Source organism: Pomacea canaliculata, linkage group LG14 (genome assembly GCF_003073045.1).
Source record: "Pomacea canaliculata isolate SZHN2017 linkage group LG14, ASM307304v1, whole genome shotgun sequence".
NCBI classification, from domain to species: domain Eukaryota; kingdom Metazoa; phylum Mollusca; class Gastropoda; order Architaenioglossa; family Ampullariidae; genus Pomacea; species Pomacea canaliculata.
In genome coordinates this window covers 15,837,923-15,970,087 of record NC_037603.1, presented here as the reverse complement: position 1 = coordinate 15,970,087, position 132,165 = coordinate 15,837,923, and the positions used below count along the sequence as shown (strand labels likewise).

Genomic DNA, 132,165 nt, shown 5'->3' with positions numbered 1-132,165 from the left:
ATGTACTATATTTCCATATACTTGTGTTATGTTTATACATGTTTATATGCTTGCGTATTATATATATATGCTTGCGTCATGTGTATATATATGCTTGTGTTATCTATGTGCTTGCGTGTGTGGACGCTTGCGTGCTACTATTCCTTTCCACCGTTTATTTGCTCGTCTGCCGCTGTTACAGCTCCTCTCCCAATCTTCATCTTTTGAATTCTGAGCATCTTGTTTGATGTTTCACTCGCTCTGTTCCTTGCTGTGAGTCATCTGTCCTCCCACACCTCTGTCCGCCCACAACACAGTTCCCACTGTGCTCCGCCTTCTCTCTCTCCACTCCCCCTGCTCAATATTTTTTGTTACCTTTTCTCCGCTTACCCACCGCAACTTTCTGTACCTCCCTCCTTCTTCCTATTTGTCTTCTTCCTAACTTTTTTTTTATTCGCCCTAATTCTTCTCATTTTTTCTGTCGGTTCGTATTTACTTGCTTCTTTTTGTTTTGTTTACTTTTACTAACATTCTCTGCAGAGACTCGAGCATGTCTTGTAAATGATTCCTTTTTGATTTTTTTTTCTCCTTTTGATAGTGTTTAGTTTCCTCCTACATATGTCATCATGCGGACATCCTTTATCTGCCGTCTTTCCTCTCCTTGGTCGTCTTCCTCACTCTATCATTAATTCCATTCAAGCCCCCCATCTATGCACGCACACTACACACTGCTTACTCCGGTGTTTCCAGTATCATTCGTTCTTTGACAGATCATTTTTCAGTTTCTGTTAAACTAACAACCGTGAGCGGGTAGATCATGTAGCCACCCCGCCGAGGGCGTGTGTTTGCGTGAAAAGACAGCCATACCTTGGCAAGACAATGGCCGCCAGGGTTGCTCGTTTAACGGTCAGGGCTCGTGATCTCCTCCTCCCTTCATCATCCCCCCACCAAGCTTGCCTTTGTTCTTCTTTTATGCCTGAAAGGCACTGTTCTCGCTAAATTGCCTTTTTCTTTCTTTGTTTCCCTCTTACCTGCAAGGTATCACGGGATCACTTTTTATATTCTAGTGTTGTCTTTATTTGTGTTAATCATGCTTTAAAAAATACGTTTAATACGACTGTAACCTTTGCCCTCACAGTCTTACCTTGGCTGTGATGATTGTCAGAAAGAGTCAGTGTCTTTCTGGATGAAGTCATCTTGGCTCAGTCAAGCGCTCGCTGACAACAAGAAGAGATTTTTCTCTCCCCATTATTCCAGCGGACATATGAAAACAGAAGTAAATGGAACCTGCCAAAAATTAATGCGATGCGAATTTTCTTTTTATCAATCGTTATTTTGTTGACATGATAAGAAAGAGAAAGTTCATCGTTTATTTTTAGCTCACCAAAAGGAAAGACCTGACATCGTCCCCCACCAACCTCATCCCCGTCCTCCATCAAAGAAAATCCTCTGATCGTCGTCCACCGTTGCACACTTGCCGCAAGGGATTCAATAAATAACTTGTTGTCAATGAGATGAGTGATGCAACACCACGTGATATTCCCGTAAAGCTTTCTATACAGATTTTATTTATTTCAACGCACTCTCGGCGAAAAGAGGAAGAGAGAGGTTAGGGTTGAAGTCGTGGAAGGATGACATAATTACTACGGTCCTCACTGTGTTGATGGCAAGGTGCTGCTGACTCGGGATAAAACACAACCTTGGACTCCATTGTTGTTGATCTATCTTACAATTCTATTATTTTTTTCTTTGATTTTCTGTTTCTTTGTCTCGTCCCTCTCTCGCGTACTCCCTTCATCCCTCTGTTCCTCCCGGTATTGCTTTCTTTCTGATTCTTGTGTCTCCTTGTTACAGTCCTTGGTCACACTCTTTACCATAATTATCTCCCCTGCTGCATGTAAATAATGTAAGCCTAGACTCAAAGGGGCACCACTCCAGCAAGACTATGTTGTCCTGTGGTCGGTTCCTCGCGAACATAGTCGTCCTCGTCCTCTGCACGGACCCTGGCCTTTAGCTAATCTGCCAACTGACTTGCTTCCTTCCTCGGTCATCTGCTCGCCTCCTACCCGAGATGCACCGCGATTTTCTTAGTGTGCAATTACACTGCAGCCTCTCATGTCGATCAGCCAAACTATCTTGCGAAATGAGATTAGCTGGGTCTGGCGATGAAATTATGGCGGCCAGACTTTTAGACTAATTTGTTTCTGCTGCCGAGTCCTGATTACACGGACGAGGCTCGGGTTTACTCTTACGGCAAGAAAAAAAAAAAAAAAAAAAGAAAAAAAAAAAGAAAGAAAGAAAAAAATCTCTGGTGGTGTCATGGCCAGCTCTTGTCTACATTTTGTCCTACGTGTTGCAGATGATGATGATCTCTTGTACATAGCTATAAATATAAAAATATAAATAGCTATGTACACCACATAGTCTTATATATGTCAACACACCTTAACACACACACACTGCTGTCAGCAGGACTGAATGTCTGGCACCTTAGACAAAATGGCTGAGAGTATATTCCACTCTGTCCTCGCTGTATAACAGAAACTTCTATGACCCAAACCTCTAGAGACACAGTCCAGGGGTGACGGAGAGCCGCTCACGTGACCAGTGTCGAGTGCTCACCCGCCCAGAAGACCAACAACCAGCTGAATGGTTAGCGCCAACAAGTCTAACCCATCTATTCTTTATTCGTCCTTCCTCTTGTGTTGTCATTGTCGAGCTGAAAGGTCTTGTTGGCTGACTCTCAAATGTCTGGCAATGATTTAGTATTGGTCTCCTAGTCATCGTCTGTGTTTCTGTACCTCCTGGACAGACATTTCTTTTCTGTCTTGTATAGCTATATTTCTCTACTGCTTGCTACACCACTATTTATATACTTATGGTATAGCTATATTTTTCTATTGCCTGCAGATTTTTTGTATCGCTTGGTATAGCTATATTTCTGTGTTACCTGCTGTAGCTTTATTTCTGTACTACCCTGTATAGCTATACCTCTGTACTCCCTGGTATACCTATATCTCTGTACTCCCTGGTGTAGCTATATTTCTGTACTACCTGGTATAGCTATTTTTCTGTGTTATGTAAAACAGCATGACATCAGTTTCGATTTCCTTACATCATACGTTGCAGTGGGAAAATATTTTTCTTCATCTTTGTATTTCCGGTAATGTGTATTGAATGGACGTTGCGGGGAGATTTCTGTTTGTTCTCGATATCAATGTTACAGCTAGACCAGTTGTTGCCTGGTAACGATACGGTTGTGTGTCATATGACACTATAAATCTTTTAACTGGCAATTTTGGAATTCCATATGATACTGTTAATGTTCAATCTGACACGGTTAGCGTTCGTATCCCCGTTTAACTCTTAGTTTTTTTTACAGCTGCTTTATCTGACAAAAGAAATATCACGACCTCTGACCTCTCCTTTTAAAATCTGACCATTTCAATTATTTCCTGTTGAAATGCTTTTATGATCTTCTTGCCCTTTGTTCGTGACACATCATGAAATCATGAAATGCATGTCGTGACAGTTCAGGAACGAGGACATAAAGGATTGCCGACAGTCGTCTGCTTCTTCCATTTACTCAAAGACCTGTTGGTCTGTCTGTCTGACTGCCTCGTCCTGCAGTGTTTCTAGGATCACCGGCACTTTCGAACCAGCCTGTGATTGGATTTTCATGAATCCCAGGCAGAAGTTGATTTTTTACTCCTGCAACTTGACTTTTTATTCTGTGCACGTGGCGTAATGCCGTTAGCTGACTCACTTTGAAGGAAATGCGATTTCTTGACAGTCTTCTAAAGTTTCACGAGCTTGGTTTTGTTTTGGATGGAGAGGGATGTGGAATTAGTGCTAAAAATGCGCATTTAGAAAGTTCAATCAAATTCCAGCTAAAATTCCAGTACAAAGCAAAGTTGGAGTCTGCATGGATTGAAATCGTGGATGAAATCGATGTTATCTTTTCTCCCGAATGTTCCTGACAAAAACGAACTCTCCTGACAGAGAGAGGTGATGTGAGTCTCCAGTCTGCTTCCTGCAGTCCAGGAATTTTATATTTTTGTGTCTCGTAGGCGAGAGAGTGCGAGACTCCATGTCGCCTGACTTCCTGGCGGGTTGGTTGTGTACACAAAGGACGTCACGCGGACCTGTTGTCTGCCAGTCTCGTCGGGTCTCGGCGAGAGTCTCGTTAACAAACACTTCATGAGTTGCCAGACTCATTAGACAGAGGCTCCAGGCACTCTGCTGGCCGTTTTACCAGGTTTTATTTCAGCTTTCAGACAATTTTGAGAATATCCCAGTTTTAGAAATAAAAAGGTTACCTCAACTTTTTTTTTTTTTTTTTTTTTTTTTATTTTTATAAAAAAATCTCTGAAAGCACGCTATACGTATACCGTAGTTGATCAGGTGTTCAAAAAAAGAAAGTCGAAGGACCGAAAGCCTTTATGATTTTATAATTGACAGGTATAAGGAAATATCAAGAGACGAATAATAATAAAAAAAGACGGTTGAAAAAGGCCATATTGTCTGTCACAAGACGGATGTAAGATATTTTTAACGGCTTTCCGTTGCCTATGGTTACCATAGTAGGATGAATGCTGTTCTCTAGTAAAAGTGTCCGTGAAGACAAAATAACTTTGGCTTATCATGGAGAAATGTGCTGTTGACATGGGTTAGGGTTACAGGAGCTGTGAGTTAGGGTTACAGGAGCTGTGGGTAAGGAGGTGAGCCTGGAGTAAGACAAGTAAGATGTAGGGCGAGGACCTTTGCAAGCTGATACATCTCAGATTTCAGAACGAGACCAAGAGAGGTTTATAGAAACTAGAAATGAAGTAAGAAATGGTGTTCATAATGGGATCAGTTAACAGGGAAACAGGTTTCCGAACGACTTAAGTAAAGGCATGATGAGAAAAGTTAATGATGTGGGGCAGGAGGATCTCTCTCTCACACACACACACACTCCAACTTCTTAATTTAAGTGAACGAGATCGACTTAAAGCTCATGTCCTGTCCGTGGCATTGAGTTACAAAATGAAGAATGGACATATATTTCACTTTTCTTATGTTGGACTCCCTTTCTCTCTTTCCTGAGTCCCTCTCTACTGAATAATTCTGTGCAGAAGGAAAAAGAAATAAGTAACAATATTTTCATGATTGCCAAGAATCGCTTTAAATGATAAACAACATATATATATATCCTGCTCTTACATGCTTTGTTGTCTCGCTGCAGCACCTTAGTATCATTTGTATATAAACATATATTTTCTTATTTATTAGTAACATTTGTGATATACATATAATATTATTTTTTTTTGTTATTTATTAGTAACCAGACTGGATGTACTTGTCACTTCAACCCAGCGAGCCAAGTGTGCGCGTGTTGCGAGGCTGGTGCCTGCCAGTGTCCCCTTCCCAACATGCATCAGTGCGTCCAGTGTGGCAAAGAGAGCAGCGACTGCGGCCAGCGTGAGTCTGACGACGACGACGACGACTATCCTCCTCCTCCTCCTCCTCCTCCTCATCATCATCATCATCGCCTGTGAAATCCTCAGCTATTTGAATAGTTTGTCAAGTGTAATTGTACTTAGTAAGACTAAATATCACTAAGCTATCGCCAGACTGTATCTGTGCCGCAGGCTGTGAGTTCTTCTCGAGCGGGCAATGTCTTTAACTCCTCCCCCACCTCCAGGCGGCGCTGTTTATTCGTTCCAACAAAGTTAACGAATCGGCAAATGTGACCCCCTAGCAGCCACAGGCATTTCGATTTTGCCTTCGTTACCTCAGCCCCTGGACAGATAAAAGTGATTTATCCTCCCTTTTGAGCGCATGGCCTGCCGGACAGGGCCGCCTGGCGTTATATGAAATCAAATTTCGCTGTCGCTTTATCAGACACAGAAGAAAGCACGTGAACCAACGAACGCCATGTTTGTTCTGCGTGACGTCACAGAGAGGATGGTGGTTGGGGGCGGGTGGAGATGAGGATGTGGGTCGGGTGAGTGTGTTTGGTACAGAACGTTAAAGTTGTCGTTGCAGGTCATCCAGCTCCAGAGTTCGGCGTGGATGGCTGGACGTTCAGTCTCACGGGCTGCGCATGCGCTTTCGACTGGTCTCGTGACAGCTGCGCGTGCTGCCAAAATGGTGGCTGCCAGTGCTCGACTCGTTTCCGGAACCAGTGCGTACCTTGCGGTCACCCGGAGGTCTGCGGGACCAAGCCGGATGTTTTCGGCCCGCCATTAGACTGACGCAACATCCGTCACTAGACTGACGCTACTTCCGTCAGAGCCGCACTTCATGTTGGGAAGAACTTTTACCTGCTATTCAGGGTTGAACTCTGCACTGAAAGTCTGCAGCTCGCCTGACACGTTCAGATTATTGCAGTCACTGTAATAGGATATGGAAGAAATAATTACAGATTTAAAATAAAGCTCTCTCCATCGCTGACTACTTCGTGACTATTTATCAAAGATTTCTTCCTACCTTCTTTAGTTTTCTGCTACAAACAACTGTCATACATATGATACTTTGCCGCCCCCATCTTCAATTCCTCCTGTATTGTGTATCAACTTTCAGTGTACGGTAACAAAATATTACAATATAATTTGAACCAGGTATCAAAAGAAAGAAATTGTATAAAACTCCATCACATCTTAAAGTTTCGAGTTTCGTGCTGAGACAACTCTTTGTCGTGATCCTGTTGCATAGAAAAGAGTTCTAGGGGAGCTAACTGTCTGTCAATCATTGAGAGCCACCTCTGGTAAATAAACAATAGCAACTCATCCCATGGGTCAATCAGAAGTCGCGACAAAACTTTTCTTCCTGTCCTGGAAGGTCTGGCCAACTGTCTCTGGTCCAACCAGCTGCTGCCAAGATGGCCTTTGTGCTCCACAACATTTCATCCTGAAAAATGTTCAACAAAAACATTCATTTGATGCTTTTATCTTTAACTTAAACGTTTGAGGTTCGTATTTTGCAATTTCTTGGAAGCTGATGTCTGAACTGGAACAGAACATGGACTGTTTGGAGGTAAGGTCGGCTGCTGGAACGGAAAGATTGGTTAAATACTGTTTTTACAAGATCAGTGATTGAGAGGCTGGATGACCCTTCTGGTGAACTCTACAGCTAGAAAACCTGAACTGTATTCGCAGCTACTGATGAGGATGTGATGACGATGACGACAAAAGGTGAAGACGATGAGAATGTCTAACTGCTTGTTTATATAAATTAAAATGTTTAGAGACATTACATTGTTTTTGAGGGTTTTTTTTTCAAATTTTAAGAGAATATTTGTCGCGAGCACACATACATTTTTCTGCAGAGTTCTTTCCCCTGTCAACCTTTTCTACTATTTACCTTCTCTTGCTCTGTATAAACTCTTTGCCGTGGAACTGATTAAAATGATGGAGCCGTGTGTGAGGCACGTGTGTGCTGAAGCCTGTGGAAGGCAGACGAGGCTAGAGATCTGTTTGGAGGTAAGGGTGGCCTCCCCTGCGATATTCTCGTCTCGTGACACTCGTTTAAAAGATAACCATATGCAAATTCTTCTTTCCGTCGACGGGAAATGGAGATTTGCATGCAGTGCAGGCCCCTAGTCGTGCTTCAGTCGCTGTGCGCTGCATGAAGATGTCAGCTTCCACAAGTTGTGCCGCACGACAACTTCCACTTGTCCCTCGATGACGTCACGTCCCCCGGGACAACCCTCTGCGCATGCGCCTGGACCAGCATTATATGTATTTTTTTTTCTCTTTTGAGTTATTCGCTCTTTACTCCTTCCTGTCTTTGCAAACTGTTCTCATTGTCTCTCTGTAAAGCCAATGCATGTGAAGTGTGCGTGGACGCGCGTGTGTGGATGCGTCTGTTTCAGAAAAAAGAAAGAAAAAAAAAAAAAGGGGCAGTAAAAAAATGATGAAGAATGAAAGAATGTATGGTAGAAAGGGATGCTGAGGTGGGTCCCAGCTTGTGTCCACACGATTGCCAGCAATTTCCTCTCAGTGAGTCGAGAGAACGAGGACCGAGCAGGACGCCAGCACCTGGACGACTCACCGCGAGTATGACGCCGGCCTGACGCCGCTGTGAGGTGATGACAGAAGGAGACTAAATAAAATAAAACATGAAATGTATTCATCCTCCAAGTCTGACAGTGTGAATCGCCTTAACATGCATGCACAGAATGTCAGAGCAGACTCTCTCAATCAGAAAATAATATCATTGTATATCAACTATGACGAAAATCTTTGCTAGTCTCTTCCAATGTTTGCTTTTCTTTCTTTTATCCTTTTTCTTTCACTCCTTCAATCAATCAATCAATCAATCAATCAATCAATCAATCAATCAATCAATCAATCATGTCTTCGAAGGGGAGGGATCAGCTTTTTGTAAGAGTGTGCTCATCTTCTCTCCCTCCCTGCTTTGACATTATCATTCCTGGAGTATGGATCACCATCTTTCACACGCCCTAGATACGATGAACCAGTTACATTCACTCACCCGACAACCACTAGTCTTTACTTTTATCTGTGTATTTTTCTGAAACATGCCTGCTGCTCAGAGCTTAGAAAAAGAAAGAATCCAAACGGATAAAAACTATTTCTGTTTTATGTTTCATTCAGTAAAGATCAAAGGTCAGGACTTGGTAGGTGCAAGACTGTGAATTCGTGTGTGTTCAGAAGGTTGCTAGAACTCTTGCACTAGTAGTCTCTCCAATTTTAGGTTCATACATAACAGCAAAAACTAGAACAACTGTGAGTTCATTCGGAAAAAATTGTAGAAATGACCCTAACGAACATAAGAAAACGGAAGCGATTCCATTCATTCATTTTTTCCTTCCACATCAATGTCTAGAAGTGAGGCTGTGAATTTCTCCAGAATATAAAAATGATCTCTTCATTACTGTCCCTCCACACTTCCAAGCAATGCTCCCACCACCCACGTGCCTCAAAAACCAAATAAGTATAACTAGAGATGTGAAGTGTGGATGGCAGCCAGACCAGGGAGTCCTCATTAAGATGGAGCTGCTCTGACATCCCCCCGGCGCTGGCCAGAACAGAAGGTGCACCGGCGATATTTGACCAATTAAGGGCAAGAGGAGGAAAGTAAAACGAGTAAAAACTCGGAACGATCTCTGACGACAGACAAAGGAAGATGAAAGTCTGCAGGCTGAAAGAGTCGGTTATAATCACTCCGCCCTGACAAATAAAAGCCCCGGGGTTGGGAGGAGGACTTGGGGAGGAGGAGGAGGAGGAGGAGGATGTGTGGTCGTCAGGGGTTATTAGTGGGGAAACCACTCGTGGAGGATTATCCCCCTTTGTGTCTTGGTCTCGCGCAATGCACTTCCCAATATTCTCCAAAGAACTGCTCGCAAGAAAGAAATGAAACTGTCTGTTATGACCTACCAGGAGATATTTCACTATTTCAAAGGATCCAGTAAATAAAAGTATACAGAAATGGAGCAATTCATTTGGTTTAGAGAGAAAGGGGAAGGAAAGAAAAATGCTTGGGCTTGTTCCAGAGATCGCAAATATTTTAGTTTCGTAGTGTTTCATCCTGTCCTTTATATAATCTATTAAATTACAGTGATTTATCTGGATGTATGTGAGTGGGTGGGTGTTGTGAAGTCAGTGAGTTGGTGAGCAGGTGAGTAGGTGAGTCAGCACGTGAATGGGTGAGAAATATGAGTTAGTCAGTGTGTTTGTATCATAGCATAAAATACTCGTTTAATGTTCCCTTCGTACAAAAAAAAAAAATAAATAAAAAAACAAAAACATAAATAAATAAATTAATTCAGAAATTCAGGTACTGGCCACTCTTGCCATAAATATCAGGATTCCAGACAAACATCATTCAACGTTCAAGCTTGCAGCAAATTAAAACGACTTACTTCCAATTTGTTAAATGGCTGATTGAATGCCATGGAATAATTCAGTCAGGTCCAGACAATCACCAAGCCACTAAAAGCCATCCTCATGCACCCAGGACACTTCGCGTGTGAAAGTCGCCGACCACTCCATTGATGTCAACGCTGTTGTCGCCGGAGCTGGTGTAATCGGCCAGACAGGCAACAGCAACCTCATTACTACCGCAGTCTCCAGCTTACTCCAGCTTCCAAGATGTAGACAGATGGGAAATATTGACTACACTTCGTCTAAGCGTTTGCATTGGTGGCGGGGTGGGCAGGTCAAAGGTCACGCAAGTGTGTACATTATTGTTTCAGCCAATTATTCTGTCAACTCAACAACTACAAACATTTGTCAGTTTTCTAGTTTTCACAGAGTACTAAAGACATCTAACACAGTCTACTGGCCTTTCCACTTCTGTCTACAGTATTTTCCAGGGTTTCCACAAACTTCCGCTGGCAAGAGAACGGACAACGAAGATTAACGAAAATGTTTCTTCTCGGGGAAAAAAATGTTTAAACGCGAAATTGAAAAAAAATATTTGCAGAATGTTAAAAAGTGGAAAATAGTACAAAGGGAAACAAGACTGACAGGAGGCGACAACAGACAAAACATTTGCGAGGAACAAAGCATCAGTCGGGTAGAGAAAACTCAAGAGCAGCGGGTCCTGCGCAGCAACACTTACAAAGCGTGCCGTGTGCAAAAATAAATAAATAAAAATTGTCTTTGACAACGGAGACTGATGTCAGTTGTTCTGACAATATCCGTACATTGTTTTTGTCCAGTGATAAGCGACCGGCACTTGGGTTTGCTGGGTGTTTGTCGGGGCTGGTGGATGGTTCAGTGGGACGCAGCTAAATGTTGTCCACCTCTTCTCCTTTTTATTCTAGAAACTTCGGTTTTGTTTAAGTGCTCGTCTTGATTGGTTCTGAAAGCCGATCGCCTGGAGCTATGTGTGGAAGACTCTCAGTCGATTTTTCATTTTTGTTTGAAACATTTTGTTTGACAGACGATCTCTTTTCGTTTGGACTGTTATCGTCAATCTCGTTGCCTTGGTCCTCCTTTTTCTTTCCTTTGTATCCTGTCTCTCGCTGTTCACACTTTCTCACTCTCTCTCTCTCACACATCATTGTCGGCTGCTTCATTTTTGGAGAGGATGGAGCTATGTTCGTGAGTTGGAGAAGTGTGCAGCAGCCACAGGCCACCGGAGGCTGCAGTCTGACGATGACACCATCGTCCCCCGGCGACAGTCGTTCACAACGACCGCTTGCCTCATCGTCAGTGTAACAGAATCGTCGCCCTGCTCTCGTGTTTGTTCTTCTCTTAATCATTGTCAGCACACGACCAGCAACTGTATCCTCAGTTGATGGGATCCAGTTGCCCCGCAACAAACAAAGGGTCGCCGAGTCTGAGGAGAGTCCTTCCTGTCTTTCTTTTTCTGTTCTTTCATTTTTGTTTCTTTTTCTATTGTTTCTTTATATTGTATTTTTTTTTTGTTTTTTTTTTTTTCTTTTCTTATTTTCTTTATTCCTCTTTTGTTATTTCTTCCATACTCTTTCTTTAAACTGTTCTTTTTTCTTTCTTTCGTTTTTTTTAAACTCATCCTTCTTTCTTTCTATTTTTGTCTATTTCCTCTTTTCCCCATTTGATTCTTTCCTTTTTTCTTTCGTTCATTGCTTCTTTCTTTTATTATCTCATGCTTACTATAAAAGTAAATAAATAAAATGTCAATGACAGTCACCCTATTCATCGACCTTTTTATGTGTGTGTGTGTGTGTTTTTCTGTCTGCAACAGTTGCTGTCTCAGAACGAGGCCGGAAGATGAGAGTGTTGCTAGTTCGTTCCTCTAGAAGTTTCCTTCCCTCCAATATTGCAATCGATGTGCGCTGTGAGTGTGAATAACAGGTTTTGCCATCTCCAGAGCACCGAGCTTACAGTAATGTTTACCTGTGCTTCTCCCTTTTCCAGAAATAAACTAATAAAAAACATTGCGGTGCCTGGAAAAATCTTGATAAATCTCCCGAAATTTCGCTTCATCTTCGAAATTCCCCCTCTCTCTCTCCTTCCCTCCCTCCTGTCCATTCATTCTCCAACGAAAAAGAAGATTCCTCCTTTGGCTCATGACCATGGTTGGCCAAGTCTGCAACTGTCGCAAGTGCCCGTATGTAGCAACTGTTTTCAAAACAAAGAAGAAATCGTGGTCAATTAATTAATTTTAGGAATTGAGGATGGAATATTTTTTGCAGAAATGTAGAAAATCTGGAAATGTCAACACCAGAGCCTGGTGTTAAAGTTGTCGAGTGACCGTGAGGTTGCCAGGCAACAATGGATGATGGACGACTTCAGACTAATGCCAAACGCCGCTTGGAGACAAAGAAGAGAATGAAGTCCACCACGACTGGAAATACTTCGATTAAAAGAAAATCATGTTTACCACGATCTTGGTGTCAGAATGTAAGAATGGCCGTGTGTGTGGCAAGATCCAAGAAGCCGCCAGTTAGAGGACGACAGTTATTCTCCTCCCCCGAATCTTACAGAGAGTAGTTTGGGTTTTTGTCTCTTAATCGAATTCGTGTTGTTTGTGGAGATAGGAAACTTTGTTTCTGGAAACTGTTTTACGTGGTGTACCTGACAAACACACTTTGCCTCCAATCAGAGCAAAAAGATGGCTGTTCCCTGAGTGTCATCTGAAGAACTTCGGTGTGGAGGCGTTTGAAATGTCTTGGATTGCAAGTTTCTTTACGACAGGAAGAATTACAGACTTCATCTAGCCTTGTTTTGTTTTTATTTATATTTTATTTATATTTTATTTATATTTATAAAAACTGAATTAAAACTCAATTATTTTAGTGTCGGCGACTTTATTAGACCTGATGACCCTTCACCTTACATTTTCAGGAGATGTTTGTGTTTTTCTCAGTTGACCTGTTGTGTTTCGTGATTTTTGTTTGACACAAACTTCTTCGTTATTATGCTGAATTATCTGGTTGTCTGCAGCATTTTGGTTTTCATCTACATCCTTCTATTGTCCCTTGGATGCCAGCCTCGTGTCTGTCGCCATAACAGTTTCTTTGTGCAAGTCGCCGGTGTGAAGTCTGCGAGTTGTAATCATGTTGGTCCTAGCAAGGTACAGATGGTGTGATGGACAGATTGCTTGACATTACTTTGCTTTTATCACAGATGAATAACTGAGAAATAAAAGCTGTAGAAATATAGCTCATAAACATCAGTGAAAAAGGTGTTTTGCGATTTTGGATTATTGTGATCAGTTCAGTTGACATTGTCCTCTCTTCATCGTACGACTTCACTGATTCTATATCTGATCTGTTTCTCTGATGCATCTGGTAATGTTTGTAGAAAGATATTTTGGTCATCGTTGTCGCTTTCCCCTCCACAATGTCCCCCATCTCCGGGATGTTTTCATTTTCTGTCACCACCGTGTGTTTTCCTGACCGCAGACCTCCTTGTCTCTAATGGATTAAACCGAAGGAACACAATGGTCATCGGTGCACACCGCGGAGGCTCTGATGGACCAAGCATTCTCCATCAGACACTCTGTCTCCTTGGAACAGACCCTGTCAGTCTTCATCCTGTTTTATCTTGTCTTCGACAACTGCAGTGCCACGTACAACAGCCGAATGAACACCACCTTCATGAAAGTTTCTCCGGTTCTTTGGAGTGCGTGTGACCCCAGAAGACCTTCTCCTCCCTTCAGAACAACGACTTCTGGACTTTGCTGGTGTGTAGCAGGTATTGCAAGTCCTCTCACAGGTATTGCAAGCCCTGGTCAAGCGCGTGCTGCGCATGCGCTGAGTAACTGATGAAATACCCTCGGAACCTGGAACAAGGGTAAACCGTACTGGAAGAAACGTTGTTGCTGCTGTTGCCGGAATAAAGGTTGCCCCTGTTCCCACCTCCCGAGTGGCAGGTTTGACTCAATACACCAACGCGGAAGAGCTCCAGACATCGCCCTGTCTTCAAGTTATGTCTGGCATCGGTCAGGTGACCTTTTCCACTGGCCTTGAAACTGGGTTAAAGGTCAGACGGCGTCCAGTCAGCGCCTCTTCGACAGCTGAGTGACTAGACCACTGGTGTTCCCACCCCGGGGGCGAACCGATTCCGATAACCGTGTATCTTAGAGATCTCTCCCCACCTCCCTCAGACCCTCCCTCCACCAGTCTATGCAGCTGTCTGCAATGAATACCTGACTCCACAGAGGGTTAGAAGTTAGCAGAGAGAGAGGAGAGCACTGCCCTCACAAAATGTTGGTCTCAAGAAATTCCAGCCTCTAACACCACTTTCCCCGACGACCACAAGGGGTCAAGAGATGACCTTTACCATTACCTTCACCTTCCCCTCAACTGTCTAAGGTCGTGCCTTCAATGATGCCACAAATGGAACCGCTCAGTCAACATTCAGACACATTTGTCAGCATGCCAATCAGACATAATGATGCTTATACCAACACAGAAAATAATCATTTCCTAGTTTATGTAAGAAAAAAAATTAATAGGAAATTTTAGTCTCATTGTATTTGTCTCGCACCATGTTCTTCTCAGGCTGTGGTGAACAAAGCTAAGCAGACAAAAATTAAAAATCATTTAATTAGCAGAAGATAACCCTTGAAGGCCTGGACTGCGACTGTAACCGCCAGCTGCTGTTCGTCCTCCCAACACACATCTGTCTTTTTGCAACCGAAAGAAAAGTCTGAAGAATTTACCGGAAGTAATCTGGAGCCGCTGGAACCTGCTGGTCGTCAGGGGCAAGAAGTGAATGGGAGGTAATTTTCTGGGCCCGGTCTCCTCAAATTTATAGCCACAGTTATGTCTGGGGACTGTTATTTATGGCAACAATGGTGTGTGGAAATACGAGGCGAGGATTCACGCAGCACAGCGTTTGTCCAAACATTTCTACTGTTGCGGTCGCTAGAAGAGGTTTTGTTTTTCTTCCATTTAATAATCCATTAACACAGGACCGGAAATTAATCAGTTTATAATGATTAATCTCCTTTTAGCTGAAAAACCCCGAAGAAGTCAGGCTTTAAATATTTAGTGGGCGTTTTCATCAAGGCTCATCTTCCGGTGGCTTGTTGTTGCCATTGGAGCAGTTTATATATTAAAAAACTGAGAATAGAAAAAAAAGTAAATCTCATCAGTCTCTGTCATACCATCTCTCTCTCTCAACCTCCCTACTGGTCTTTCTCTATTATTACCTCCCCCTTCTATCCTCTATTTTCTCCTTCCTCCTCTCTCTCTCTGTACATGCATGTGAAACTGTAGGGAGGAGGTAATCGATGGGTAGATAACTAGACTTTGAGAGGTGAGCCGACACCGAGAACACATTCACTTGTGTCCTCGCCATCTTAATCCAGGCGCCCAGCTATAGAACACAATTAGTCATCGACCAGCCATCCTCTTGTTTGTAACGGTCACGGCAAAATGAAAGAGCAAACGTTTTACCCAATTTTTTTGGAGTAGTCAGTCCTGGCTTGACCTGACTTGACCTCCCGCCATGTATAAAACAAACGTCGATTGGAGTTCTCCTCACGGAAACTCGTTTGCCATTGATGACAGATTTGCAGACGTTGGCCACAAAACACGATTACAGTTCTTAGTAAACATGTTCCGGTTATATCTGACGTCCTACAGTAAGTTTGTCCCTTCGTGTCTGACGTCCCCTCGTAGTCTAAGTTTGTGCACTTTCTTGCCGATGTGGCGTAGTAATCTCGTTCCCTGATGTCTGATGTTTGGTCCAACTCACGTGTGTGCAAGGACTGGCCAGCCAGGGACCCTGAATCCCAGTCACGCTTTTTGTCAAGAAGCTGGTCGTGAGGTTCATGGCGGCTAAACTAATATGGCAAGCCGCGGTTGATGGAACTTCATTTTGGAAGGGGTCACATCGTGTCCTGTGGAGCTGATGAAAATGGAGGCTGGGAAAGGACCTCTCGGGGGAAAGCTCTTCAAGGCGACTATGTTTGCTTATCTTTATGCAAATGATCATGTCAGGAGCATGTGCCTGATCATCATGCAGCAAACATGTCAGCTCGCGTGCATGTCACTGTGGGTCTGATTACCCACGTGACCCCAGGGTCAGTGCTATCCCAATCTCTTGAAAAAGGAAAAAGATAAAAGTTTCCTAACTCGGTAGCCTTAGGAGAAATGAATTATTTACCGTGTCTGGTTTACTTTCTTTGATTAAAATGTCTTATTTAATAAAAATCTATTAAGAAATTCTCTTTAATTATTACCCAGTCCCAAGAAAAAAATATTTTTACCTTCCTAGGTCAATCCATAGGTCAAGGTCTGTGGCAGGTGACCTCCTGTGCTCTAGTTTCAGAAGGAGAACGAAGATAGGGTATCCACGGCTCATTCTTAGACCACGTGATTTTATGTAAACAATCCTGTTTGTATCTCCAGATAGATGTTTACCATTGCCTCTACAGTCTGTTTGTCTCCAGCTGCCGGTTGCTCGGACTAATCCTATGTACATACCCTCCTCGCTTCTTCTGTAGCTGCCGTTTCTATGGTGACCCTAGACACTCCAGGTTCATCGGCGCCTCCTTCCCGACCCCCAGCCTCGTTCTGGGCTCCGAGACCGTTGGAAAAAGCCGACGACGGTTATGAGCATCCCCGAGGTGATAAAGCGCCGCCATTGATCCTCGCCGCCGTGGTTCTTGTCCCTGGTGTTGTCCGGAATCTGCAGTCTAGACCTCGTGGGCAGTAACAAGGTGCCTGTCGAGCGCAAACTTTTGAACTTGACAGGTGTGGCAGCAAGAAAAAATTGTGTATTAGAAGACAGGATTGAACAACCCTCAAGTCTCTGGCACCGGAAGTAGACAAGCTTGGTGAAGAAAAATCGACAGACTAGACAATTAGTTGGGAGATTAAAGACAGAAAATGGAGAAGTTACGAAAGTACAAGATGAAGGCTTGAAATAATCAAAATTGAGAAGTAGAAGGACACAAACAAGACAAAGATGGGCAAACTTGTGAGAGACTAGACAAACAAAGCAGACAGAATAGACCAGTAGATAGTGACAGACTAGAGAAGTGGATGGTGACAGACTAGAGAAGTAGATGGAAATAAATTAGAGAAGTAGATGTTGATAAATGACAGAGGTAGATGTTGACAACCTACAGAAGTAGATGTGATAAAGTAGAGGAGTAGATGTTGATAAAGTAGAGGAGTAGATGTTGATAAAGTAGAGAGTAGATGTTGATAAACTAGAGAAGTAGATGTTTACAAACAAGAGAAGTAGGTGTTAATAAACTAAAGAGGTTGATGCTGATAAACTAGAGAAGTAGATATTGACAAAATACAGAAGTAGATGTAGCTCAAGTAGAGAAGTAGATATTGACAAAATACAGAAGCAGATGTAGCTAAAGTAGAGAAGTAGATGTTGACAAAATACAAAAGTAGATGTTGATAAACTAGTCAGACAAATAGACTAGACAAACAACAGTCATGTACTAGACAGAAAAAGGCCAAAGTAGACAAGTAACACATTGACAACCTTCACAGAAATATAGACTAGACAAACAGCACGCTGACGAACTAGACAGACAAACATAATTTTTGTTGACAGTCTCCTTTCAAAATTTCCCAGAAACCCACACAGTTGCTATAGAAACATTCTGATGAACTAACTCGCCCAAGAAACAGTTTGATTAATTAGCTTGTACAACACCTCCCTTACTTTTCCCCCCAAGAAACATTTTGATCAACCATCTTGTAGAACTCCTGAAACAGTTGCCCAGGAAACATTTCGAGTAACTAGCAGGAGCTTGAAGTGAGAGACAAAATGAACAAACACTGATGATGGAGGGAGGAGATATTTTCTCTCTCAGGCAGGTCACTGGCCTCCATGTCGCCTCCTGCGCGGACATAAAGAAGTCCGTTGCGCCTTTTTATCGTCCGCTGCGGACTCGCTTTATTTCACAGCAGAGAGGAAGATGCTAACGAGATGGCCGTTATTTTTACGACGTTCTCCTACGCCGTCATCACGTGACCCTGTTCACGGCGCAGTCACGTAGGGCGGTCAGCAGACAACGGCTCACGAGGAGCAGTAGGTACAGGGAGCCAGAGATGACGGCTTTTAAATAAATTGGTCACGTGATGTCTGGCTGTACTCCAGATACATTATTTCTGTTTGCGGGTCTCGTGTCCATCCACAAACAATCGGACATCGGTGGGATGTTCCTATCATGGACAGAGATTGCGAAAAAGATAAAAGACTCTCAATAAAATACTGGTAGATTGCTGGACTAACAGAAAAACTAACTTACACAGAAGGTACATTCTTTGTTGGCCACGTTTAACAATGCGTTTGGTGGTTACATTCCATTTGAAATGGCAATCAAAAATAGTTCCCAGGTACCTGAAAGAGTTCACAGTTTCAACAGGTTTACGGTGTATCCTACTGGGAGCAACAAAATCATCTTTTGCTTCTCTTAAGTCTATATTTACTTCTTTTGTTTTGTCTACATTTAACTCCAGAAAGTTCTCATTAAACCACTGTAAAAAATTGTTAAAGCATTACCATGATCTTTCATTATGTTCCTGCAAATTAGTCAACAATGCAGTGTCATCAGAGAACTTAATGAGAAAGCTGTTCTCTGTATTTCTGCAGCTGTCTGTGTACATGATGAACAACAGGGATGATAGACAACAGCCTTGTGGGGACCCTGTGCTTATAACAGCAATATCAGAATAATAATTATTATTAACACACACCCTCTGCTGTCTGCAAGTCAAAATATCCATTTTCCACAAAAGCAGATAATGACTAGGGAGGGTCCCAGTGTGAATGATGTAGCATCAAGCCTCTCAATGAGACTGACAAGTGATGACAGTGTGATTGTGAAATAATAATAATAATAATAATAATAATAATAATAATAATAATAATAATAATAATAATAATAATAATAATAATAATAATAATATGAACAACGATACGAGAGCTGCCGTGCGACTTCATAATACGAGGATGAAGTTTGTGAGATGGCACAACAGTGTTCACACAAATCTTCAATGTGATTGTGAAACGGCTGAGTGTTCACGATGCTATCTGTTGTTCACATGTGACTGGAGTCAGACCTCACAGCATCTCAACCCATGGTCGTTGTGAGCGCCGCTGCTGGTGGTGGGGAGGCCGGCGGGCCGTGTGGCTGGTGTTGGTGGCGGCTGTGGTGGCGGCTGTGGTGGCGGTCGGTGCTGGTGTGGCTGTTGTGGCGGTCGCTGACGGACAGTAAAATCAACACACGGGCCGCACACTCGTGTAAAGGTGGGTTCCGCACTCCGTGCCTCGCCCTCATCCTTCCCTCCTTCCACGGACGACACACAAGTAAGCCAACACATCTTTGCTTTCACAAACTTTTTCTGCTGCATCTCGTGTTCGTTGTCCATATTTTGATAAGTAGTTTCTTCATCTCTATGGTGTTTTCGGTGTACTATATCTATCCAGTTGCAAAATTGCTTTTTTATTACGAGTGTTGAGTTCAGGTGTCCACTGCAATAATTATCTCTGTAAGCTGTATAATTCTTACCCTCCTGCTCTGTGTTATACCTTTGCCTCCCTGCTATTTAGATATAGTTTAAAGAATTGTTCTTCGCGACTAGATTGGATTTTAAAATGAGTTCTTATCACGTGTCTTTGAATTTATTCCACATATTTCTGTCGATCCCCTGAGACTAGTATCGCCATTGCCACGTCAGGAAAAATCAGAGCTGATGAAGTTTGGGATTTTCTAGGGAGGGCCAGGGGATCTCTCTTCAGATGATTTCTATAAATATTTAAAGATAAAGCGCAAATGTCAGGCTTGCCAGTATATATTTCAAGATATGAGTTGATAAGTTTCGATGTCATCAGAAGGCGATGTTGTATTTATTAAAACACAAAACAATGGCTGACATCAAACAAAGGAACTAGGGCCCCGCCCTCAAATAAATGATCTTCTCTTCCACCTTCCACTCAAACGTGTGAATGTTGCTAATAAACTGTTGGACCAAAAGACAAAGTAATGAGAAATATTTAAATCCTGCAGAATATGATTGGACAGTGAACTATCGTGTAGACCGTTGTAGTGTTGGTTTTGTTGACTGTTGGTGGTTCAACTTCCGTTGTTTTGTTGACCATTGGGGATTCAATATCATCAGAAGACATAAGCATTAAAAAGTATTTACGTAGGACAAGAGTACCAACAGACTTTCATTTGAAAGGACTCACTGGCCGACGCAAGGGTGTACTTACTCAAATGACCAAAAACAGCGCATGCTTGTGTGTGTTTGTGTATGTATGTGTTTGTGTATATGTTTGTGTGTGTGTGTTTGTGTGTGTGTGTGTGTGTGCTTAAGAAGGTTATGATAGTGCAGTCACACCAATATCGACCTCACAACTGTGAGACTCCAGACCGATCCATCACTCAGTATTGTTTACCACAACCGCTGGACATTGGCGACTGTACTACATCGAAGTGTCTGCTATTGAATAATTAGCTAATTGCTGTGTCTACTGCATATTAAGCTGACGTGTCTGCTCTGTGCTCAAGTGGTGTGTCTAGTCTGTCCTAAACTAAAATGTCTAACATATACTTAACTTGAGTGAGTTGTCTGAGCCAGACTTAGGTTTGGACTTAGTACTGCTTAGCACTGTCTTGTCTGCCCTCACCTCAAAGATGGTAAATTACAAGACAAAGAATTAACAGGTAAGTACAAAACTGACAGTTCACACCAGGTGTAGGTGACACTGTCTCAGCGGCTCGTTTGACTGAGATCAAAGACTGTTTGTTGTCGTTGTTGTTGTTGTTGTTTTTATCGACCTCTAAGCTGTGATGTTTGTAATCACTGCTTTATTCAACCCTCTTTCACGCAGGGTGCTCAGCTGAAGGCGACAGCGGGTAAATGACGGGCAGGAAGTTGAGAAGGTCGTGTGACATCGCGGTTGCCATGACTACCTGGTGGATGCTGGCGACGATGCTGTGTGCGACTGTCGGCGTGACAAGAGCAGATAATCCTTGTAAAGCACCGCCTTGGGCTCTGCAATGGAATACAACACGTGGGGACATGGCGACAGTCACGTGGTCAGTGGAACCTAACGTGAGTAGCACGCAGTCTTTCTCTTTATATATCTATATCCACTAACATCAGCACAAGCTTACAAACACAATTGTACACAGACATAGACTTTTAAACACTTACACTCCTACAAACCTCTGCAAACCCACACGAGCCCCTGACTGTTGGATGTGTGCCGACACTACATCGTGTGAGTATTTATACTCAATATGCTCAAAATGAAGGAGTGACAACAAGACATGCTGATGATGATAAGACAAGATGGACGATTCTTGTCTGACCGCCTTAGAAGACTTGCGTGGCCCTATAAGGAGTTTGAGACTGAATGGCCAATTTACCAAATGTATGTTGGCATCGAGGAGGTCAATCTTTGTGTCAATCAAGAGCTTGCAATCAAGTCAATGCAGTAAATATGGATGAAGACCTTCAATCAGACAAGGCTTCTATATCTTTATGACACTTACAAACAAAAAATGTGAATAATTATTAAGTCGCATGCGATGGTAAGCAAACTCTTCATCGTTTCACAAATAATTTGTTCTTGGAGGGTCCATATGATTCGCATGACTGTTAAAATGTACATTTTGTGTCTGTATAATCAAACTTTCCCTTCTGGTGGCATGACCTGTACAAACATATTCATTCTGATGCACTGCCAGACAAATTACAGTTTTATTTTCAGAATCTTATATTACCAACGACGGTGGGTGGTGGAAAATGTTTAATGTTCTCCTTTCATGTTCTGTTGCTAATCTCGGCACAGTGGCGCTTTGTCTGCAAATGTCACATATATCTCAATTGAAAGAACGATTGAAAAAGATTAAAGATACAAAAATGACTTGCCTTTTAGTTTTTCTAATCCATCTTGAGATAATGTCTGCTTTTCAGACAGTTCTTCCTCCAGAATAGAAGGAAAAAGAACGGCACGACATGCGAACAAAAACTCAAAGAATAGAAATTGGAAATTCAAGATGTTGTCTTTATTGAGATGAAGTCGAACTGTTTAACTGCTTATCGTTCTCGACCTAAAGCCTGAGTGTATTCAATCTCTCTGTCTCCTCAGATGGTGGGTGGGCTGTTCCCTCGTCTCTCTCCAAATTAAAAGTCGGCCAACGACTTCCAGTATTCGGTTTTGTCCGTTCTCAAATTTTTAAAACATCTTTTAAAAAAAATCAAAGCAATGTTCTCAAATTAATCTGGTAATAATAAAACAACAGGTATCACACACATGCACCACATGGCCAGACAAGAGGACGACACTCGATATTTTAATCGCAGTTTTCAGGTTTATTTTCCCGTTTGTCGCTTATCAATGACCGTTCATCGTGCCATCCTCCCAACCTATCAAAACAACAAATAATCTCACACACCAGAACCTCCCACAATGTCCGCTAATGAGAATGTTTCACTTCAAAAGATTGGTGAGCTGCGAGGTTTGCTTCCATTAGAAAGATTCTGAACCTTGCGAGAAGTTTAGTGTCCTCAATAAAAGACAGTTTGAGGAGAGAGTTTCAAGGAGTTCACTCTCATCAAAAGCAACGACCGACACAAAACGTTAGCGAACTAAATTTCGCCCTCGCTACAAAATTACTCTCTGGAAAAAAATAATGGAGGAGAAGGGAGCTAATCCCAGATAACATTCTTGTCCTTTTCCCACCAAAATGATTTTCGTTCTTAAGTAACAACTAGTCATTATCGGGTGATTATCTCGGCATCGAAGGCCCGGAAGGCATTGTTAGACTGACATGTAGAATTGTCACTACGAGAAGTTGCAGACATTTTGTTCTCAATATTCAAGAAGCAGAAGACAGAGAGTACTAGGGTACTGACAATCATGATGACAACATTTTGGCAGACACCACATTATGATAGAGGGTGAGGATGTTTTATACTACAACACTTTCTCAAGCGACAGGCACAACATTGTTGCACTTACAAGAAAAATTGACACCGACAATATTAGAAAACTCATATGATATCACCTTAGAAAAACTGTTACAAAAAGACACTTTGAAAGAGAGGCTGAAAAGCTAGTTGTTCTATATTATTATTATTTTTTTTTTCTGTTTGTAATTAATCTGCTACCTCAGTCCCTTATTTTCAGGGTTGTCCATGGGACATATTTTTCTATCCCGTTCCATCCCGTCCCATGGCAATTTATGCCTGTCCCATCCCGTCCCATCCCACGGGATGTTTCCCATGGGATTCCCATGGTATTAACAATCCTATGGACAACACTGGAAACCACTTTTCGGCTTTTGTTCTATAATTCCTGCTACTTCACATACAATAGATGATTCAGAGGAAAGATTTAAATCCTTGATGAATGAAATAACAGTAAATTTATTTTGCAATATCAAGTATCGACTACCATGGGAAATACAAATGTGTGCTGTCCCATCCCATCCCATCCCATGGGACGTTTCCCATGGGATTCCCATGGGATTCCCATTCCTATGGACAACACTGCTTATTTTCCTTCTTCAGAACCCTTTTTTTTTTCATTTAGCGAGGATTTGCTTTATTGAAAATTGACGATTGTTCTCACCTATGAACCATCTTCTTGCAAAAAAAAAAACCCTGATGACTTCATCTTTCATCCCTTCATCTCCGTTTTTTGGTGTTGTGGGGGTAGGGTGGGCGAAGGACGGTCCTTGATGACTGTGTTCACATTCTTTGCAAGCCTGGGTGAGCAAGCTGACCAAGCTGAAATCGAGCTTTTCCTGAGTGTCTTTGGAATCAAAGAAGTCTAGAAAATAGCTTTGCCCGCCTCTCTGTAATCTCGTCTCATTCAGACTTCATATGCTTTGATGAGCAACCGCCCCGCGCGCTGCCGTCAGCCTCGTTGCCTGAGACAACAACCGTCGTTACACAAGATTCCGGATTCTGGAGAGCGGCCATCTTGAGCAAAAGTTGCTGCATGTAGACAGACAGAGAGACAGACAGACAGACGGACGGAAGGAAGGACGGACGGACGGATAGACAATCGGATACAGAGACAAGAAGTAGGTAGACCGACAGGCAGGCAGACAGACAGACAGACAGACAGGCGGATGTAGAGACAAGAAGTAGGTAGGCCGACAGACCAGCAATGAGACTGTCATATAGACACACAGGTGGCGCTCGTTATTCATTGACGTTATGGACCACTGACTAGCATCAACGTTATGTGTATTTCAGTTTATCTATCTATATATGTTGTGATGAAGGTTATGTATTCCGGCCTGTCTGACATGTTGGATGTTTGACCTGCGGATTGTGTTCGTGTCGTGTGTAGACGCTGACCTTTGGCCTGGAGTAGCGTCATTTTATTCTGACGTCACATTATTTTCACGTCACAACATCTGTCAGCTGTGACGCGTCTTGTGCTTGTCTACAGGGAAGGATAAGGTGCTTTACAAACCAAACATCATCATCATCACCATCATCATCATCATCATCATCATCATCATCATCATCGTCGTCGTCGTCGTCATCATCATCATCATCATCATCATCGTCGTCGTCGTCGTCGTCATCGCCACAAGTGAAGGGTAGAGGACTTGCTTGTCTGTTGTGATTTGTTGCGAACTAGTTATTGCACGTGACTGGGTTTCGCCAACATGGCGGTTTGTGGTGACCCTGTGCTCTGATCAAAGCTGCGAGTAATTAGTTTGTCGGCTGCTCTGCTCGTCTTTCATTGACCTCATCATCGGATTGCTTGTTTGTCTTCTCGGCGAAGCTTTGACCCCGAGCTGCCGCTATCCTTTGCACTTAAAGCCGGCATCACGTGGCCTCCAGTTGTGTTGTTACTGTTATTACTAGCGCGTGCAGTCTGTATGATGACGGGCGGCATCAACTTCATTCGCCAGACATCAGGCATCTGTAATACAAGCACAATTTTTTCCGGTGTCTGCTTTATATGGGAAAAATGTTAAAGATCACCATTTTGGTGAAAAGTGGTTACGGTAAACCATTGTGGTGACAGAAAAAGTAAACCCGTAGTCGTGATGACCGTGCCCTCTTCCTCCTTTTCTCTCTCTATGTACAACTCCGACATTCTAAGGAGTCAGGGACCTGTCCTCACCTGAATCATCTAGAGCAAGTCACACGGGAATCGAACCGGGTAGTTCCCACACTCCATTGGTTTGTCACTAAGCTTCTCTCCACCCGGTTCATGCACTGTGAAAGTAAACATAGACGACCTCTTGTCTCCTCATTAAGCAATTTCTTTTTATTAATTTTCTAGTGGAGACAGCTTTGCTAGAAAGACAAAACAGACCGACACGAGTTTTTTTTTTAAGTTTGTACTCACTGTACTCAGCATCGCAGATGATTGGAGAGAACAAAATGCTGCCGAGTGAGCGGTGAAAACTCATGCAAGGTCACGTGCCTTTCCACACAAGATCAACAATATATATATAAATAGAAGCAGCACACAATAAAACATGTTATTCCGATGTGATATAAAAGTAAGTCCTGTATTTACCGAGGACACTAGAGACACATCACCAATTCACTCCGTTCGTGAACTTTTGATTGCAGGAAGGTCAACTAGAGCTCCTCCATTCTAAACTAATCATCGACGCACGAACTGTTTATGGCTGTTAGCTTTTCGAAATGGTAATCAACTTTACCGAGAAAATTTACAAATTTGTGCAATCTAAACTTGTATAGCAATGTTTTGGCAGACGAGGGCATGTTTGACCGATGGAGTCGTGATACCGAGGGCTGTTGACGTCCTCCTTTGTCACGTGCTTAGCAACTGGTCCGGAAATTGTTGATTTTCTGAGTAATTTAACATCCAGGTTCCCACTATTTTTAATTTATTTCTTTTATCTTATTTATTTGGATAAGATATCACTAAGTATTTGGCATCCCCAGTCCATACTTATCTAGAACTCTAGACTCTAGTCTTTCAAATTATCAAATGCACATTAATGATAGTTCATCTCTCCATCCATGAATTTCTTCAAGTTATTCGCTACGTGTCGGCGTCCATTAATTTACATTATCCACAATTCATCGAACATTTCGTTAATCCACATTCCTCTATCCATTACCAAGTTATTCACAGCTTCTCAACTCACCCAACAATCCATCAATCCATGCTATCAATCCATCTATTAATCCCTCCATCCATATATTCTGTCCAAGACTGCTTTTGTTGCGGCCACAGAAAGAAAGAAATAAAGGTGTGGAGAAGAAGGTAGACAGAGAAGAAGACCATTGTGAGGCCTCACTGGGGCTGCTGCTGCTGTTTTGCTCCCGGCATGCAGCGCACTTGAGTGCAGACCTCGTCGTCATTGAGACATCTTCACTTTGTCGCTCCCATCGATGCCTCTCTGGCCAAGGCGACACTCCAAAGCCATTTTAGGTCAAGTCCCAGCACTCTGACAGCTAGTCATTTCGTCAGGGGAGGCAAGCGGCATGTAAAAGCTCTGTTCGGGGAATGAATTGGGGGGAAGAGAGAGAGAGAAGGAGTGGGTGGGACGGGTAAGAAATCTGCCTTCGACCGAAGTCATGGGACCCAGTCTCGTGGAGTCGTGAATTATCCCTCCTGTCCCCCTCCAACCGAACCTTTCCCATGGACAGCCACTCTACGTCTTCACGCCGGCAACATCGTGTCGCATCACGTAGTGGGAACGTAGTGTGTACAGTGGGACAATGGTGGACTCCAGGACTATTCAAATAGTTCACTGTCAATGCCGGAACCGTACAATATTCAGCTGATATCACGTGATATGCAAATGACGGTCAGAACCCTTCTGGAGGACAGCATCCACTTCTTATCAGTGTTTACAGCTGAGATTCTGATTGGTTTGTTTTAAAAGTTAATCTGGTCTTCATTTCATCAATTAAAGGGACTTTAATTTAAATAAAATTTCATCAATTAAAGTGCAGCTTAGATATTCTGGACGTGCCCCTGTTTTGCGGTGGATGGAGGACAGTAACGGCAGTCAAGCAGCAAGCGAGTCAGGGAACCTTAAGGAGTTGTCATCATCCTATTGTAATAGTTCATTCAAACAAACTTTCAGTATCCGGCATTTAAGGAAATGTATTAGTGTACAGAGGAACTTGAGGTGACATTGTAGTGAACTAAAAATTAGTCCTTTCTGAGTATCTGAGATGGGAGGATTCCAGACACGAGAAATGTTAGCGAGGTCATTAACAGTCCCAGACTGAGGCATTGTCTGCACGGTGCCAGACTCGGCCATTGTCTCGCTTCACACGTTCAACCCCCTCAAGCGACAGCACAGAGTCGTCCGCCGTAAACAACGGTCGTATCGGAGTCACCCACCTACCTACCCCATCCAACCTCAAAGCAGCCATCTTGGTAATTCGTGACAGGAGTTGGTCACGTGATGCTCAGTCAATGGTCAGAAAAGGGTGAGCCCACAGATCAAGTGTGTGCTGGAGACGATTGTTCGTGTTCATGACCATCATCCTCAGCACCGACAAGCAGCCAAGAAATCAGTTGAAGCAGCAGTGGATGATGAAGACCAACAGCTTTGACCTGACAAGTAACGGAGGGCAGAGACTAGACGAGGGGTCAGAACTCCAGCGACCCCAGGTCACAGGTTCGCTCAACTATCCCTCCGTCCTCACGTTCCCTAATGTCTCGCACCGCACGCGACTTTCTTTTTTCCCAAAATCGTTTTGGGACTGACCTGTCTACGCATGCGCAAGCATCCCATCGCGATTGCCGACAGAGTTTTTCAACCGAGGGAGGAGCTTACTGTGTATGCGTGAAGATGTTTTACACACAAGGGAGAAACTGATATCTTACTGTACAGATGGAAAAAACTCCAGAGAAATGTTTGACTGTGAGGTTTAGAGACTGAATGTTGCGTGGTGTCGTGCCGCCTTTAATGCTTCACACGGTCTGTCTCTCCTCTCTCTCACACACCCGACCAATAATTTTGTTACCAGTTAACATGTTTTACAGATGCCATCAATATTTGTAATTTAATGTGGCCTCTGCTGTCAGATCACCTCGGTGTGATTTTTGTGAGTTCAAAATTAAACTGTCACGTTTGTCAATCTGTTTTTGTTTGTGGCTCTTATACGAACAACACCTATAATATATATCATGCAAGAATTCAGTGTGGACTGAGATAATTGATAACTGATGCAGTGAAGATGTTGATAAGCTAAAGTGGTTTCTGCTAAGGAAAGAAAAGAGTGAATCAACTAAACCAGTGTTCTAGGGTGGGGCTATGACGTAGAGCGTGGACTGTTGGCAAACGGTTTAAGTTCGGGGTCAAGAGCTAATTGTATACACTGAATAAGACTAGAAATCTCCGTGGTTGACCTTTACACCCCAGTCTGCCTAGGCTTTACTGAGCTGTCACGTGATCCTGCCAACCGTTAACCTTTGTTTAGTTAATTATCAAGTACCAGGCTTTGGCGCCCTCGTCACATCTCGAGCAGAACTCAGGCCCAGATGACTTGAGGGTTCGTTTGTTTTCTTTTTATTTGTTGCTTTTGTTTTTTGGTTTTTTTTTGTTTGTTTTTTTGTTTTTTTGGTTTTTTTTCCTGGTAGAGTCTTGTTTTTCTTCGATTTGTTTCTTACATTTTCTTTTGTACCAAGCTTTTGATGTGTCTTTTTTTAGGGGGAGGGTTTTTCTTGAGTGGTTTGTTGGAATTGTTTGCCTGGGCTCTGCAGAAGTGGTCTGACACAAAGTATCTGCAAAACTCAAGAACAAACGGTAAAAAAAATTCAGTTGCAGTGAAAAGAACAAGAATTCAAGAGGAAAATCTGTGACATCGACAGCCACACCCCTCCTCCATATCTTACTGTCGGGTGATGATGTGGGGTGGCGTTTGAGTAGAGAAGAGGCGACGATAGCTGCATCACAGAAAGTCCTTTTCAGTCTTTTGATTGTCATGTCCATTCAGATATTTAATCTCACTCGATGTTCAGAATAATATTGTAGATTCTAACCGTAAACGATGACACAGAAAGAACAAAACTATCAGGCATGGATGGGTTGGGGGGCAGCAGCTCCATCTCTCCCTCTCCCCTCCCTCTCTCCCCTCCCTGACCCACAGACTAAGACGCGAGGCAGAAAAATTACAGTTGTGAGCATCTCCAGAAATCTTTTTTTGCCCTCGGCGAAATGCACGGCAGCAGCATCAGCATCAAGTTCACTTTTTCTCCTCTCCAGTCGATGCGCTCTTCCCTCGCTGATTACTTCACAGAGCGAGGAATGAAGGGCAGCCTCGTCTTGGTCAAGGGCCGTCCGACGCCATGTTGGTGACGTCAGGACATGACGAGGTCAGACAAGAGAGCTGCAGACGGTAATCTTGCTGCAGATGGTACCCTCGCACGACAAGGAACCCGACATCATTCATTACACACATCTGAACATAACAAAACACTTCAACCAGCTGTACCCTTCCATCAGTACACTTCAAAGTACTTGTACTTGTCAGGAGAGAAAGAGAGGAGGAGAAAAGAAAAAAGAGGACAAAGGGTACGAGAGAAGACGTGGAGTTGCGAGATCTGATGCTAATCCCACCCGTTTCCGATCGTCTGCTGCGCTTTGTGATTGGAAGAAATTGGCTCGGTCAGAAGTCATTTATTTTCTTGACGGCGGTGGGTGGAGGATCATTTGTGAGGAGAGGAGCTGGCGGTGGCGGTGGGAGGACTGCGAGGGCTTACTTACTTACCCTCGTCTGACTGAACTACCAAAACATTAGACTCCCACTGGCCACGCAAGAGCACAATCGAAAAATGCACTATGTTGGCTTGGAGTGGTTACAATTTACAAATATCTGAAAGTGGTACTTACAGATCGAACATGTAAATAATTCAGAAAGTTTTTTTTTCATTTGTTTGGTGTCAGGACTGTTTTCAGATAATGAAGTCATGCAAATAAAGCACTGACGGGGATATTCGTAATATTCAGACTGCAATCCTAGTCATGCAGGTTAAAATAAAAATGGGGTGAGTAACGGTTGTCCTCGGGCCTATCTATCTTTGGTGGGGGAGATGTTAGAGACGTGTGACTTATCTATCCTTGGTGAGTGAGGTGTTACAGTCTTGTGACATAGTAGTGAGGGGGGATATTGTGTTGGTTTTTTTTTTACGAGAACAGTGCTCATCTCCTCTGTCTTGCTGCTTTTATTAGTGGTTGTCTGGCAGTTAGGTCAGTAGGTCAGGAACATTGCGTCTCATGGGAATCGAACTTGATCGCCTGCGCTCTGACCGCTATCACAGGCCTCATGTGTGTCTGTCGTAGTCACTATGTTATCCCCCGTGAAACTGTTTGTGTTTGTTTACTCCGATTTTTATGTATGGAGCAGGTTAGATTGACACTAACACATGACAGAAGGTTACACAAAGAGAATCACAACAACTAGTCACTAAAAACATCTAAAAGTTGACCTGTGCATGGTTCAAAACGAGGAGAACCTGCGGTTAGAGGAACAGAAGCTAAAGCACCTGGATTCGTATCTCAGCTTGAGCTGGTTGTATAAAAGGCAAACATTTTATCCGCTGCAAGTGAGCACTAATATTTTAATCAGTCTCAACATTCAATCGTTAAATGCTGAAAATGTTCGTGGCATCGGAAACCTTTCATCGGCATCGGCATTGGCACGACTTAGGGACCGTCGCGTCCCATGACCTTTGACTTTTGACACCGTCCTGTTGGCCAGAGCCATCATGGACCCTCGTAGTTGGAGAGGAAGCCTTTCCCTGCCATCTGTAGAAGCTCGCGTGTCAGTCTTTCAAAGGATTCTTGTGATCCGACAGCAGAAGAACATTTCAGAAAAGACTAGGGAAAGCCAAGGACCACGATAATGACAATTTACTTAATGACTTTCTTAGTTCAATGAGTTCCTAGAAACCCTGAACCCTTAGCGTCCATTGTGGGTTGCAGTCAAGAACTTCAATGTTTCAGGACGAGTTTCTGAACAAGCGTTCATGGATTCTTTATGTTTTTTAGTCCCGAATAACATTGTCTTCTAGGATTCTAGTTATTACAGTTTTTTGTTTAAAAGGTCTCAACTTCTACATTTGTTGAATTGTTTGTGTTGACGACATTGTAGAATGTTGATGTCTGCTGTACGTTGATGACATTTTGTGATGTTGCTGTTGACTAATGGCGATCTGCTGGACGCTTTCCAGTGTTTTGTACTCTGTGTGTTGGGTGATGTGTTCCCTTGTATGTTGACTGCAATATTGAGTCATGTTGTTACTGTCTTTCCCTCGCTAATCATTCAATCTAACATGTTGCAGATGACTTGCCACTCACGTCGGACCTGCTTCCCGAAAATTCCCCTTGACGACCAAGATATGGAGCTGCAGTTGCTTCCTGTTGAAATCCAAGAAGGAAATTTCTTAAGGTGAGATGATGACAAATGTTAGACGACAACTGTGGCGACTAGACTCCGACCGATGTGAAACGGTTGCTGAAATAAAGAAAGAAAGAAAGAAGGAAAGAAAGAAAGGAAAGAAGGAAAGAAGGAAAGAAAGAAAGAAAGAAAGAAAAGTTTATGGGGGAGGACGATTGAAAGAGGGAGAGAAGGGAGTGAGAAGAGAAAGAGAGGGTCGGGACAAAGAGATGAATAGATAGAGAGAGAGAGACGGAGATTGACAGTCGTGTCCAGTCCTGTTGTCTAACGGCGAGCTTGTTCTGTCTATCATCGTGAGCGGTGTGCACTGTACATGACAGCCAGCCCTAGTATGTGAACTGTAGTGTTTGTAACTATGACAACTCACACACATGACATCACACACATCCCCGCGCGTAGCCATAACAACCAATTCGTTACACCGAGCGATGTGATAACGAAACTGCACCCACCCACGCCCAGACATGCGCACAGGGACAACTGGACAAACAGACCCATAAACAAACTCCGACTTGCAATCACATTAATCACTCAGCTGACACTACAGAGGGAAGGGGCTCGGGGTGAAAGTAGGGGCTGTTATCTCCCAGACAACAAGATGTGGAGGGTAAATATGGGGGTAAGTCTGGGGTAAGTATATTGACGGACACGTTAAGTGGTCGACACTGCGATGGTCGATACGTCCTGGTTATGGCAGTCTGGCCAACATTCTCCTGCTCTCTACATTTGACAGTATCACATAGAAGAAGAATTATATAACACATCTTCCTCACTTTAAACTCTTTTCTCTCTCTCCTTTTCTTACGCAGGCAAATCTGAACAGACATACCAACTCACATGCACACACTTGCTGCTCATTATAGAAAGGTATTCATCTTTCTTACCATCTAACCGATTTTCCCATGATTTGGGGTCAGGACATAAAAACTAACCTGTTCGCAGATGTTTGCTACAAAGTTTAATCGCAGAAAACTTCCCTCATGCCACAGGAAGTGCAGTAAACTCGATCCGACTGCGCATGCGGGGTGGATATCGTTTGTCAGGTTCCGGGAAATGTGGATGTTGACAGAACACAGTATTGCTGCCAAACACTGTTGTTTTGCTTTTGTTTGTTTGTTTGTTTGTTTGTTTGTTTTTGCTATAGAGTGTCTCTAGTTCTCTCGGCGGTCCAGTGGCACAACGGTGAGCGCCTGTCGCCGACAGTGAGGGTTGATGTCCTGGGTTCAATTCTCGTCTCGGGCACCCTGCTTTTTCTCTGCACGTGACACTTGTTTACAGGGCTGGCTGCCTTGCCTTACCGTGATGAGAGGGGATGATGGGTTAGGGTCAGTAACTAAGGCCCTAGTCTTATCCATCCTTTCTCTCATTTTTTTATCGGAGGTCCTTAGTAATTATTGTGTGTGTGTGGGTTTTTTTTTTTGGGGGGGGGGGATCAGAAGATTGTAGTTTTCTACTTTTGTCTCCTGGCATTTGTGTATCTGTGTGTGAGCGCATGTGTGTGTGCAAGAGTGCTTGTGTCTGAGAAAAAGATTGAGAACGAACCGACTAAGTGGAGAAAGAAGAGATGAGAATAAAAATGAGCTCAGCATAGCCACCCAGATACCAAACCCACAAACAAAATTACAAGGCGGGTATCACTTTGAACGAAGATGGGGGGTTAGGGGGAGTAGGTGGGAGTCCAGAAAATATTTGAGGACATCATTGATTTTCCTCTCTAATCTGTTTTCACCACATCTGTGTGTCTTTTCCTGTCTTCCACTCGGCCACACTTCTCAGAACGAGAGAAGAAAAAAAAAAACCAAAACTGCTAAAACACTTTCCGTCTTCAGTTAAAATATACTTCTCGCTGCTGGTCACGGTTAGCTGATTCCAATATACTTGTCGAGGTTAGATGATTAAATGAAGGTTCAGCTCTTGTGGGAAGAACTTTGACCCCAGGATGTCTATGGCATAGACACAAACTGTTATCATCATTCTCTGAAATCGATATCGATGATTGGAAGCTCCGTGCTGTCTGAGGTTGCTGTAGTCATAGGGTGGCTAAGGTTGCTGTAGAGTATAGGTTAGTCCCACAGTGAACAGTACAAGTTGACCGTTAGTCCCACAGTGAACAGTACAAGTTGACCGTTAGTCCCACAGTGAACAGTACAAGTTGACCGTTAGTCCCACAGTGAACGAGTTACAGTCGCTGTCTCTCCTTCCTGTGTTCGCCTAAGTGCACTGCTCCATTCATCTATCATCTTCTAGCTCCTCAGCCGCAGAGCACCTTCATCACTCACAGTCCCCGACAGACAGGATGTGAGTGCTGATGATAATGTCCGTTACTACCCTGGGTGTCAGACAGTCTGTTACCACGGGGTTAACCTGTAACCTGCGGTGGCCGAGGCTGTAACGCCCCAAACCTCAGTGAGATTTTATCCGGTAACTCTTTCCAGTTCAGGAAAGCGAGTTAAAAAAAATAAACGAACACCATGGTTACCAGAAACGCACTTGTACATGATATTAGCGACTGGTTGACTGAGGACATCACAGACCGTACAACAGCAACACCAGGGGTAGCTGCTACTACAATGATAGCACAACTAGTAAAGTGTAGTTGTTGTTATTATAGCAATAGTTGTCATTCAAGAATTAGTAGAGTAGTAGTAGTTGTTGTTGTTGTTGTTCTTGTTGATATAGCAGTAGTTGTATTAGCAGAACTAGTTGATAAGTATTTGTTGTTATAACAGAACTAGTAGCGGTAGTTGTTGCTGTCATGGCAGTCGTTATTACTAACGGTAATATCAGAACTAGTACAACTGTTGTTGTTGTGATACAACATCTTTTGTTCATTTTGTCAGTTTTCAAAGTGAGTTGTTCGGAGGGGGCTGGACCCTACCCACAGTGCCTCTGGAGGTGGATGTCGATGGCTTCCGGTCGTGTAACGTCACAGGAGGCGTTGCAGTGACGCACATGGCCTCCAACCAGACCATTGGAGTGGATCCGGTCTTCCTCACGCCTGGCGTCCATTACTTTATTGGTGAGTCCACCGGAGGCAGGCTTGACCGTTGTTGTTGTTGTTGTTGTTGTTGACATGGCCTTGCTTACCTCAGGGTCCAGCAGGTAAGCATCTGATTTATTTTAAGGGGAGGTAAAAGGAGTTAGAAAAGATCGGGGGCCTCTTGCCTCCTGCCTGGAATGGCCAGTGAAATGTCTGCTCGTCTGCTGCTGTTGATGGCGAGGCTACATGAGTCTTCAGAGTACGACCCCAGGGACACATACTTTACACACTGTCTTCAGAGTACGACCCCAGGGACACATATTTTACATACTGTCTTCAGAGTACGACCCTAGGGACACATACTTTACATACTGTCTTCAGAGTACGACCCCAGGGACACATACTTTACTTACTGTCTTCTGTGTACGACCCCAGGGACACATACTTTACATACTGTCTTCAGAGTACGACCCCAGGGACACATACTTTACTTACTGTCTTCAGAGTACGACCCCAGGGACACATACTTTACTTACTGTCTTCAGAGTACGACCCCAGGGACACATACTTTACATACTGTCTTCATAGTTCGACCCCAGCGACACATACTTTACATACTGTCTTCATAGTTCGACCCCAGCGACACATACTTTACATACTGTCTTCATAGTTCGACCCCAGCGACACATACTTTACTTACTGTCTTCAGAGTACGACCCCAGGGACACATACTTTACATACTGTCTTCAGAGTACGACCCCAGGGACACATACTTAACATACTGTCTTCTGTGTACGACCCCAGGGACACATACTTTACATACTGTCTTCATAGTTCGACCCCAGCGACACATACTTTACATACTGTCTTCATAGTTCGACCCCAGCGACACATACTTTACATACTGTCTTCAGAGTACGACCCCAGCGACACATACGTTACATACTGTCTTCAGAGTGCGACCCCAGGGACACATACTTGTTTTTAGTGTCCGACACCCAGGTCAGCAGGTTTGTTTACGTCTTAGCTGACCTTTCATCTGTCACGTGTCTCTTCTCGTGCAGTGGACGCTGCAGACGACCTGCTCGTAACGTGTGAGTCAGGACTACGTCTGAACGTGACCGTTAAGTCCGGCAACTGTCACGTCGCTGGTGACGTCATGTGCTCCGACAGAGGACTTTGCCTTACACAACACGCGCAGGTAACTCTTTGTCTCTTTTTAGTTTCACTAATTAATGATTCTGCACTAGAGTGTGTTTTGATATTTGAGTTGTTACTGGACGTTATCCTGCGACCTCTGCTTCTACCTGTGCAGAGCGACTACACCTGCTACTGCTGCGGCAAGTACCAAGGGAAATACTGTGAGCAGTACACCACGTGCCCTTGTCAAAATGGCGGCACTTGTCTGGAACATTCCAAGTCTCAGGGCGGCTACTCCTGTGCCTGCCGACACGGTGGGGAACTGTCTTTTCTTTCATTCCTTCTCTCTCTCAATTCTTCTGATGACATGAGAAGATTTTCAGGACTAACACTGAAAATACCGTTAGAAAGCAGTGTGGGTGACCGTGTCAGAAAAATAATAAATAAAAATAAACAAGTTGTAGTAGCGGGGGACACTGTGACTGTGTTGCAGGTTTCCAGGGGCTGCTGTGCGAGGAGCGAGTGAATAACATGTGTGACGTCATTTCCTGCAATAACAGCGGCGTGTGCACAGGAAATAGCACTCACTTCCACTGCGCATGTCTGCCTGGCTTCACGGGCTCCCATTGTGAGGTGGACGTCAACGACTGTGCGTCCTCACCCTGCGTCAACGGTCTGTGTGTGGATGAGGTGGGCGGCTACACCTGTTACTGTCGGCCAGGTGAGCTTTTACGTCAAGTGTCCGTTAACAGAAAATAAAGTAACCTCATACACAGTCGTGTGTTTTCGCCATTAACTACTACACCACGTGGACCACGTGGTCAAGAGATCAAAGGTTGACTGCTTCTCGACATGACCAATCGCATGTTTGCGCAGGTTTCCATGGGCAACGGTGCGAGCTGGATTACGACGAGTGCTCGACGAACCCCTGCGAGAACCAGGCCTTCTGCCAGGACCTGAGAGACAACTTCACCTGTCACTGTCATCCGGGCTTCACGGGACGTCACTGCGCCATCAAGGTCACGTGATTATGAAAGAGTTTGCTCCCCACTAGTCCTTTAAGTCAGGTTACCACTGTCTTGCTTCCTTTTGTTGTTATTTGGAGTAGTTGCATGGAGATGCATGTGTAAATTTTAATTTCTCCTAGTGAGATAATAAAGTTAAATTGAAAAAAAATAACTCGATCCGTTGCTAACGAGAAAGGAAAATATTTTTAAATGGGGAAGTACATTTAGTTTTTTAATAATTAAAGATGTTACAGCTTGTGTGGGATGCGAAGACAAGTAAATATTCTTAAGATGAGGGATATTTTTAGACGGCTTTGTGTTATTGTAAAACCGAGAAGGGATGCTGCTGTGGTTATTTAGAAAAAAAAGGTGTGTGGCATCTTGACAGGTGAGCACGTGACAGTCCCTGACAACTGTATGGTGATGGTGTTGCAGGTGCAGGCGTGCGTCAGCCACCCGTGTCGAAATGGCGCGCTGTGTGAAGAAGTGAGCATCGCCTACAAGTGCAAGTGTGCACCGGGTTTCCAAGGTAACAAAAAAAAAAAAAAATCCAATAAATCGTTTTGGGAGTATTTTTATTTTGTCCATAAGTTCCAAAAACTTTAGTCTCATGGCGACAGCACACCATTTCAGTGTTGATTTACCTGAAGGTATTTTGGGTGAGATTGTTCTCGACTGGTTTTTGAAACCACCTGGTATTTGCTCTCAAACGATTTGTCTTAGTCGCCATCGCTTTCATCTCCATTTTCATCTGTCGCCGCTTTTCACAAACCTCGTTGGTGCCTAAGCTCAACACCCCCGGATATGAGGCAGCACGGCAACCACCTCGGGATAAAATCACGTGACCTGCACTTTTGTCGAAACAAGCCCCAGACAAACCTCGTGCTTTGTGAGGAGCGGCATCAAGCAGAAAATCTTCTTCCAAACTTTAGATAATTTCATACTTTTTAAGCGGGAAGGATGCAGAAAATGTTCAGTCATCGTAGGTCATTGATAAAATGTCTACAGGACACTAGACTATAATCTGTCATCTAGTGGCAGGTGGATGAACCATCGTTACAGAGGTGAAAGGTCTCGCGATAATGTAGGTCTTACAGGTTATACCAAAAAGATGCAAAAATGCTGAGCTAGTGTGGATGATGATGATGATGATGATTGATTGATGATGATTGATTGATGATTGATGGTGGTAGTGAACCTTTTTCACTTGCTCAGACGCAAACGCAGACACATGTACAGTGTACATCGTTTCATGAACATATATAACTATACTCTAAAGATGCCATGTGTGTGTGTGTGTACGCGCGCGTGCTTGCTTACATGCATGACTACCTTTGTCTGCCCCATCCTAACCCTCTCCCTTCCACCAATCCACTTTAGACAGCGAGGTCGGTCTGGAGAGACGGCTGAACACCCGCCTGGAAATGACAAGAGACTTATTCCATCTGTGTGTCTGTGTGGTCTCCACCAAATGCATACACGCTCGTGTGTGTGTGTGTGTGTGTGTGTGTGTGTGTGTGTGTGTGTGTGGATGTGTGTGTCCAGCTACTGACACTGCTGTTACATCATCCAGACTCTCTGGACACCCAGTCCACAAAGCATCCACGTGACCGCCAGTCGGCCGAGTCCGGCCACACAGAGAGAAACTAATTCCCCACGCGCTGCAAGACACAGTCACTGGGGGTGAAGATACATTCCATCTCATTTAAACAAAACATCTAAATCCTTCAGGATGGTTACGAGGGAAATCAACTGTTTGGTTTCAGCCATTCTCACAATAACATCAACCCCAGTGGACCGAAGGCAATATATAAAATAAAAGAAGCTACCTACACCACTTCAGCCAAGTACCGTGTGCTACATCACTTAGCCAAAGTGGGCAATTCATTTTATTTAATTTCACAAGGATTAATATGTCAGAATGTGTGTACCCACGGGTGACACTTTTTCTGAGTCCTGCGGATTTCGATTCTGTCATGCGTTTCATCTCTTGCGATATATCTTGTATCCTTCGAGGTATACCTCCTATTGTGGTATGTATTTGAGTTTCCCGATCTCCCTGTGAGTGTCACAGATGCTCACAGAGCTAGAATATGGGTGTTGCTGATTGTATAGCAACCGTGTCACAGAGCTAGATCACCCATTGCATGTTGCAGGTTCACACTGCGAGGTGAATGTCGACGACTGCGAGGCGCGGCCATGTTTGAACGGCGGGACATGTGTGGACCGGGTGGGCGGGTACAGCTGCCTGTGTCACGAGATGCACGCTGGCCCCAACTGCCAATACCCGCGTGAGTACCCGTCACAGACAATTAGCAGAAATAACAGCAAGGGAATGATGGGAGGGAGGAGAAGGAGGAGAGCCTCCAGAAGAAATAAAGTCCAGACATTTGAGTGGTTTTATGTGAGGACTGAACATTCATCTTGGAAATGTCTTTCCACATTTCTCCTACACAGGACACAGCACAGAAGCAGACCCGCTAAGCAGCTTCAGAACTGCAAAAACATTGAATCCCTCCTCCTGTCCAAGACCTCCACTCCTCCCCCCGATTACCCAGATCAGCACAAGGGGAGAGAATCTGTGCCTGTCCAAACCTGGGTTACCGCTCCTGTTGCGCGGCTTAGTTTAAAATTGATTTCTGGAGACAAATTGCTTAAAGATCTCTCTCCCCCACTTTTACCCCATCTCTGTTCCGTGGCTCCACCATTTCGCTGGCACAGATTCTGGCGAGGACAGTTACTTGCATGAAACTTTATTGGAAACAGAAAATAAAAACTCCACAACTGAACTGAAGTCCTCTGTGAACCGTTTGCCTAATTCCTTCTTTCTAGATTGTATCACAAAATAACAATTCTTGGGTGTCCACTACAGATTGGTCTTTTGGGGGGAGATTTTTCAGAGTAATTTGGGTTTACAGAAGTTTGGTGATGATTACAACATACCGTAGGAACTGTAAGCTCTCGTTTACGTATATAGCAGCCTATTGTAACTTTGTTTTCGTTATATATATATCTATATATTGGATTTTCAAAAAAATACTGACATTAGGAATATATATCAGCACGTATTAAGCTGTCAATTAGTATTTTGTACATAGTTCCACCCAGTGATTTAGGGGGGAACATTTGTTTTGTCTCATTTGCTCACTTACTAAATATATTCAATGTGTTTTCTTTTCTTCCTCGCTGGCGACGGGGCGTGGCTAGTGGACATGTTCGGCCCCATGATTGACATCCGACGAGCAGACGACCACGAGGACGACGAGTTCCACGTGCGCAACATGTACATCGTCACGGCCATCCTCACCTGCGCGGTGCTCATAGTGCTGGGCGTGCTGGTCGCCTGCTACTGCCGCGTGCAAGCCACGAGACCTTTGACCTTACTGAAACGGCACGCTTACCGCCGACACCACGAGTGAGAGGGACTCACTGTCTCACATCATTATAGTGGCAGACATCTAGGCACACACTCCATCATTCATATCCTGGTGTTTGTGTGTGTGTGTGTGCATACTCTGATCGGTCTTAACACCTTTTTTGGCGATATCCTACTATTTCTTCCTCAGCCTGATTCCTACTATCCTCCATCTCTTCCTATATGACCGACCCCCACCTCCTGTCCCACATGACCCCCAAACATCCTCATTATCCTAAAACTGACTCTCACCTCGAGTCCTCCATGACTGCATCTCCTGGCCTCCATAAGTGACCCCCACTTCTCATCCTGTCCTACACGAGTTACCTGATATTGTTGGATGGCTGAGCCCCTCCATCCATCTACATGACTAACGAAAATATTTTTTTCTTATCCGCAGTGACTCGTCACGACCCCTGGACATCAGCTCCGTCGCTAGTCCTCGCCTGTCCGTTGATGCCATCTGGGAAGCCACCAGCCTCAACTATGATGTCACACAGCTCGGCTCCCCTCGCCACGTGGACTCCTTGAAGCCCAGGAGCGTGTGACATCCTCTACAGTGTGTCATCGCTGAGACAGGAAGATGCTACAGTGTGTCATCGCTGAGACTAAGATGTTACATTGTCATCGCTGAGACAGTGTCATCTCTGAGACAGGAAGATGTTATAGTGTCATCGTTGAAACTAAGATGTTACATTGTCATCGCTCAAACAGTAAGATGCTATAGTGTGTCATCTCGGAAACAGGAAGATGCTACAATGTGTCATCGCTGAGACTAAGATGTTACACTGTCATCGCTGAGACAGTAAGATGGTACAGGTGTCATGACTGAGACTGTAAGAAGACACTACAGTGCGTGATATTGATAGTGATACAATGCTCTGTGACTAAGGAAACAGCGTGATACGTCACTGTGCGCAGTGACACCTACATGTCACGTGTCAAGCCGGAAGTTGGTGACATGAGAAGCAACATGGTGTCACGAGGTGTGGCGACAGCTTTAAAGCATCAGGCAGCGCTTTAACTGTGTGACGATGTCGACTTTGTGTCAAGCTCAAATTGTGGACAGGTGTCACTGTCACACTCTTTACTTGTCAGTGTGACGTGTTGTCCCGAGATGTGACTGCCTTGCAAGTGATGTCACCTGTAGTGTCACATAGTGTGAGGCAGGCTTTTCAGAGTATCGTTTTAATTTTCCACCAAAGGAGTCTTTGTTCTGCTAAAAACATTTCGACAGTCTGGATCCTTGGGTGTTCGACAGAGAACGTGACAGGTACACGTGACGCTCACCTCACCTGACTGGTGTTGTAAGCGAGTTCACAATCTTTGCACCTGCAGACCTTAAGCTTACATTTACATGTTTGTGGGGTATGGCCTACGGTTTTGACACAGCGAGACAGTGATCAACCAACACCCGCTTGGAGTTGCTTAATAATAATAAAAAAAACTTGTTTTGGAAGTCTGACCCCGCAATATAGACATCAGTTTTCTTCTCTTCCTTGAGGTCCCTTCAACAATCAAAATAAATGTTTGTGATCTTCAGTCCTTGAAGGACAGTAATGGAGAAATCCTGACTGGAGGACTGGTTCATGTATCGGTTCACCCATGTCTTCTGTAGAGTGAACCATGGTGAAGATTTGTTTGTGTGTGTGTGTGAGTGGAACTGCGCGTATTACATCATGCTTTGTTTATTTCGACAGTATTGCAACAAAGACAACTCGCAGACAGCACTGTAAGAAAAGCAATTTGCATACAGAACTGTAACAAAGTACACATACACCACTGTAAGAAAGACAACATGTATACAGTAAATCTGATATCTTTGTACCCAGAGTATTTTACTGTCCTAGTCCCGCCATCGACTGATGCATGATGTATGATGTTCTGTAAACATGCATGTTACACCACAAAACATTTTTTTCATTTGTCTTTTCACCATCCCTCACGTGTTTTTTGTTTTGGCAGAACTGTCAAATAGTTTTTAATATCAAATTTACTCCAGTTGTGTCCAGTGCTAGGGTCGCCTCTTTGTTCCTGTCTACCAGAAGTGACACAAACTGGACTCCACGTGGAAATGACATGAAAGCACATCTAGGGATTTTCTCCTGCCGAGACCCCCAAGTAATAAGCAGATGCTTCACCTACCATTATCATTAACCTTTATTACAGTTTATACATCTATTACACCTACTGTAGTACCTTTAATTGACGGCACAATTGACTGGATCACATCAAAGTTTGCCAAGAGCCGAGCAGGGGCTGGGCACTAAAGATCACATGACCGTCCAACCGCTAAACGTGTGCAGGTAGGTGGAAGAGAGGGATTGTAATCATCCATCAACAAAGAAATCGATTTCTGAAACCCTGACAATGCTACCGGAAATAACACGTGACTTGCTCTAGGCGGGATTAACTCTGCTGACATTTAATACATGGCTCGTAATAATAATTAAGGTGTCGGAGGCAATTTTTTTTTAAAATCTGTGCTTTTCAGTCCTTTTCATGAAAATCCTTCCCTATCCTGGATGTTGAAAAACCTTGCAACTCAATACTCAATAGTAAACACATACATAAAGAAAACAATCTTAACATCCTGTCTCTTTGCTTTAAACCTGTGTGTGTTTTTTTAAAAATTGATTTTTTTAGGAGTCGGGTGGCTTTTTTCAAATTTATTTACTTGAATCCTGGAACTGTATAAATATTTCTGCCAGTACATTTCTTAAGACAGTATTAAACAAGTTCTTAATGTCCAACTCAAATTTTTATGTAGTATTATTTTAATGTACACATTTAATTTCTTATATAAATTATCTAAAATATCCCAGCTTTTGTACTATTATTTAAACAAAAGCCATGTTCATTAATTTTTTATTACTGCACATGGTGTTATCACAGAATTATATAAAATCTTCAAGCCTTCTCCATTCGCAAGACAAATGTCACAGCTTTTGCAAATAGAAAGCTTGTCACAGCACCAACATGGGCAATAACCTGGAAATACTGAACGTCTGCTGATGCATCATTCTGAATCTTCACTCTTTCTAACAGAAAAACGGTCCTGATAGTCTCCAAAAGATCCCACAGAATTATCTTTTGAGGAGGTAGCTGTTGTTTACATCTCTGATGCTCTATAGTCTGCCCTCTGTTTAACAGCAAAAATTCCTGCCAGTAAGCACAATTATCCATTATTTAATACAGTTTCCACAGAAATCCTCTGATTCGGTGCACACAGCATTGTCTGATTATAGCCTGGCCACAACCAGAGGCTTCCTCCTACGGAGACATGGACTTCTCAGATACCAGACACAATGGCATGGCATCAAAAGCATCCACGACAATGAGGACTACTTCTAAATATTTCCACTTAGCAGCAACAAATCAAAAGGGGAAGCAGGGCATGTCTAAATACTTGACAAATGTGCAATATGGATGCCTTTGATGAACTGTATTATGTTCTTCTGAGGCATCTACACTACACTGAAAGGCCTTCCCTGCTGAAAAGAGACTCATTGGCCCAAACAAAACGAAATCCTTGTTGTCTCCTAGATTATCTTACTTGATGTTCACAGCCTGAAAACCTTAAAGAAATATTCGAGTCTTAGAATGCAATGTTTTTTCACACACACACACACAAGTGCACACATTTTTCTACAAGCTGCCCAAGAAAGACTTTGGCAAAAGTCTAATAGTCTTATATACACAACGTAAGCATCTTTTGCTCAAGTTGGCTTACAGTGTCTTAAAACACTGCTTCTAGTAAAAAGCTTACAAGCTTCCACAGTCTTCAATGAAAAGGCTTTTGATCTCTACACTGTCTTCCATCAAAAGCCTTGCATCTAACCTACACACACACACCCCGAGCTGGTCTTCAGGTGAAAGTGTCAATGCTCAAGTACGGTGCCCGAGCTTTGATCGTGTTTCGCACCGCCGACAGTTTCTGCAGCAGTTCCTTTGACACTGTGTCCTTGCTTGTCAAGTACCAAGTGTGTAGAATATCAAAGATAAAGGCCGGTTTAAATGGACTTAAATTTAGCATGGCCTCAACACAACTCTCCACAATCAAGGGATTACCTGCAAGGGGAAAAAAATGAGAATCAAGAGATGTTTTAATTTAGCAGATGCATGAGTTAAGTACACTGTACACACAAATACATATCAACCCCTCCTCTCCATAAAATTGAGAAAAAGTATGCATGACGAGCATGTAAGTTAATACTAACCTGAGGTTGTGGCCAATAGTGGTCGCATACACTGCCGGACAAATGCTTCCAAAGATTTAGCACGAGTCCGTAATTCTGGTGTTACTACTCTTCCTGGAAACATGCATTAAAAAACTGCCATTACAAGGCACCACTGGTACAACCAGGCAGTTATAAATTCCACATATCACCATGCTTCATAAGGCAAATTTTTCCTTTTCACAAATATAGTACTGCAACATACTGCTTTATTTGGTTGTCACTGTGCATACAGACCACAATGCATGTAAAATAAACAAGAACTACTCATGATAATCTATCAGTGCTACAGGTTCAGCATCACAGCCTTTATGGTATGTGACCTTTAGAATTTCTGAAAACTTAGGTACTCCCACAGTCGTGTGTGCTAAAAATTACAAGAAAATTCAAAACTATAAAGAAAAACCTCTGCACACTGCACAAAATAAAAATCCTATTCCTGAGTCTGTTTATCCATCTGTATGCTTGCCCTGGAGTAGATCATGTCGTTTCTATTGAAACATTTGCCTGACCATACAGTAGAGCTTACCTATAAGATTCAAAAGACAGACTAGGTAGTCAGGAGAGACATCACTTGCTGCCCCCTTGGCAATCCATTTCATGGATGCTGAGCGCACTGGACGCTCCACAAAGCTGCTCCATATCCACTCAGCATTTTTAGAGGAACACAAGAGTTCAATGCTCCTACTCAGTTCACTGACTCTGCTTGTGTCTCCATTTTTCACCTGCACTTGAAGTTCTGCAACCAGGCTGGCCAGCACATGCTGTGGCTCCTGGACTGAAGAGACCCAGCCACACAGGTTCTCCAAACAGGTGCCAAGCTGGACACATAACATCTCATGATCATGTAATACACGTCAGCACCTGAATGTTTACAGAGACTCACACACACACATAGTAAATAAGACTTCGACCACTCTTTCTAATTCATGGAAACTCTCATAAATTTTAGTGCATAAAGGATTTTGACAAATTATTTTAACACAAAACACTTACAAGTAGTTTTGTTATCTAATTACTGCATTTACCAACATTTTTTCAGACTTTATCCTTTCTAATTAATGTTTTTGGTGTCATGGTAGGACTTTTGACCCCATCTAATTTGGGTTTCCAGAAAAAAAAATCATAAAATGTAATATTAAGAAATAAATTTGAAGTGGTCGATCTCTAAATCTGTCCTGTTTCCTTTCTATCTAATAAAGAGGCAAAGTTGGCTAATGAGGTTTTCTTTTCTTTCTCACACGCACTAAGAAACTCACCTTGGCTACTGCAGGACTTGCCTGGATGGCTGTCATAATGATGTATTCTAGCACTGTCAGCACACCAATGCTTTCTATACGGAAAAGAAAACGTTGCATTAAAGAAATGATCAGCATTCTGTAACAATACAAAAGATGAGCCACTGATTTTCCCCAACCAACAAGAAACTGAAAACTACTAAAAGTCACTGTATTAGTAGAGAAAATGTTGTACTTAGTGGTGCTACTGATAAAAAGCATGCATTTTGTGTGGAAATGATAATACTTAGGAACTGTGAGATTAGCTGGTGTGGTAATATCACTGTTGACGATTTTAATGTCACGTCTGCAATTATTCATCACAGCATGGGTACTTGTGATACCTATTATTTCAAAGTACTTGCTGAAACTTTTTAAAATTATTATTACAATTTTTTTTGGTACTGTCTGGGTTACAGATAATGATAAAGACTTTGTGAAGTACCCATAGTAACAACCTTGGGAGAAAAAAAAAAAATGGTGGTAACCAGCACATCCCTACTACACTTGCATGCACCCACCTGAACCAAACATGCAAAATTGCCTGTTTTATTCAGACGTTATATGACAAAGGGATAATTTTCTGACATTGCCTAAAGCAGCTGACTTTGGTCTCACCTGTCCCACTTCTGCTGAAAGCTGCAGGCCAGGCAGCAGTCACGGTAAGCATGAGAGTGACATAGGAGAGATAACGGCACCGCACAACCCAGTAACCAAGCACCCGGGCCTGTTCAATGTTTCCTTCTGCACCACACAGCCCTACATACAGTCGACTGTCAACAAAGCATAGGACAAAACCAATGACAGCATCATCAAAATGAATCTTTGAGTGTAACAGAAAAATAAAAATCTCTGCAGGACATGCAGAAATACCTTTCATTACAAGACTACATGCTGAATGTCATATATTTCATGTCTGCCGGTCTCAACGCCCTCTAGGAATCTGCTGACATATCCCAGATTACAAGGTTAACATTATCATGCCTACTTCTTAGGTTCTAGATTTTGTATTGTGCTTTCTGCCCTCGTCTGTCTTTCTGATCCCTGAAGCTGATCTCAACTTTTACTTCTCCAACCAACTGTAAAACTTGCCGGTTATAAGCAAAACTTACCATAAAGCTGCCCGCTGGATGTTCTGCATGTTATCATGAGTGAAAATCTTATTCCACAGCCCTTCCATCAGCTGATGTTTCTTGCACATCTATTTCAGAATGTCAGAGTATTAGCAGCATGCACATACCTTACAAAGAATGCTTTCTGGCAATGACCCCTATGGATTCTGCACTTCTCTCTAGCATTCTCCATTCTCTAAAATAAAACTTCTATCTTGCTATATTTTAATGTCACTTTTCATGTTCACTTTTGCTTTCAGAGATTCAAACAGACAAGATCCTATCATCTTTGATTTCGACTTCTGTTGTACTATTATCCTCACCACCTAAGAACACCTTACAGTGTCAAAAGCAGTAGTTACAGAAAGAGTAAAGGCAGTTAACTCACACTTTCTGTCTCCATGAGTCTCAACAGTAGATGGAGAAGATGGATTTCAGCAGCAGCAAGAAATGACTGTTGTGCAAGTCTTTTCTTATCAGACACACTGAGACGTCTTCCGGTGCAGGCTTGTACAATGTTGGCCTGGAGGTCTTCATCACATGTTCCTAACAGCTGCATAGACACAAAAACTGTTACATCAGGTAGGCAAAAATACACCTTGATATTTCCCCAACATTATCCTTGACACAATCAACATAGTTGTCAATAGTTGTGGTTGTAGTCAAATGACTAGTTTGTGTGCTCATCTTTGCAGATTTATGACACTCTCCATCCTTACTGTTTGTTTCCTGATTCCTCTTTGTATCTTCTGTTTGTCTGCATAGTTGTTTCTCCTGTCTTTTGTATTTTGTCCACATCTCCTACTTGTCTTAAGAGCTGAGAGCATGCTCCTTTGTGAGCATGATTATGTGTTATATAAATCATATATTTATTATTATTGTACATACATGCACAGATAGTACAAATGTTTTATCAGGCAGACAGGAATCAATCACAGTAACAATAAGACAGACCTAGGAACTCATTTCACCTGAAGAGTTAACAAAAAAGCAAATACAACAAAGAGATTCAATCTATGACATGCTGTGAGATAAAGCAACAAACAGATGACAGTCTACATGACAGACAGTGAGACAAGTAAGATGTCAATCTACATGACACAATCACACAAAAGAAACAAGATGGCGCCAGTGTATATGACACACAATCACATAAAGGCAATAAGACAAAACAACCTACCTTGCACACAGTGTTGATGACCACTGGCCAGTACTTTTCAGCCACTGCTATCTGCTGAAGGCTGACAATAATAGGTTCAGCAGCTGTAGACCTGTCATGGTAAAACTCCACCAGCAAATCTGTCCAAACAAAAGTGTATCAGTTCAAAACTGTTGTTGATGGAAAAATACCTTGTTCACCTTCTCTTGTGAATAATGACATTAAATGATTAATATGAACGTTGACTATTGACCAGTCAAAAGGACACCTCTACCTGTTCAATATCCCTTCATAACAGCACGAGGGATCTGCTTATTTGTTAGAATCACTCTTGTTCTGTTCAGAACCTGACTCCCTGTTCTTGCACTTAAAGCATCATGTCTGCTTATTTGCCATTACTGCTTCTCACTCCCAAGATTTTGTGCATGTCCTTTCTGCCCAACATTGTGTGTGTCTTTTATGACCAAAATAGTGTGTCTTCTCTGTCTCTACTTCCTCTATCATGCCAGTCAGTACTACTTGTCTCTCGGAGGCTAAGCTGGATCTTATCTGGTATATACTGTATATATATATATGGTATATATAGTATTATCCATAAAGGGTATCAGACAGTATCAGCCACCAAAAATAGAAGAAAGGCATTTCCATATATAAGATATATATACCTTGAATTTTTTCTTCCATGCTTCCAGCCACAATTCTGTCTGTCTCCAACTTCTTTATTGGAGGTGGTGCAGAAATCTGATCAGTCGTTTGTCGTTTGCACAGTCTGATGGGTGGATCACTTTGCTTCTCAGACAGATTAACTGTAGATTTTTTACTCCTGTCATGCAAAGAGATCAAGGGTTAAAGTATATACTCTCTCAAGCATGTAACATAAATGAAGAAGTTACAAGGAAGACAATGCACATAATGGTGCCACTGATACAATGACTCATTACAGTTTTTTTTCTCAAAATAACACTTACTTGGCCTGAAGCTGTAGCTGATGGTGCCGATGCTCCATCTGTTGTCTGGCCAGCTCAATGGGATTCTTCCTGCTGCACAGTGGTATTACTGCTGATGAGTCTCCTTTTTTACTTGAAGACATCTTGAAAATCTCACCAGGCTTAACCATCTGGCTACTAGAAGCTCCTACCGAGGCTACTCTTGATATCCTTTTCCCCACTGCCGTGGACACTGCTGATGTGACCTTCAGGTGGTCAAGTTTGTGGTCAAATGTTCCTGAAGTGGCATTTGCATATAATGGAGCAGGTAGCATGTTAGTCCCAACAACAGACCCACCCTGCAAACTGTCAGTCTTCTTCTGTCGATGGTTCTGCTTCCTTTTTTTTCTAGACTGAGATGCATCTTTAGAAGCAGCTGTAGTATAATCACTGAAAATATTGCTAGGGTCTGGGATCCCTTCAGCCTCGTCACAACCAGGTGACAGAGGGGAGATGATGGACAGCAGGGAAGACTTTGCCAACTTTTCTGATGGAAACAGCAAAGAGTTCTGGTTCTTAAAAGTCTCTCTTTTGTGGGTTTTAGATGGTCTGGGAGATACCGGGAGGGGAGACAAGAGGTGTGGGACATTTGCAATCCACTTGAAACTTGTAGAAGAAAACAAATCCTTCAGTTCATCCTTGGCTGGAGGTAAAGTGCTGAAATAGCATCAACACTGGTTAGATGAAACAAATCATGCATTTACTGACACTGTTGTAGCTGCAGCTTGTGTCAGTTGTAAATTTATGTCATGACACAAGAGCATATATACACTTACAATGTTATCAGCAAATCACAAGCATACGTAACAACTGTAACTTCACAGTTGAGGTCACGACAAGAAATATGTGAAAGGGAGTGAACTTGTCCTGACCCTGAAATGAATGGTGGAGTGGAGGAAGAATGACTGTTCTGATTCTAAAATTAATAAAAAAATTATAAAGGTAAATGAACATACATAACGTGAAAGATAATAATCAGCATTGTTAGAGCCACACATCACAGCAAATATCAAACTCACCTAGTCCTGGCTGCTGTAACATCAACATCTGATGATCTCTCACCAAAAGCTGGGAATGTATTGGTGTGACATATCTCTGGAGCTGAGAATTCAGGCAATGGTAGAATGTCGGGTGATACAGCAGGCTCTCCAGTGCCAAGGTGTGAGATGTGCTGCACATCAGACTCTAAGCACACGTCAAGCAACTGCTGCTCTCTCTCAGATTCTGGTGCCTCTTCCAAGTGCACAGCACTGGCATGCTGGACTACATTACTAATGGTGTTGGCAGCACAAACTACGCTCGTAAGCACATCTTCAGATGCACCTGGCAATGCAGGTGACACAGACTTGCCTAATCTTTCAATGCATGTTTCTGCAGGTCCATCCTTCAACAAGGCAGACGTTGAAAATAAAGACTGGCTGCTGGATGCATTGATATCCTTCCCAGCAGACAGTGACTGAACACAATCCTCAGAAGCCTTCTGTGTTACAGCACGTGTCTCAGATGCACCCTGTGTATGCTGCTCCATGGTAAAATTATTAGCTTCATCACAGCTGCTGGATGTGAACAAATGCATATTTTCTGCACACGACTGCAGCATACCTCTGGGAGTTTGATGACAACTTTTAAAGGACTTGGATGGTGGTCTCTGGACATCTGAAGCAGACATTTCAGACACTTCTCCAGGAACTGAGAGACTTGATGCTAATTTAGAAGTTTCTAATTTCAGAGAGTAAAAAGCTGAGACATGTGGTTCAGAAAACATGCTTGTCACAAGACCAGACGGCAAGACTGAAGCCAGAGAGTTGTCTGCTGCAGCTTTTACACAAGATGAATCGCTAATCACGAACTTTTCACTAGGGGCTGATGTCACTGCTGGAGCAGAAGAGAAGTTGGAAATGGTACATGCACTGTCTGACTGCACATTCTTTCCTGCAGCACACGCAGTGTCAGACTGCACACTCTCTCTTGTGGAAGAAGTAATTTGTGGTGAGGCTGGACAATGATGCTCTGGCAGACATGCTGTTTTGTCAGAAGCAGTGGTTGGTAAGATCTCAGCAGACTCAGGGAGTTTAATGGTCGCAACAGCTTCTCCCACACAGGTATTCAACTTGGAGGAAGATAGGGGAGATGTTGGAGCATGTGAAACACATTCTGATGCCAGAAGTGGTAAAGTTTCCGACACATTTGTTGATAACACTCTGGTAGACTGCAGTGATAAGCTGTTTGCAGGTTCTTCTGTCCCTAGTCCTATACTGGGTTTCATCTTCCCAGATGATGAAGCTTGAGTCATAACTGTGTTTGATGGCAAGTTCAGAGGTGCAGAATTTGCTTCAGGTGACACTACTTTTAGTTCTGCAGACTCCATCACAGCTAGTGCTTCCTTGGATATATTGAAACTCCCCTCAGCTGACTGGGAGGTATGCATCACTTCTGGCACCAACTGAGGTGTTGCCACTGTTGGACTACTGGAAACTGAAACTTGTGCTGTATCTTTTTCATGACCGTCAAACAAATCGACGCATCTCTCTTTTTGTGAATGTGGCGATGCATGATTTACCTCTGTATTTTCATGGCAGAGTGCACTGCCCTTCTCCTTTGCTTCTGCACCCAATGTGAGGCTTGCTGGTCCCCTTGCACTGATGGAATCATCCTCCAAACTTTTAGCATCAGAATTATCCCCTTCCTGCAGCTGTCTGCTAGCTGGCCTCTGCGGGTCTGTCTCTAAAGAGACAATGGTGGATGTGCTTTTAGCTGACTGGGCAGCATGAGCGAGCAAAGAGGAAGGTGGCTGAGAGAACTGAGCTCGTGGTCGAACAAGTTCTTGAACTATGCTGGGCTGCTCTCTACGACAGTCATCTTCAATCTCCCTGACACAAATTTCAGAGCAAGGCTGCCAGTTGTGTGCAAACAAAAGACCACACACACTTTCTGTGTTTTCTTCCAAGAGAGCTTCTTTTGCTGCTTTCTTCACTGCACCAATGTCATCAGTCTTGGACAGTTTTCTTTTCAAGGTCTTCATCTGGCTGGTTGTTGTGCCTTCTACCATTTTCTTATTAATCCTTACATCTTCTTCAGCTGGAATATTATGGTCTGAGGAATTTTCACATGGTGTCATTGAAAAGACAGCAGCACTATGATACTGTACATGCTCCTCCTGTACTGTATCCTCCTGTCCTGAGACTGCACCCTCACAAACTTTGTCTGGATGTTTTTTGGCAGATTTTACTTCTTCATTAAACGAGACTTCTGAGGATGACAGTTCATCTCTAGTGACATTCTTTTCATCCTGACTTTTAGATACACAAACAGGCACCTCACTGAATATATGCTTTGTCAAACAGTCTTTAGGTGTCTCTACATTCTCACTGCAGACAGGAGACAAACTAAGCGTCTGATCAGATACAAAAACCTTCTCCATCTTTTTATCAACATCATCTCTGTTACTGGATGACGCAAGTTGCACTCCATCTAGAATTGGTAGATGCTGCTTATCTATCCCTATATTCTCATCATCACTATCCGACATGCTCAGTTGAGCTCTATCAAAAAGCTCAAACCCTTCAGAATTGACAGATAACTGCTTAGATGTATCTTTTTTCAACCTTGAAGTATCAGGAGCTGCTATGTCTTCCTCATCACTTCCCGATGAAACAGAGGATGTTCTTTTCCTGTGATGTTTGCTGTTCAACATCTTGTCAGGGGAGTCCTCTTGCTGGCAGTAAAGTTCTGTCGACTGATGTTTGGATCTATGTAAAACTTGCTTTTGCCGCATTAAATTTTGTTGTGGTTTTTTGGATGATTCGAAGCCTAAAGATTTCTTCTGAACAATTTTCTTCTTTTTTGCACCAGATTTCGTGGATGGAACCTTTGATTCATCTTCAACATCAGATGCTGATGAGTCAGATAAAGACGATGTGTCATAATTTGAAGAAGAATCCGACAAAGAAAGGTCTTTGCTTGCTAAAGAAGACTGCTCAAATGTTGTAATCTTTGGGTCAGGAGACAATTTAGACAACATAGGCGATTTTCTAGAGGATGAAAGTTTCCTGGATGATAAACTTTTGTATTCACATATATTTTTTTCTTGTGCATCTGCATTATAACCATTTTCATCAAATATTTTCTTGATGTGTCTTTTCTTTTTAAGTTTTGTATCGTTTCCACCACCCATCAAGATATTTCCAGACAAATCATGTTGGCTCTTCATATTTGTGGCCACCTTCTCTGTCAGAATGCTGCTTTCTTTTCCTTTTGAAACAGTTGCTACATGACCTGGAGCATGACCAACATCTGCAGGTGAATATAAAAAACCTTCACAATCATCTGTAACATTCTCTTTGCCCACAGCTTCAGCTTCACTCTCAGATTCAGAGGAAAATATCTTACTTTTGCAGAAACCACCATTTTTCACATTAGAAAATTCACCCTGATCTGTCACTTTTTTGCCATGCAGGCCTTGCACTATTATCTTTGAAGTTTTTCCACAAGATGACTGCTTTGATGTTGCTTGCAAACTAACTCCAGTATCAAAATTAGATTCTGGTGTGTTCATGCCAACTGAAAAAGGGGTTATTGTGCACAAAGACTGAGGTTCCTGAACATTCTCTGAATTCAAATCACTACCCAATTCTGCACAAACTGTCTGCCCAGCAAGCAAGGGATCAACATCTGTTGTTCTTTCTCTAAATTCCACAGTGTGTTCTTTATCCTGTATAATGGTTGATTTTCTTGTTTCAGTTTTATTTTTCTTCGGGCTGTCTAATTTGTCAGGCTCAGAATCTGAACTTCCTTGCAACATTTGGTGAGTTATTCCTCTGGAAGGAGAACGTAGCTCTTGGATAGCTCCTACTGCAAAACAAACACTGCCATCAGACTTCTGACTTGCCGATAAAGAATTATTCTCTACAGGGTACAACATGGAAGACCTGTCTTGCTGAGAAGTAATTTTGTCTATTTTAGAAGACTTTCTCTTTAATTCTTGTGTTGCTGATTCTATATCCGAGTTGTGCTCTTTTTCTGGTGGGCAAATGTGACCAACATTGTTACTTATAGTGGTTAAACACTCCTTTTCCTGTAGACAAATAGAACTAGAAGACTTGGTGACAGACTGCAACGAGCTGCTTTGAAGCTGTTTGAGGGGGGGCGAGGTGTGAGACTCATCTCTCTTAGAAGTTTGCTGGTTTATAATAGGAACTTCTGAGTTGACAGACTGATGCGGTGAGTGGGCAAATGACATGTCACCACTGCTGCCTGCGCTGCTATCACTGTCTTCACTTTCATCATTGCTGTTGTCTTCTCTCTGCAGCACATGTAAAAATGACGCCTATACATTCAGACTGTTTCTTTTGTGTCTAACACTGGACTGCCAAACAAAATTTTCATATATTAATTATCAGGACACTTCCAGAACAAACTGTGCTTAGGACAGCAACGTTTGGCTTTTTCTTAAATAGGTAGCTTAAGAATGAAATAAAAGAGAACTCAAACAAAAAGGAAGAAAAACATGTCTTGAGTCTGGTCCACAAGATGCTACTTTCATTTGCCTAATGAAGACATTATATGACTATCCTAGCTTTCTCATTCATTAAAGTTACATAGCATTTAAAGTTTAGCTCTTTTATATGCAAGCATCTACTATTTATATGATTCAACATGCTACGGCACTTTAGAGAGGGACAATAATACTCAAATACCGCCGCACTAACATGTAGAACAAGATTCAACCAAAAGAATGTATTCTGGTACCAACAATACTCAGACCTGTAGCTATACTCAGGTCTGATGAAGATGTATTCAGACATAAGCAAGAGCACTTAGCCATGAGGAATAGCTCACCAGTGGACTCAGAGGCAAAGGTGAGTGTACTGGCGGCAACACTGCAAACAAATGTGTCATCTCCTCTAGCTGTGCTGCTGTGGGGCTGGAAGAAACCAGTTTTGCAGAATGCTGTGCAGACAATGACTTTGCAGGACTTGGTGCAGTCGTCAGCTTTTTAGAATGTACCTTTCCATGTCTGGAAGCTTTCCCTGCTGCCAGGGGTTTACAAGACAATGGGGTTGGCTGTGCACAGACACCAGACTCTGCAGGTTTTTGAACAGCTTCCTCTACAATATCCTGAATAATGTCATCTTTTTGCTCAGAATGATTCCTGTCTGCAACAGCTGTAGTGAAGAAGGCATTTGATTAGCCAAGGATAATATAATAATATATATAAACTGTTTTGACATATTTATTTAGGATCAGCATTTAAACAAATAAATGATCTTTCTCCCTTGATAATTGAAATGAAGTTAACAAAGTCATTGAGACAACCAAAAAACAACAAAAAACCCAGAAGTCAATTCTCCATGCTGATAGGATGGGACCATAATAACTGTTCTAAACATTCTAATCCAGATATCCTCTATGGTAGACATGACATTAGTAGACTTATTTCTCGTCATGCAGTTACTCCGGGGGTGAAAACACCATAGCTGACGAGATCTTTATTTCTAGTTTAGCAGTCTCTAAAGCCCAAGAACAATCTCAAAACTCTGATGTTATTAAGAAAACAAATTCCAGTGACATTGCTGGAGAAAATGGCAAGTGGATGGTGGCATGGTTATTAAGAAAACAAATTCCAGTGACATTGCTGGAGAAAATGGCAAGTGGATGGTGGCATGGTTTAGCTGTTTGTGACACTCATTTAAAAATGAGTCGTACAAAATGAACATCCACCACAGTTACAGCATAGTACACACATTGTTTGGCCTCATCTTCATCAAGCACAGACTCCAGGTCAGAGTTGAAATCGGATCCTGAATACGAGTCACTCATGTTGGAATGTTCCATCCCATCTTCTTTCTTGTCAAGTCGCCTTGCTGCTGCTAAAGCCCTGGTCACTTGGTTTTCTGACAGCAGACCTGCAAGACCCCACATAACTTAAAATCACGATAATTGTTGTGCTGAAGGATGTTATACCTTTCCTAAGAATTTTTCAATTTTTAGGCAGTTACAAGAAATTTCAAAAATATTAATTTTGAAACACTTCCCCCCTCCACTAATCCACAGCTTTAAAACTTTGATGTTTTCAAGAGACTTGAAACTATGTTAGCTCCGACCTTTTATAAAGCCACAGCCATGTACCAATGTACTGAGAAGCTCACTGGTTAATTCAATTTATCAGTACTGCCAGTGTTAAAATTCTGCAAATAAAAAATTTAGCTTTCATGAGCATCTGAAAAAAACAATTCACCTTTTTCATTCAGAATCTTGAGGTACCTGGAAAGCTGAGCCTGCAAAAAAGGAGAATTGCAACAGACCATTTTCACAAATTTATATGCAAACACAAACCAAAGACAGAACTCAAAACATAATATGCAAAGCAACAAGACTATTGTAAGTCTGCGGAACTGGCTCAAAAACATAAGTAGTAATATTTAGAAATTTAAAATGAATCAACTTACATTGTACATTTTGAGATAACATCTTGTGTCTACACTCATCTGCTTCTTAGCCTGAATCTATATGTTGCAGCTTATGTCATATATAAGCATCCTGTAGTCACACATGAGTATCATCTTATATCACACATACAGAAGTTAGTATCCTGTGTGTATACATAGATCAACCTATGTCATACAGAGATATGCTATGCAAATGTGTATATATCAACTCATGTCACACATACTTATGCTATAAGCATCCTCTACATTGTGTGTATATATATATACAAATCAATTAATGTTACCTATACAACATAAAAATCCTGTATCCACACAAAACTTCACTCATTCATTACAGACGTATCAATTGAGCTATAGCTATGAAGATGTTCACATTTGTGGGTGATAACAGTATAGGAAGAGTTAGGAAGCAAACCCTAAGAATTCAAAGATCTATCAAACTTCACTGTATAAATACTTCAATGTATAAATCTTGCAATGGTTTCATTTAAGAGAACACGTAAAAATCCCCCAAAAAAGTTTACATGACTTATATACAGTAAAATTACCTTGTAATAATCTGTAATTATGTTTTATATTTGTCACAGCAAATGAATAAATTACAAGCATAGGAGGACGACAAAGTTTTAGAGACTACAACAAAACACTTATTTAAAAAAAAAAATAATTATAAACTATAAGCTTAAGTGGATTGAGTAGTTGTTTTAGTAGTGGCACCCAATTATGAAAATGTAAATCAGCTGATTTGATACTTGGGCAGAATACTTTGCCCAGCTGACAGCTGTGAAACAGGTACCTGACTTCTTAGAGGGTTGGGAAAGGCCAGGCAGTAAGGGAGAGGTGATGGTCCTAAGTTCCTTTCACACTACTATTTTGTCAAAAGTCAAAACCATGGTGCAATGGAAACATGATGGCAGCATCTTTCAATCAATGTACAAACTGTAAGATCTATACTACTGTGATAATTATCAGTTTAGCATTTACAAGCAAAATTTATGCTAAAATAAAGTGCAAAGCAATATCAGCTTAACCTACCTCTGTTCTTTTCAATCTACTTTCGCAACGCTTTACCAGCCGCTGGCTTTTTGTAATCTCCACTCGGAGTGCTTTGTTCTCATCTGCCCACACACAACACATCATGTTCAAATAATAACAAAATTTAACTTTCCTTGGTTTTCGAGACTGCACTTTGCATATAAAAGATGGAAAAAACAATGAACAAAAGTATAAATAAAAATCTTACAAGGTATTATGAACAATTTTTTTTAACCAATACATTTTGTTACAATTTAAAACAAATGTTTGAGAAGCAAAAACTTGTGTGCTTGGGTACACACACATGCTTTTAGCCCTCGGTGCATGGACATTTCACATAAATGTCCAAGACTATTTCTGAACATGCACATGGTCACCTTCATAGAAACATCCTGCCACCTGAAGACACTTTATGCACATACACAATTTCCCCACAAGGAGATACAAATCATGGTGACTTTAGTGCTATTTACATTTAATACATACTTTTATATCATTAAAAACAAATGATGCCTCCTATGAAAGCCTTTGTCTATTTGTCCAACACAGAAAACCAGTTCAAAATAGTCAACTAATTCAATAAACTTCTATGACGTGTAATACTTTGTAATAGTTTGTTGCTTGGAGATAACTCATGTGCCTTTAAAGGCCTAGTGAGGAGCAAATTTTTTTCTGATACATGGCTAAAGCTCAGTGCAAGATAGCATTTCATCAAATCTGGGTTAATACCCACCCTACTTTACCTACAAACATCAATGTGCACAGAATGAGCTCAAGACAAAGGCTGTGCAGATATATCGACCTTATAAAGGCTTCAGCCAGTGGCAGAGACGGGGTCTAATGAGGCAAATCTGTGCATAAATGATATTTTTATCTTTTCCTACACTGCTTTGTGATGTTTGTAGATGTTTATCTCCATAATGAAAGCGTTATTCACCCAGATTTAGGGAATGGTATCGTACACTGAGTCATTTGACAAATGACTGCTGCCAGGTAGACCTTTAAGGTGACAACCTTGGGCTGTTTCCCCCCCACCCCACACACACCCCCCAAAATATCTTGCTCAGCAAGTGAAATGATAGGGAAAGGCTGGGGAAGCTTTATCACCTCTCCGCCCATTCTCTCTTGTTCAGAAAAATGTGGGGATACAACCTCTCCCGTAAACCATCAGTAGGCGGTGCTAAGTGTACGCTGAGTAAGTGACACCCATTGCACTGCAACATGGGGGACTTGGCAATGGTTGTGTGTGTGTGAAAGTATGTGTGCGCGCTTCATTCTGCTCCCTCTCCCCATTCTGCTCCCTCTCCCCATTCTGTTCCCTCTCCCCATTCACCTTGAAAGTACCTGTGGTGTTTAATGACAATGCAGAGAGTACATCTTAGCGACACCTTTGAGGCATGACGGACCCAGAGGCCAGGTGAGTGAAGCATGACGTTCAGAGAGGTGAAGCAATCCTCTCGCCCCGGAGGTTGTTGTCGGAGAAGCCGAATATATTGCTTACGTCATGTCCCCCGCTCGGTGTCCCCACGGTTGTTGTGACAAGAGAAGGAAGCAAAGTGACACTCGCACCTACCCTCGAGTCGCCTCATATTTCTTGTCGTGGTCACCTGCTGCGTGGAAGCTGAGCGTGCGCGCGTCGAGGTCTGAGGTCAACATCGTCATTGATACTGATACCCGAGGTCTAACTCCTAGGTAGGTCTGAGTGTCTTCTTCTATCCACTCTGCGCGCGTGTGTGCATGTGTGTGATCGAGAGATTGATGATAGAGAACTTGAGAATGTTTTTGTAGCGATAAGAGATAACAGACCTATAAATGAAACTTATACGCAGCACGGTCTAATGGCTGTCGCTCTGGACTCACTTCTGTAATCCACTCTTCACACCTGCTCGCACCGTTAATTTGACAAGGACAGGGCTACATGAGCTGCTGTTCAATGGTTAGACTCTTTCCCCTTGCTATCCATGCTTTCCAAGTTCTCACACCCTCTTCTCTGGCGATGCCGAGAATGGGTGGGAGCTGGTCGCCTGGTTGTTTTGGTAGCTAAGTGCTTCCAACTTGAGTTGACACTTCGATGGGTGGGTGAGAGACGGAGGGGGAAATAGAAGAGAAGAAAAGAGAAATACCCAGAGACCTCGCCCAAATTCCCCGGACGAGCTCTGCAAACAGAACAACGTGAGCCCCGAGATGCAAATGTTAAACCATGAAGGCGATATTTTTTTTTTTTTTTTTTTTGAGAAGTGATGACAAACAAGCGTTTGACAGACTGTGCTAAGATAAGAACTCTGTAGTGGTGACAAGTGAGTGTTTGACCATGGACGTGTACATGTGGATTGCTCTCTGTCAAGACCAACGATTAGCCTCTTGCGAAGTTCTCCGCTGTTAGTCTTGGTGAGCCTAAACAAAGAATCTGACTAAACCGGAAGCTTTGTACCAGCATGCCTCGTTTTCGTAGTTACCTGGGGAAAAAAAAACTGGGTGTTTGATATACTGTGCTAAGAACTCAGTAGAGGTGACAAGTGAGTGACAGATAAGAAATCAGTAGAAGTGACAAGTGAGTGTTAGATACACTGTGCTAAGAACTCTGTAGTACTGACAAGTGAGTGACAGACAGTGCCAAGTCGAGGACCTTGTGCCAGTCGCCACCCAGGAGCTGGGGGGAAGTGGACTGTTAATGCAGCCACTGGGAGGTAACCTAGTTTCAAATTTCCATTATCAATGCCATGGTAGACGGGATACAAAGGACTGCAAACGAGCCCATTCGATGACATTTCGATCGAACCTGTAGTTCACAAGTCTGGCGGGAAAAAAAAAACAACAACCAACTCAAAACCTTTCCTTTGGTCAAATGAACCGAAGAGATTTCAATAAGCAACGCATCACTAGCAGATTCAGTGAGAATTTTTATTTCCCCACGAGAACTGAAAGGTTGGCTTGTGAGAGAAGCTAATGAAAAATGACAAAAGCGACATCAACTCGGACAGATCGAATCCCCCCCTAGTGTCAGTTCTCCTATCATACTGTGATACATGCAGTTGTCACATCGCCGACATCAGTCAACGATTAGTAGTGTGGTCTGTCTGATCAACTGGTGTAGAATTATTATAATTATATTATAGTCGCACGGTGTTTGGTTTTATTATTATAGTCATGTGGTCTGTCATCTACTGATGTAGTGTTACTACTAGTGATACTATGAGCACCACCACAAGACAAATCATTTTGTGGACATGTTCCCTCATCACCGGCTCACACTGCGGGTAGTGAACAACTCGGCCTGATGAAGTCTGTTTGACTGGTTGATGGTGTTTAGCGGCAATGAAGGCTATTTCACGACGAGAAACCGTCAGATTTATTGAAAACAGTGATGACAGAGTGACAAAACTAATATAGAGCAGCAAACAACAAATAACTGAAACGATACAAAAGGGAGTGTAAATGGTTAAAAGATGCTTACACCCCGGTTATACAAATACTCTTGTAAAAAGCTCTTCTGTGTTTGTCCGGTTAAGGTTTGTTGAAACATATTTCGGGAAAAGGGCCTTATAATATAAACAGGCAAATGTGGTCGCACGTGTAGCACTCTAGAAGTGTACGATGAAATTGTTTAGTGTAAGGTTCGTGTCGAGTGATGCTGTCCTATTTCCCACGCTGGCTGCGTCTGTAGGTAGCCAACCTTGAACTGTCCACCCGCGACCACCGGACCTATTTCCCACGCTGGCTGAGTTCGACCCTGAACTACCGACCCCGGCCACTGGTCTATTGTTACACCCGCCTGAGAACTTGGGTGGGAACAATGACCTGACAGGGCGAGGGGGACAGGGGATGGGGGGATCGAGATTCGAGAATATTCCGAGGGTAGGGGAATAAGTAGCGTGGTGGACAGTGGCTTGGGGCTGTTGAGATTTGAAAGAGAGAGAGGAGGCAGGCCAGCAACCGAGAATTGAATAAAGAAACTTCAACGTCAGAAATCCATCTTGTGTTTTCCTGTTCAACGTAGCCCAACCCTACGTAGCCACCTTGACGTATTGGTTACACACGCTTGACAAAGTTGTGTGTGAAAGTCACAGAAGATCAATGGCTTTGGGGTGAAAGTTCCTCACATCTGAATTTTGGTCAATATGTTTTTTTTTCTTTTTTTTTTAACCTGTTCACGTGGGAGCGGTTGTAATGTCGGTTGAAACACGGATAAGGTGGGGAGCCGGATTGCCGACCCCGGACATGCTATGCTCTGATAAATCTCACTGTTGTTAGGAAATGACGGGCATGAATGCATGAAAATAGTTTCTACAATTGCTCTACCGAAAAATGGGGTTCAATTCCATCCATGTTCGTCTCAGAAGCTACTGCGATAAGCTGATACTCCCGCTAGACCAGTGGTTCTAAACCGGGGTTCGGTGAGTCGGTCTGAGGGGTTCGGCGGAGCCTCCGCCACGGAGGTCAAGACACACCCGCAATTCGTGCTGACACTAAAGAAGGGATCGGTGAATGTGCATATAAAACTTGTGGGTTCGGTACCTCAAACAAGGTTAAGAACCACTGTGCTAGACACTTGAATATCTGAAGGCCCAAGAGGCGGTACCCCTCTAGGTGTTGCCGTCGGTCAGTCACCCTCTATGTACAGCCTTCGTCAGCCACCCCTCTACTTTACACGGTTCAGTCGTCGGGCAGTCACCCCTCTGTGTGCAGCCGTGAGACTCGCACGGCAACTAAACTCTCCCCGACACTTCCAAGGGAAGTAAGACCTTTGACCTCTGTTTCGTCGGCATGCTGTTTCCCCATTGACACCAAACAGATTCCTTTCATGTCTTGTCGTGCTGCTAATCTTCTGTCTGCATTTCACATGATCACGGACCGTGCAGTGACTTCCACAGGTCCCGCTATCACCACCTGACCTCAATCCACAGCATGCGTGAAGATATCCATCTTACTACAGTCTGGTCACGTGCTGCAATCTAGTCACGTGCTGTACTGTCCTACTTGTCAGCGCGCGCTACACGAGTAAACGATCGTCATGTCGAGTCTGGTTTCCAGTACCCGATCATGAATCAGTCCTGGTGAACTTTCTTGTGTTTCTTAAAATATATTATCATCATAAGCTTACGTTTCTACTTCTGTATTTATAACTCTTTACAATAAGGACTTGAGTATCTGAGTCGTTATAACAGCTTTATTCCTCTCGACACAAGCTCCAGTCGTATAGTTCTACGACAGGTATGTCCCACTGACACGCAGACAAAACATTCAGGGAGCGAATGTCAGGTGAAGAAATCACTTTCGTCGGTTGTAAACGCCTGGGTCCGTCCGACCTCACTGCACTCAGGCCCCGAGTGGACATCTGACTGAGCTAGCAACCTATCACTGACAGGTGCTGACAGGTACTTCACACCTGAGGGTCTCTTGATTAGCACGAGTACAGCAGCTGTCGTGTAAGTCGGTCGTTATGTTTATATCAGCAAACTGCTACAGGTTAACCATGGACTAGCGGTGCACTGTGCCCACTACCCAAGCACTTACCTCACAGCCTATACAGTACATATCTCCACTCAGGGCTTTTGTACCTGTTACTGCCGCAGTCACCTGACCTGATCGTGCAGCGCGTGCGTACCCGTCCTTCTGCAGGTGAAGCCCGTCTTCCGTTATTTTTGTTATTCTGTGTTAATTGTCCCTTCTAGGATATAAATAAAGACAAACTGGAAACCTCACCAGTCGTCAGGTGCTGAATTATTACTGTAGAGCGTTAATCACAGGTTGTGATGTGCTACAATGTGATCTTTAATGTTTTGAACACAACCGCCTTGATGCTGAACAACCAGGCAGCTTACTTTCGAACTACAGTAGGCGTGTGTCAAGGATGTCCCTTATCACCAGTGCTCTTTGATATTTTCTTGGAGAACATCATTCTCGAAGCTCTCCTTGACCATCATACTTTTGTCTCCATCGGTGAAAGGCCGATCCGCAACCTACGCTTTGACGACGAGGTGTTAGTAGGTAGTAACAAAGAACTGCAAGACCAGTGTTGTCCATAGGAATGGGAAACGTCCCATGGGATGGGATGGGATGGGATGGGACAGAACACATTTGTATTTCCCATGGTAGTCGATACTTGAAATTGTAAAATAAATTTACGCTGAAATTTGCATTGTCAGACTTTTTAAGCACAGGAAAAATACTTTTTTTTATTCCAGTTTCATTATGCCATGACTTTGTTAACATGTGTGCAATGCGCAGTATTGTCCATAGGAATGTTATTACCATGGGAAACGTCCCATGGGATTGGATGGGATGGGACAGGCATAAATTGCCATGGGATGGGATGGGATAGAAAATATGTCCCATGGACAACCCTGTGCAAGACTCACTGACAGACAGTTCAAAGGCATATGAAATGGAGATCAGCACTGAAAAGAACAAAGTTAAGGTCAAAGGTAGCGGCAAAGCAGAGACCTACATGAACGGGGTACAGCTCGAACAGGTCAGCAGCTTCAAGTAGTTGAGAGCCACACTCTCTTCAAGGACAGCAGCTCCACGCCAGATGTCTGCATCAGGATCGCAACAGCAACAGCGGCAATGGCTAGACTAAACAGGATGTACCATAGCCATAAGGTTCACTACCAACTACAAGTGTAAAAATCCCTGGTAGTGGCGATTCTACTCTACGGAAGTGACACGTGGACTCTGCTCACTGAAACGGAAAGGAGAATCCTGACATTCGAGAACATTGCCTGAGGAGGTTGCTCCAGACCTCATACAAAGAATACAACTAACGACTTTGTACAAAACAAGAGTGCTACACTTGGAGTACACAAGGTTCCTCTACTTTCAACAGTTAAGCGATATAAGTTGGTCTTCTTTGGCCACGTGACCCGGCACGACACCCAGTCGAGGCACCCAACAGGTGCCGGTCAAGGGACGACTGATTCGTTCTGTCGCTAAACTCTTCAGCACGCCACTCGACCTCCTTCTTCTCCACCCCGATACGTGGGGTCAAGATGACATCAGTACCTCGACCTACAAACTGTCACATTTCACACGTGAACTCTGAGATGAGGCCTGAGACTTGTATTAGATAACACAGCAGTTTGACACCCAGGAAAAGGGTAGAAACGGCAGTTTGAACTGTGCACCTACGGACGCGTTTGCTGTGTCGACGGCGTGTGCAACTTGAGGGTGGTGCTCGGGTGTCCATCGTCAACAGTGCTGATGTAGACGTAGCTGGCGGTGGAAAGCGACTTGTGTCACCAGGTGAGAGGTAAGGCGATACCGGCGGACCCACGAGAGGGACGGAGGGGTGAACACCCACCTGATCATGCCGTGCATCCCCTGAGGCACCGCCCCATCCCCTCCTACACACATATTTCTCTAGTCCAGTTTCTCAAACTTCCCTAGACTACAATTTCGAAGATGTGACAACCAAGAACAGCCGACGGCCGTCGTATAAATGCATAGGTTAATTATTGATCTTTAAATGTTGAATTATTAATACTAATTACAAGGGTCGATAATTGTGTCAAAATTGGTCGGAGTTCAGGGCCATGGCTGCACATACGTTAAACGACCAAAGATGTACATCAGACCCTAAGGTAAACTCAGTTTTGTGCTTAAAATACGAGAGAAAAAGACCATCTTGTGAACCCTGTTGACGTATGCATCAAGACAGGCACATGTCAAAATCAGTGAACTTTTCACCCCGTCTCCTCCCTCCCTCGCCCCGCGTGCAGACGTGACACATGTCGGAGGGTAACTGTTTACATCCGGGCGAGAGCTTTATCCGAGGGTACCATGAAATCTGTGGCGTGTAGGTCAACAGAGTCGGTTGTGTGACAGTTCATTTTATTTGTTTGCAGAGAGACGACGCTCTTCCCCATCGTGCACAGCATCTACCTTCAAACATCTAGAAAGTTTCTGTTAACAACTAAGACATGACAACGCCCGGGAGGACTTGACCTCGACAGCAGGTCTTGATGGGGACAGCTTGATTCATGCACCAGACAATGGTTTATAAAGAAGCCTGTCTACATTACACAGCCGAGGTCTAGTATCACAAACTATCTGCCCAGACGAGTGCATCATCTTCACTCATTGTGTTTCTAACCCCACCAAGCATCTACGATGACAGTTCGCGTGTCTTGGTCACACAGCTATACCTGCAGCCCTGCCTGATGAAAACTGTTCTTCCAGCCCTGCCTGGATCACGAAACTGAACTACAAACTGTTCCTATCAAAGGACAGGTTCTGTGCAGCTGAATGTACCCAATCAATAAGCACTGTGCCAGGGACAAAGTTATCCAAGGTTTCTCAAACAAACAACACACCATTTCCTGTGTTACTGCCCAGTGACCGAAGCAGTGTAAAGTATAAAACTTTCCATTTGTTTTCTTACTCCAAACATGAAGACTTTCTATAACTGTTGTCTTCTTTTGTGTGCATTTTTTGCTCACTTGCTTATTAACTGTGGTCATGCTGAAGAGGACAACCCTTTGAGCATTAGCGCTCCGGTGGTGGCTGTTGAAATAGGAGAAAGTCTGTCAATTACTTGTGTAGACAATGATACTTATGTTGTGGAGTGGTATGCTGTAGAAAGCCCTGCTTGTCCGATTCCCCAAAATCAGTCACTAAGAGTGAGGTCTGAAAACAACACTTTAATAATCAGTGATGTCCACTTCAATGATTCTGGCGACTATGAATGTCGCATGGTCAACAGCACTTACAATGTTACAGTTACCGTCAAAGCATATGTGATGCCAACGTACTTAACGGAAGGGATAATTGTTGTGGGCACAGGTGGTGGAGTCCTTGTCCTCTTCCTATTGTGTCTTTTAATATCTTTTGTCTTAAACAGGAGATCAAGCAAAAAGTAAGGCATTCATCACTTCACCCTGCTTTCATTTTTACATTTATAACCACCCTTGTGCCTACACAGACTGTGATCTGTAAATGCTTTGTTATATATATATCTACTGCCATTTGCAATAGTTGTAGAACTTAAAATCAGAAAAATTATCCTTAGCTTCACCCATATTATAAACTGCATTATATCCTCACATCCTTGAGATTATCTCACACTGAGCCTGGATCACGAACATACTTCACCCCACAGTGTTATAAATAGCCTGGGTTCAGTGCGCTTATTCTAATTCATTCACATGTACATGGCCTAAACTCTATAGTTGTATCTTCAACAAGTAGAACATGTGTCATACAGACTATTATATCTTTTACACAAACTGTAGCCTGTTGTGTTTACTCACTCTATTCTGCAACAATTAGACCACAATGTTGTCTAGTACTTTGTGACATGCAAAGTATCACATCATGGACTATGTATTTCAATACTGGAGTACCCTGAGTACACTGGTTCATTTCTAGGCTTGGCCCAAAAGTACTTGGAAAATGGTCTCAGGATTGCCAAACTACTACCTTTGGTTATTGCTTGTGGGTTGCCTGCTTAAAATGTTTGTGAATAAACCATCAAGAATCGAGCATGCGTTGTGATTAAATATGCCGCTTCGCATTTCTACTAAAACATTTCTGTGTGTTATTCCTGCCCCCCTCCCCACACCATCACACCTTAAAAAAATAACAGCTTCAGCATTATATCCCGTGGCCCTCATTTGATTTTCATTTCCTTGATTTTACATTATCTGTAAAGTGAAAACTGCTGTCTTGTTGCATGTGTTATATATTGTATTCATACATATATATGTTAATTATTTTTAAACCTCTTCTGTCATCATCAAATGATAAAGAATACAGAAAGAAATAAAATGACAATTCTCTGAAAGACATCGGTAAAAATGAACTGTTTTACTATATTTCAAATAAACTGCCTTTTCCGAAAGATTGTCAATGGTGTTTCCATGGTAATTTTTAGACAAAAGTTATTCATGCTGCAGTGAAGAGATACCCATGGAAGTGCTGCGTGATTTGTTAGTTTATTTTGTTGTTCCAGGAGGGAAGGGAGGGAGTGGAGAAGTGGGAGACACAGTATCCTTTTACCCAAGCCCAAAATTCAATGATTTACATCCCAGTATAATCAGAAGCAATGAAAATTACCCTGGTAGTTGAACCTCAATTTGCAAAACAATTTTTCAACAATCTTTATCAATGGGAGGAGGGGGAGAAAAGAAAAAACCAGATTCTTATTTCAAGAAATGACATATGCCTCTAGAGAAATGACGGTGAGTATTATCTCTGCAGAAAAATGTGATAAGGACATAGTAAAGCTAAATGAACATCTTTGCAAACAAGCTTTTCTGTTGCAGGAATAAGCCTTGCTGAGGAGATTAAGGCGGCATTCCATCCTCTTAACATCTCAAACACACACACAAACATGGGAACAATTTGCCCACCTTTGCCAGACAATTTGTGGAACGGAATCATATCACAGCCAACAAGAGTGCTCTAATAAGCCATTTAAGTCTAAATAAAGGTTTTAAGAGAGTTATGCCTCTTTTCTCAATGTCTGCACATGCAAATATCTGCATGGATGTGTATTCTCAAGCATTATGATCAAATGTTTGTACTTACCTTTTGCCTTTTGTAGCCTTCCTGATAATTTCTTGTTGCTGCAATTGTAAGAAAATATAAATAATAATAATAAAATAAGAAATGTCTTTCACATTTTCATGGCATTAAATACTGCAAGAAAATATTGCAACAAATCTGCCCAAAACACTAAGACCCTGGTAAATAAACAAAAATGAATACTGCATGGAAAAAAAAAACAAAAAAGACAACATTTATGCATACCCATACATCTTGAAATTACTAAAATACTAAAGAAAACAAACGAAAACTGCAGTTCTACTGCAAACTCAGAAAGGAAAATGCCAACACACCTCTGTTCAATGGAGTTAACCTTCTTCCCTTCAGCAGATGATGCTTGAATGTCATTTCGGAAAGACAGTTGCATGGTAGTCAACCTCACCTCGTACTGGTTGTTAAGCAGCTGCAAAAGTATTTTTTTAATTCACCAGTCATGCACCTTGGGCACAGGATTACTCTCTGGATGCATAAATGCTCATCATTATTTTTAAACTGTCTTATACAGAATTCTAACTGTCTAACCTAAATTTGCTTTGTTTGTCGTTTGGCACAATCATGCATCCAGAAAGATAAATAAATTAAATAGTGATAAAAAGCTGTTATAATACAAAGTTGGTTTTGTTAACAGTAATTTTGCTGAAAGTCTTATTTAGTAGTCGAAAGACACAAATAAGATGATTAACTTGTACATCATCACTGTTCAAAAGTGTTTAAATAAAGTTAAAGTACTTTTATCATTTAGAACTGATATAACACTTCTCAACTCTGACCCACTGTTTGCTAAGGGAAAAGAAAAATGACTATAAAATGCTACCACCATGAAACCACGTGCCAACTGCAGGCAAAGGATTCCTTAAGGTTTATCTGCAGTTACTTCCCTTTGTTTAAATCCAAATTTGGAATTAAAAAAAAAAAAAAGGGAATATCTTCTATTGTCTCACTTCCTGAGCAACCCCCGTGTTCATACATTCATCACTGACAGAGGTAAGGAAGATTTCATCTCTGTACCAACCAACCTTTGAACCTTATGTTGCTATTTTTCATCCACTGTTTCTGAATCTAAAGTATCTTGAATCAGCACCATCACTTCTGATATTTAATAAACAGTATGTCGATATCATTTGCACAATAATCTCACTTTATTTTTGCATCTCACCCTCTGAGGAATACTCACCTCAGCAGAATCCAGCTTCCTTTGTAAAATTTCCAGATCATTTTCTTTTTGCTTTAGTCTCTCCTCCAGCTCTTTTTTCATCTTAAAAACAGAAAATCTCCAGCTGCAGAAAACAAGTCACCACTGCGACTGTCCTGCCAAGTCAGCTAAGAAACAGGACTAACAAACTGGCCATTAAATAAGCTCACACCACATAAACTGAAATAATGACTTGAACCATATTACAGTCTGGAGTCTTTTTACTCTTCAATAAAAAAAAAAATGTATTTAAAAAATAAAATGAGATGCTTTCCTGAAATCTCTCTTCTTAATCTGTCTTTCCACTTTTTATTTTTTGCAACCAACTTATCTTTTACAGACATGAAACCAGTCCATCTACGGTTATAAGCTTCTCTTACCTGTTTGACTGGTTCCATTTCAGCAAGTGATTTCATAAGCTGACTCTCCAAAACAGTTAGCTCCCTATGAAAAAAAAATCTTCCTACAGGATATGTCAAACGAACACCATTAAACCTAAATAATTACTTTTGTATGGCCTTTTTTCAAGGATATTCTTGTGGCAGTCAGCTTGTGGAAATGGTTTAGAATTGTAATATGATGACAATTTCTTAAATTACTGCTAATGTTAGATAATTTATAGTACAAGTTTCACCAATCCTTTTACTTCCCCCACGTCCCACCCCCCCCCCCAAAAAAAAAAAGCCAAAATAATTAAATGATGTACAAATATTACCTTTGATTTTTCTCGTACTTCCGAACCCACTCTTCAATTTGCTTGTTCTGTTCTTCACACTGTAATTTCTGTTAAGGACTGTTCTCAAACATTTCTGAGAATATACCTATTTCAAATTTTTTTTTTTCAGGTGCAAGGCTATGAGGTCAAAGCATTCAAATGCATTTATTCAGATACTATTCACTGCTCTAGAAAATCAATTCTCACTAGGTATTTCAGAAGAAGATATGACATTTCAAAACAGATCAATTACATGCAAGTCGAATAGCTACATAAAAATATTCCCACGCTTTTAAGACTTTACAGCTGGCACCAAGAAAAAAGTCAACTATCACCATGTTAGCATATCAAAATCAACATCACACAACCACCCACATGCATCTTCCAGCCAATATAGAAATGTTTCAAAGGATATCAAGACACTTGGCTTTGTATTGTCGTAACAGCTGACTGCAACACAAAACATAAACATACAGCATGACAAAAGTGTTATCAGTTACAATAGCTCTCCCCACAACATCTTGCTTGTGCCCAACACTTTCAAGTACATCTATGGATGTGCACTCAAAACTGAGATGGAAAGATTTGTCTGCAGTTATGCCTTATGCACTTTGTAGCATCTCACCAAAATACTTGATGAACCAAGTCTCCTGATGATGCTTGCCTTTTGGACATCTATGGTTATCGCTCCACCATTCTTATAAACCTTGCAATAATAGGCAATGATTTTTCTTTTACATCATAATGCAGTCTCCCTTTATTGTAATGCTGTAAGATTGTGTAAGGTATATCTGTGTCTACTTTGCTTAAGATCTGACTGGGTACAGTCCTGATAATACTGAGACAATTTAAAAATATTAAGCTCATGTTCGAAGTTTATGCATACCTTTAAAATGTTAATGAAAATTATAAATATGAGCCAAGAACATGCAGTTAGGTAAATTAGCAGTAAGTCTGTCAGAATGTACAAATTAATTAGAAGCAACTTACTCTGTTGCAATTATCTTCTTCTTCAGCATCTTGAAATTGGCTTCATTTATAGCTTGGTCTTTTTTCAGTTTATCTATTTCCTGCCAAGAAAACAAAAACAAGTGATCAGCTCCCTAAATTTCTGTCTAGCTGACTATGGGTGGGTGTGCACACTGATCTATTATTCTTGCTGGTAGTATATGCCAGTTGTCACAGGATATAAACACTATTACTGAGACGTGAATCTGAAAATACAACATTAATTTACTAATACCAATAACGTGCCTAAATTTTAAAGACTTGTAAGGAATACATAAACATCAAATGTTTATCACACAAACAGATTCAGCAATGTAACAGGTTACACAAAAAAAAGAAAAGAAATAAAACACTCATTATGCAATCGTATTCTTATTATCTGCCTACATGTAAATTAATACAAACATATATTCTTAGTCATTTCTTTAACTGCAGAATGTAGCTGTTAGCATGTAATGTTCGCACCATATTTTAAAAAATATATATTCATTTCTTTGGCATGAATCTGTGTCCTGAGGTTTTTCAAGTCCATACACCAGACCATTGTATTTTACAACACAACCTAGCCACTGCCTACATCACAATGACATGTCAGCAAATTCTGTATCAGGTTCTGCCGTCAGTGGCATGTCTTCCATATCCATCTGTTCCTTTGCATTTGCAAGTTGCACACACTCTTCCTCCAGGGCCTGCTGGATCAGGTTGGATCACTAAAAGGGGAATGCCTGTTCCATGGCATCTAGCAATAACATTTTTATAATATACTGTATTACTATTATATTTATATTATTTAATTATGATTATATTTATAAATTAATATAATATACTTGCATGCCTATATCTTAAGCGCCTTGAGTGGTTCATTGTAGAAAAGGTGCTATTTATATTATTTTCATTATCTCCCTTTAGTCGCGATTGTCTTTGCTACATCTTAGTTGCTGGATCATGATAGAACTAGAACTTTTTTGTGCACTTCAGAGAAATTCATTGATTTTTTTCTGTTGTTTCCATTGTTTATGTTCACTGTTTGTTGCCGTTAGTCTTGTACAAACGAGGTGATTTTTTTTCGTTGAGCTGCAAAATGTACTTGAAGGCATCTTGCCATCACTGTGTTTTTAATACCAAAGGGATAGTCCGGTGTATGGTATCTACATTTTTTAACCATGGGATGTATGTTGTCTACCTCCGTTCATTCCGCTAATACTTAGGTTAGTTACTAATAAAATGTAAATGTTTACACGCGACAATTGTCTACGTAGTCATGGGCACGAGCCTCTCCACTCTGTCTCATCAGTACACTAGTAAAGTAAAAATAATTAGTCCCCATGACTGCAAAAAAATAAATCAGACGAATTAACACTGGGTGATAATTACTGTGTTGTCTAAATCCACAGAACAAAGGAATTACCTGTTGTTTGGTTCGACAAGGCTCACACCACCCGAACTGAGAGAGAGGTCCCGTTATGCAGTCACTCAGGTCCAGCATAACTGAAAGGTCTTCACTTCGTGGTTCCATAATTTATGGTCGTGTGAGAGAGCTACAATTTATTTCCAAACGAATCCTACTGTCAAGCCTCTTATTAGGCTTTTTTCCAGACATATATGACCTGTCTCTTCTGTCCCTCGGAGAGGCCTCATTCGTAAGTAAAACGTGTAGGAAGTGACGTCATGATCAGGAAACCGGAAGTTTACATTTTAGCGCGCGAAGAGAGTTCACTTACAAAAACGGTTAGCGGGATTTGCAGAGACTTCAGGGTAGTCTGGTTAATACATGAAAGAGTTCTTGACGGTTTTTATGTACCTGGTTCTCTTTCACCTTTCACTTCTTCACTTTTCACCTTTGGGCTTTGACCCTGCATTCAGAGAGAACCTGCTATCCACCTGCTCCAAAGTCATGGGGTCAACTCAGAGTTCTCTTCAGAGTCTATATAATAGTCGGACTCTTCTGAAGGTGTCTGCCATCCTTCGTGATGACAGGCATGCTCTGTCGACAGAAATTGTCCGGCTCCCGTCGGGCCGCCGATGTTGTGTGTCTGCATGCAGGACAAACAGACTGCGGCTGTCTTTTGTTGTTTCAGCCGTGCGACGTTTGAATGGGTTATGAATGAGACATGAATGAATAGTTTTGTGCATACAATTGTGTATGAATTTTAATTTTAATCGAGCTGCAACAGAACTGCCCTCTGGGACAAATAAAGTCTTATCTTATCTAACTGTAGTCGGCCGCCACTATCGTCAACATTTTTCTTACCGAGTCATGCGCACAGAAGGGATGGTGCGTTATGCGTGATGAGAGAATATTAATTAAATTAGCCATTTTCACTCATTTGAATTGAAGATGCACAGTAACGTACGCATAAACAGCATAGTATTAGTCAGCACAACTACAAGCCTAATTCAATAATTATAAAGCATCGGAACTGAAAGGCGCGCTGGCTCGAAACCCATGTAGAGCTCATGCTGTGCAGCTGCATATGTGTAAAAACACATTTTTATGTTTTTTGCATACTTTGTAATTGAAAATAATTCGCCAAGAAGAGAGTGCCTTTGTCAAGTCATTTTTACCGACCGCAATAGCACTCTTAAACAGATCTCCCAAATGTACCTAGTCTGAATGTGTGTGTGTAAGAGAGTAAGAGGAACTGAGGAAGTGTATCTGACAATTGTGTCATATGAGGGGGTTAAGCATGAGTATAACTGCCTGAGTAATCTCTTCAGTTTATTATGTATATTTTTCGCAGTTGACTGTGGGAGCTCCCAGCTACACAGGAAAATTTCTATCTCTGTTGCAACCAGACATAGACAATAAAGATGTATTGTATTGTAAAATGTAAACACTTGTCGAAATGTACTGGTTCGTCGATCAGTGCGAAGCACTTCAGCACACATGAAAGTTACATTTGAAGATTTTTCAAGAATATTTATTTAAAATCTCATCAAAATTCATCTTTAACTAATTTGCATTACATGTGATGCAATGTTAATAATATAATTAATATAATTTTAACATACGATAAAAACAAGGTAAAAAAATCATAAAGTTTACAATCATATAAAGCAGGGGTGGACAAAGGTTTCTTTTTGAGGGCCGGTCTCAAAACTAATTCCAAGCCATGCAGTTGGCCGGTAAAACCTAGGCCAGGTGACTACACAACAAACCTTGTGATAAGGAAATGGACAACAAATAAGTACATAATGGCGTTCACGTACAGAATTTATCGTGTAAAGTGAATCTGTTTTCTCACAATAAAACTTTAAAAGCCTTTCCTCTGAAGGCAGCCGCCGCTGATGCTCTCTAATGACTAATGTCATCCGCGTTGTTATCTTTGAACTTTATCTGTGTTAGAATGTTACGGACTGCCGATTTCTAATGGTGTTGTACTTGAAAATATAAATTTCAATCAAATTTTATGCTGAATAAATAATTTTTAAAAAAAGCAACTGCACTTCACATTTTGGCAGACATGCCGGTCCACAGACGTCCGTGGGCCGTGGGCCGTACTTTGCCTACCCCTGCTATAAATTAAGTATTAAAAGAAGTGACATCGTAGAAGCTTAATTTCATGTACCCTGAATTAATAATAAATTAGTCTAAAAAGCCTGCATTTAATCAAAGTAATATTTTAACACTCAAAAGTAGGTTGACATCTTTAGGTTAGCATCAGATCCATAATGGAGGGGTCTGTAATGAAAAGCTTTAAAAAAAAATATTGGTCCTGGAAATCACCCTTGGGTAATCAAACTCTGTATTATTTAAACACCAGCAAGGACCGTTATTTATTACATTTATTGTTTGCAGTTTTGTATGCTTACATAAGCCTATGGTGATTGAGTGATACCTGAAGCTCTATCGCATTTTCACTAGCTGCTTATAGGTTCTACATTTATAAGAATCAGTAGATTTTTTTTTTCTAAAAGCTGGTCTACTGAATACCCGGGTGTACGCGACACCGACTAAAATCAGAAACCATCCTAGACTAAGTAAAACACAGGTATACAAACGACTGTTGACTGGCAAGTTAGCTCGAAGAAAGACTATTATAAACAGTTTGTAGATTTTGCTCACTTTCTTTGAATCAACAAGAAATTATACCTGTTAATTCAACACATAGCCCAACGGTGTGGACACGACAGGTGTAATGCATATGTATATATACTTCAAGTGTACTTCTGCGGTGTGAATGACAACAGCTCCTGACAGCGGGTTGGTCAAACGACCCTGAGCAAACACCATCAGCCAGGTCTGGTCCATGGCATCATCTGCCTCAGTCTTGCATGTACCTGATAGATTTACCTGCAAAGGTCACAACCAATAAATGAAAAATGTAACAAATATACAAACAAAATGATACAGGAGCATTGGACCGTACAGTGTAGGATAGCCGCCACCTGTCCTCCCTCAACGAGTCTGTAAGAAAAGGACCGTAAACATCAATAGTTTGTAAATAAATAAATTATTGTGTGAAGGTCGAGGATACTCCCCCCTGACAGCGACGCCAGCGCTAACCCCTGCGTCAACAGCTCGCGCCACAGTGAACCACTCTCCTCTCGTGTGAAGCTAATTTTAACAACGGCGCCCAAGACAGGACGGCCAACCTACCTATCCCCGTCCCTTCCACCTTCCAACTCTCCCAGTGTGGCATGCATATGCATAAGGTGGAAGGCCCATGTTGACAGACGACCTTTCAGGTTGCAGGTGAATGGCAGAGAGCTTGTCAGTAAAAGTTGTCAGTATTTCTATAGAATTAAGTACATTGGAAAGGTTTGAATACATAAACCCGAGTTTTTTTTACCTTTTTTACTTTGTTGGGGGAAATGTCGATGGTGGTGTCACGGTCTAGTGGTTGAAGCTTGCAGGCCCGCAGAGCTGAGCGCGCCGTGTGTGTGTTTGTGCGTGTGTGCGTGTATCCAAGGGCCCACGCGCTGCCCGGCGTGTCGTCAGTGCACCGCACCTCACCTCACCTGTACTGAAACTTGTTTGCGTGTTCAGGTACACCTGCATGGAGCAGGGCGACAGAGAAGGCCTTGTACGGAATTTGAGTTCCCACTGTTGTCAAAGCCGGCATACTTGAACCCAGCCTCGCCGCAACACGGTGGTGAGGTGAGTGTGAGTGTGGTTGGTACACCTGAGCAGGTGTAGCGGAGTGGCAGACACGCACAAACACAAGCAAACATGTCGGCTGAAGTGGACCTCATCGGCCAGCAGGCCAGATCGAAGGAAGGGCGGGGGTTGTCTGTGAGAAGCGGAGACAGTGACAAGTGGATTACCATTCAGAAGAACACCTTCATGAACTGGGTCAACCTGCAGCTCCACGACAGTGGCTACACAGTGGATAACTTCGAAACCGACTTTGATGATGGAATTAAGCTGTGTGCGCTGGTGGAAGCTCTGCAGCAGAGGAAGATTGGCAAGGTAAGGGCGTGGCATGGGCGGAGGTCTCCTAAAAGATTAAAATAAAGTGTTTTTCTTTTTAATGTATCCCATGTCACTCCTGCGTTTCAACAGTAATTAGTGTTATACTGCATTAACATTTTGATGTTTTAGTCTTATTTTAAGTTTATTTACCCTTTCTTGACTACAGATGTCTGATGTACAGTAAAATAAAATTATAAGTCTTGAACAGCAGTGCAGTGTGAAGTACAAGTAATAGTCTTGTACTTGTTCCAGATTCATTCTTTAGGTACTCAAAGGTTAAAGACTTAGATATAAATTTATTAATTATATTGAAAATAGTTATTTGGACAACTTTTCCTTTAAAGTATCAACCAGAATCTCATGGGCCATTCACAAATTTAGATGCTGCCTGTAGTATAAAAGTTTTTCATCACCAGGTGTGAAAATTAGTGACTGTGTTGTTCAGAATTACCTATAGGCTGGTATTTCTTGTATCTTCATTACAGAAAGTGTCTTTGCAAAGCAGTGATACAAGAAAAGTAGAGAATAAAATAAGTGAAGGCTAATATATCAATGATTCTAACAGTAAAAAACAAAAATCAGTGATTCTAACTACTTGAATCTGTGATTGAAACTGTATTATTCTGTCTTATCTTGAGTGGCACAAGACTTCAGGAATGTTCATCTTTTTAAGTCTTCCATATAAAATCCAGATAATGACAGTTGTATTCTATGCAAGTATTAACAGTGACATAGTGAGTAGGAGTGGCAGTAATGCAGAATGATGTGAATGATTTCTGTCATTTCCTCTTTTACACCTTGCCAGTATTAGAGAAATGCTCCCTAGAAATTATGAGTGGTGATGTAACAAACACTTCCCATGATTGGTTTACCACCATGGTAAACACGTGTAGACCATCTGTACTGTGTGAGCACCCAACAACCATCCACAAACATGTAAAAGTCCTGTCATCAATGTCAGCACAGCCAACTATCAAGTCACAGTGTAAACTGACACAGAGCAAAAACAAGTCATGTAAACTGACATATGGTCAGCCATCTGGTCACATGAACACTAATGTACAGTTGACCATTGGGTTATGCTGTAAGCAGATGTACATTCAACCAGGTCTCACAACAAACTGACATACAGCCAAGTATCAGGTCACACTGTTAACTGACTACTGAGGTCATTTGTGAGAAGTTGCCTCTGTGCGAAAGGTCAATTTTGGCAGACTGTAAACATGTGTTTATATTCCTGTCCATGTGACCACTTGAACTATCATTTTTGTTTATCATCACTTCACAACATAAATACAGTGTGTGAGATTATCATCACTATTATTATTGTATGGCGTGGGTAGGGTGTGTGGGTATAATCACAAAATGTACTAGACATGCGTGTCATCTGCCCACAAAACTGACTGAAGCCTGTTTGGTTGATGTGGGTGCATCCACTCATTGTCAGCTGCCATGCAGAGAAATTGGGAATGTTACAGATTTATATAAACTGTCAACTCCCATCATCTTTCTCACACCTTTTCCTTACATGGAAGAAAACTTTGAAGATGATTATCAGGCATATTGAAAATCTAATAATTAGCAAAAATGCAGACTTCCTTTCCAAAATTTAAAAAAAGGTTCTACAATATTTTAAAGCTTAGATCTTATAAAGAGAGAAGAGTATTATCTACTCAAATTTCTGGAATTAGTATCTTACAATGAATTAAACTTAGTTTGGTTAAAAAATAGCATCTCTAAAGCATCTCAGTGACTCTGGTCTTAACAAACTCAACTCAACCAAGCACACCACACCTACCAGGAAATAATGCCTGAACTTTTATGTAGGAATCCTTGTTGTAACATTATAAATGATTGATTTGCCTTTAGCACATTCTTGCATTAGTCCCTAATTTACTTTTGTGACAAACTGATGGAGAAGATAGATAAAATATCCACATGGAATGTGTTTTTGCTGACAAAAAAAAAATGAACAGCAAAACAGCGCTCATTTAAATTATCTTTTTTCAATCAGCTTACTAAGTGGATATTTTCCTAGTGCATATTGCTTTTAAATTGTTAACACATTGCACCATAAGAAAATTCTGTAAAAGTGATCTGGTAATACTTTTGCAGTGCAAGGGCCATCTAATTCTTTTTAAAAAATACAGTTTATTTACATACTTGTAAGGTTTAATTGTGTAAACAGGATTCACACTCCACATCAAATGAGCTAGTTTAAAAAATATGCTTGGGCAACATGCAACAAGAGTTGAAATAGTTTGTAAAGAGCACTTCATTTCATAAACAGACAGCCAGTGAACTTTGTGGTGTTTAGCTCCAAGTTAGAATATATTACGCTGCAAATGCACCAATGAATTGAAGGTTTAGTAAACTTTAGTTAAAAGTATATCATCTCAACAGAATTTAAAAACATTATACTGTATTGGTCATTGGAAAAGAAATATCTTCATACCACTTGTTATGTCCATGTGTACACTCGTGCACCAACACATTGTGCTTTCCTATGCTCATGAATAACACACGTGCAGAACACTGACAGATTTAGCAACCTGCCTCCTTTCCTTCTAAATTGACTAATAAACCAATAATGGTGTGTTTTTGAAAATTATACCTTGACCAGCTAAGCTATAGCCTTTTTAAAAATTTCTTTCATAGTTTTTATGTTCTGAAAGGTAACTGATACGGTTTGTTGTGAGCTTTTGACCCATGTTATGGGATTAGGGTGGTGCAATGAAGTTCACGGGCTTAGCATTATTGATGTTTGCTTCATTTCAGGTGATCAAGAAGCCAATTAACCAGCACCAGTGCCTAGAGAATGTGACCCTGGCCCTCAAGGCTATTGCTGATGATAATGTTCGGCTTGTTAATATCGGTAAGTGCATTTTACTCTGAGAGCATATGTTTGTTTTTTTTTAATTTGAATAATCTTGCCACCAGTTCACTAACACATATTTATGGCAAGAGGTGAGGCAACTTAAAGAGGGTAGATGCTCCGCGGTTTGGTATAGCTTTAGAAGAAATCTTTCAGTTTCAGTTTGCAGAGAGAGGCTGCCAGGAAAAGAAGTTAAGAGTTTGTATTGTAATCAAGATTAAAGTATTTCACATGCATTTTACATTTCTTTAATTTAAAGGCGGAAACAGAGATGTGCATTTGATTTGAGGGTTGGAGCCTCCATTTGAAACCATATAGCGGTATAGTTATGTTCCGTTTATTAGTCGGTGATAAGCAACAAAATGTGAAATTTATGAATCATAACTCCATGAATGGGAGACAGTGGCGGTGTCCTCCCTGTCCCGACTTGACCGCCTTCCACATGCGGTCCACAGTATATGGGACTCATAATCTTTCAAGGGAGGGAAGGGGAGGAGAAGGTCGGTGTCGTCGCGATCTGGCGCCGTGCCATGTCAGTCTCGAGAAGGCTGTCGCTGTTGTTGATGGCTTACATCATGCGAGACAAACCAAGATTCCTCAGGCACTCGGCGCCCGAGATTTCGCACACGTGTGTAAGTGTCGTAGTCCTCCCTGTCACGCACGCCTCCTCTTAACCCATTCTTGCCCTCACCCCAGACAGACTTTCCTCTGTGTGTGTGGGTGGTGGGTGGGAGAGAAACAGCCACACCTTCCATCCTCCACACCCATACCTCACACTACTTTTAACATCTTCGTTTTATCTGCTCAGCAATATTTGGCTGACATACTGTACATAAATTTTCTGCCATGCTAAAGCTCGTCTCCCTCGCTTGATACCACAAAGCTGGACCAAACTCTCTAAAGAACGAATAACATTGTCTTACAAAAATTATCTTATGATGCACTCGCGTCACGTGCACAAGTGGAGGCTCGGTGGCGCAGTGGAAAAGAGCTTCTCTCGTCTGTGGGTTGAGGCTTCCGCCTGCATGGAAAAATGCTCTCCATTTTCTTTTCAATCCAGAGCTAATGGAGAAACAACTGCCATTGTTGATTTATGTTTTTAATATTAGTTTGAAAAAATGGCGGGACCATTATCAGAATAAGCAGTGACACAGGACACTGGGAGGTTTTTGCAGGACCATCTGCCTCATGACAGAGCCTCACCTGCGAGTTTCCAAAGTACTACTAACCCACTGGGGCCCACTGCTAACCCACTAGCTTAGCAGGCTGGGTTTAGTCTGGGCAGCGACTAAAGTGGAATGTTGGCGAACAAGTCTAGCACATTAATGTCAAGCACAACACTCACGCCTACCTGAGAAGGAAACACTTTAATATCAGGAAACCGTTTTCACCTGTCAGAACATAACTCAGTCACGGCTAATGCGCTTCAGACCTCACCACACCTGTCAGGTGAGGGCAGTGGTGTGACTAGTCGTTGATGCCTCCTACCTCAAGCTACTCCAAACATTTTGCCTCTTTTTGCTTAATCACAATAATTTCAAACCTGACACTTCCATGGGGTGTGACTTCGGGGAAGCAGTGCATTATTTCGATGGTACCTTATAAGGATGAGTTGAGTTCACTGCGGGATGTCTATGTTTAGCACTGATGGGGTGGATGAGATGGGTGACAAAGCAGCATTATAGGGTAAGAACAACACACCGTTAAGGAGCAAGTTGATTTGTTAATGCATAGCTGTCAGTTCAATTAATAAAATATGATCAGTTTAGCTGACTGCTTATATAAGCGGTTAACAATCTAGTATAGCGCTATGCTGTTCACCTGGATCCAGGTCTCCATCAGAACGCAGAGGTCAAGGGTTAATTAAACAAGCAGGTATTTTAGTAAGCTCAGTCACATGCAGAAATAAAAATTAAAAAAAATAAATAAATAAACTTGAGGCCGTGTGCACTGTAAGCCTATGACATTTAGCTGAAAAGCTAGTGCCTAACAGTCAGCTAAATTTTAGTATTTTATAAACAATTGCGCTTTAGCCATTCAGCCTCGGAAAGTGGCAAAGGTAGAGCAGTTGTGACAGAACAACACCCGTTAAAGACGGTTACCAGGTGAGCTGTCACACACAGCGTGTTTTGACTGCCTCTCCACCTCTCGCCACACCCCATTGACAAAGTGGAGAGCATGCACAGACTTCCATCCCAAGTCATGCGACACCACCCGACCTGTTGAGAGGAGAGAGCGCCCACGCTAATTTGTTTACGAGGTTCACAAGTGTGGGTGTAATCGGACTCGCTCCCCCGACAGTTAAACAGAGACCTACCCTTGAGGATCATTCTCTTCCCTGAAACCGAGAAGAAGTCGCAGGCTTTGAAGGAGGCGAAGGGCACACTTAAAAATCCTTAAGAAACACTCGATACCCCAAAAAAGACGAATACCTAACGGCTTAATCTGTTAGGGTCACCTGTATGCACACTTCACTGAACACTGTAAAATGTGGAGTAAATAAGTCATGTTTTCTCATTTGTAATGTTTATTGTAAGGTGAGAGCTGTAATGTAATTATTATGTAACCTCGGAGACAGATGTAATGCTTACGTATCAGTAATGTTGACAATATGGATGCACCATGATTTCGGTTATTGATAAAACATTTTCAGTGTGATACTGTTGAGGTAATTTTGATATTATTTCATTGATAATGCGAATATGAAAATCCCTGATAAATAGCCTGTGTCGTCTGCTTGTGTTCTTCACGTGAGATGTCTCCTCAGATTACGTCATCGGCGTGCACGTTGTGGTAACGACATTAACGGTGATTTCCTGGCCTCCATAAACCATCCCTTAGTAAAGGAGTGGACAGACAATCATACGATCTTTTCTTTAAAATGTATGCGTACACGCGCGTGAGTGGGTGTGTATGCATACGTGTGTGTGTGTGCGCGCGCGCAAGTCCGTGCACACGTTGATCGCACGTGACGGGGAAAGGGAAGACACTGACGTCCTCAAACATTTCGTGAACTTTGCTCTTTACCTGCAGTGTGTGCGCAGCAAGGTCAGTTCTTCCTCCCGTCCTGGCTCCTGCACTCATTCCCCTGGTTCTGTCTTCCTTCTGGCCTCTTGACACCTGTCTTTTGGCGTATTCACGTTGTTTACTGATTTATTTTTATTTGCATCTTAATGATATTATTCACTGTTACCCGGTGGTTTAGGGGTAAAGGTTCGCTTGTCATCACCTCATTGACGATCGTGGTCCTCACCTCAGCACTTGCCTATTTCTCACTGGATGCGACACTGTTTTTTTCCTCCTTCATCACCTTTCCCCAATTACAACAGCGCAAAATCACTACTGAGTCACATAAATAAACTACAGTTTCAAATGAAAATGATAACCTTTCAACTGTGACCTTAACGGTTGTGCTTGAGATGCTGACCTGTACGGAGCATGTTCGTATTGCCGATGTCTGTCAAACTCTAGCTTACAAAGTCGCAGTATGTAGTCAGGTAAATTGTATCCTTAATGTAATTATAAAAAAATCAAATACAGATGGGTTATTGAATTATAAATATTTACAAATTGTTGAACGTGCTTCGTTCCATAGGAAGCGAAGATGTCGTCAATGGCAACCTGAAGCTGATCCTGGGGCTGGTCTGGCACCTGATTCTGCGCTACCAGATCGGCAAGAGCAAGATACCGCCCAAGAAGCTGATGTTGGCATGGCTACGGGCTGTCATCCCAGAATGCAACATCGGCAACTTCACCTCCGACTGGAATGACGGCGTAGCTCTCAGGTGAGCGTGGTAGCTCACTATTACATCGTCGTCGTCATCATCGTCATCATCATCATTGGTGACCCAGTTCCTTAACCCAATCTTAGATCATCATAATCATCGTCATTATGATCACCATCATCATCTTATAGACATTAATCATTACATGACGTTGACCGTGTGACCTGAAGGTGAGCGGGTGATGACAGGATGGACAGGTTCACAGCTGTCCTTGTAGGTGTGACAGTAAATGACTGTATCAGATACTCCCTCAGGTAGGTAGCTTGGGTGTGGCGCCTAACTGGTCGATTCCCACACGACTCTTCGTTAGGTGTGTATTCACGAGAGGGCTACTCACCCTTAAAACTGGAATGCATACACCCCAACCTTTGAACATTTTTAAGGGGTGTGGACTGGCATGGGCGGGGAATGAGGCAAATAGGTGTGGAGTTGAGTGTTTCACTACTCTAAGCAAGTTTGATATTCATCATAAACCTATTTTTTTATTTTCTGTACACTTTCACCAACCCCACCCAACAGACATGGGCGCATTATTTGTACGAGGAGGTAAAAGATGGCGAAAGGAAATCATTTGGGTTACACCTTACAAGGGCTGTGGCCTTGACACGTTGAACCACTAAAGGTTCACTGTCCCACCACGGTACCTCTCCCCATCCCCAACAACCGTCCTGGTCTGGTGACTATAGCTCTACAGGTGCCCCTCCCATTTCCTAGTTCCCACTCTACCCACCGCGCAGTCCCAAGACCGTTCACTGTCGTGAGCAACAGGTAGTCACAGTATTGCAAATACATCTACACCGTTTGGTCCCTCCACGAATCATAACGAAAATTCAGACACTAACAAAACTTGGATGGGAATGATTTGTTTCCCACGATGAGCTGATTGCAGCTCTTTGAGTAGTTACTCGCCCCACCTTCACACCGTCACACCTTCACACCTGAACCCTCGCCCGCGCCTCCACCAGAGCATTAGTCCGTGAAGCAAAAGATTCTAAAGGAGAGGAAACAGCTCACCCGTGACAGGTTTTCTACCATGACTCACAGTTTGGTAATACGTTTTTAACGCTCTGTGCCCCATATCCTGCTTTTGAAAAATACTGACGATTTCAACTTCATTTGAATATTTTTGAGAGCGCACTATGTTGTTGTTGATGTTGTTGTCATACTGGTTTCATTCAGATGAAAATCTGTCAAAGTAATTTGATAACAGAATCAGTCACATGACTGAAAACAGATTGTTGCCTCCAGGAGTCCGACATCTTGTTGTGCTTGTGTGCATGCTCGAATGTCTGTATACAGACCCGTCAGCGAGTGTGATTTTTATTTTGAAAGAATCGAGAACTAGCCGCCATATTGGTAGTGCAGCTGTTCAAAATATTTGATGAACATACTGATAGACTGTGCTTACTGTTTGGGTTCTACTGCTAGAAATGATTAGAAATCCTGGTAAGAAATATCAGTACGGTGATTTCATTAGAGAAATTTTTTTATCATTAAATTTTATTCTTAGCATTATTTTGTTGAGGGGTGGATGTCATGGGGGTTGGTCTGTGTGTTCGCGCGCACGTATATATATATAATCAACTTGTCTTCATTAGTAAGTATTTTGTGTGAGTAGCAGACATTTCTGGGTATGTGCCTGAAGACAATAAATACAGACAATAAAGACTGAACAGTTAGTTACCAACATGGCATTTCGTGCACTATGATCCTGGATTTCGGTAGACGCTGAAGAAATTGATACTTCTCTCTCTATATATACATATGCAATACACAAAACTTTATTTGTGCAAAATACAAAACTTTATTTTAGGACATGAATAATTTAGGAAAATAAGTCTTTAGATATTCCATTGATCCGACAAACACACACACATGCAAGGTCATCTGCAACGCTTGTTTGTTTGTTTTTTCCAGCGCCCTCATCGACTACTGCCAGCCAGGTTTGATGCCCGACTGGAGAAAACTCAATCGCAACAACAAGTAAGTGAAGTTCTGTTGCAAGTTGACACTTTGCTGAGGAAAGTTTCAGTCAGCATCATCCTCTTACTGGACATGCTACACAGGACTGTCCAAAATTTTTTCTTTATCTCTGCTCTTTGTATCTTACCTCTTCCTCAAACACACACACACACCCCGTTATGCAATCGCTCTGTTTCAGTAATAATTTCAGTTGTGGACCAAGGATTCAGTAGTTTCAGTGACATTAGAAAGTCACACTATTCACAGCTGGTCAACCGAGTGGACACCACCTGGCAACTTGGACAGGTGTCTCGTCAGTCGTCAGATCCTCAGTGGAAGACCTCAGCACACGCTTTCAAGTGTTGAATAATTACCTGTCACCTGTTTGCATCGGAGATTTGTTGGGAATTTTTTTTTTTAGTTTTCCTTCTTTTGACGCCCCGGCGCTCCTGAGCCGAGTCCTGTTGTGTCACCTGTTTGTCTGATGGCTGGAAGATGTTGGGGGTGAGAGGGAGGGCAACTATAGACTCATTGGGGAGCCACAGGTAACCCTGCACACCGCTGCACCCAGTGTCCGTGTGCTGTCCACACAGCTTCGTGTTTGTGAGCCCATTGTGTATGCCCTTCACCAACGAAAAAGAAATTCAGCAAAAATATTTTCTGATTGGAAAATGGGTTCCAGTTATATTGTCACTCTAGTCAATGGCGGACACTTGACCAGGACCGGACAGATCGAAGCGGGTCTGAACTACCTGGAAATATTGCAGTATCCCCATTGATTGGGACACATGTCTTAATTAGAGGTTCAGAAGAAATCTTAGAATAAGCGGGACAAGTGGACAAGTGGACAAGTGAAAGCGAACGAGGAACGTCGGCCGAGCAAGGAGAGGAGACAGGAACTGATTATATAAATAGGTATTAGACCTACAAGTGTTTAAAATTAGAAACGTGCGACTGGCCCCAGCTTCTGAAAGACTAGAAATAAAAAATACAGAAGGATGGGAGCGTTTATTTGAAAGGACTGGTGACAAAAGAAGCATCAGTCGTGCAGGTCTGTTTGTTTGCTGTAGAGGATTGTGAAGGCACGTGCGCTTTGAATCAGTCAACCTTGTGTTTATTTTATTTTTTAGTCTCGTGTAGAGAGAAGTTAGCCATCTCAAGGTGTAGGTTGGCTTGAACTCCTCTTGCCTTCACACATTTTTCTTTCTGTTTTTGGGTGAGGCTAGCCACGGAGATTATTAATTGCTATGTTTACTCAAGGAAAGTTTGTTTATACATTTATAAAAGAGATAAATAGAGGTGTTAAGTTTACTTATTAAGTCGGTGGTGAAGATTTATACCTTAATCATACAGAAGCTATGCTTATCTGTGAGGATAGTAGTGAAGGCTATGGATGACGGGTACCTGTACAAAGTTAATTAGTCAGGGATCGACTGAGGGTATGTGTATTTTCAAGGGTTACCACCTGTGGCTCCGAAGCCATGGGTAACATAAACATTAAAATAAAGATACACCTGGAGAAGAATACGTTAATTAAAGTGTAGTTCATGACTTTCCTGCAGACAAAGAGTAGTTCTACAAAATTTGATTACAAATTGCATGGATTTGCACAAGGGACACATACCGCCACACTTTAGTAAATGTCACAGAGTCTGTCTTAGCGTCTGAACACAGTGAACTTTGAAAATAAAAAAGTGTGGAGAGTAATGAGAGGTGAGCATGACTACACTTCGTATATACACACATACTGTGATGTGCTTGGTATACATGAGTGTACACACACATATGTATATATACACACATAGTGTGATGTGTTTGTGTATTCATGCGTGTACACTCACACTTATATGTACACACATATTGTGGTGAGCCTGTGTATCCATGCTTGTGCATACATGCGTGTACACACAGATGTAGATTTCCATACTGTCGGATGTGTGTACATTGTGCACACAAACTTGCAGGGTGCAGTTTACACAATATACAAGAGGTTGTCACGGTGTGAAGTTAGAACATGGAAACCAGTCCTCAACCTGACGGAGGGAGGACACGGTACGGCGACCTCGTCTGTTTGACCAAAGAAGCAAGTTGACACGACTGACACTATTCTGTGCACGTTGAATATACTGGTCCTGTGCTCAGCTTGGAAAATTGTTTAGAAGTCAAGTATGTCAGAGAAAACACTGGTCACGTGACATCCTTGGCCACAGGTACGGGTCACGCCCACCCCGAACTGTTAGCGGAGGTGCTGTGTTCCCCACTTCTTATTCTGTTCCATCAGCACCTTTTTGATTGTTTCATAGTGTAAGGAAGAAAAGATGACTGATGTACATGAGCAAATGTGACTTCACAAATGGACAAAACAAAGGAACCCGGGTATTTAGAAGACGGATGTGGAAAAGAATCATTGAGATGTCCACAGTAAATAGTTGGGCTTGTCGTGTATGGGTGAAGGGACGAATAGACTGGTCTCTTTCCCATCCTCATTGTCATTTTTTTAAAAAAACAGATCAGAGCTCATTCTCTCTTTTACACACACACATTGCATGAAATGTTTCCGCTCTAAACATATCTTTGTGAAGCGTTGCCATGGCGACCAGCTGCGGAGAGTTTTTGCTGTGGCTGTCAAACCCTCCATCATGACAGCCAAACCGTGAGGCTGAGTCATGAAGGACAGGGCTGTAGTTTCTAAGTCAACACGGATTGTTTGCTTGGTTTTCCAAAGGCGTTGCAGAGAAGAGGGAAAAACACTTGTGTTGATTTTATTTGGCGCTTGATGATGCGCACAGTTGCAGCAGAGGGCACATTCACCTTTGACCTCAAACGTTGGGCTGATATCGGAGATGAGTGAAGGCCTGGGTCCTAAACTCATTCCAGGTCTTGATTATAAGAGCTACAACTAATTAATTTGACTAATTAAAGCAGCAACAACTAATGTTTAGCAGATATTAATTATAGCAGCTATTTCTGTTATCAAGTCTAATTATTTCAGCTAGAATTAACTTTGTCACCAGAAGGACTAATTAAAGCCGTTGAGACAGGTATCTGGATGTATAGCAGCTAGAACAGACTTCTGGAAGACTTCTAGGCTATAGACATTAATTGGTAGACTGTAATAAGATAACAGCTTAAACATAGCTGCTTCTAGATGACAATGTTTACAGCTTCTTGATGACCTGACTAATGTGTATATTTTCACAATACCAAGTAGTCTCATGATAAATAACTCACAATGTTGTTCTTCAACTGAACCTCCAGTAAATAAGACAAATTTGTATCACTATTCCGCAGTATTCTATTTAAAAAAAAAAATTTTTGTTTACAAAGTTAGTACCAAAATTACACCCAGACATAGCACATGCACAAGAGGAAAAAAAAAAAATCAAGATCCCAGTTTTGTTTTGCCCTAACTCCAAGAGACTTTTACAATATGCATTATTAATGGTGATGGATGTCCTTAGTTGCCCCATAGCTAATCTCATTATTTTTGGTAATGGATGTCCTTAGTTGCCCCTTAGCAAATCTTAGAATTAACAAACAACTATTGTTGTACTTAACATATATTGTTATGTACTATTCCACATTGTTGAAGTATTTGAGCTACATTATTAACATTAAAATGGAAGATGTTTAGGTTTTACTAACATTCACACATAAAGGAATAGTCAAAATTATGGTGTCATATGTGCAAGATAAAGGAGGATAAAAACCTGTTGGCCATCGTTTAACACTCAAAAACCAGCGAGCAACAGTACCATGAAAACACGGACACACATTTCACAGGAAATAGATGATACCAGTTTGTATTATTAATATAATTTTGACTATCCCTGTATAGGAGATATAGGAGGAGATGTATGTTACTGTATGTGATAGGGGGTGGGGCATTGAGGAACTAGATGGGATAGCACAGGCTTCTCTGGTTCAGCCAGCACAATACTATCAAGACTACTCTAGTTAAGCCGTGTTCCCCAGCACAACAATGGAAGGATGTCTTAACCAAGATGGACAGAGAAAGAGCTGGATGGCAAACATGAAGGAGTGGACACTGTTGCTCCATGCACAATCTGCTTTCAGCTGTGCAGAACATCCCCAAATGGCACAACTTGTCCACTGCTGCTTCTAGGCATGTCTCCTCGGTGACTTGCACCAGTCATCCAGCTTATCTTGTATTAACTATATAGTACCAGCCAAAGGGATGCATGTACAAAGTACACTTGTATAATGTCTTTGCTTCTACCACTTGTTCTCTTGGAATAGTATTTCTCATGTATGTGTGTGCACACATCCTTTTAATTTCCTTCTAAAAGAATCATGTCTTGTCATCGCTGTAAAAATATCTTTGAGAAAATTAGTTTGAGGGGGATGGATTGAGTGTTGTCTTCTTGAAATGACTGACAGAGGCATACAGTCTAACAATGGATTCTTTGTCCTCAGGTTTGAAAACTGTAACAATGCAATGCATATTGCCAAGGACTCTCTCAACATTCCAATGCTGGTGCGACCTGAGGATTTTTGCTCACCCCATCTTGATGAACTGTCGGGTATGACCTACCTGTCCTACTACATGATGCCTGATTCTCCTGGGTACTATGCTACACGCCGAGAGATTCGCAAAATATTACAACAGGGTACCATTGATAATTTCACTGTAAGTTGAAACTATCAGCCCCATAAGCTGGAATTTTTTTCTTTCTTTTTTCTTTTTTTGTTGTTGTTGTTGTTGTTGTTGTTGATTTGCATGTTTGACTACTGGTCAGCTATTAGAGGAGTATTTTTTTAAAAAGGACTTGTACACGATATTGAAAAAAATCTCAAAGTCTCAGTGTTAGTTTCTGATATTAGACTTCAGGCTTAGGTGATCTCTAATTAAAAGATGCATATTCCTAAGATTCCTAAGGTTCACCATGTCTAGGGTCTGGGATCTGTTGGGTATAGCATATATACATATTATAAACATCATCTGCTGGATACACTGAGTATTGTTGTCACTTCTCAGAACAAGCTACATCCCATGATTATCTTTTTCTTTGTAGGTCACACACACTAGCCAAATGGCTGTAGAGTCTCCCACTCCATAAAATATATCAAGGAATGTGTTTAATGGGAATGTTTTATAGTAAAAATGTTACTGTAGATTGTACTTAAACATTTTCTAATTAGACTGACTGGAATGATGGAAGACTTCTCTGCAACTTAGTGAAGTCAGTGGGTGGAGAAGTGGTTGGATGGCCACACTTCAGCAACAACAGTGTGGAGAACATACAGAGAGGTCAGTAATGTGACAAGAACCCTCCTAAGCCCAGTCAAAGAACTTTTCCTCAGTTTGAAAATAGATAAAATATGGTAGAAATTGATTGGCTGTAAAAGATCATTTTAAATTATTGTTTATTGATGTCATATCTTTGCATAGGTCTTGATGGTGGCAAACGCTTGGGAATTGAGCCGATTTTCGGTGCACAGGAAATGGCTGATCCAGAAGTGGAGCATCTGGGTATCATGGCTTATGCAGCTCACTACACAAAGTTCAGGCCTGTGAAAATCTCACTGGTGTCTGCTTCCTTTAGTGGACACCTGGAAAATGCACATGTGGGACAAGAAGTAAGAACATTTTGCTTAAGTGGCAAGGATTTTTTTGTGGCAAGGGTTTTGTTAAATTGGAAGGGATTTTGAAACAGAATCAATTAAGTTATTCAAACAATTATTTTCATGATTAGCAATAATTATACATGTTGGGATTGCAATAAAATAAGACACAAATCTTTATTTTCTTTATAATCATTATGATTTTAATTATATTATACACTAGCAGTTTACTGTTCGGGTATATTTTCCTCCCTTTTATTGTGGTATGCATTTTTAGGCATAGGCTATAAGCTAGAAATAGATCTTCAGACAGCTGACCATTAAGTAGACACTTAGGCAGAACTAACAAACCAGGTTTATCTACCTTTCTGTGGTGAGGACTTTGTACATGATGTTGGATAACATGTACTGCAATTGTATTTGACTGTAACTAATATTTTAATATTTTGCAGGTATTAGCTCTTTTGTTGACACATTGGTTAGTAGTTAATTTTGTTTACAAATATCATGCCTTTTATAACTTCAACTTCATTTTCTAAGCTAATAATTCTTTGGCAGAAATCTTTCCAAATTCATTTGGAAGAGGGTTCACCAGATGATATCCGGGCTGTGATGAAGGGACCAAATTCAAATCCTCAAGTCCGAATCAGCTGGATAGGAAAGATAGGCCATAGCTCATTTACTCCAGTAGAGACAGGCCCACATAAGGTCAGGACAAAATAAATATGTATTTTTTAAAAAAGCAATAAAAGGCAAAGGCTTTCAGGAAGACAAGACCTAGGACATTTTATCTTTAGATATTTCTAAGATTTTTTTTCAGGACAGGAATCCACACAAGTCCTTTTAGTATATGTGTGGAGACATGATAAGAAAATGTAATTATCTAGTAGGTTATCTTTTGAAATGAGCGATTTATTACATGCTGTTTATACTTGTCAGATTCTGCTTTTTTATTTGCTTAAGTGTTACATTCTCTCTCTCTTTCCACCTACTTCCCCATTATGTTAATTTCTCTTCCTCATCTCAGCATTTTGTTTAAGATAGTGATTTTGTCATATAGAAGAACTTAATATTTGTAACTGTTTAATAAATTTGGATGCACTTATAAAAAAAAATAAATGCTTAGTTTTATGAATTTTGGTAGCTGGATATCACCTGCAATGGGGAATCCATATCTGGATGTCCTGTCAACTTTCAAGTCACATCAGATCCTTCACGAGTTGTTTGCCACCCACCAGAACGTTGTGCCTTAGGCATCAGCACAGAATTAAAGGTATTATTAGTTTCTTTGTGAATTTTCATGAATATAAATAGGGTAACATGAAAAGTAGAGAAATATCTTCAGTACAAGTTGAGCTTCTTGAACACATAAAGTATCTTTTGATGCCTTAGGTGGATGCGTCATCTGCTGGTAAGGGGGACGTGCAAATGGAAGCTAGAAGCCCCAGTGGTCATATGAAGAGTCTACCAGTTCGGCATCAGCAGGGAATGTACATTGTAGAGTTCAACCCCACTGAAGTTGGTAGGTGTTAGAAGCTTTGCTGGGATTGTACATCATGACAGCACATATAGCTTTTAAGAATTTTTGTACACAGATAAATTGCGGTTTTGATCTTTTGTGTTCCCCCATGTTTAAGTACTGGAAGAGCATGAACACGTGTTTGTCAAACCAGTCGCCATCTCCACACTTACCTTGGGTTGGGAAACTGATTTTAAATTTAATTTCAACAAATGGAATTAAAGATCTACATGCTTATGATGCTGGCATTCATTATCTCTTCAGTTGTGTAGACTTTATGTAGACAGTTGTGTTTTGCCATCAGGCATTTCAAACAATTGAAGTCTACTATCAATAATCAGTTGTAAATAGTTATCTGGATTTATTTCAGGGCTCTGGACAGTTTATGCAAAATATGATGGAGAACCTATTAGAGGAAGTCCATTCACTGTGAATGTGTTCGATCCATCGCTAGTGAAGGTGTATGGACTGGAAGGTGGAACTGTGGGCAGAGCCCTTACATTCAACGGTTAGTACCAGGACATCTGTATGGAAAATGTGTGTGTCTAGTTGTCGGTGTGTATATATATCTAGTGTGTGTATGTTTGTGTACCTAGTTGTGTGTGAGAGAGAATTAAAAAATGTATAACCTGATCAAGACCTCTGACAGAGGCAGGATTTTTCTTCAGCTGATGCCACTCAGGCAGGAGAGGGAAAGTTGCAAGTAAAAGTGATGCATGCAGGCCAAGTCATTCCCTCTCACATTTCTGAGGCACGCTCAGGAGAATACAAAGTTGACTTCACCCCCCAGGGAGCTGGGCAGTACAAAGTCAGTGTCTACATGAATGATATGGAGGTCAAAGGTAAGTTCAATTTTCTGCCATGTGATCTCTAATTGACTTCTTTATTTTTTATTTAGCAAAAGTAACAAACAGTCTATGATGATCTTTCAAAACATTTTATTTTTACTGGGGCCAATTCTTACATGTTTTAGTTGTTATTACAAATATTTGAGAAATATTTTTACAAAGAACTTGAAAACTTAATTTGTACAATTACAAATACAATTACTGAGAAAATTTTTTATCTGAATATTATGAACTGTGAGGTTTTACAGGACATTTATAGATAAATTGCTTTCCTGAAAATTTCTGGCCTTTACTAAGTAGGGTTAACTGGCCTGATCACTAAAGTTGCAGTTAATGGAGTATTTCCAGTAGTACAGTATTATCCATTAATGTCCGAGGTGAAAGCTGTTATAATTATTTTTAGGATCTCCCTACACACTTGATATTGTTGACTCGTCACTCGTAACTTTAAGTGGAGATGGATTGAGTCTTGTCCCAGTGGAGCGCCCAGCCACTTTCACTGTCCATACCAAGGGTGCAGGCAGTGGAAGCGTCAATGTAGACATTGTTGGTGAGTGATTACTTGTGGTAAGGTAGGGTTTACAAGCACTATGTGTGGAGTCTGCCATATGAAGTTTTATGTTAAAACTGTGTACTTTGTGTCAGATGTAATTTTGTGTTGAAATTATGTGTGTGATCTTTTCATTTTCTAATTATGGGAAAGCTAGGTAAGGCTTTCCATTGTGTGGTTCTGTGTTAGCCCAGTAGCTAAACAGTTTTCAAAAATCAGCTCTGTGAAAGAGGGAAAGTTGGTAAGAGCTTCCCTTTTTTCATTTGTATATTTCTTGTCAGTGTTGCCTTAGTCTTATTTTTTAAGAATAATTTTAGATGATAAACATTCTACTTGATCTTTCCTTTTTAAACAAATATCAATAATTTTCTTTTAAATTTACTATAAAAACTTTTTGTTTGTATTTATTTTTTAGATTGCAACTAACTCTTTGCTTACTAGACTAGGACTAACACATGCTTAAAGCTGCCAAACTCTCATTAAGCTCTGCCCAGTTATTTATAAATAATTAGCTGGGTTTTTTGTTTCTTTTTTTTACCTAGTAGTTTACCATTATAAGGTTTTGGTCTTCTATGGTCAGTCCCCTTTCATGCAGAAAACTACATTGACCATCTTTCGCTCATTTCATCATCAGAGGAGTAAGTACAGCATTTGCAGTGCACCAGTTGGTTTGAAATAAACTGATGCTTGTATTTTCTGTGAACAAAGAATTTTTCTCAGGTGTGATGCAGACTTTAAATTATGGTAATTTACTGGTTGGTAATTTGATTTCAATAGACACTGACATTTTTAAACTTTTTTTGCAGATATGATTTTCATCTTCAAACAATGTATTTTGTATTTTATTTTTGATTTGAATCATGACCATTTTTTCCTCTTTGTATCAGGCTTGAAATGTGAAATCTGTTGGAAGGTTTTGCCATTGGGTTTGTTAATTATTGTAGCATTCATGGTCTGATTGGTATCCTATTTTTTGAGGGAGGGGGGAGGAACAGGTATCTACCCACAAATGCAATAATAGCAGGGCTTCTGCTTACGCAAAAAATTGCGTACAGTACACATTAAAAGTTCGGAGGACCCCTTCAATTTTCGTCTATGGGGTCCCCTCCAAAGTTGGGTGAAGAACAGGGACCCCTTAAAAATCGGAAGAAGGGGTCCCTGGGACCCCAAAGAATTTAGCCTTAGCAGAAGCCCTGAATAGTATGGTATGAAACGGTGTTTTTATATGGGAAATGTCATTGTGTAATCTGTGGTTCTTCAAAATATCATCATCATATAAAAAATTTCTTCAGAATATACATCCGATTATATTTTACTCAGGACTATTAAACTCTGTCAGTTCAATTTCAACGCGGTGAGTGCTAATTTGTCAAAAGTGGTGATAAACATTGCTAGACACAAAAATTAAAAGGACTGAATGTGTATGCATCAATTTGTGTCCATATGTAAATGTGCTTATAAAATTGAACTTCTATATGCGTGTATGTTATTCGGTGCCCGTGTTTTCTATTTTTGTATTAACTATGCTAAGGAGCAGATCAAGCTTGATAACCTTAAGTGAAGATGGTTTGAGTTTTTATGGTTTCCCAGAATTGTTTGATCTGTTCCAAAGTGGAAGCCATTAGAATCTAGACTATGTAATGTCTTTCATCATATTACATTTTCAAATGATTGAAAATGATTGTTTTTATATGTTGAACCATATTTCAACTCCTCTAGATGAGTCTTAAGAACAGTTGTTTTTTGCCTCTTACAGTGCTAACTGTTGTAGCAAGTGCCTATGTTTTCTAACCCATATATATATGACTATAGTCATCATTTTTATGTTTTATATGGCATATTATTTAATTTCTAAATATTATTTGGTTGTTTTTTTTCCATTGATAAAAATTTTTTTAACACTTTTAAAACTGCCTTTGTAGGTGAATGCCCATTCACCAGAGTGGACTTGATAATGAAGCAGATTTCATGATATTATCTAAACTAGATCATTTTTAAGAAATCAAGTAGTTAGTTACATATTAAAATATAGTTTTTTTCAGTAGGTGTGGGTAGTGGGTGTGTCAGGGAAGTCAGGGAACTGGCTTTACCTCAAAACCTGTTTATTGCCTGGAAGGTAATTTTGATGAAATGGCGATTGATGGAGCACGTGCGATGAAAATGCACTGTTGGCATGAAATGGGACAAACATATGAAAATATATATCACACTTGTCCAGGGACTGTTGGTTTATATTGGGTCCTGTTGGCTGATTTTTTCAACAGTTGTGTTATCTTGCATTACCAATACTTTGAAACTGACAATATTCTTCCTAAAGCATGTTATTTTTGTTTTGACTTGCCCTAATCTCAGTAGCAGGGACATGTGACATAAGGAACTTTTTCTTCCAAATTTTCTGCTTGTGTACTACCTTGCTGGTTGATTTAAGTGATGCGTGGATGGCATGCGGAAATTTCATCCTTCTTATTTCTGTAGCATTTTGACTCACCTATTGGCCTTGACCTTTCAACTTTCGTTTGATCAAAGGTAAGTTTAATATATGGTAGTGGCAATCCTATCTGGGTTGTTATGGTTAAAATACTATATCCTTATCATTTGTCATGCAGAAATTTACATACAATAAAATGAGCATTAGATACGGATGCTCAAGATACTTAAATATTATAAGAAGACAAATTAGGCTAGAGGCTATAGCATTTGTCAGATAAGCAAGATCTCTGTTGTGTACAATGATGCCAAGAATCGTCAGCCTGGCACTAAGTCATCAAGGCTCTGCCCATAAACGACACAATTTCTGCTCAGAGACTTTGAAAAACCATGTTCTTGATTTTCAAAACTCAAGAGCCCACCCTAAATATAACTTTTTTTCATTAATAGAGATCAAGGCAGAATGTTTTTGGAACAGAAAGAAAATGTTGATGCTTAAAATGGTTAGTGTTTTGAAAGTTGGATGAGAAATATTAACTAGATAGCAGTAATCTCACCCCACTCATCTGACAGCTGTCAGTACCCGTTTATCAGGGAAGGTAAAGGGCAGCAGGGAGTACCTGTTGATCAGGGAAGATTAAGATGAGCAGAAGGGTAGGGTTGCATGGGTTTCTCCTTCTACATGCTAAGCCCCAGGCATGTCAAACCTAGATTCTGCCCAAACAACCACTAGACAATTAAAAATTAGCCTTTCACCTCTTAGCCACTTAAGATGTTGCAATTAAGTGATGCAAAGCTACAGATGTGATGGTTTTAATGGTGACATCAGCTAGGAAAGTAAAATGGACATGTGCTCATCCTTTTAGAACACAAAATAATGAAGCCATTCATTATTGACATAGTTTTAATAGCCTTCTATCACATAGAGCTGTTTTTCTGTCCTTTTACAAAAGAACATTGTATGCATTCTTGGTAGGATCTAAAGATGAATTGAGTTTCATGAACCTTACAACAATTTTGGATTTGGTGTCATTTTAAGAGATTTGTCAACCTTTGAAGTATGTTGCATGTCCCTCAACAGTAAGAAGAAAAAAAACCCTTTGATGACACATAGGGTATGTGACCTCTGAAAATAGAATAATTTAAAATAAATCTGTATCATGATTACAGTAAGAATGCTTGCACATAATCTTTGTCACAGCTGTTTTAAATATTTGAAGTGATGCACATTTATTAACAATGGCTGCACTATGGGTGCATGAGGATATATGTGGCAGGAACACTTGCTGATGAAGTCATAAAGTGTCTTTCACAAGCAGAATGCATGCAGCTCACCATTTACCATGACTTAACTAATTTTTAAATGGTTTTATTTGAGGAGATCTTTATGGCACTTCTTTCTCCTGGGAAAAATAAACAAGTCCCACATCCATAAGTTTACAGTGTCATTTCTAGGGTCAGCTTACTTGTAATCATTCTTGGAACAAAATATCCTTCCTTTTTAAGATGATAGAAGCAGTGTACAATGTTCAAATCATCCTTTGGGAATGTTCATTGTCTTATTGAGATAATATAGATATCAAACAAAGCTAAACACTTTAATATTTCTTCAGAGATCTTGCTTACAGTATATCAATTAATTATTTTGGATGTATTTTCAGTTTGTGAAAGTTCTTTTGAATTTTTAAGCTCAGAAATGTGATCTGAAGTGATAATGATTGCTGCATGACATGATTCTTATCGCCCCTGCTTTAACAGTTCCTAGTCTCAAGATCATATGATTCATGATCCATTGCGAGTTTTGTTCTCTTGCATGCCCATTTTAGTTTTGTAGTGTATCATCATAATCTTTTTCTTAAAATAACTAATTTGAAAAAAATGTGTCTTTAGTGTCCAAGTTCTCATTGTAAGTTTATGATGTATATTATCCTTATAATATTATGAACAAAAATCACATTTATGAGTTTCTGTAAACAAGCTGCATCAGGTTTATAAAGATACTATATACTCATTTAAAAACATTATTTTAGATCAAGAAATAAGTTTACAAATGATCATACATTAACCACTGAGTGCTTAACCATCTATACAATATAATCAGCATCTTTTATTTCAATAAGTAATTTCAGACAAAATATGCTTATTAAAAAAAAATCTACTAAATTTTCTGACAGTATGCTCTTACAGTTTTGCAAAAAAATTGTACATCACAAGACACAATTTGCTTATATTTTAACTTGAATAACTGCTTTTGCATAAAAAAATATGAATATTGATTATTAAAGCTTCCCTAATTTCTGATAACAGTTGATGATATATCGAAGACCAAACAATTTTTTTCTCTCCAAAATTTAGTAACAGTAAATAAAACAAGGTATTGTATTATTCTTATGAGAAGATAAAAGTTTAAATTGTTGCAGCATTTTATTTTCCGTATAACTTGTATCACATCCTTAGTTTTGAAGCTCATCTTTTCAGCTTTTGAACATTTTCATCCATCTCTGGTTTACTTGTGTTTCATTAAAATGTGTTTATCAGTAGTTTATTCTGATCACTTTGTTGTTAAAAGAATATCCATATTGTAGGTCCTGGCGGAACAAAGATGCCAACCAAAATCCGACAGAAAGATTCACAAGCGTTTGAAGTGGAGTACATACCTAAAGCAGCAGGTTAGTGACATCAAAAGTACATTGCTTCCTGATACTTTTTCTTTTTCTTTCAGAGAGATCATACATTGTGTGTGTGTGTGCACTATATGTAAATGTACACATGTGTTTATGTGTCCTATATGTACACATTCCAAAGGAGATGATATGGCTTCACACATGTTAAGATTTCAGGGACAGTATATATATTTTTTATTTTTCTATTGTATGATGTATGCAACTTCATGAATGCTTTTACAATATGTGTATGCCTTTTTTTAATTGAAATATTCAAACACATCTTTGATAGATACGGAAGTGATAAAAGTGCATGTAAACATCATTTTTCATACATTTGTCATCATTTATTTCTTTACTGATTTCAGGGGACTACAAAATTAATGTGTTTTTTTATGGCCAGTTGGTGAAAGGTTCACCCTTCACATGTAAAGCCTATGACATGGGCAAACTACAGATCAGCAACATGCCAGAGTTTGCTTTGCCAGGAAATCCAGTCACCTTCAACAGTGAGTATCTCTCAGCTGTTTTGACCATGATGACCTGATTTAAATCTGATATGCAAATTGTGCGAGTAAGTGAGGTTAAGTTTTATTCACATCCATCAGACAAGTTAGTTCCAGGACTGCGCATGTTATCTGCAGTTTATGGATATGGCCTGTCTGTCATATTAAACTTATGGATATGGTCTGCTTGTCCTATTAACTGCCAAGATGTAGCATACTTGCTTTTACTGAGAGTGGACTTTGATCTGGTTGTCTCCCCACAAACTCGTTCATTTGGAATTGATCTTCAGTTGACCTTTCTTGAGTTCATTGTTTGTGCTTGACAGAGAAGTTTCTTGGTCTGGTTTGCTTGCAGTTGATGCTTCTCAGGCAGGATCAGGAAATATAGAAATAAGAGTCAACGAAGGCAGGGTTGCGTGTAGCGTAGAAAACCTCGGCAAGCATCGATTCTTGGCATCCTTTGTGCCTGAAAACTGCAAGCTGCATGAGGTGGACATGACATTCAATGAAAAGCCTATAGAAGGTAAAATAGTTGCTGGTCACAGAGCTACAACCGTGACATTCTAATCATTGTGATCATGCTATGATCTTTAATGAGGTTTGTATCCTCACCTATGTTAGGTAAAACGTTTACATTATCAAGAACATGAGTCTGATGTAAGATCAGATGTGTAACAATGCCCAATCTGAAAAATCCAAAAAGGGATCAACAGTGATGGAAAACAAGACAAGACTAATTGTATTTATTATATCTGAAAACAGGCAGCCCATGGAAAGTGAAAATTATAGACCCACAGTCTATAAGGATTGCCAGCTCTGGAAAGGAACTTGTGCCTGTATTCCAGCAAACTTTTTTCACCATCATATGTGGTGATGCCCCTACAGAACTTGTCACAGTGCAGATTACAGGTACAGCATGTCAGGTATATGAAAGAATCATGTCATTTGTGCTAATGATTCTGTGTGGTGCGTATGCTAATGTTATTTTTTTTAAATGGGCGGATCAGTCTGGGTTGTGGTGTGAGAAGTCTGTTGATGTAGCGGGGACATTAACCTGCATTCAAACGGCCTCAAGAAAGAGAACTGTTAGGCATGAAACTAAGCAGTAAAATCTCCAGTGATAATCAAAATTTGTATACTCAAACTCCTATAGCATTCATGATTTTAAAAAACAATATTTTGTTTAAGTTATTCCATAAAAGAGACTCGGAATTAAAACTCATTATTTCTTTAGCTGCATCTAAGGAGAAAGTAGCAGGGCACATTCAGGGCATGTTTCACTAATGCATGACAAGGTTGTTGCACTCAGCATGGATCACATGGTGCTAGTTATGTATGCAGTTACTATGCATGTTTGTTATTGCTTGATCTTTACAACTGGCAGATGAATGAATTAAGCACCGTATATTTTTGTTCTCTCTGTGATTTGCCTTTGCATGTTAAGGTTTTCTTTTCTGCAGGAGATCCAGTTCTTTCCCCATCTCACCATTTAAACCATTTGATTTTTTTTGTACAGACAGTAGATATTGAGATAATGTTGAAGTATTGTGTGATAACTTTGATGTAATTCACAATATGGCTTTTTTGTTGCTGGTAATAATGGATGATGTTTTGGGAAGTACATGTGCAATATTGTGGACGTGTGTGCATTCATGAATTAAACTTTAATTGTTTTTAAAGACTCTTCAACTGATAGTTTAAATGTCATTAAATTATAGTATATGTCATTGTTTGGTTTTCATGATTAGAGTTGGATGTTTGCTTCATGCTCGCCTTTTTTGACACTGATGAAATTTTGTTATTTACTGTTAGTGAAATGTTTGTTGTTCACCATCGATACAGTATTTGTTGTTCACCATTGATACAGTTTTTCTTTTTCATCACAGATGAAATATTTGTTGTTCATAATGCAATGCAGAGATCTTTTCAGCATTTAATGTCCACACCTTGTGCTCGTACCCAGTACAGTGCGGTAGGACTGGACCATCCTTACAATTCTTAAGAAAAGATTTTTTAAAGATTTGATAAAAAAAATTTGATCTGAATTCTCTTCTTGATAAGGTGGGTTTTTTTCTGTTTTCTTTGTTTTCACTTAATGTGCAAATGCTTATATATCTTTGGTGTTGGTAAACACTTAGATATTGTGAGCATATGTGGCTGGGAATGTGATTTACGTTTAACTTGATGGAAGCATCTCTTCTGAAACTGCCTCTTCAAAAGGAGGAAAGAGTTATGAGTTATCTGTATGGAATAGTTGGAATTTACTCCATGCAGCCCCAATTTTTTTCTGCATTCCCACTTGCTTTTTTTTTTTTTTTTTTTTTTCTTCTTGTCTTCTTCTCTTCCCTTTTATTGTTATTTCATTCTCTAATTTTCATGGAGATAGATATAAGATTACATGTAAGTATTACTTTATTGTTGCTTTTTGCCGCTATAAACAATTCCACAGAATGTGAGGAAATATCCTGTTATCTGTAGATCATAACTATAATTGTGGGTATTTCCATATGTCTTGATGATAATTAAGGTAGAGTTTGGTTTGTGATAGAGATATAAAGCAGTCTAATTACTGCAGACTGGTTCCAGATTAAGATATTCAAATCAGTGTAATTAATAAAAATAATGAAAGCAGTGTAATTACTGAAGACTGGTTCCAGATTAAAATATTTAAACACTGTTATTATAAAGCTGGTTCTTGATGAAGACATTTAAAACAGTGTAATCACAGTCGATTGCTCACAAATGGCCATAGTCTGTCGTAGCTTTTTAGAAACTGACCATTGACTTTTTTTAAGCACTTAGATTAGATAAATGATCAGATGCTTTTGTAGATAAAAGTAGTAAATATTTATGTGTGATTAATATATAGAATTAGCAGCTACTCATTTTTCTTTTATACGGTCAATAAATATTAGGATATATTTTCATTCTTCGGGCAATAGTTTGCTTTGTGTTTAAATGGCTTGTTGTTGTAGATATAATATGTACATTTGTGTGTATGTGAAAATTGTACTTGTCTGTGTTAGTCGTTTCATTTACAGATGACATTTATCACCTCTGATACCTTTCATTTTGTAGAACATCAGGATATATGGACAATTACAAGCTAGGAATCTGTAACTCTTTCTAATGGATAAATAAGAATCATTTGTAAAATCCTGAGCAGCAGCAAGACGTAGCATTTCTGATGTATAAAAACGCATTGGCGCAGTAGAAAATCTAAAAGAAGTTGACAATATATGACAAAACTGTAATTAAAATTCACAATAAGAAACATTTCTGAAATTTTACATTTTGTTGTTGTCCAAATGAGCTAATAGTTCATCACCTCATCCTAGTTTTAATTCAATTCCTTTGAGGAGCCTTGCATTTAAAAAAACAAACAAAATGAAAATGGTAAATGAAAATATTTTATATAAGCTTTATTTGTTTTGCTGAAATATTGACACCAAGGTTTTTTTTAAAGATTCTTTTGCATTGCTACTCTGAGAGGGTTTTTTTATGATACATTGTTTATCAGACACAAGTGACCATAAATCTGAGTTAAAGAAATTTAAAGATCAGTCATTCTGATTCCTTGCTTTAGGCCCAGAAGGTGAACATGTTCCACATCAATCCTCAACTGATGCTTCAGGAAACATACACATCAATTATGTTGCAAAAGTTGTTGGTGAGTTTTGATAAAATTGTTGAGTAAATATTGTTGATTCTTTGCCCTCAGTGCATATTTTTGCATTTTCTTCAAGATAATGTTTTCTCTGATTTCTTTTTTCTTTGTATAAAACTTTCTGCCAGCAGGGAAATGCTATTATTATTACTGAAGTCTTCTAATTCTAGTGTTTGCTGCATGTATTAAGTATGATTCAGGTTTTATATAGTTTGTGTACACTTTTATATCTCAGTCAAATCATCTCTAAATCTTCTGAATGCCATACTTGGGATCTTAAGTTTTTGAATCCTTTATGGGATGTTTGTTGCCCTCCTTACCACTTCCTCTATAAGATTTTTGTCCCAGATATGGAGACAATATAGTGTGCTCCATCGCATCAAAAATGGTTCTTGCAAAAGCGCCTTAAGGAATGAAAAACTGGGATGCAAAGATGACTTTATCACAAGATTTGCAAGAGATTTTTTTTTCTATTTTCAGGTGATCACCTCATTAAGGTAACATTTGCAAATCGGGAGGTGGCAGGCAGCCCATTTGTAGCTAAAGCCTACAACACAAAATCTATTGCTGTTACACGATTAAAAGATGGCTTTGTTGGACAGCCCATCCACTTTGAAAGTGAGTCATTGCTTAAAAATGTAAAAAGTTGCAATCATTATTAGTCATTTTATTGCAAGTGCATTTCTTCAGCCTAGAAATCTTCAGTAAGTGGGTGAGTAATTTGTTTACTTTTAGGTTGTATGGGATGAGAAGCATCAATCTTATCTTTACCTTAATCCTTGCAACCATGTTAATGCTGAGATGTATGCATACAGACACAGGGACTCGATGGGCTGTTATAGCAAGTAAATTGGGTCCAATGCCATGGCCTAGACTCAGTAAACTACTTATGTTAACTACCTCTAAGGCTACAGTAAAAGTATATTTTTTTTTCTAGAAATTAACATTAAAAAACTTTGCTAAAATACAAGATATACTGGAGATTACACATCAACCACAAAAGCAAATAATTGGTTCTGCAAAAGTAGTGATACCTGTTCGTCACCTTTCTATGTCTTTTGTGTTCAGTTGATGAGTCTAGCATTGCCTGTTTGTTCATAGTTTCATTGCTGTTTTACCTGTTTGTATTCCCATGACCAGTTGATGTGCGTAAGGCAGGAGAGGGGCAGCTTCAGATCATGGTCAACAATGGAAACATTCCCAACAAAGTGGAAAGTCGTGAGATGGGTGTGTATGCCATCCATTTCATCCCTATTGAGACAGGTCCTCAAAAGGTGGACATTCTTTTCAATGAGGAACCATTGCCTGGTAAGACAGAAGCTACCTTGTTTTTCTCTCTGTGGTGTAGTTGCAGCTTTTTTACAAACTGTAGTACAAGAAAAGGCATGCATGTCTGGAGCATTTGCAGTCATGTAAAATATATTTTCCCTTTTAGTCCTAAGTTCTGTTTAAAGTAATTGATGATAAATGCCAGCTAAGTATTTTTTTTTTATCTACAGTCAATACTGGCTATATTTTATACTTTCACAGGCTCGCCTTTCACATGTCATTGTTCTGAGTTGGAGACATCTATCTCTGAACTTGACGAATTTATTACTGTGGAACGAGAGACAAACTTTGTCATACGAGCACATGGGGCTTCTGTACTTTCTTCAGAGGTCATCATTTTATGTAAGTTACACACCTGTCTTGAAAATGAAGTATATATGAAGAGAATCTTTTGGGGGATTTTTTTAAATGTTTTTTTTTCTGGAGGAATTTTGTCTTCCTTACCTTTTTAAAGATTTTTTAAATAACACTTTTTAATTCTTGTGTTTGATAATGTTTTATGGTTTACACTCGATCAGTTTTATGTTGATGTTCTCATCTTTTTATGAAGCCACCAATAATGCTGGTCTTTTCACATTCACAGGTTGTGTGTAATAATGAAATGACTTCTTTCTTGTAGCAGCATGTCAAAGTTGAAACTTTTATGGAGAATACACATGCTACCCTAAACTGTCTCGAGAAAGTTTTGTCTTTCAGGTTGTTTACTTGTGGCATAAATGGACTGTTATGAAATAACACTGCTTGTATCAGTGGTCTTGCTGAAGACATTTTGTGGTTATTGGTTATTTGCAGCTTACATTATTCTGGTTTTGTATTTTTAAGTGAGCAGAGTTTGACTTTGTTATTTCCATTTTTGTAATTTTAATTTAGATTTTGTTAAATTTTTCTTTCATTAATTATTGAATTGTGGACATGAAAATGTATGTTTTAAACAACTTCATTAAGTTTACTTGAAAATATATTTCAAACTGTAAAAAAATTTTAACTCCTGTTCTTCGCTGTTTTTGTGATTTGCTCATTTTTGGAGATATGGGACTGTCAGAAGCAATAAACATTCAGATGATGTGATGCGCATTGTATTTGTGCCATGCCACCAGCCTTGTTTGAAGATTTATTTTTCATCACTCATATATGTCACTGTTGTTGTTGAATAGTTCTGCATAGGATTGCTGGTCATATTGTTAGCAAATACTGGTTACAGTCAGGGAACTAACAAAGGCACATGTACATGTCTCATGTACTTGAAGTGACCAGTTCCATGAAAAAGTTGTCTTAGAATCAGAAAATATGTCTTTGTAAAAGGACATAATTGGTGACATGCCATGATGTAATGGTTATACAGCCTTTGATGGGTGAGTTGAAATTGGCGTGATGATAACAATTGATTCATGCTTTTTGTGAAATTCACCTCTGATCCAGTTTTGTAATATTTCATGAAGGAAAGGGATTAGTTTTCATTGGCATATGTAAAAGTGCTTCCATATTATAACCTTTGCTTTGTGCAGTACTGTTAATGGGATTGTGAGGGCTCCTGCATGTTGCATGGATTGTATACTGTATTTAACTGGCATAGTTTCACAATGTATGCTGTATTTCACTGACATAGTTCTCTTGTGTTCCATGCATGTTGTATTACTTTCATGCATAGCTGTAGTCTAGGGTGCTCTGAAAAGGCCAGGGAGTGAGTAGCTTATACTGACTGGCTAGAATCAAACACCAGGAAAGTATTATGAATCTTGATTGGTGGAAGCCTCTTCAGGGGTCATGGATATCACAAGTAAGGTTAACTCTTGGAACCTTAAGAAGCTTACTAAAAGTTAGTATTTGTTTTGCTGCCCCTTTGGCTGTGTAAAACAAAGTAGGTAGGTTTGTGGTGTCAATGTACTTTCATCTGTTGTGTTTCTGTCTAGTAAAGCGGTTGTCACTGCTGGTGTCACAACTTTGTTCTGTTTCTGTTTTGTTTTGCTCTTGGTGATGTTTGTGTATTTCATGTTTGTACATTTGTTTGTGGCTGTCTCAGGTCGTGTTTGGTGAGAACGTCAGATAAGGTCTAAAAACATGATTCTTTGTATTAGATTCTCCCTACAACAAGAAAACATCGGCATTCTTTATTCTTTTTCTTTATTTCTCTCTCATTCTATTTTGCTTTCTTTATATTACTAGGATATGTTTAAAACTGTTTATTTGATGTATTGACAAAACGATAAATAAAAAAAAGAAAAGGAAAACAAAATGTACATTGCGATCCATTTTGGTTTTGTAGCATGTACTTTTAAGCTAAGATTTTCTGCTATTCAAGCAACAAATAAAAAGTGATATCAGAATATTTCAAAGTGCATAAGTCATTTATTAATGCCTACAAATTACAGAACAGTTTGAGGTTTTTAGCCATATATGTTGTCAAATGTTATGAAATATATTATGTCTGCATTTTACAAGAATATTCTTAAGACAATGCAGTGTAGCAACTCTGGATTACGTTTTGGCTTTTGTAATGTACTTGGGGCAAAAAAAATACTACTGATAATAATACAGGTCCAAGTGGACAAAAGGTTCCGGTGAAAATCAGCAACCAGGGCTCATCAGCCTTGTATGTGGAGTACACCCCAACAGAAATTGGTGAGTAGGTCATGTCATTTTTGCTCTTTTAATAACAATGTAATTTCTATACACTCTTCCCAACCAAAAGATACAGTAATAATAACTGCTAGGTATTATAAGGTATTATATTAAAATTGTATTGAGGTAATTGTAAAATATGGCTGAAAGAGAACGAGATGATCTTGAAAGACGTTTTTCAATATTTTTATTTGCCCACCTGATGCAAATGAAGTTTCAAATAAATATGCGATAAATATATATTAGTACAAAGTGGTGTTTCTGTTACCAGGTACATATGTGATAAATGCTAGCCTGGCTGGTGTTCCCATCAAGGGCTGTCCTTTCAAGGCCAAAACCTTTGACCCTAGGAAGGTCAAGGTGTCTAAGATGCCAATGGGTATTGTTGGAGTCCCATGCAAATTTAATGGTAAGAGTAAGAAGGAACAAGATTTGTCTGAAAAAAGGAAAGCAGTTGTCAGTTTTATGATTTTAGGGATGGTTTTAATTTCGAATATGAGTTATGATCTTGTGGACGAGATTGTGCAAATGGTTCAGTGTGACCTTCAGAAACAAGTAAAAAGGAGAGCAAGTGAGGTGGACTTACTTTTTTTTTTAACTCTTAAGAGTAGATTTTTTTTATGGCGTTTTTTTATCTCTGTGTTCCAGCAAAGTTAAAATAAGAGTAAGTTTGAAATTTGCTTATTTACATAAATAACTTGATTAATTTGTCTTTCAGTGGATGCAGCCACAGCTGGTGAAGGCACAATGGAGATTGCTATAAGCAGCAATGGACGAAATATTCCTAACCAAGCAAGGTCTATTGGTAATGGCCAGTTTGAAGTGTCTTTTGTGGGACGGCAGCCCCAAAGACATGAGGCAGCCATCACCTACAATGGTCATAATGTGCCAGGTACATATGTGGGAGAAGTTGTCAGTACATTTTTATTGTCTTCTTGAGCCCACAAAAGATAAACTTTGTTGGGAGCTTCCATAAATAATAAACTGCAAAAAATATGGTCACAATTCACACACCTACACAGTTACACTCAAACTCAACCATCCATCAAGAATGATTAAGGGATCATAAAGTTTTTACAAATGTCATAAATAAATGCTTGTTTTGAACAGCTTACATGCTTCTGGATCATAGCATTCTATTTTATTTTAGTGCATAGAAGCACTCGATCAGTTCTTTGTATTCTCTCTCAGGCAGTCCCTTCTACATTGACTTCCTTGATGCTTCCCAGATGAGAGCATCAGGCGCTGGTTTAGGTCTAGTTCCATGCAATAAGCATGCAGAGTTCCTTATTCACACACCTGCACCAAACTTAAAGGAGCTAACAGTGGACGTAACAGGTGAGCCATGGTTTTTGCAAGTACTCTTTCATTTTGCATTTTAAAAGGAATACCGTTTACCAGAATACTTCATTTAGAGGTAAAGTAATGATTAGGCCTTTTGTCTCTTAACAAGGATTATGTTTGTGCAGTGTCATGTTAACCATCATGTATAACAACTGATGTAATAACATCTTACACTGTTTATAGCATCTACATCCCTTCATACCTTCATCCATTGCTTTATGTTCTACTCTTGTACTTCATCTTTATGTTGTTCAGTGCTCCTATATGTACCTCAATGTCCACTGGCTGTTATCTTTTATTTATCATTATTGGTCTACGCAGAGAGTGCAATCTCTCTTGGTCGTGATGCTGCACATTATAAGTTCCCATTGCTATTATTGACAGTAAAAGTGGAGACAGATTGAACACCGACATTAGTTTCACTGTCCAAAAAGTATCAACTTAATAATTTAGACTGAGCAGGTGAAGCTGAAAAATACATCATCTGGCTTAACAAGTCATCAGGTTTGATTGAGTGTAACATGCTGTATTAGGGCCTGACGGACGGCATGTGCCCACAAGGCTGCAGGATTCAGGCAATGGGACATATGCTGTGGACTACACCCCATCTGCTGTTGGTGAGGTTTGCGTTGTTGATGTTATTCGGTCATCATTTTGAATATCCCTTTTACACTATTACCTGGTAGCTGGTGTCATTCTACCTTAAATAGTCTTTTAAGAGTACATGCTAAAAATCTTTGTTATATATAATTCAGACTCAGCCCTATGCACCACTAGGGGTGATTAGGAACGAGAAGAATAATTCAGACTATAAAATCATAAATTGTGGCTTTTTAAACTTTTGTTGCATCAACCACAAAGCAGAAAATAAAGGGACAATATTAAAATGGTAATTTAAAGAAAGACAAAAGAAATATTTTGTATTAATTTTTTCTGCAGCTTCTGTATTGCTATGATGCCTACTTTTGTGAGCAATGTTACATAGATGATTCCATTTCATATTACACAGGCATCCACAAAGTAGAGGTTGCCTATGCTGGAGTGCCTATTGGTGGCAGCCCTTACACATCCCAAGTGTTTGATTCTTCTCTAGTCAAGATATCTAAGATAAGCCAAGGGTTCCTGGGAAAACCAGTCACATTCTCATGTAAGGTTGACATCTTAACACAAAATTAACATCTTAACTTATTATAGTATGTTGTATGTGTTTGTATCACAGTGAAACATTTTAATTGTAGAGAACATTGATTTTTTTTTCCCTAGCCCCCACTATAGCGTTAAAAGATACCACCAGAGTAAACAATACTTAAGTAGTGAAATAGCTATTTACATCTCTTTCCAAGATCTATTCAGCTGCAAATAACAAAAACAATCATCATCATCATTATTATTATTATTAATTGTTATGCTGAAGTGTCCTGTAAGAGGTGATTTTTCAATGTCTATTTTTGTTGTTATCAGTGGATGCAAACAGTGCAGGCGATGGAAATTTGGAGATCCATGTAACTGCTGATGGTGAAAGCGTTGCAAACTATGTTCGTCAAGAAAGAGATGCCTCATTTAAAGTCACCTTCACCCCACAACGTCCTGTACGCCACAAGGTTTGGAAGGACTTTCTTGAGACTTTCTCTTTGTACAGAAAAATGTATTTAAGGAACAGGGAACAGAATTTGATCCTAATGCTGTTTAATATACACAGACCTGTTAACAAAGTAGAGAAATTTTCCAATACTTGGGATGTTTTTGTAGCTCTGCAGTTAATGCTCTGCATTTTGGCATGTAAAGTTGGGAAACTTTCTCCGTCCACCCAACAATAACAAAAAATGAGTATCTGCTCTTTTGGGGAGCATCAAAGGCTGTAAATAAGGCGTTGGATTCTGCCTTTTAAACCTTAGCACTTCATTGTTCATTGGTAAACCTCTAACAGTTCACTGTTCCTAAGGGAGCTACATGATGGGATAGCTTTAACCTTTTAGGTTTTTAAGAAATAAAAAAGATGTGTTTGCTAAATACCTTTCTTTAACAGGTCAACATAACTTTCAATGGGGAGCAGATTCCTGGCAGTCCATTTACATGTGATGTCATTGACACAGAAAACTTGGCACTGACAGGGGATGGAATTCGAATGGCTCCAGCAAATTCAACAACTTCCTTCAAAGTTGACCCAAAGGGCAGTGGTGACTTTGACCTCCGTGCATGGGTTGTGTGTAAGTCTCTTTGGAAAAATACTTGTTAGAGAGAAAGAGGGGGAGAGTGTTGTTAACAAGAACAAGAGCTGAGACTAACATGATATTGCAAAAGGAAGGGTGTGACAAAGGACTAGCATATTATGGGAAAGGTTGTTAGGAGTAATGTTTACAGAAGAGGTGTGTTTTCAGTGCACATTTCAAGGATTCAGTATAGTGGGTAGCTGACAGATTTATTGTGTGTGTATTCAATCATACTTCAAATAGTGATATTTGAAAATGTGACTTTTCTTTTTCAGCTCCTAGTGGCCATGATGTTCCGGTGCGAATAACAGGAAACCCCCATTCTGCATTTCGCATTGATTATACGCCAGTGGATGTGGGTACGTTCAAGTATATATGATCATCTCATTTTGCACAAAGAAGAATATATACAACGTTTCATACCTTTGTCTTTCATGAATATCTTGATTAAGAGAAAAGTTCATAAAAAATTATTTAATGATTCCAGCTAAATAAGGCTGCTTTTTTTAAAAGTGAAATTCAGATGTCGTCATCTTGAACTGTGGTTATTACAAGATTTTATGTTGAGGCTATAATTATGATTATTGATAGCTGGAGATGCAATCTCCCAGTTTCACGAGTTATTTACCCTTAGCAAGCTTGAAGGAATGGAAAATACATGAATATGTGCAGATAGTAAAGATGGAGATTGTGTAGATCTTCACAAGAATGTGTTGTTATCCTATGTACAGCTGTAAACACTGATATAAATCTGCTGCAGGTACACACAAGGTGTATGTGGAGTATGGGGGTCAGGAAGTGCGTGGTAGCCCATTTGATGTTGAGATTTTTGACCCAGCTCTTGTTCGTGTTAGTAGTCCTGGTCGTGCTTATCTCGGCAAACCCATACAATTTCATAGTAAGTATCAACTGTATGGGTTCCTCTGTGTGTGTGTGTGTGTGTGTTTTAAGGAGATAAATATGTCCCTTAGTCAGTCTTTTTTATCTGGCTTATTTTTTGCAAACTCATGATGGAAACTTTTGATTTGCACAAAGGTTTTGGTGTATTTGTCACAACATTTTTATAATTTTATCCCATGCAACATTTAATTAATATTTTTACTTTTTTCCAGTGGATTCATCACTGGCAGGACAAGGAAGAGTGGAAGCAGAAGTCAAATGCAGAGGAGCTCTTGTTCCTTGTCAAGTGCGCGATGTTGGCGGAGGCCGCTCAGAGTTGACCTTTACCCCTCGTGATGCTAGTGCCCATCTGGTCAACTTGAGCTTCAACGGCTTGCCACTGCCTGGTCAGTGGAAGACACTAATCCTTGTAGATAATATATTTTTGTTATAAGCAAGCATATCATATTCAGAATGATCATATATTGCTGTATTATCTTTTTCTTGTTTTGGGATCACCATTTCATACGGTAATGTCATTTGATTTGAGGTCACCATTAATGTGGTAATGTGTTTCAGGATCACCATATCATCTTGATGTGGTTGACAGTAGCAGCATCAGCATCAGTGGCGAAGGTCTGAATTCAGCCAAAGTTTACCGGGAGACCTGGTTCAACCTTGACCTGCATGGCATGGATGCTTCTGATCTGGATGTCCAAGTTACAGGTGGGATAGTCCAATATATTTTGTCTGTCATAATATCATCTGGCTTTATATTTAGTTATTTTTCATGTATAAAAACCAGACAAAATTAAGTATATACAGTATAACATTAAGTATATAAGGTATAATGTACAATATAAAATTAAGTGTAATGTATAATATAAAATTAAATGTATAAGGTATATCAGGTATAATGTAAAGTACTCAACATTAACACACCATTGTCCAGTCTCTCCCAATAGCTAATCCCCCCCACACACACACTTTGGATTATTATTTGGTTCTCATTTTATTGAGGGTTGAGTCTTTTTTGTTTAGTTCTTTTTTTTCCACAGCTGGTTATGTCACTGGCTGCTCTGTTTTTACATACACATATATGTAATCATGTTGCCCTACCAAACTCACGCATGCTTCTTTGGTGATAACTTAAGCATATCTATAAAATGCTTAATCTTTATTATGGCATCACTTTCTTGCACCAAGCAGGCAGGTTTCCTGCTGCTTTTTATACAGAAAACTGCACAGTTTCATATTATAAGGATATTTGCTGACAATGTGAAGCTGCTTTTTTTTTTTTTTTTTAATATATGTATGTACACATGCCACATCTGTAGTGGATGAAACTTTATTTTTATTTAATTGAAGGTCCCTCAGGCAACCACATCCCATGTGGCATCAGCCGCAAAGGTCACATCTGCCGTGTTGAGTTTACCCCTATGGAGCCAGGCCCCCACACCATTGATGCCTTATTTGCTGGATCCAGAATTCATGGAAGCCCTTTCACGTGTGAAGCCTATGATCCAAGCAGAGTACGCATCACAGATGTTGATCGTACAGCCAAAAAAGAAAGGGAAATAGGATTCACCAGTGAGTAACCAACATTTCTTGAGTAAGGTGCAGGCTTTAAAATCTGACATGACTAAAGTTAGACACCATTAGATTTTTCAGTTGCACACACCTTTTTAACATGTAGATGGAGGATGAAAGATAGACCCTCAAACTTGCCAAACTTGTTTAGGTTATATACACCAGATCTCATTTCCATCAGTTGTTTATCAAAAAGGTGACAGTCATTTCTTTTTATCATATTTCTTTATGAAATAAACTGCGGAAAACGTATTTACAGTTGATACATCAGCTGCTGGAGTTGGGGATCTTGAGGCTGTGGTGAAACACCATGGTCACATTGTGCCTACTCAGAGGCAGTCGCTGGGAGATGGACGATTCCATTACACATTTCTTCCTGGTGATGTTGGCCATTTTGAAGTGAACACAACTTTTAATGGCGATACAATTCCTGGTAATGTCAAGCTACATTTATAAATAATTTCTCAAACCTGAATGATACATTCATCTGTCATCTCTGTGTTAAGCAGTATTCTAAATAAAATAAGTTTAACTAAAATGATTAATATTTTGATTATTTGTTTGGATTATTTCACATAGTATTTTATAGTTAGTGAATCTTGTACATTTAATGTCTGCCATTACCTGTGTATTTCTATAACTGGTGGCTCAGTGGCTGAATGTGTTTTGTATGCTAGCATGGTAATTATTGTTAGCCAGTATTTTAATGTCATTTCTTTTATTATCTCTGGTCAGCACAAGAAGTGTGACTTGCTTTGGTTATTATGCTGTGTAATAAAAGCTCGTTATTATTATATTTCCTCCACAGTTAATTTTTGGGAGAAAGCTTTTACTTAGCGTCTGTGGGGTATAAGTTCTCAGAAAAAAAAAAAAAAAAATTGTTCTGATCCATTTTCAGGTTGTCCACTCATTATTAATGTTGAAGATGAGCTTCCAACATTTATAACCATCAGTTTCCGTGGGGTGGAGCCTTTGAATCTTCGTGGAAAGAAAGATAGCTACTTTATGCTTCACACAGATGGCCACAAGATTGATTCAGATCTTCTCAATGTCAACATTGAAGGTTGCCATGGATACCAAAAGCTTGCAGTCAATGTTGGGGCCTGCTTGCTGTTGATATTATATGCATGGGTTAAGGTTCAAAGTCTGAACTGTCTGATTTTTCTTTTTATAATTATGATTGATGAATCTTGTCTGGAGCATGAAGTCAGAGGATTTTGGCTGGCGTTTTTCACCATCTCAGGAGGAAAAATATGTTGAGATTCCTTTTTTAAAATTTGCTTTACTGAAAGATCCTCCAAAGCCAGAATGAGAAATGTAGTTAAAATTTTTACCGGAGTTTCTGAAGGCTTAACGCCTTTATTTTCAGAAGCATTGGGATGTAACTCAGACACTGAGATTTTCAAACCTTGCAACTTCGCACAAAGCCAGCCATTTTCCTGCATATATTTGTAGGCATGATGTTCTGCTTTTCTCTTTGAGTGCTGAAGATAATCTGCAATGTCTAAAGACAAAGATGGGTTGTCTGGAGCTGGCATAAGATTTTTCTGCCTTTCTTTGCTCAGAAAAAATACTTGAATGTACATGAAATAGAAACTGCTTCTGGTTTTCTTCAGTCATGTAGCCAGAAGGCAGCATGATTGCAAAGATGTGCTGTGGAAAACAACAGCATTATTTGTTGAGTAATGGTTATTTTTCGTAGCAGTCAGACATTTTGGCATAAAAGAAAAAAAAATTTGTACTTCAGGGATATCTAAATTTTAAGTGCTTTTAGAACGTTCTAGCATTTTCTAAACATTCGTCTTTTCATTAATCGTGTTGCATGTGATCTTTAACTTGGTAACATTAAAAAAAAGCACATGCCAAAATTCCTGACTGCTATTGACATCATCATTACACTTAACTTTTATATCTTGTTCTTCTGCCATTATCATTGGACATGGACATAGAACATGAATTGATCAGAATTACAGCTTCTCAGTGAGTAGTTGCTGATCATACTGTGACTTGATTTACTAGTGGATTTTAAAATAATTTCTGCTATTGCGATATCTTCTTTTTTTTCTTTTTTTTATAAAAACGATGGAAAGCTGTGCCTTATTCAGCACACTACAACTTGATCATGAAATATGCTTAGATCTTTGTGTGGGCTTTGGAGTTGGGTAGATAATGTTTGCTTTAAGAATAAAAACTCATTTGTTTTCTTTCGACCAATTATACAGTGTCGTAGATCAATACAACAATACATTATTTTTGAATTTTATCTTTTGAGACTAGAAATCTATTATTTAACAAGATAATTTAAAATCAAAAGCAGTATAAATAAATAGTTTGGTGCAATCTAATTAGATTAAAACATATTCCTTTTTTTTCTTGATCTTTGCTGTAAGGTTGGTGTCATCTTTTGATGATAAAAATAAGAATAATTATATCTTACAAAGTTTCTGGTTCTAATTGTTAAGTCTGTCATCTTTCATCGCTAATAATTTTCATCAACGTAATCATTTAATTGCACATTGACAAAAATACATGCATTCAGATATTTTTTCATTTTCCTATCATCTGACCAAACAATATAAATATACTGTGGAAAATTAACAAAACATGCAAATTTGAATATGAACGAGAAGGAATCTTTTTACATCAAAAGTTTTTTCTGAGATACCTGCAAATCTAACACTTGAATATATAGACCTAATAAATTGACTAAATTTATATCTAATAGTGTTTCAGAAAAATGAAACAGATTGTTTAATCATTCACAGCAATATTAAACATGACAAGAGATAATAGGTTGGCAGGTTTGCTGTTTGAGTGTAGGTGTGATGTGTTCTATGCTTTTGTTAACAACAAAGGTCTTAAGGTGCTCTAGGTGGTCATCTGAAAACAGTTGGTAAAGCTGCTTATCTAATCTTAGTTTTATCAGGAAGATTATGGTATGTAACAGTAGTTAATTCCAACAACATATGTATCAGCTTTATAGTTTGGCGAAGGACTGGGATAACAGTGCTTTTGCATGGACAAGAGACGCGTAGGAAATGTCTTTACATTCTTATGCCAAAACATTTGTTGTATTAGTTTTGATATACTTTAAATTGTTCTTTTATTTCTACTTAAACCTTTAGTTCAAAGTAGTGGTGATGTGGCATGCCCAGAGGGTAGATGATGTGTATATTAGTTATTCTGGTTGTGAGGTTTGCTGTGTGAGTTACAAAATAACAGCCAGTTTGGTTGATGGCTCATTCATTTGGCTGGGTTTATTTTTTGTGTGTGTGTGTTCTGCCTTTTTTCATGCAGTGTCAACACAAATTTGTATTACCTAAGCAAGGATTTGTGAAGAACATGTTTTAGTGCAACATTAGTTCCTAGAATAGTAACTAGTAGTTAATGAAGCGATTGCTTCTTTCTTCGGTTGATCCTTCAGATCTCTTAAGACAGATGTATCACAAACAATTTTTGACTCTGATTTTACCAAATTAACAGAAGCAAATTTTTCAGCTTTTGAAAAGATGTTTACAAATAATTATAAAAGATATTGCAGTGCATACCTGATTTGAATTTGTATACACTGGATCAGCTCAGTGCATTGACCTTTGAAATTCATATCTTGTTGTTTACCTAGTTTATGTGAAAATTGTGATTATTTTTATGAGATAATGAGATTCTTACAATATTTCTTTTGAACTAATGTAGAAAATATGATTTTTTTCATAAAAGCTTTCTTAGTGCTTAATTTTGGAGGAAAGCCAATTTGTAAAAATGTGATTTTAACTTTCAGTAGTCAGCATAAGATTCAGCGTAAGATGCAGCATGCATCCGATTTTGCAGAACATGTTGAGGTACATATCCTAGGTTGTCTCTTGCTGCAAGATTCACATGGATACTGATTGCCATCAGTTATGTGCCCTTGCAGCTCCAACTGGTGAGCAGCTGGCATCACGACTTGTGCAGCAGACAGATGGAGACTACCGTGTTGAATGGACGCCTAAACAAGCAGGTGTGATGTTTTACTGATCTGTAAATGTTATCATGCCAGTAGAAATCATAGCAACTGCATTAGATAAAGGCCTTTGAGAAAGGAGAAAGGTTTTCTTCTTGTTCACACCTAATGCCCTTGTCTGTGGAGACAACAGGTGCTGAAGGAGGTTGAAAGATTTTGATGTTCTCACGGAAATGCTGCAAAATAAAATGCACATTGTATGACATGTGTGAATTAACATTAGCTTATACTTAAAAGCACACATGATAGGTGTTTAAAGCATAAGACAATATGGATAATCCATAGCCTCAGGGGCTGTAAATGCTGTGCAGTTAATACAGGGGCATTGAATGCTAATGTGATAGTTGTTTCTTTTTTGTTCCATGCCTGTTGGTGATGTGATAAAGTACTATTTCCATGCTTGTGCAGTCTATTCTACAAATTAAACTGAGATACATGACTTTTTTTGAGACACTCTTACATGTGAGAGAGGCCTCTGTTTCAGGACGACACTCTGTGGATGTTATGTTTGCTGGACAGCAGGTGAAGGGGAGCCCTTTCTACATTGAAGTCTTTGATGTGTCAAAGATACGTGTTGACAACTTCTATAATGGAAATGTTGGGGAGCCAGCTGGCTTCCATGGTAAGTTTTCTTTATTCACAGGCATAAAGCAATAAACATATATCAATTTCCAGGCTCATATCCATACAAATTTGCATGCATCTGCCTTCAGATGTATCCATATGAACCTGCTTCAACTCACACAAACATGCACATACACCTCATACACACTTGGAACATGGCAGAAACTTCACAAAGTTTGGAAACTATTTTTTTCCCCCAGTGGACACATCCCATGCGGGTAAATGTGAGCAGATAGTTCGGGTGGTCAGCCCATCTGGTCGCAACCTACCAGTTGATATTAAAGAAGGGAAGAATTTCACTTACAATGTGAGCTATGTGCCAACTGAGAGTGGACAGCACCGTGTGTACCTTCTATACAACAACATAGAGTTCCCAGGTAAGCGTTTTTCATTAATCCTCACAGCCACAGTAACTACACAACTAGTATAGGCCCTTAACTCTATGTGTGCACACACTTGCATGAGAGTGCATGATGTGTAGTGGTGTGTGTAGCTTGTAGTGACATGTTTAGACAAATTATGTGTAGTTGTATGATTGTGTGGAAAGAAGTTGTGCGGATGGAATATGATTGTATGGGTTGACAGCATACAATTGTGCTAATAGTATACACTTGCATGGAGAGATTTTGTGATTACTCTTGTGTTGGCAGACTGTATGATTGTATGGACAGTGTATTTGTTGATAGACTGTGATTGTATAAACAGTCCATGTAGATTTATTGTGTATGGACCGTGTATGTGTGGATACTCAACACATGATTTTGTGAATCAGTAGTGGGTGATAATGTGGACAAAATATGATTGTGTAGACTGACAGTGTATGATTGTGTGGATTAACAATATATGGTTGTGTGGATAGACATTAAATCGTTAAGTGGACTTTGGTTTAATCATACTTTATGTCAGATTGTGTTCAGTTCCGAGACTAGCTAACTCCCTTAGTATCAATTACCAGTCCTTAGCCAAATCATCTGGTTGTTTGTGAGAAAGTTATTTTATATTTGTTTATACTGTCACCAGGACTTTAGTCAGGCAATGTGTCATTAAAGATTCTGTCTTCCAAAACTTTTAGTTTCAGATCCTATTTTTTCATTTCATTTCTTTGTCCTGAAATACTGTTTATTTTTTTTTAAACCACAAATTACATGAATGTCCATTGTGTGTGTTCGTTTGTATGTGTGTGAATGTGCATGTTTGCTTTTATGGACATTTTGGTATAGAGATAGCATAGCAGCAAGAATTTGATAAGAAATTAATATTCTTACTTTCAGAACTTGAAACATACATTCAGTATTCATTATTACCATCTAAGCTCAACCATAGAGTTTTACAATATATATTTTGACTGCATGGAAACAAAAAGAACCTTAAAGAATCTTTAAAAGAAAAGCTAATGCTTTGTATCTAATATTCCCTGAGTTCACATTCTACCATTTTACCCCAAACTGAGCAGATCAGAGCCCTGGAGTTGTGTCAATTAGTCTGATTCATTCACACTACTCTTTCTTCAGATGTTTAATTGTAGTCCTGTAAAACCATCAAAACCATTTCAAGATGTCTTTGGAGAGGGTGTCAGGGCGGGTGCAAGCACATGCTTCATAGGCTCTGGTTTCACTCTTTCCCTCACTACCTCACAAAAGCCACCTGTGGAGTGGTAGGCAGGCTGTTGACATTTCAGGTGTTGGTGAAATTTCTCACCCCTGTAAATAGCACTCCTCTGACGACCCCAGCAGTGCATGCTGTCGGCATAAGTTGCCCTTGGCTGCTTGTGCAAACATTCAGAAACTTGATGAGATCTTCCACAGAGTTATTTTCTCCTTGATTTTGACATTCTTTGTGACTGTGATGACAGAATAAGAACTAGTGAATGTTGACAGCTTTATTATTTCCTTTATTAACACAGATTTTTAAAGTGACAAATTCCAGAATAAATTAGTTTATGACTACCTCTTTGTGCTTGTCCAATTAAAACCTTGATATTACTAGGTAATAGTCTTAATGTACTGTAGTTTAATCAGGGTAACGGCCTGAAGGTCTTAGCTGTTGTTTATTTTACATTATTTTACTGATTGTACATCGTGTACTCTTGACCTGGCGACTGTCCTAAAGTCGCAACTTGTTTGTCAGGTAATGCAAACAAAAGTACCTGAAGGTCTGAGCTGTGCGGAGGAAGATGAACAAGTGAGGGATGGGGTGCGGTAGTCACAGAGTGAATAAAGTCTCCAAGCTTTTCACCTGTTAATTCGTACCTCAATCCGACCTTTGACATAACATGTCGTGGTCCGACTTTACAGCTAAGCAAAACCGGCGGTTAGAAAACATTTTAGTTGTCTGTGTCAAATGTTATCTAATTGTATCTAATATTTTATTCGGTTTCTGATCGTGTGCGTCTTTTATTACTCTCCTGTATATTCTTCTGCGTTCAAAGATTTGGGTGGTCATGGGCATCATACTGGAATTTGTATGTCCATCCAATTTCGACCTGGTCGTCTGCGTCCAGTATTTAAAACTTCTGATGTCCCTCCCTGCACCGTAACTGCGACCGGTAGTTGGGGGAGAGGGAAAGGGGAGACATGATGAGATGATGACATGATGACCGATGGTGAAGGCAAGCACGCCAGGGAATTAAGTTCCTCTTGTACCCTTTCTGTGGCTTGTCCACTCCTTTTCCGATCTTCATCAGTATTTTCTTGTCTAAATTCCGTGCCTATACTGCTGGATGAGTTCCTTTCGTTACAGAGGGTCCAGCTGATTAATTGATTAATTAACCCGAGTGGGTTAACCCCCTAACAATTGCTGCAAAGAACGGCGTTAACATCAGAAGTGGCTACTTTTTTACCCATGTATAATATTTCAAGAATTTCATAATTTTTCATCAAAAATAGTTGGAGGTCAATAGGCTGTCCTGTTGTCATTGTTAGTGTAACTGTGGCAGCAGCATCTCTTGCTCATGTGTTTCATTCAAAGAAGAAAACCGTTTGATAACTGGCATCGGTTTGCTGGCAGGAGGTATGCATTCAACACCTGAAAGAAAGTTGCTTTCAGGGGTATCTGTATCCTTCTCACCCACCACCCTGTTTCTTGTCCCCTCCCCGTCTGCAACACAAAATGTTAATCAGCTTTGGGACAGGGAGTGTGTTTGCTGGCGGCGTTTGCTGAAAAAACACAGACGACACCCTGCTCCTCCATGTCAAAGAGCCAGCCTCTACTGCAGCATCACTCGCTCGCTGCAGCATCACATGCGCATCAAGTCGACCCTTGACCTGCCCTCCTCTCACAGCTTTGTACATTTATGTTCTGCAATATTGTAGATTGATATTGTTGTTGTTGCTGCTGCCCATGAAGACTCGATGAATGTTGCCAATGTTTAATAGGGACGTGAAGTGACCACCATGAAATCGTTTTCTGTTAAAAGGAAATAAATTTGTGGGGACAAATATTTGGTGACCTGCCCATCACCAGACATGTCCAAAGCGCCATTAAAAGTGGAGATAGGAGATCGGCACGAACTAGAAGTTGTGACCACAGTATCTGAAACTGTGAGCACAGTGCCTGAAGCTGTGACCAGTGCACAAGAATACTCATTGTAGGCGGGAGAGTAAATAAAAAGGTTAATTATTTTTCACCGACTGACATTTGTTCTAGCTTTGAAGTTTGAAGGCTGACATGGACACACCACCACCACCCACCACCACTTTTCTCCATCCGCAACCCCTCCCCTCGCGTCTGTCACTCTGAGATGTAGCATTGCGCTAGGTGTGCTGTGTCTTGCCTCTCTCACCTGTGACACCTGTCTCTGCTTGGCAGGAGCTGGACTACAAAATCACCGCCCCCTTCCCCGGCTTTTACCCCGACTCAAAGAATCTGCCGCGCATCCCGCCAACCCATCGTCCTCTCCCTCCTGTCCACTCCGACTGTCACTGGCGCACCCATCCGCTCACCTGTCCTGAGGTGCGTTGATCGGCGACAGAGAATCCAGAAGTCTCTCCTGTATTTTCGCCAGCAACACGGGAAAAAAACCTGTGAAAGATTCACGCCCACGTTGTGTTGAGACTTAGCCGTGGCTGAATACAGTTTGTTACAGTATTCTTGACTTTTGTACCTGGAGTAAAATGTGCCCCCGTCTGTCGGTGGGGATTTTCTGACTTGCAAGTCGGGTGAGCCGTGTGACAGCAACATTTTCAGTCTGTTGTTTCCAAAAGTGTGAGAGTTGGTAGTTCAAAGAGACATCACACCGTCGACAGGTAGCATCAGGAGTGATGTGAGGACAGTTTGTGGTGTCAAGCAACTGAACTGCATCGTCCTGACGTTTGTCTTCTGATGTTCGTGTGTCTGTTGATGTTCTCGCTGATGTTTACGGGTCTCCAAACCCTCGTGAGGTCTTTAACGACAATCATCACAGCTCAGCGTGTTGTCACGTGGTGGATGGCATCTGTTTTGTTTTTTTCGCCTCATTCTTGAATCATGAAATATCTGCGCTTTGTACTGTCTCTTGATTCCACAACACCACAGAGTCAGGTCACGTGACGTCAGCAGGTGCTGGAGGTGTTTAGTGGAGGATGGAGAATGTGCCTCTCCACACCAGGGGATGCTGGGGCCTGGCTGCATGTACCTGCATGGCTGACATTTGCTGAGCACATCGCCACACGATGCTGAGGAGCTGTAGGTACTTGCCTACCGTTGTGGTGTTTGACGATGACTCATCAGCGGAACACCTAATGTAAGCTGAAACCTTTTTCAGTTTAAGTGAGATATTTACGTTGTTTGAGCACAGCCGCCATGGACTGCCGACCACAAGACTGTTAGACTGTGGTTGTGGAATAAACCGGTTTATTTCCCGAGTGTCTCTTTAAAACATCTGTTGAAGAAACTTGTCAAAGTCTGGTTGCTCTACATCAAAATGACTTCTGCACAAGACAAGGCGGAGACCATCATCAATGACCTGCAGGCGTTTCTGAACACCCAGCAGAGCAAAGATGACTCGGGAACCGCTACCGACCTTGACCTTTGGCATAGCCCCAACAGCAGCCTGGCGGAGGGTCAGAGTTTCAGCAGCCACAGTGGTGACTATGAGACCATCAGGTGGAATTCCAGCGACCTTGACAACGGAGTGATGACGAGGTCAACTTTTGCGGCAACGTCAGAGGTCTTCATGGTGCCCCAGAGTGCACAGAGTGTAACGGACACCAAGGCCATGTCCTTGAACCTGGGCGATGGTCACACAGAAGACATTTATGCCACAGTAACAAAGGTTAAAAAAGGTTCTTTGCAAGTACAGTCTTATCCAGGTCATGTAGGGAATGAGGTCAAGGTTAGGCCTGTTATACCTGCAACAACTCCTGAAGAAACAGGACCTCCAAAAATTGTCATATCCTCATCCAACGATGAGGCATCCAGAGTCAGCTGCTTGAGCGAGACCTACAATTTCCTTGAGCCAACTTCTCCCCCTCCTTCACCTAGAGAGTTTAGGGAGTCTACAGCAGTGCCATTCCCAATGATATTCCGCCGATCAATGAAGGATCCAGGGTCCAAGCAGTACAACGAGTTGGTGAAAGAGTTGGAGCAGGTGTTGGAGAAGCGCAAGGTGCTACAACGAACTCGCAGTATGCATGCTGATCTGGATAATGTGGATAATGTGGATGAAGCTGTCAACAACCTGAAGACCAAGAGGAAGATGTCAAACTCTATGGACAATCTAAGTGTCTTTTCAAACAAAGCTCTGCTGAACAGATTAGAAAATCATTTCAAAAATAGAACCAATTTTGCATCACTCATACAGGCAACCAATTTTAATACTTCAAGAGATCCAGGGGAAAAAAAGGATGACTTTTCAAGTGGTCACAAAGCAACATTGATGACAGTCACAAGTAGTCACCCACAGCCGAGAGAGGCTCATGGTGACATCTATGACAGCTTGAGGCCGAAATTCACAAATGTAACAGTCACTAGTGTCAAGGAGGTAGAGCATGAAGAGAAGCCACCACTAGTTACCTTGATGCCAGAAAAGACAGGAGCTGTTAGTGTTATAAAGGTTAATTCTGGTGCCTTGCCTTTAAGTTCCAGGCACTTGGATTCTGATGTGACTGGCAGTTTACTCAGTGTTAATACATCTCCTCAGAGGATAGCAGAACTGGACAGTTCTGCTCATGAAATGTCCTTCAGTTCAGAAGAAAATATTCCTGCTTTGAATGCTTCAAGCACAGTTCCAAGAACTGGACATTACAAGAAACACCATGAATTTAATGGCCACCAACACTTCAGTAACCATTTACATCAACATTCTTACCTTTATCAGTCTGCAACAAATCCAGAAGTCATGTATCGTTCACATACTCTTGATCCTCATCACATTACTCGGATCAGTGTTTCAAAATCAGCGGACTCTATCCCATTGGCCGTAATGGCTTTCGAGAGCGAGTCTCATGGGCAAAAATATGCCAGCAGTAAAACACTAGACAGGCACAGGTCTGCGCCCATGAAGACTATTGCTGAACATTTGGGTGAAGCAGACATGGATGATATTTCCTTGTGGAGCAGCACAGGGAAAAGTAGCAAGAAGCACAAGGAAAGGGGCGTCCATCGTAGCATCTCTCAGCGAATGGTTGAGAAGGTCATCAGAGTCATTCGACCAAAGTCTTCTCCCTCGAACCCAGTTTCACGGTCTAGCTCATTCAGTCAGTCATCAGCACAGAACCCTGGGAAAGAGTCGAAGACACAGAGTGGAGGCAGCTGGCGTAAGAAGTTTTTGTCACGTAAAAGTAAAAGCACAGACATTTCAAAATTAGATAGAAGGGAAGTTGAGGCTGTGTCATCGCCTAGTAACTTGAGTTTAGTCCAGTCAGGGATTTCATTGGACTTGCAAAATTCCTATCAGCAGCAAGGAACCATTGAACGAGATGGGAAAGTTGTTGTGCCGCTTCCCAACAACCACAAAGCCTCCATTGTGCCAACAGGCCTACAGACATCATCTGTCCATTCAGGCCTTCATGTGTTACCTAATTCTGAGCTTTCAGAATCAGTCAGTGCTGCTGCTCACATGTCTCGGGCAGCTAAAGTAGACTCTGGCCCAAGTCACTGGGTTGAGAACAGCGTTCTGACAGTGGAATTGCCCAACCATCACAAGGCTGCCATTATTCCCAGCCTGCAGATGATGGGTGGTACACCGACTGTGTCCACAGGGTTATTGCCATCAGCTCACAATGATTTTGTAGGCAGACAGGCCAGTGTCGCACGTTCATCATCATTCACAACTTCCACTTTATATCGACAAACTTACAGGCCAGTCCAAGACCCAGGTAGGAAACTTTTGTGTGAACTGGTGTAAACATCAAACAGCCAAAAGGCGATTTGTATGAGATTATTCAGTGCATTTCAGTTAAGGCTGTACATGCTCACATTGGTTGTACATGTTTTTTCTTCAGAATATTTTATAATCTTAGAACAGTGGGCCCAATCTTTTCTCGCATGAGGGCCGCACTGGACATGATGTAAAATCTTGCGGGCCAGAACATCGCAGTTTTGCCAGAATCATGACATTAAAAATGAAATCATGTTGTGTCTAGTTAAAATGAGCGAGCCGGATGAGGCACCTTTGCAGGCCGGATATGGCCCGCAGGCCGAAGGTTGGGTACCCCTGTCCAAGAATTTTTAAAACTAAGTTTACTAAGTTGTTTTTTTCCCCTAAGGATTCAAGTAATGTTAAGTAGTGAAGAAAGAAAGAGCAGGTGCAGTTGAGAAATTTAAGGAACTAGAGATCTGAAGTGAGGCACAAGGATGTAGCACTTTCATGAGAATGAGTTGTGTTCAGCCTGGCGAGTGGTGTGTCAGAGTGTTTGTTCAGCAGTAAGTCTTTGTCTGAACAAGCTCAAGCCTTCAGAAACTCTGACAGTGGATGAAGAGGAAAACAGAAGTTGTGGGTCATTGTCTTTTTAAGCTTGTCACACCACAATGTCAGAAAAGAAAGTCTTTTGAATTACTTTGTTTGCTGTAACCCTAATAACATCTGTATGTATGCTGTGAGTAAAAGGGAACTGCGTAGTTTTGGGGAGTGCGAGGGTAGAGATCTTAAGGTCAAGTCAGCTGGTGTTGACCTTGTAAAACTGTCAGGGCACTTGAGCGGCAGCAGATTTCTTTCATCTTTAGGGGGAAGGGGGAGGCTTGTCAGCTTGTATATACCTCAAGACTTGGCCTGATTATTTAAATAACTTGTAAGTTCAAGTTTAAGGGATATGATATTTTGTAATTTCTAAACAGGACTTTATTTAAAGAAGATGCATGCCCAGTCACACAAGGTTTAAGAATAAAAGCTAAAATAAATACTGCAGCTGTCATGATTGACTTTGCTGTTTAGTAGCAGGGCTTCTGCTAAGGCTAAATTCTTTGGGGTGCCAGGGACCCCTTCTTCAGATTTTGAAGGGGTCCCTGTTCTTCGCCCAAATTTGAATGGGACCCCATTGAAGAAAATTGAAGGGGTCTTCCGAACTTTTAATGAGTACTGTACGCAATTTTTTGCGTAAGCAGAAGCCCTGAGTAGGATAACCTCGTAGAATCATGTTCAGTGAAATAATGTTGATTCATCCTTCAAAAGGTGATCCAGTGACCTATGTAACCCCAGTGACCAGTCCACACACAACTGTCATTGTTATTGCACATTGATCTTGACATTCAGTTCATTTTTTTTTATTTCATAGGGTGTCCTTTCACTCAGGAAGTAAGTGAAGGTGTGTTGCCCCCTGCCTATGGTGATGGACTGTACCGAGGAGAAGAGGACAAGACTGCTATATTTTACATTGATGCCAGGGGTATGAGAGGGGAGCCCTCTGTGCAGGTGGATGGTGAGTGGGTTTTGGCTCACCTTGATGTGTAACTATGATTTGTTCTCAGTGCTCCTAACATGTTACTGGACAGTGTGTTAATTGCTTCTCAGAGTTTTAGTATTCTTCATAAAATTGTGACTGTTAACATTTACTGGCTCATTTTCATTCAGTCGGCAAAAAGTTTTGTATTTTTTTAACATTACTTCATAGACAGTTGGACCCTTCTTTTTGGGTTTATTCATTTTAAAGTCCAGTTCATTCTTCTGTGTTAAAGAATACCATTGATTTATTTTGATGTAAATATCTCTACAGGTCCAAACTCAATCGCCAAATGCAGCATTGACCCCCAGCCTGATGGCCAGTATGCTGTGACATACATACCTGTGGAGGTGGGCTTGTTTGATGTTCAAGTCAAGTGGAATGGCAAGGAGATATCTGGTCAGTTGACAAGGGCTATATATTAGTCAGTAGACACCACATGCAGATTAGTGGACACCAGTTACTGATTAATCATTACACAGCAGTTACAGATACCTGTTACATATTAGCCCTGTTAATGCTGAGACTACTGACACAGCAGGAGCTAAAATAGTTTCATTATGTTTCCTCTAAAAACTTTGGAACTGGCGTTCTCATACTTGAGCAAAAGACTGGGAAGATTGTCAATAAAACTTCCGTGTCCAGCTTTCTCTGTCACCATTTACCCATGCAGTTTTGAAAGATGCTCAGAACAGCCATATTAGCAGCATCATGCATATGTGCATTTGGCAGCTTATTTTTATTGGATGTATTTTGTACAGCAGCCAAAAAACTTGCTGTAAAAAGAAAATCTTTTTCATCATGATCCTTCCATGACTGAATAGGAAAAATAGTGAATGAGTTGGATTACTTCAGAAACAGAGAATATCACACCAGGGCTTTCTGTTTTCAGGCTCTCCTTTCCACCCCAAAGTGGTGTGCGCTCGCAAGGTGCAGGTTGTAGGGGGCTGGCAGCACTACATGGATGCCAAGGAGCGAGTTCATCTGGTCGTCAGTGAGGAAAAGCATATTCCTTTTGATGTGTCGGAGGCAGGCCCTGGTAAGCATTTTGTTAGGCTTGCCTGTAGTGTGTGAGGTAGGGTCTGGTATGCAATTTGTTAGTCATAGTACAGCTGTGGAGGATAGGCAACTATTATATGACCCTGGCAGCTGGCCTTGGCATGAGGGTAGACTGTTATTATATGATGGTGAGAGCAGGTGTTGATCTGAGGTAGATTTGTGACCGTGACAGGTGAAGATATCTGAAGGTATGTGATTGTAGCTGTTGATCACAGGGCAACTGCTTGGTGTGTGATTGTAACCTTTAATGAACAAATAAGATTTGGGTTCGACAGCTGTTGCAGGCAGGATGGCTGATAAAATTAGAGTTGATGATGTATGTTTTGAGAGAAGCATCACAGGTATAATTCTGATTAATCACAGGTAAGATGACTGCAGAAGTCAAAGGCCCAGGTGGACTGCTCCCTGTAACTGTTGACAACAGTGTTGTAGGGCGCTCCACTATTGTCTTTACTCCTCGAGAGGAAGGTAAGAGTTTATGCTGCTGCAGATAAGTGTTTATGTTGTTTTACTATCTCATCTTCCTACCCACTGCATTCTGCAGAGTAAGTAAGGAAAATGTGTTTTGGTTTCATCTTCTTGGGAAAAAAAGCTAACACATGATGGATTGGTAGACTTTGTTTGTCATTGGAGATGGTATCATAGAGTGAGAAGTAGGGTTTATACAAATAATGATGGATGACATCCTCAAGTTAACATGACAAAATGAAATTATAAATTTAAAAAACTGACATAAAATGGTGACAAGTAGGTGTCACTTGACATGATGACATACTGACACAGCCTGCACTGATGCAGAACTAGTCATCACTTGTGATTTCTATTGTTTTTCTTTGTCAGGAGTACACAACATTCATGTGTACTGGTCTGACACACCCCTGGTGAACTCACCATTTCATGGCTTTGCTGTTGGTGGTGGTGCTGATGCCAGTAAAGTCATTCTGTCAGGCCGTGGCCTTAAAGAAGCTACTGTTAGGGAGGAAGCAGAGTTCCAGATTGACGCCTCTCGTGCTGGGCCTGGTAAGAGAGCATGATTGTCTCATTTTAACTTGCTGCTAGGGTACATGCTTGTATGTATTAAAGGTCAGGAGTTGTGTCAAAATTCAACAGGGCCTGTGATATCAGTAGAGAGTGGAACTATGCATGTGACAGCCTTAGAGCTCTTAATTTTAATGAATGCCTAAATTGGAAAATATTGTAATTCAGTTTGAGGTTTGTACCTGAAAAATGAGATAACCATGTTGTTGTAGGTGAGCCTGAGGTACAGCTGACAGGAGTACGAGCAGAGGTCAACGTATTTGTAACACCTCTTGGTGGAGGAAAGTTCCGCTGCACTTACATTCCTGTCATACCTGGTGCTTACCTGCTGCACATCTCCTGGAATGGCAGACAGCTGCGTGGCTCACCATTTAAGGTGTTCTATAATAGAAGATGTGTTCTTTTTGTACTTAGTGACAGTCTAACATCTGCCCAGATATTCATCATCTTTAACATCTTTCCCATGTTTGGAGCCACTAGTCTTCTCGGTGATTAATTACAGAAGGCATGAATGTCCTCATCATCAAGCTTATTTGATAACCAGACAGAAATAGAAACAGCAGGATTTGTAACCAGATGAACAAATTGGAATTTTATTGGACTAAAACATAAATGATAGCTCAGCAGTGGAAATTCATGTGGTGTAGAGTCATGGGCACTAGTCATTTAAAAATATGTTGCTACGTACAGCCGAGGCCTGTAGTATTATCATAGTATTATCATCTGTGAACAGGGTCTTGATAAAGTCACAAACTAGAAGCTTTTGTTAACCCTAAGTTACTAGCCAGAAGCTGTTTGTGTGTTAACATTTAGAAGCATTCTGCGTATTTTAGCACCTAGCTGTGATTGAATTGTTAATTATGCCATGTGAATATGATTAGCATGTTTCACTTCTTGGCAGATGTATAACAAATGATTGAGAATGTCTTAGAATTCTTACCCAGTATAAGGAATGTCTTGGCACACAGGTGAATGTTATTGGTGCTGTCCACCCAGATAAAGTAGTTGTCTCAGGAGAAGGGCTGAAAGGAGGGCTTCTGGGACGTGATCTGGACGTCCGCATCGACACTCGCAAGGCAGGGCCTGGTATGTTGCACAGATCCTGTAATGCCCATTCTTACATTTCATGGACCAGATACGACAACTTTGTTTTTGTGCATAAATGTGTTGTTGCTACCTCCATTCTTTGTGGTGGCTGATTAGGCGTTAAACTTAGTGTTAGCATATGGTTTAGTGCTGCTGAACACACAATGCAGATGTTACAGGCTATATTAGAACTAGTTATTATCAACATTCTTTTGCAAAAGTTTTTTTTTTTTGCAGGAGAGCTAACTGCATATTGCATGGGTCCAACAAGGGTGGCACACTGTGAGCTGGAAGACCATCAGGATGGAACATTCCGCCTAGTTGTGCGGCCTCAAGAGGCCGGACGACATGTGCTGCAAGTCAAATATGGTGGAGAGCATGTGACTGGTAAGGACATGCAGTTGGTTACCTTTGTCTAGTGTTTGTGGTTGACTGTATTCCTGGTGACCTATACTTCTGCCTTGATCTTCACATATCTATGCTGTTATAATTTCACAACAGAGTGCTCTTGTGCTCTTACCTTTATTGTTTTCTGTATACATTGTTATATCTTCTCTCTATACCACTACTCAGACAAGATTGAACATATATATATATGTATTTGTTTACACACACATAAGTTTCATTGTCTGCTCTGCAGCTCGACACATCTTTCTTCTAAACTGTTCAACCTCTAACTCCTAGTATATTCGCTTCCTGCCTTCTGTGTCTCTCTACCAAGACTGGTCAGGGTCCTCTGTCTAAACCATCTATTAATGTGCAGGAGTGTGGCACCAACACTATAGCCCTATTCCTAGTTATCGTATGACACATGTATTTATTTAAACACACATGCAATACAGCGTGGATTTGATGTAACACATTATTCACATGCAGGAGTAGCCTATTAAAGGTGGAAATTGCCAACTGGATGCTGATGAATGGAATTATCAATATCTTTGCTTGTGACTTGAGCATAAACTGGTGTTTTGTTCACAATTCCATTTGCCATGTTCTTGCTTGTGAATCTATTTTAAAATAGTGATGTTTGCATTGCAGGAAGTCCATTTGCATTTAAAGTCTCTGCGCAACCTGATGCCAGCAAAGTGCGAGTGAGCGGCCCAGGGGTGGAAAATGGTATCCTAGCAACCTTCCAGAGCCGCTTTGTGGTGGAGACTCGTGGTGCTGGTGCTGGACAGCTGACAGTTCGAATCCGAGGCCCCAAAGGTGAGCACTTCCAACAGCGGTGGTCTCTTACAGATACTTTCTCTAATACCTGCACTTGACTGCTGTACAGTGGCTGTCTTTTGTCTGTGCAAACGGTATGAATAAAACTGAATTTTCTCAGTAACAGCTCAAGATTTTTAGACTGAGCAGAGTCCATTCCAGACATCCAAGTTAAAAAAATATGGGGTTTAAGATAAAAAATGTTTTTGTTAAACTAGGTGCCTTCCAAGTGGAAATGTACCGAGACAGCCAGAAGGATCGCACAATTTTGTGTCGCTATGACCCAACAGAGACGGGCTTGTACATGATTAGTGTGCGGTGGTCAGGGCGAGACGTGCCAGGCTCACCATTCCATGTCAACATTGTGGACACTCAAGCAGAGCTTGAGCAGCTTTTGCACGAGCAGTCATACAGTACACCAAGCTTCCACAATTCAAGTTTCAACTCTCGGGCAAGTGGTGGCTACCAGTGGCGTGAGGACATGTAGATGCAAGCTACACTTTGTGAAACTGTTAGTCTGAAAAAAAGGAGCTTTGGGCAGGAATACTGCATTTTTACTTCTATTCCAACACACCTCAACAAGCGAGTCATATACAATAGTTTCTATATATATATAGAGTTTTGTTAACATTTTTGAAAACATCTTGTTTTGCCTGTCTGATTTTGATATTGTAAGAAATAATAATTACACTTTGTATATTTTATTAACATAATAGCTGCAGGGTTCCCAGGTCCTTGCAAGGTCCTTTTAAGTCCTTTTATATTGAATTTTCGCCGAAAGGCCTTTTAAGTCCTTTTATTTGCCAAGCGGTCCTTTCAAATTCTCACACAGGTCCTTACATTTTCTCTGTGACCCTTTTAAGTCCTTTTATCGATAAAATATTACCACAAATTTATTTCCGGAGTCGACTTTGGCGCAAAATACCGACGATTTTTCGCCGCATGTTTGGTCTACACATCTGTACAACACTAGTTGCCCTTCCGTATTCACAAAAAACACTCTTTTTTCAAAAGGTCTTTAGAAACTTACTCTTTCTTGAACTTTGATCTTCTAGTACTACTGTGCATAGCTCTATTTCTCTCTCTCTTCCCGTTAGAGTGTGTGTGCGAGAGAGAGACACGTGAACTAAGACTTTTGTATTACACCAAAGAATGGCTTTCAGGTTTTGCAATTATTATTACTTAGATTTCTAGAAAACTTGGAACATTAACAGTGTATGTTATCAGCGCGCTAAGGACACTTTTTAAGTTATCTAATCTAAATATGGCAGACAGGCATCAAAATTAACTCTTTGATTATTTATTACTAGAAATACATGTATTTGAGAACATAGAGAAGACCACAGATTCATAAATAATACATCTTTCCGACCACACAAGAGAAAAACTTAAACATTGATGACTGTCACTTAGGTCCTTACGAATGCATGAAAGGTCCTTTTAAGGTCCTTTTTTGGCACCATCCCTGATCCCTGGGAACCCTGTAGCTGTCTGCTGTCATCTTGATATACTGCAGACTTGTATGACACATATCTTGCCCTATCAAGCACTTGAGCATAGAATGGAAAATAACCATTGTTTAAATAATAGCATCATGCAAAACCCTTTTTTTTAATTGCTCTACATATTAAAGACTGCTGTTACTGCTTTCCCCAGAAAAATGCAGAGAGGATTAATTTTGTTTAAACTTTTTGGTGAAATGAACATAACTTTCACATCTAGCACAGTGGTTTGGGTAACACCAAAATTGGCTTGAGAATAGTTTTATTTATTTAGGTTATATTTATGTTGAGCATGGTTCTTATTGTTTTCTAGATTGAGCTAAGTTTTTTGTGATTGCAATAGTGTGGTGAAGAAGAAACGCATTTAGCACTTTGGAATTGTGGTTTGACATTACATACTAAAGTGAAAGACAAATTCAGTAATATAATTCTTAGGAAACATAAGTTTACATAGATAAACATTTCCAACTATCAGCTT

The 132,165-nt window shown here is 40.7% G+C and overlaps 3 protein-coding genes and 1 long non-coding RNA gene across 6 annotated transcripts; 3 read left to right on the top strand and 1 right to left on the bottom strand.

Moving 5' to 3' along the window:
* Window positions 1–19,038: 19,038 nt before the first annotated feature.
* Window positions 19,039–42,479, top strand: LOC112555779 (fibropellin-3-like). 2 transcript variants are annotated; one of them, XR_003097532.1, is made up of 13 exons: window positions 19,039–19,211; window positions 20,739–20,962; window positions 31,170–31,276; window positions 34,126–34,304; window positions 35,330–35,466; window positions 35,581–35,719; window positions 35,899–36,126; window positions 36,282–36,424; window positions 36,848–36,941; window positions 38,569–38,703; window positions 39,620–39,827; window positions 40,228–40,447; window positions 40,523–42,479. XR_003097532.1 is itself a non-coding variant. In XM_025224287.1 (12 exons), the coding sequence occupies exons 2-12, from the start codon at window positions 20,768–20,770 to the stop codon at window positions 40,373–40,375; spliced, it is 1,713 nt and encodes a 570-aa protein (XP_025080072.1). In that variant the 5' UTR covers window positions 19,039–19,211; window positions 20,739–20,767; the 3' UTR covers window positions 40,376–42,479. The 2 variants fall into 2 exon arrangements, 1 of the variants encoding a protein (XP_025080072.1); XM_025224287.1 differs by having other exon boundaries at window positions 40,228–42,479.
* A 204-nt stretch (window positions 42,480–42,683) lies between these two features.
* LOC112555762 lies at window positions 42,684–72,201 on the bottom strand. The gene is made up of 23 exons (XM_025224259.1): window positions 71,951–72,201; window positions 70,525–70,604; window positions 69,950–69,984; window positions 69,535–69,595; window positions 69,200–69,263; window positions 68,802–68,882; window positions 67,921–68,030; window positions 67,610–67,647; window positions 57,083–57,165; window positions 55,837–55,876; window positions 55,343–55,504; window positions 54,438–54,763; window positions 49,619–53,901; window positions 48,582–49,256; window positions 48,279–48,436; window positions 47,635–47,753; window positions 46,843–47,007; window positions 46,455–46,543; window positions 45,961–46,115; window positions 45,325–45,398; window positions 44,595–44,886; window positions 44,048–44,140; window positions 42,684–43,898 (listed from the first exon to the last, which is right to left on the bottom strand). The coding sequence occupies exons 1-23, from the start codon at window positions 72,056–72,058 to the stop codon at window positions 43,696–43,698; spliced, it is 7,494 nt and encodes a 2,497-aa protein (XP_025080044.1). The 5' UTR covers window positions 72,059–72,201; the 3' UTR covers window positions 42,684–43,695.
* On the top strand, window positions 58,506–67,523 carry LOC112555814. Its single transcript, XR_003097536.1, has 2 exons — window positions 58,506–58,774; window positions 64,927–67,523. It is a non-coding gene; the product is annotated as an uncharacterized LOC112555814 (long non-coding RNA).
* A 3,316-nt stretch (window positions 72,202–75,517) lies between the features above and the next one.
* On the top strand, window positions 75,518–130,898 carry LOC112555763 (filamin-A-like). 2 transcript variants are annotated; one of them, XM_025224260.1, is made up of 45 exons: window positions 75,518–75,955; window positions 78,737–78,833; window positions 82,429–82,618; window positions 84,536–84,601; window positions 89,018–89,231; window positions 89,744–89,852; window positions 89,994–90,181; window positions 90,725–90,874; window positions 91,311–91,439; window positions 91,559–91,688; window positions 92,056–92,193; window positions 92,354–92,527; window positions 92,937–93,083; window positions 98,096–98,179; window positions 98,542–98,682; window positions 99,035–99,202; window positions 99,442–99,588; window positions 106,211–106,294; window positions 106,566–106,703; window positions 107,013–107,186; window positions 107,486–107,632; window positions 108,172–108,255; window positions 108,648–108,785; window positions 109,100–109,239; window positions 109,665–109,845; window positions 110,124–110,207; window positions 110,609–110,746; window positions 110,961–111,134; window positions 111,307–111,453; window positions 112,096–112,317; window positions 112,577–112,750; window positions 113,216–113,380; window positions 116,231–116,314; window positions 116,802–116,939; window positions 117,142–117,318; window positions 125,632–125,775; window positions 126,070–126,195; window positions 126,689–126,835; window positions 127,219–127,323; window positions 127,696–127,875; window positions 128,106–128,269; window positions 128,862–128,979; window positions 129,217–129,366; window positions 130,018–130,185; window positions 130,404–130,898. In XM_025224260.1, the coding sequence occupies exons 1-45, from the start codon at window positions 75,716–75,718 to the stop codon at window positions 130,670–130,672; spliced, it is 6,672 nt and encodes a 2,223-aa protein (XP_025080045.1). In that variant the 5' UTR covers window positions 75,518–75,715; the 3' UTR covers window positions 130,673–130,898. The 2 variants fall into 2 exon arrangements, with proteins under 2 accessions (XP_025080045.1, XP_025080046.1); XM_025224261.1 differs by lacking the exons at window positions 98,096–98,179; window positions 98,542–98,682; window positions 99,035–99,202; window positions 99,442–99,588 and having other exon boundaries at window positions 75,522–75,955.
* The last annotated feature ends 1,267 nt before the right edge of the window (window positions 130,899–132,165 follow it).

Coding starts and splice junctions, on each gene's coding strand:
- LOC112555763 (XM_025224260.1), top strand. CDS start 75,716: ATGTCGGCTGAAGTGGACCTCATCGGCCAGCAGGCCAGATCGAAGGAA. Junction 92,528..92,936: donor GAATGATATGGAGGTCAAAG/GTAAGTTCAATT, acceptor AATTATTTTTAG/GATCTCCCTACACACTTGAT. Junction 110,208..110,608: donor TTATACGCCAGTGGATGTGG/GTACGTTCAAGT, acceptor AATCTGCTGCAG/GTACACACAAGGTGTATGTG.
- LOC112555762 (XM_025224259.1), bottom strand. CDS start 72,058: ATGGAACCACGAAGTGAAGACCTTTCAGTTATGCTGGACCTGAGTGAC. Junction 69,264..69,534: donor AAGTACGAGAAAAATCAAAG/GTAATATTTGTA, acceptor TTTTTTTCATAG/GGAGCTAACTGTTTTGGAGA. Junction 68,883..69,199: donor AAATGGAACCAGTCAAACAG/GTAAGAGAAGCT, acceptor TCTGTTTTTAAG/ATGAAAAAAGAGCTGGAGGA.
- LOC112555779 (XM_025224287.1), top strand. CDS start 20,768: ATGACGGGCAGGAAGTTGAGAAGGTCGTGTGACATCGCGGTTGCCATG. Junction 35,467..35,580: donor GCCTTACACAACACGCGCAG/GTAACTCTTTGT, acceptor CTACCTGTGCAG/AGCGACTACACCTGCTACTG. Junction 36,942..38,568: donor GTGTGCACCGGGTTTCCAAG/GTAACAAAAAAA, acceptor TGCATGTTGCAG/GTTCACACTGCGAGGTGAAT.